Raw genomic sequence first — 144,179 nt, forward strand, 5'->3', positions numbered from 1 at the left:
CTTCATACACCTCCTGTTTTGTTTACCGGAAGGGGATGTTCAGCAACTCACAGAGAAGGTATGGTTGTGCCCACCACCACACAGCAAGATCAGCGATGGAACCCCCATGCTGAAGCTCGCTCCCACCTGTCCGCTCCTTCCATTTCCGTTTTTTCCACTCTGGAATTTTCCGTTCCATTTGTTGAATGCCACTTGTAAGGAGGCTGCCTGGTGCGTCTCGATCAGGAATGTGCTAAATGGCACTCTGTACAAGCTGGCTTCTCCCACATTTTGGTCCCATCAAATGCCACGCCTTCCTGTAATTATGAGACATTCTTCTCTGGATATTTGTGGCGGGGCAGGAAGCCCTTAGTGCAGCTGTGCCCCTGTAGGTTAGGAACTGTGGTGTGGTGAGATCCAGGGCCGGCGCTGTCATAAACAGACCCTATGGAAACCTTAGAGCCTCTCACATGCCTGAACATGAACACGGAAGGGAAAAGAACGTGAAATAACCAGCCGAAGCGCAAATATCACCAAAGGCAGCTAGAACGAGCACCGCACTTCAGATACCCCGGACCGGTCTTCCCCACGCATCAAGGGGTAGAACATATATCTAAGGACAGTTTCTATCTACATATACATTCTGTGGCTATGGCAGAAGTGGGAAATCCAAAATCTACCCCAACCACATCCTTTTATTTTGACCCCCGCCCCCAGGTTGGGGATGGAAACCCCGTCTCAGGCAAGCATCGCTGAGCTGTGTTCCCTGCCTCCCATTTTGTCATTCCAGCGGCTTATAGCATATTAATATTTATAATAAATACTTTGTAAATGCCCCCTAACATCTCACAGGAAACACATGTGACCTATATATACACATCTAAAACTTCTTGTGTGTGTTGGGGGGTTAGGGGGGCGCGGTGGTACATCCGGGTGGACCTCTGAGCTTGAGGCCAGCCTGCTCTACAGAGTGAGTTCCGGGGTAGCCAGGGCTACACAGAGAAACCCCGTGTCGAAAAACAAAACAAAGCAAAAATTTCATGGTTCTTAAGCCAGAGCTTCTCAAGCCTGGCATGGATGTTTGGGGACTGTGCAATGAATCACTGTGATCATTAGTGTTGTGGGCTCTCGAGATGCCAGCAACATCTGCCTCTAGGCGTGGCAAGAAAGAATGTCTCCGGAGACTGCCAAATGTCCAAGGCTTAGGCTAAGGGGTGAGCTGACTGAGTGCACTGCAGTCCACGGGTTGTCACATCGACTCTACATGCACCAGCTACGCTTATATCTGGCTTTTGGTCATAGGATGGTGGAGAGAGAATACTGTCTGGAATCTGGTACCGAGGTGAGACTTGGCATCACTGCTGAGGGTGCCGGTGAAGACAGGCTCACCCTAGCTTTGCACGGGGTACAGAGGCCCTGGACCACTAGATCTTGGCACTTTGGTCTGGCTCCTTCTCTCCAAGCTAACCAACCTAGCAGGGGCCTCCCTGTCATTTTGACTTAGTCCCCTGGTCAATCAGAGTGGCAAAAGGCAGTAGGTTAACTGCTTTGTTTTAAAGAGTCTGGATCGCCAACACCCCTCCTTCACAAGGGGCCTCTGCCAAAGAGGGATGCTACTTCCTGTCTTAGAAAATCCAACCACAGCCAGCCTGTTGGTTCCAGGGCAGAGAGCAAGTGGGGTTAGGAGAAAGGGAGAGGCTGATTGGGGTGCCTTCGTGTGCAGCCTCCAATCCTGCAGGGTCCTGAGGCCTGTGAATACTGTCAGTTCACCATCAGCAGGGAATGACGGTAGAAAGCCTAGGTGCTGTAAACATATGTTAGTGTAAACAAGGTGAGCAGTGGGCAGGAGACAGGAAGCCCCCTCTGTACCCCTTTTACTGAATGAACACGTCAATAAATAAACCCATGGCCATGGTATCGAAACCGGGATGTGTGAGAAGCAAAGATCAGGACCTGTAGCCCACAGTCCTTACACTGTCCCAGGACCCCTAGATGTGACTGGGGCTTGTAAATTAACCCTGAAGTTATCTCCTATCCTCCTCATATGCCCAGTGTGGGCCTAATTCCTACCTGAGTCCCAGGTGGACACAAGTGTACCCTGCTCTCTCCTGACCCTGGCCTCTAACCACTGCTAGAGTGTTTTTTCGCCTCCCAAACCCAAACTGAACCAAACCAGATGGAACTGAACCCCAGCCCCAGTTCTCGGTGTGATCCAGAGGCATGGACAGCACAGACTGATGAGCAGGGGAGACAGCAGCTGTCTTGGGCCTCAGGGCACTCAGGTGGGGTGGGGCAGAGCCAGCCCAGCCGAGATTGGCAGCAGCAAGGTCTCTCTATGGTAGTAACCATAATTCCACACAGCCAAAGGCCTGGCTGAGAAGGGAATGGGCCTCTGCCTCTGCCAGAGCTCTTCCTGTTAGTCATCAACCCTAGGCTTCAGGCCATCACACTGGTGGGTAGTTCAATGTCCTTTCTGGGTCACATGGCACTCGGTAGTGGCGTGCACTCATACATACCCACACGGTTGCGCGCGCGTTCACACACACACACACACACACACACACACACACACACACACACACACACGCAGTTCTTCTCAAACACTCCAACTCAAGAAAGTAAGTTCTAACAGTGGAGTTAACCTCAGAGAGAGGTGGCGATGTCACAGCATTAGAAGGTTTTCCTGTGGATGGATCGGGTGCCATTTCATATGCCTTCTTAGAGACCCACATCTTCTTAAAGGTGTTCAGGGACGCACAGAGCCACCAATCAGTGTGGAATACCTCTCTTCTGGGGGCAGCTATCCTGGTCGTCCCATCTGTGGAAGCTAGTTTATTCCCTTTACTCCCGTTACCTTTGGACAGGGTAGAACCCTCGGAGAGGACAATGTTGGAAAAAGTGTAGGCTGTAAGTCCAGGACTTCTGGATGGCAAACACCGCATCTCACGGGTATATTTACTCTCCTCGCCAATCACAGCTCAGGGCCGGGAACCTGGAAGGGCGGATCTCAATGGTGCTGCCATCACACAGGTCGTCGTATTGAGCCTTCCTGGTCAGGTAGCAGGCTCTTTCTTTTATGGCCTTGACGCTCTCAAACTCGGAGGAGTGGAAATCATAACCCTCCTTCCGCAGTAGAGGCGGAGGAAGCACGAGGCATCTCCGCCAGCAATATCGATGAGCATGATGAAGCGAGGCATGGCGCGAAGCCTTCATACAGCGGGACCGCGTGGGTCACAGCAACCACAGAATCCCGTGGTGCCGCTGTGGCATAAAGCTTGCATGAAGATGAAGAGAGCTGGCATGCTGAAGATCTCGGAGAAAACTTCAGCAGCTTGCTCCAGAGTTTTCCCGAGGGCTTAAAGGTCCAACAGTCAGGAACACAGGATGCTCCTCCAAGAAAGACTGCAACCGGTCCTCCGAATAGACATATTGCCAAATGCGCTCTACGTCGTTCCAGTCCTTGACAATGCCATGATCCAGGGGGTAGCGGATTGACACCAGTGCTCCTCAGCTTTGGAGCTAATAAACAGGACACCTTCGAGGGCTCCTGCCATGACACAAACACATTTGGGTCTGCCCACATAGCTTGGAAAGCCATATCTGAGGATCTGATCACCAGCGAAATCAGCTTTGACTACATTGGATCCGTCGAAGACCCCAACAGGCTGGTTGTGGATCACATGGGACTCCATGGCAGAGGAATCTTTCTTCTGAAGAAGGAACTGCCCCCTCAGTCTGCTCTCCACGTAGTATTTTAGATCACAGATGATCACAGGAAACCGAAGCCATGAGTACGGAAGGACTACCATATTAGAGAAATAAGAAACCGCTTTAGAAAGAGAAAACAGGCTGGAGAGATGGCTCGGCAGTTAAGAGCACTGACTGCTCTTCCAGAGGTCCTGAGTTCAATTCCCAGCAACCACATGGTGGCTCCCAACCATTTATACTGGGATCTGATGCCCTCTTCTGGTGTGTCTGGAGAGAATGACAGTGTACTCACATATATATAAAATATAAATTAATCAATTTTAAAATGAGAAAACTACAGGATGGTGTGCACACACCTTTAATCCCAGCACTAGGGGATTCTAGAGAGTTCCAGGATAGTTAGGGTCACACAGAAAACCCCTGTCTTGGAAAACCAATAGAAGAAAAGAGGAAAACTATGGACAAAGCTGGGGTGAGCCAGACTTTGAAGTCCTAGCACCAGGATCCTTGCTTCCCTATTTTGTGACCTAGGAGTGTTCCGCTAGTGTCTGGGAAATAATTTGATGGTTAAGAGCACTTGGTGCTCTTCCAGAGGACCTGGGCTCAGCTCTCAGAATGAATGGTTCACAGCTGCCTGGAACCCCAGCTCTAGGGGATCTGATGCCCTCTTCTCACCCACCCTCCACATGGCATACAGACATAAATAAAATTAAAAATTGTCACACTGGCGGAAATCTCTAGCACTTAGAACTTGAGGGTGGGTGTGGTGGCACAGGCCAACAGCCCTGGCACTTGGCAGGGAAGATCATAAATTTGAGGCTGGGCTAGATAATGATACTCTCTCAATTAAAAGAAAGAACTTGGAGACACAGTCTATGAGGGATAAAGGCTGAGAATGAGACAGGAGCCAGACAGTGTCAAAACCCTCTCCAAAAGGAACTTAAATGGTACTGGAAGGGACTCAACAATTAGAAAAACCGACTATGTGCTGGACAAATTCTCAGAACCTAGAATTCGTTTTAATAATATGAAGGAGGTTTTGTCTGTGTGTATTTGTGTTCCATGTGCATGCAGTGCCCAAGAAGGCCAGAAGAGGGCACCAGATCCCCTAGAACTAGCCTATGAATAGTACAATCTAGAGTTCCTGTGTTGCACAGTTAAGTACATGTGCAATTACAGAATATATGTGTGTGTGTAATATATAATATATGTAACATACATTACATATATAATTATAATAGCCTTGATGAAATTATTTTATGTCTGCTCACTCATTTATTTCAAATTCTGCTCAAAGAAACTTCAAATCTCTGGTTCTCTTTTCACCGGGCTGTTGCTGCCCTGCTGTACTGTAATCCAAGAAGGATTACTTCTTGGGAAAGTTTGCAATCAGAAATGTTGAGGGGTTGGGGATTTAGCTCAGCGGTAGAGCGCTTGCCTAGCAAGCGCAAGGCCCTGGGTTCGGTCCCCAGCTCCGAAAAAAAAGAAAAAGAAAAATAAAAAAAAGAAATGTTGAAGACACAGTGTAAGCAACTAGCTGCACTGTGGAAGTGAGTTACTCCATTGTTTTAAGGCTGATTGTCTCTTTCATCAGGGTCTCTATAAGAGGCGTTATTCTAAATTACAGGCTTTTTAAAAAGTGCCTTCCTGCAACCTTCAGAACTGTGTTCTCAGTGTTGCTGACTTACAGCTCTGGTGAACTTAAGACTAGGGGACAGTTGAAAGTGACACGTGGTGTGCCTATAGGCATAGATTTGGGGAAGCTAGGAGGACTGCCTTGAGGGTCCAGGCTGGCCTGATCTATCTAGCAATACACCGATGAGGCTAAGTCACACATTACAAAACACCAAGTAGCTTCCCTGTTCTTTAATTATTTATTATTATATCTTGTGGTCTCACTAGGTAGCCCTGGCTGTCCTAAAACTCACCAGGTGGACCAGGCTGGCTTTGAACCTCAGAGATCACCTGCCTCTCCCTTCTCAGTGACAGGATTAAAGGCACCAACATCAGCCCAGTGCCTTCCCTGTCCTTGATGCCAATGGTAAATGGTGTCACCAACCTGTCAACTTCCAAAATGTGACCTCTGGGCCACCACAGCTCTTGTATGACCATATCCTACTCATAACCAATCACGCTGTCAGTCTTTTGGGTGGACACCGACTGAGGTCCTCACGAAGGCTGGGGTTTGGAGCATGGCAGAGGGGTTCTAGGACCTCAAGTACTACTTTTCCATTTCTAACCCTTCTGTGCAATTCTGACTTAGCAGAATTTAGTGACCTCCTCAGAGTGTAGCACGGAAAGGTATTGAGTTCCCAATGTGCCAGCCCCTGGGGAATAGGGCTATCATTTCCCTCAGACTTCATAGTTACCTTGTGAGGCAGAAGATAGTGTTAGACCTAAATATATATGAGCAAACTGGGAGCATCTGGGGATGTTGCCTAGAGCAGTTGCCTAACATGGGGATGGTCTAGGGTGTCACCCCCAGCACTTCCCTACCAAGTGGTCTAACATGAAAATCCCTAACATTTTAATAAAAATATCTCTCTCTCTCTCTCTCTCTCTCTCTCTCTCTCTCTCTGACACACACACATACATGGTGAAAGGGGGAGGGAGGGAGGGAGAGAGAGATTTTATAATATGTTAATATATTAGTATCTTAGTGTTATAACATGCACAAGGCTCTCAGCTCAATCTCCAGCATTGTAAAATGTTATTCAGACCAGAGTTTATTTACATGCACACTCGGCCCTGGCCACATCTGCCCCACAGCCCTGAACATTTGGAGCAAATAAACAGTTGTTTAGAAATTTGTTTTAAAGGCTGTGAAACATCCAACTGTGAGAGAATCGTTGGGGTAAATTTGCCATGTACAGACTAGCAAACAGATCTCATCTAGAGTGTTACCTTAGCTGACTGTCAGGGACTGCCCCAGGTAAAGACTTTTAAAGCAAATCCATGACAGTCGGGATCTCCCTGATCAGCTAGAAAGAGAATATGAGATGGTCCCATTTTATGAATTTATTGTCCCTAGGCTAGAAGTTCAAGTTGTACACTTAAAAGAGATTTCAAAAATGAAAATGAAGGCAGAAAGAAATTCTCTGTGGTGCTCATACACAGCTGTGTCGCCGAGGATGACACTTGTCAATACACATGTGCCTGAGGTCCCAGCACTGGGGAGACTGAGATAGGAAAATCTGGAGTTCAAGGTTATCCCCAGCTACATAGTGAAGTGGAGGGCAGCCTGGGCTAGACAAGACCTAGTCATTCACAAAAACAAACAGCGGGGCTGGCTCAGCAGTTAAGAGCATGGACTGTTCTTTCAGAGGTCCTGAGTTCAATTCCCAGCAACCACATGGTGGCTCACAACCCTCTGTAATGAGACCTGATGCCCTCTTCTGGTGTGTCTGAAGACAGCTACAGTGTACTTATATATAATAAATAAATAAATCTAAAAGAAAATCAACAATGCAACCAATCTGAGTCCTAAATTTACAGAAAACTCACCTCCTCAGACTACCCTTCTCATGTGACCACAGAAAGTCTGAGGTGGGAAGGACCCCGGAAATGATTTGCATGTGTTCACTTTAGAAAAAAACCGGGAACAGAAACAAAGAGGAATTTCTGGCGGCGAATTCTAAGTTCACCAGAAAAGCCGGTTCTTCAGAATATTCCCTTCTCAGACGCACAGGGACCCAGACGGACATTTAAATTATTTGGGCTCTGGCTTTCCCATTTGGCTTGCAGGAGAATCATCTGGGAAACTTTAGAAAACTCAGAACGTCACTGTCTGGGTTCTGATTCAAGTGATCTGGGGTAGGCCCAGAAATTGTGATGTTGCACACCTCCCCAATTTCCCTAGGGATTCTGACACATAGATTAAATTGAGAGCTGCAGAGTTGGTCAAAGCCTGTCATTTAACAGATTTAAAAAATGAAGGCGGGGGCTGGGGATTTAGCTCAGTGGTAGAGCGCTTGCCTAGGAAGCGCAAGGCCCTGGGTTCGGTTCCCAGCTCCGAAAAAAAAAAAAAAAAAAAAAAAATGAAGGCTTAGAGCGGATGGCTGCTTTCCCAGAGACATAGTTACTTGGCACATTCTGTCTCATATGGGGTGATGCCAAGCCCCTATGTCCATGGAAGTGGCGGCACTGGAGTCCCCACTTAGGTGGTCTCAGTTTCTGTCCCTGTGGCCTCATCTTGATGCGGCCATTTTACTGCTTCTCTACCCTTGGTGTTTCCAGAGGGCCCTGACTGATATCTCTGGGCCACTAGTGCATTATATGGTTTTTGTACCCCGTGCCATGAGGTGCACGCTCTATGATCTGCTTACCCTTACTGGCCCTCCGTGGTACTGCCAGCGATGGTGGGAGATTAACAACCGGGTCCTCAGCTGTAAAGCAACCTGGCAAGGGAGGTGGAGAATGTGAAGCTTGGCTTGGGGAATGCCGTACACTATCCTCCCAGCAAGCAGAAGCCCAACTTATTTATGGATGAGGACAAGTGCCCTGAGAAGTCGGTAGCTTGCCTTAGGCCCTGCAGCTAGGTAATGGCCACGTGAGGAATGTTCAAGCCAGTTCTTGTCCCCATCCTCTGCAGCGACTCCATTAAGGTGTCATGCCCAGTCTCTTGAAGGACAAGCCAGCCCCGCAGATGGCTGGCTAGTAGCCAGAAAAAAAGCAGAGGTCATGCAGTGGGGACACCTGAGTCCACACTGAGCATTACCAGATGCCTGTCCAGATCACTGGTGTGGTCTTCCAGTCAGAGGTGCTAACCCAAGTCTGAGGCATCCAAACAGAGGACAGTGTCCTGTTCTCCATCATGTGAGTGTGACAGAAGACAGAAAGAAGCGGTGATGTCACTCTGTGGGAGCGCCCGTGTCACTTGTCACCATGCTTGAGGCTTGTGCCCCATGCCCAGTGCAAAAAAGCCGTGGTGCTCGTGTCCACAGGTAAAGCACATACATACGTGAGGTAAATGATTTTGTTGTTGTTTGTCTTTTTGAGTCAGGGTTTCTCTGTGTAATAGCCCTGGCTGGCCTCAAACCACCTGCCCTTGCCTCCTGAGTGCTGGGTGTGTGACTCTGTAACCAGCTGCTTCTAGGCCTAGAATTAACCTTTAAAAAGTGTGTAGTTTTCCAAGCCACCCTTGTCTTCAAAAGTTCTAGGCTGGTCAGGAATACACAGTGAGCTCATGAATGGGGGACGGCGGGGGAGGGTAAATGGGAAAAGGGGCAACTGTTCCAAGCACCTGGAAACCCGTTGAAAGCTCGGGAATGTGGGTCAATGCCACAGCTAGAATGGCTGTGGGTATCATTTCCCAGAAGGTGCTCTGTGTAGTGGTGGTGGCCCGGAGGCGGAGTAGGAGGAACAGGCCGGCAGTGGGGAGATCCCTTGTCTAGACGGAATATACGAGATCTCCGCCCTTCTCATTTCTAGGAAGTCGAGGCTGCAGTTTCCATATGCGGGCCACAGAGCACACCCGGACACGGCATCTTGCTGAGATGCCTGGGAAACCCTGTGCAGTCAAAGCTGCCTAATCCCCTCGGATGCCCGGCAGGGCGACTCTTCACCCCTACTAACTTCTATATAAAAGCAGATGTTAGGTGTTGCCAGCTGAGCACTGCTGAGGGAAGACGACAGCGCTTCAGCCCTCGCAGGCTCTCTTCAGCTCTCGCAGGCTCTCTGACAACGAGGTCTTACGTCTCTACCACCGCATCTACCTTGGGAAGTGCAGCCTGAGAGCTTTACACAGCCGGGCTCGAAGCTTTCAGGCAAGCTATGTCTCGTGAAAACTACCACAGGGTAAGATAAAGTGTGTAGTAGGAAAAAACAAACAAACAAACAAACATAAAAAAAAGCCTTTCCTTCCTAAGTCTATTTAACTAACATACATGAAATTTCAAATGTATTTACTTTGTATAAAATGAAACTAACATTGATGTTGTGGTTTGCCCTGGAGTTATCTGTATTTCGATGCTAATTCCATTGCCCCAAGGACAGCTGCATAGACACTCACTCAGGACTCAGGAGACTTCACCAGAACCTTCTCCCCATTGAATTTGTAAAATACAGGTGAGGGGCAGATACAGGATAGATGGAGGTCTGTCATTGGAGGAGAAGGAGGATGGTTGAGAGAAGAGTTTGAAGGAAGGGAGAAAAGACAGGAGGGAGGGAGAGAGTGGACAGTAGACAACATGGAAGATCACCTTGTTGATTCTGCTCTGTGGATTACAGGTTGTTACTAATGTTCTTTTTTCTTTTCTTCTTTTTTCTTTTTTTCGGAGCTGGGGACCGAACCCAGGGCCTTGCGCTTGCTAGGCAAGCGCTCTACCACTGAGCTAAATCCAAGGGATGGATGGTACTGGGCTTTGTATGTTTAGGTGGGCAATTATATCTTACCAATTGGGTCAAAGGTTAATGTGTTGTGTGTTCGTTCATGTAGATTTAAGTGTAATGGAGTGTGGGGTGGCTGGTCTGGGCCACCACGGAGTTGGAATATGTGTTTCTGGCATGGAAACCTGCCTTGGGAACTAGATAGGTAGAGAGATTGCTGCCAGGCTCAGAGAGAGGCCCTCGGCAGTGTGATATGGGATGGAGCAAAGCGGGTGAGAGGCTTTGCTGACTGAGAATTAAGATATCCGGCAGATATCTTGGGGCACCACAGTGCCGAACCTAGAGGGGGTTAAAAGACAGCATTTTAATTTTTTGTATTTTTACAACAACACATTGACAAGAACTGATTCATGATTGTTTGTTTGTCTGTTTTTAAACAGGGTTTCTCTGTGTAGCTTTGGCTATTCTGGAACTCACTCTGTAGACCAGGCTGGCCCAAACTCATAGAGACCCACCTGATTCTGCCTCCTAAGTGGAGAACTCCTGCTTTTAAAGATGTATGTTTGATTCAGTCACCCAAATGATGTCACCTATGGTCAAAAACATCTCAGGGTGTGGTGTGATGTGATCCCAGCACTTGGGAGGTAGAGGCAGGAAGATGAGGAGTTCAACATCAGCCTGAGCTAATAAGCTGTGCCTTGAACAAACAAACACGGGATGGGGATAGGCTCAGCAAGGTTGTCATTGTCACACAAGCCTGAGGACCGGAGTCCCAGACTCACCCAAGGGTGAAGAGAAGACCAGCTTCACAAAGCTGTCCTCTAGCCTCCATATGCACACCGTGACACAAGTGTAAGACCACCCTATGTCATAGATACACACAATAAAGCTTTTAGGTGTTAGGAAGGCTCGCCTTCTCAAAATGGTTTTTATTTATTGAGACCAGGTAGCCCCAGCTGGCCTCAGTGTTACAGGGATCTGCCAGCCTCTGCCCAGGTACTGTGACGTACCCGTCTTTTGAGTTTGGCAATCTGAACCCTGGTGACTGTCATATTACAAAAGCAGATGCCAAGTATGGCGGTACAAACCTGTGATACCCACAGCCAGGGACCAAGGCAGGAGAAAAGGAGACAGACAGAGAGAGACAAGAGCTTATAGCTCAAATAGTACAAGATCAGGAAGCCCTGGGTTCAATCTCCAGAACCACAAAAACAAATACTAGGGCCAAGGAGTTCGACCCAGGGACCCACATGGTGGGAGAGAAGCAGCTTCTGCTAGTTACCCTCTGCCAGGCGCATCACAGAGTCTATACATACTCAAAATGGGTAAGTAAGTCCAGCCAATGTTTTTTAAAAAATGAGTTGAAATGAGAAAGTCCAGTAAGTCTAAACTAGCGTCTTGCTCAAGAGATCGCACCTTTTGCACTTTTCAAAAATCAGTACGTTCACTAGTTTAGACGTAACAGTTCGAATTGTTGGCGCACACATCAGAGCTGGCATTTTACAGATGGGAAGCCACGGAAAGGCTCAGAGCCGGGACTCTTCTCCTACCCCATCCTGTCTTCAGCGCTTTCCTCTTCCCAAGTCTGTATCAGTCCTGGGGCCTATCCTGAGCCTGCCTCTCATTGGGGCCCCAGGAACAGCTTTTGTCTTCTGTGTACCTTAATTTGACTCAGTGTCTACTGAGCTCAGGCCTGAGGTGGTGGCGCCCCTAGAACCAGCTGAAGGGCATGCTGGTGTGAAGCACCTCACCAGAGCTTCTCTTCTGTTTTCAGTACGCCCAGCCATGGAGAACATGAAATGGATTCTCTGAGGACAAGCAGGTGACCTCCTGGGCACAGGCATTGAGAGCCAGGAGGCCACCATGTTCAGAGTCCTTAGAATGCATGGTTTTGTTTTATGAGTTGCTCATCCTCATCTGAGGCCCTGGATTTATATCAGAACATGAAAAATGAGCCCCAGGCTTCTGTACACTTTCCACTCACACCAGGAAGCTAAGTTAGAGAAAGCATGGTGGCTGAGTTAGCAGCGGCCACCAGAGTCCTGATGGCCCCCCGAGAAGAACACTTGAGGAGAAACGTTTGAAGTTTCTGAACCAAGAACTCGCTTGTGTCTATGGAACTCACTGAGGTTGGTGTCTTATTTAAGATTCCTGCTGCTGTGAAGAAAGATCATGACCAAAAGCATCTTGGGGAGGCGAGGGTTACTTCATGAACAGTTCACTTCAAAAGCGGTGAGGGAAGGAACTCACACAGAGCAGGAACCTGGAGGCAGGAGCTGATGCAGGAGTTATGGAGGGTGCTGCCTCCTGGCTTGCTCAGCTTGCTTGCTTGATTTCTCTTTTCGTTGTTGGGTTTTGTTTGTTTGTTTGTTTGTTTTAGATAGGGTTTCTTCAAGTAATAGCCCTGGCTGTCCTGGACTCACTTTATAGACCAAGCTGGTCTTGAACTTATAAGTCCTCTGCTTTCTGACTGCTGGGATTAAAGATGTGCACCATCACATCTGGCTTCAGTTTGCTTTCTATAGAACCCAGAAGTACAAACCCAGGGATGGCTCCACCCAGAATGGGCTGGACCCTCCTCCATTGATCAGTAATTAAGAAAATGCCTTAAGCTGGTTCTAATGGAGACATTTCCTCAACTGAGGCTCCCTTCTCTCTGATGACTACTTTGTGTCAAGTTGACATAAAAGTAACCAGTACAGTTGGCCTAGCAGTAAGCAAGCTCTCCATGTTGCCTTTGTGGGGATTTCCCATTACAAGGCATCTAACAGAGGCCTCCTAACCCTGCAAGAGAACACTGCCCTGTGGGAAACAGTAACAGCTTCTATGCAGAGTGTCTGTGTTACTTACTGCACAGCTGATTTCAAGCTCCAGGACATTTTCCCTCATCTCCACTCTGTGAAAAGAGATACTGTTTTAAATGGCTGTGTTACTTACAGGAGCTGAGATCTGGGTCTGCTGTCCCTGCAGCAGAAGGACATGATTAGTAGTTGGCCTATCTCTAAAAGCCCTGAGGACAGAGGGCAGGAAGGAAGGAAGGATGTGTATGATAAACAGAATCAAGCAAACCCAAAAATAAGCATCGAAAGCACTTCCGATACACAGGCGTCTGTAAGGCTGCAGCTCCTGGGAGAGCTGCCGGTTACTACCTGGATTAAACATTTCGAAGGCAATGGGAAAAAGCAGCTGGGGGTGGGGGTAGGGCTTGGTTTGAGTCCCGGAAACAGATTGCTCTTAGATTCTTCAATATTCAGACACTGTTTAAAAATGCAGACGTAAAGTAAGAGCTGGGCAAGGTGGCACATACACCATCAGCCCCAGGCAGAAGGACCTCTGTGCATTCAAAGCCAACCTGGTCTACACAGTGAGTTCCAGACCAGCCAAGGCTACAGACTGAGACAATTTCTCAAACAAACAAATAAAAACAAGGACAAACAAAACCAGTTTGAGTACTTGGTGCTCAATAAATGTGACCATCACAACTGTCTATCACCTTCCATTGTTCTTGGCTACCTCCAGTATGCTGACCTCTGGTGGCTGTCCTAAAAATTCAAGATGTACTCTTGCCTCCAAAAGGCAGTAAATCAAGAGAGGAGAATCATTCCTCCAAAGGTATTTGAAACAAAAGTGCTTCAGACAGATGAGACTAGAAGTGCAGAACTATACAATTATATGATTCTGACAAAAGCTATGTTCCCAAGCACAGTAGGCCCGCCAAGCACACAGTAGGCTCTCTGGAGAGCTCAGAGAGTCCTCTGAGTCTTGCTAGATGAGTATTAGGAGGAAAGTCTTTTGCCTTCATTCTTTTATAAAACTCCCAATTAAGCAAAGCCAATGGCTGGTTACAATAAACCAAAATGTTATCATGGAGTCAGCAGCTAAAAATTCTTACAAAATCACCCTCATTTTCAACCCATGGCCTTCTGACTACTAAACTCCGTCTGAGGCTCCTGCCTCTATTTCTAAAAGCTTGTGTTGGAACGGTAAATGCTTTCCTCGTTTCCCTTCCATAAATCAGTGGATGTTCTTGGCAGCAGGAGGTGAAGCTGTGAGTCCAGGGGAGAAACCCTCCTTTTCCTCCTCCTCCTCCTCCCATCCTGCCTCCCTGCTCTCCTGCCCTGCAGATGTGGTTCATCCCTTCGGCCTCAAAGCTCACTCTTTTAGCACACGGCTCCTGATCTGAAGGAATTGGCGTATCCAGGAGAAGAGCAGTAACGGAGGTGGTAGGAAACCCTCCTCCTGATGTAAAGCCATCCCGCGTGCCAAACTGTTTCTCTGAGATGCTGCTTAGCTGCATTTTAACCCAGCCGTCCCGGAGCTGGAGAACGGCTGAGGCTTTGCCATCTGGGCCACATTTAAGTTTTTTAGTCACTGCCTTGGGGGTGGAAGTGGCCAGAAAAGCACATGAATTCGAACCTCTCTGGATTCTTTAAATGTGGGGACTTCATTTCGCTAACCACTCCTTTCAGTCGTTCAACAAAGCCACGATGCAACGAAGCGAGGAAGACCTCCATTCCCAAGGATCCCTGTTCCCAAGACCTTTTCACTGGCTCATGCCACAAACCTGACCTTTGTTTGAATGGTATGAACAAATAAAAATACTGAAGGCATAAGAAAGTGCTACATATATTAAACAGGAGAGAGGGATTTAAAAAAAAAATCAACTCCTCTGGGATTGTAGTACTGATCAAAACTAAAGAAACATGGTGTTGTCACACCCTTTGATGAATAGTAACGGCCAAACATGTGACCATCTATAATCCCAGGATTCAGGAGGTGAGGCAGGAGGATCACCACGACTCAGAAGCCAACCTAGGCTAAATACAGACATGCTGTTTCAAAAGAAAAAAGAGAAAGAAGAGAGGATTGGAGAGATGGCTCAGTGGTTAGGGGCACTTGCTGCTCTTTTAGAGAAGCCAAGTTCAGTTCCCAGCACTTACAACAGGCAGCTTTCAACTCCAGCTCCAGGAGATACAATGCCCTCTTCTGGCTTCAGAGGTCACCCACACTCGTGGCATAAACACACACACACACTCACACACACACACACACACACACACACACAAACACACAGGTGGAGGAGAACCACACATACTACCACATGTAAAAATAAATTTAAAAAAAAGTATTATAAAAAAGGAATAGCTTACATCAGACAGGTTTACCTTTACACCTGTCCCTTATGCGTTTCAAAGGTCCGAGTCAACGCCATCACCCACATGTGCATTATGATCTGTCATTCACTTGACTTTGGAGGTTATCACTAAAACTGGTGATGCAGCAGACCTTAGGTTTGATCTCTAGTCCTGCATAATTACGTAGACAAAATCAACACGTGGACTGATAGGAACAGACGAACACTCACTTTGGACAGATTTCGGGACATATGAACTTTTCATTCACTTAATTATGTATGCAGTGCTCTAGAGATCCCAGTAGAGTTGTGAGCCACCATGTGGGTGCTGAGATTTGAACTCAGAACCTCTGGAAGAGCAGTTAGTGCTCTTAACCGCTGAGCCATCTCCCCAGCCTGGGAAATTACTTCTTACCCAGAGAAACCATTAAATTGTTCTTCAGGGAGGAGTCTGACACTGCAAGCGGACACCTTGCCCACGTGTGTAGTTACAGCTGGTTACTCTTCATACTCATTTAATGACTAATATACACGAAATACAGTAAATACATGTTTTTCACTGTGGCGGTTTGAAAACACTTGGCCCAGGGCGTGGCACCTATGTTTGGAGGTGTGGCCCTTGTTGGAGGAACTGTGTCAACTGTGGGGGTGGGCTTTGAGATTCTCCTCCTGGCTGCCTGAAGTCAGGCTTCTGTTTGCCTTTGGAACAAGATGTAGACCTCTCAGCTCCTCCAGCGCCATGGCTGCATGCATGCTGCCCTGCTTCCCGCCTTCCAACCTCTGAACTGTAAGCCAGCCGCGACTGAAGCTGCCCTTTATAGCGCTGCCTCGGCCATGGTGTCTGTTCACAGAATGGGAAGCCAAGGCAGGACCCCAGCAGTTACTCAGACAACAATGTGGCTGCATCTGAGACTTCAATAGCTGGAGCCAGCTAACGAGACCCAGAAATGTGTACTGACACAAAGAGGTTTTTCCTTTTAAAAATTACTTAATTTATGCATGAGTGCTCTCTCTGCATGTACAACTAACTGCATGCCAGAAGAGGGCACCAGAACTCATGATAGTTATAAGTCACCGTGTGGTTGCTGGGACTTGAACTCAGGACCTCTGGAAGAGCAGCTGGTACTCTTAACTGTTGAGCCATCGTTCCGGCCCCATAGAGAGCTTTTTCTTACTATTCCCTTAACAACGCACTATTTGCAAAGGATTTTCAGTGCATTAGTAGATCTGTGCAGACACTGCAACATCTATGTAACAGGTTGAGCCTCTCTGTGTATATGGAGCTAACCACTGACATACGGGCAACCCACTAGTGACTAGGGGGAACATCCCTTGAGAAAACTGACCCTCCCTCCTTCAGCAGCCATGAATTTCAGTTCTTCAGCTAGGGGTGGCTTCTGCCAGGGCTGGGCGTGTAATGACTGCCACCACTGCTCCAGTTGCACCTCCAGCCATTCCGATCCCATCATAGAATACTAAGCTGTACAGGCATGATGCTGGTTTTTTTTTTTTTATGTTTATGAGATAGACTCTTAACACTGTAGTCCAGCTGGCCCTGCCCAGGGTGGTCTAACAAAGCAGGCGGCAGAGTGGGACCCCTATCTGCACGTACTATGTACACTCATCCCATTCCAGTATAGCAACCTTCAGCAAACTAAGACACCCCACACATTACCGCCTCCATCAAGCTCTCTATACACCCCACTCTTAGATACATTATCTGAACATATACCCAATATATCTGGGTATGAGGGCCGATCCGACCTGAGCTGGTCTGGGGTTTAAGCACAGTAAGGGGAGCAGTGAATTTTTAGGGAGACTCTCATTTACCATTATACACCTTCGTGTAGTTGGACACCAACTGTTTAAAGTAAGTAGATTATGGGAAGGAACATGCGTAGTAAAGAAAGTCGTGACTTAATCTGTGAAGGTAGAAAGGTAACCAAACCAAACTATGTCACATCACAACCAAACTTCTCTTTTTTTTTTTTTTTTTTTTTTTTCCCTTTTTTTCGGAGCTGGGAACCGAACCCAGGGCCTTGCGCTTGCTAGGCAAGTGCTCTACCGCTGAGCTAAATCCCCAACCCCCCAACCAAACTTTTCTTGAGCCCATAAAGGGAAGCCCCAAATGCTTGGGGAGCAAAGTACTTTCTCATGCATGTGTCCTTCTGCTACAGTACATTATGATAAGTACTTTGCTTTGAATAAAGTAGGTGGGGCTTAAAAAGCCATCCTAGAAGGACCTAGGAAGTCAGTACAGCCAAGGGAAGCATAAACTCTAAGTCTAGCTCAAGAGGTTTCAGAGGAAAACAATATTTTATATTTTTTTAAATTAAAAAATATATATTGCTTTTCGAGACAGGGTCTTTTTTTGTTGCCCAGGTTGATCTTGAACTCAGAGTTCTGCCTGCCTCTGCCTCCCAAGTTCTGGAATTAAAGACATGGGCTACAAACCATCCTCGTGACGCAGGGTGAAGGAGTCTGCCTGAGGCCCACCCGACAAGTGTTGAGTTACTATCACTGACAGGATAGTAACAGGAGCATTAGGGCAGCCCAGTAATACTCCGTGTCCCATGGTTACCAGTGATCACTACTGCAGGTCCACTGTAGTTGATGAGGGAAAAAAGGAGAAACGTAATGTCGGAGCCAAGCCGTGGGCTCAAGCCTGATGATAAATGGAATGTTGGGGAGAGGTGGCCTCAGGGCAAGACCCCATCCGGCTAGGCTTCCAAGGTGGAAAGTAGAACTCATGTGGCAAAGAAAACTATCAACAACTCAGAGCTTACGCAAACCCAAGTCTTGGAGGCCGTGGTGGTCCAGCCCCAGCAGGCAGCAAAACCTGGCCGCTTTGGTCACGCGTTTCTGGATTTCAGGATACAGGGGAGAGTTGTGGAATCGTACTTTGTGGTTGAAAGGCACAGAAGCCAGGCGTGTGTGTGGCCGGGGAGTCCCTACATGGAGGGTCGTCACTGCGTGAAGATCTGAGGATGAAGTCTGGGTTGTGTTGGAGACGCCAGAGTCGTGGGATACCTGCCGAGGAGAGCTGCAGACAGGGAGTGGAGCCAACACGAGAGAAGTGCGTTGTGCGTCGTCGGCAAAGCTGGAGTCACCTAATAAGCATCTCAACATCAGACATGGGCTTAACGATTCGGCATCTGCTTGATTGAGGTCCAGTTATTTCCTCACTAGGATTCCTTTCCTCCCTTTTGGAATGATAACATATATTCTGTGTGTATGCTGTGTGTCGGAAGTACATGATCTGCTTTTTGATTTTATAGGGGGTTATAATTGGGAGGAAGACTGCCTTGAGTCTTGCCTACAAGCTTATGGAGGCCAGGGAGTGGACTGTGGTGGTATGAATGAGAACGGGCCCAGAGACTCATATATTTAAATGCTTGGTCACCAATTAGCAGTATTGTTTGGGAAGGATTAGGAGGTGTGGCCTTAGTGGAGGTGGTGTGTCACTTGGGACGGTGAGCTTTGAGGTTTCAAAAACCCAGACCAGGCCATTTTTCTCCACCTGCCTGTGGATCAGGATGTAAGCTCTCAGCCCCATGTCTGCCTGCTGTCATGCTTCCTGCCGTGATGTTTATGAATAACCTCCTGAAACCAGGCAAACCCCCAATTAAATTCTTTCTTTTATAAGAGTTGCTTTGGTCATTCTGTCTCTTTACAGCAACAGAACATTAAGACAGAGACTTTGTCTTAAAATAAATTAATTAAAATTAGCAGGATTTAATGAACTCAATTGTACAGCAAAGTTTACAGGTGGAGAAAAAAAAAAAAAAACCGAGTACAGCAACGCTATAAAATGGCAGGAACATTCTCTGTCACCCAGGGACAAGATACCACCATGGTATTCTGGCAACCCAAGAGACGCGGGAAAGCACCAGATGCAACCCTCAGGATGTCTGAGGGACTCTGGCCATGGAAGGACAATGGGCTTGAGCATGCAGTTTATACAGAAGACAAGCTCACTGCTGTCCATTCTCTAGTCCTCATTCTCAGGGCCAACGGAACACACGGAAACAAACAAAACAAAACAAAACAAAACAAAACAAAAAAAAACCATGCACCCACACAAGAGATGACTTAGGAGCTAAGAGCACTAACTGCTCTTTCAGAGGACCAGGGCTCAATTCCCAGCAGCCATGTGGTGGCTCAGAAACATCTGTAACTCCAATCTCAGGGAGATCTATTACCCTTTTCTGGTCTCCGAGTGCACCACACACACACACACACACACACACACACACACACACACACACACACACACACACAGTGCATAGACATACACGCAGCCAAAATCCCCACACATATAAAATGAAAAATAGAAAAGAAAATCCTTGTGCAGATCAGCCACAATGTCCATAAAGAATCATTTCTAGAAGTGATTTTGAAAAAGTGCCCTGTAATCTCGTAGGGAATAAATAATCTCTTAGAAAACAAAACACATTCTACTTTTTTTTTTCTTTTTGGAGCTGAGTATCTCAAACCCGGGGCCTTGCGCTTGCTAGACAAGCATTCTACCACTGAGCTAAATCCCCAACCCCGACAAAACACATTCTAATGTAGCTCTAATATAATTTCTTATATCTAAAAACCCTACTAGAAGGGATGGGTGTGGTGGTGCACCTTTAATCCCAGCACCCCAGAGGCAGAGGCAGGTAGTGATCTCTGTTTGGGACTAGCCAAGACTACAAAGAGAGACCCCAAAACAAATAGGTCATAATAGTAAATAAAACCTCAGTAGAACAGAGTTTTGCCCCCAACAAACACTAAACCAGAGCTGGGCACTGTCGCGCACATCTAACATCCCAGTACTCTGGAAGGCAGAGGAGAATCAAGAGTTCAAGTCCTCCTTGGCTATACAGCTAGTTCAGATCACCTGGCTATAGTCCCGTTTCTTCTGTCTACTCCACAGAGGATAAACAACAGCAACAGCACCTTGATAATCTTGAACTAACTGGTTTAAAGTTCTAAACCCACCTTACAGAGCAAAACTGAAAGTACAAGTAAAAATATCAAAATTAAAGAGAAAAACTACTCAAAGAAAAAACAAAGACAAAATTCAAATTACTTTGTAAATTTAATTTATTTTCTTAATCAAAAAGAAGTGTATTGTGTTAAACTTAGAATGTTTAGCTTTCCATTGCTTTCCAGTACTTGCCGGATAGAAGCTAACAGCACTCAGAACTGGGGAGTTAACACCCAATACCACATTTTCTAAGACGTTCCTCAAGGCATTGGTGATTGTAATTTAAAAATAAAGGAATTTTAATTAGCATTGGAAATCTAAATGACGATGGGTTTCAAGAGCTAAAAATCAGATCTTTTAAAAAAGGCTTTGTTTTATTTTGAAGGACTCAAACCTGAAGGACGCCTCCAATAGAATACAGTATGTCCCAACTCCCAAATTAGTAAATTCATCATTTCACCTTAGAGTAGGAGAACTATAAAATGGAATCTCTAAATTATTACATATATAAATACATCATTTTAACAGTCATGTTTGCTAGCAGAATTATGAAATAAAAACAAATTCTACATTCACGGTACAAAGAATAATGTTCTTCCACTGTTTTATTCGATTCCATCCTACTCTTCCTTGTTTTCCACCCCTCATTTAAAGCCATGGTCAAAGCCAAGAGTTGATCATTTTCTACACTCAATAGACCTTGGTACCAGTCCTATATACAGCATGTGTCCTGTAATGGGCCCAGGACTCCCAAGACTGGAGAATTTGACAGCATGATTTAGGTGTGCTTAGGAGTTCTGTGACTCTGAGTCTCGCACCCAACGCCGAGCAGCCGGCACCGGCGGGCTATTGTGTGTACTGAGCATGTCCAGCATGCACCCAGACTTCTCCTATTTGTTCAAATTGAGGTAAAACAGGCAAAAATACTTAATATCACAGAAGCTGCATTATTAAGACAAACTTCCTTTTGCTGCTGATTTTATATGAACTAATTATAAAGTTACCTAAAAAAAATTCATTAAAAATTCTGATTTTAAGCATCCAAAAAGAAAGAAAAAGGAAAAAAGCCATCCTTTCAAATTCATCATTAGTAAAGAATATTCTGAAACAAAGGAAAATATTTCTCTCAGAATCATCATTTTGTATTTTCTGTGATACAGCTTCTCATTCATTTTTCAGTGTTAGGTAGACCTCACACTTGGGTACCATCCGATTGTCTCTGAGTTGACAGACAATACCAACAGGACTCATGAACAGGGTTTCCTGACAGGTCTGCACTCTTCCTGTAAGAACAAGAGAGGGCTGGGAAAAGGCCTCCACGACTGACCACACATAGGTGACTACTGGTAAATTTCCTATTGTGGTTGTTGTTGCTAAAATTGTAGTCCCAGGTCTCATGAAAACACAACACAACACAGCTGGCACCAAGTCCCAGTGTCAATGCTAACACAGCAATTATGATTAACTCCGGCCACGACTTCTCTGTACAGCTGCCTTTGTCAAGAAGCGCTGATCAGGAACAGAAACGTGAAGCTTTCAAGAATGGAACTTGGTATCATTACCTCAATGCTTCCAGCAAAAACAGCATTTAGAAAATGCTGGCCCTTGAGCAATTTTCTATCTGCAATTTGACCTAGCAAAAGCTTTTTCACTGGTAGTCTAGGAAATATACTCCCAGCTGACAGGCTGACTTAAGGGGCAAACAGCCCCTAAGCCTCTAGGCTTGCTTTTTTTCTGTCACATGGAAACAGTCCCGGGCAGACCAAAAGAAGAAACCCTACCAAGTCAAAGTACGGTAAATGAGGTTCATTCGTCTTTTGTACCCAGAAGCAGAAAACCTCAAAAATCACAATAGAAAGACCATCCATTTGTTTCATCATATAAAAACCTGCCCCAAACACCTTAGTTCTGAGCTGAATATTTCCCTAAGATGTTAATCAGAGACGCTTCAGGTACTAAAAAGAGGCAGCAGGTAACTGCTGAAAGCTAACACTACAGAGGAAATGCCCTCAAGGGCTAGAGCTGCCCACCCATCCCTCACCACCCCCACCCAGACTATGTAAGAGCTCCTGGGAAAGTTTTTTATGCTAATAAAGACATACCACCTACAGCGCTAAAACTAAATCTAGCAGCGTTAGAGCAATGAAGCAAAGACTGGAAGCCTGAAGAATATCTCAATGCCTACACAGAAAGGAACGGAGCAGCAGCAACCCTTTGCCCTCAGTTAGGTCTGCAGAGAACCGGCTGTCTTAAACAACCAGGTTTACCCATACTAACAAGAATTCAGCAAAGCTTCCCCAAGACAGAGAAAAAAACTTGACCTTTCTGTCAAAAGGGACAGAGAGGCCTCCTTCAGTCCTGGAGTTGAATGAGTTTAAAGATTGGCATTAAAGAATTTTTTTTTTTTTTTAAAAGGGAAAAAGAAAAAGCATTAGAGGCGTGATGGGGACAAGCCTGCTATTTTATCGAACAGTCACACCGAGTTTCTCCAGCACACGGACACCCTTTTCTTGGTACTCTTGTCTGGTCATCCAGAAGTTGTCTTTGTCTTTCATGATGTCTGCTAGGACTGCGCCACCCAAGAACACCATGTGCTTCCTGCGAGGCGGGTCTTCAATGCGGATCTTAAATTTCTAAAGAAGAAAGAACAATGAGGCCATGTGTGTATAATGCTTGTTTCAGGAAGACCTCTGCATATGCATTGTTGAGTCTCTCCACAATCGGCAATCTACACAGTCAACAGGAGAGGGGCCGGCCCTCAGGCACCCAGCAACTGCTCACATCACAACCTGAGACAGGTGTGAGCTGTGTATAAGAGGACTTGTCTGCCAATCCATCTCTCTCTCTGTGCTGGCTGGTTTTGTGTGTCAACTTGACACAAGCAGGAGTTCTCACAGAGAAAGGAGCCTCCCTTGAGGAAATGCCCCCATGAGATCCAGCTGCAAGGCATTTTCTCAATTAGTGATCAAGGCTGGGAGGACCCAGCCCTTTGTTGGTGGTGCCATCCCTGGGCTGGTAGTCTTGAGTTTTATAAGAGAGCAAGACGAGCAAGCCAGGAGAAGCAAGTCAGTAAGTAACATCCCTCCATGGCCTCTGCATCAGCTCCTGCTTCCTGATCTGCTTGAGTTCCAGTTCTGACTTCCTTTGGTGATGAACAGCAATGTGAAAGAAAGCTGATTCACCCCTTCCTCCCCAACTTGCTTCTTAGTTTTGTGTTTGTGCTGTTTGTGCAGGAACAGAAGCCCTGACCGAGACTCTCTGCTCTCTGTGGGTGCCCCTCCCCAACTCCTCTCCCTGCCCTCATGGCCCTGAGCCCATCTGTCACCTGTCTGCAAGTCCACTTGCCTGCCTCTACCCCGTCCCAGGTCCTTATCCTCTCCCTTCCTTGAACAAACCTCTTATACCAGGTCTGTTAGTTACATGGTGTAGTTTCCTAGGGGCACCCCTCTCGCTGCATCATCTCTCATAACATCTGGTACCTCAGACACAGAGACATTCAGTAAGTCCTCTCAAGCTCATGATCAGCAGACAGAGTCTTTTTCATACCTGCTATCCCGATTTGAAAAAAGCGGCACAACCAAGTGTGTGCTAAGCCCAAGAGTCAGAAGCAAGGCTTTCTGCTGTCCCTGAACAGTGCTCTTCAGGCCTCACCCCACCATGACACTAGTGCAGCACGTAAAACTGACACGGTTGTCTAGTCTGGTTGGGTGCTTGTGTCAACCTGACACAAACTAAGTTAGGAGGGGTGGAGGTGGGGATCAAATGAGAAAATGCCTTCGTAACCTGGCTGTAGGCAACCTTGTGGGCCAGTTTCTTAATTAATGACTGATGGGGCTGGGGGTGCAAGCAAGTGTGTGGGGGGTAGTTTATCATGTTCGTGGGCCCCTGGGCTACTGGTTCTGTGTTCTATAAGAAAAACACACTGAGCAAGCCAGCGAGCAGCACTCCCCAGCCTCGGCATCAGCTCCCGCCTCTACTTCTCATAAAGCCAAGCTAGGTCTGAAGTTTTAATTATGGTGCCGTAAAGAGCCACAAAACAAGTGATCCCAACCTGTAAGCCCCTACCCCGAGGATGTATCTTCTGAAATGCTGGAGGCCACTGTGTATGCAGGATAACAAGCCCCTTGCTCTCACCTCCCTAAATGAGTGCGTGCGTGTGCGTGTGTGTATATGGGTAGGGAGTAGGGATGGGGGGTGAGGTACACAGGCAACAAATACATCAGGATGTATGCCTGCCCCTGACTGAATGTAGGCAGGAGGCACACAGGCAGGAAGTACATCATATATATGATACACACACACGCACACACACACACACACACACACACACACACACACAATATGCTTGCCCGATTGGACCTGGTGAGAAATACTTGGCTTTATGGTTTTGCCTTTAAGCCTCTGTGATTCATTACCATTTTTTGGGAACAGGCCAGAGTCCCTCATTCTGGCCAGTATTTAATTAAAGCTTGTTTCAAATATGGCTCAGAAATGTGGTAGTGGTCATATTCTCACCTGGTAGGATTAACAGCGTCTCTCAATAGACTGATTCAGGGCATGTTCACCAAATACTCTTTCCTCTCCACGTGCTTTGGTCATGTCTTTATTGTAGCAATAAATGTAGTCCTGAGACAGGACTGAACTCCAGTTCATTCACATCTATTCATGTGGCTTACACCTGAGCTCCACCCAGACCTCCAGCTCTTTTCTTATATGCAAAACTCATGTTCTGGGGTTGGGGATTTAGCTCAGTGGTAGAGCGCTTGCCTAGCAAGCACAAGGCCCTGGGTTCGGTCCCCAGCTCCGAAAAAAAGAAAGAAGAAAAAAAAAAAACAAAAACAAAAACAAAAACAAAAACTCATGTTCTATGGTCTTAAATTCAAACGGAAATGTACTCAAAACAAGTAAGTCAGATTGTCCTAGAATTCATTATCCAGACCAGGCTGGCCTTGAACTCAGAGACTCTACCTACCGGATGAGATTTTAACTCTCCCACCTCTGGAGTGCTGAGACTGAAGGAGTGAACGACCACCCACCCAGCTGCTGTGGTCCATCTTCAATATGAGGCATTAAAGCTCATCAGAGTTACAGATAAGTGAATGGATAAAAAAAAAAAAAAAAAAAAAGGAAGAAGAAATACAGCAAAGGATGTGACTGGCCCTGGGTTTCAGCACCAGACAAATTAAAGACATAAAAAAGGAAGTACGGACTGCTCCTAGATACGGTGAGGAGGTGGTTTACTGTAGGTAAAAGGGAGGACATAGTCAGAGGCAGAGACATCTGGGAGAGTCTGGAGTGGACAAGGCCCTGAGTCAGGCACTGTGAGGCAAGGGGGAGGGGAGAGGAGAGCCCAAACAAGAGACCAGGCCAGGAAGGGAAAGGCAGACAGGAGCATGGAGTGGGGTGTTGGGTAGGACTGACCCTCGGAGGAAAGCTTTGTGCTGTAACTGTACCATTGTACATGACTGAGGCGATGAGACACACAACCTATAGAAATCAACCTGGACCAGAACTCTGACAAGCTATGAGTAAGGCTGGGTCACAGTCACAGGTTAGACACCAGGCAGGAGTGACGGTGAGGCTCTTCAGTCCTATCTCCTGGGGGCAGAGCCGGTGGAGCTCTTCACGCTCTAAGTCCCAAGGCAGGGAGGGGAGGGGAGGGGAGGGGAGGGGAGGGGAGGGGAGGGGAGGGGAGGAAGAAAGAAAGGAAAAAGCTGGCCAAAAAAGGACATTTCCTCTCCCTTCTTCCCAAGCACCGCCTGCCGACTGCTTAATAGTCTGGGTTGGAGTCACTATTGCTGATGCCAAGAAGCGCTTGCTGACAGGAGCCTGATATGGATGTCTGAGAGGCTCTGCCACAGCCTTACTGATACAGATGAAAATGCTTGCAGCTAACCATCAGACTGAACACGGGGACCTCCCCCAATGGAGGAGTTAGAGAAAGGACTGAAGGAGCTGAAGGGGTTTGTAACCCCATAGGAAGAACAACAATATCAACCAAGCAGACACCCTAGAGCTCCCAGGGACTAAACCACCAACCAAAGAGTACACATGGAGGGACCCATGACTCCTGCCGCATATGTAGCAGAGGATGGCATCAATAGGAGGAGAGGCCCTTGGTCCTGTGAAGGCTTGATGAAGGATGTTGAGGTGGGAGTGGGTAGGTGGGAGCATCTTCATAGAAGAGGGGGGATGGAACAAGGGGAAAGGGGATAACATTTGAAATGTAAATACATAAAATATCCAATAGGGAAAAGAAAGAAAAAAAAAAGTGTGGGGTAGGGGAATGGGTAGGAGGGAGCTGAGATGGCTCAGTGGTTAAAAGCACTCACTGTTCTTTTGAGGTCCTGAGTTCAATTGCCAGTAACCACATGGTGGCTCACAGCCATCTGTAATGGAACCCAATGTTCTCTTCTGGTGTGTCTGACGATAGCTACAGTGTACTCAAACATAAAATAAAAAATCTTAAAAAAAAAGAGCCCAGGCTGCTCACTACAGATTACCAAGGACACTGGACTCAGTCACCTGTATTCCTTCAACACAGTGGTAACCTCGTAGGTAGGAACAGTTTCCGGTGAGCCCTGTAAGTCTTCAAGAGGCTAACTGCACAGAAATCTGTTAGAAGACCTCTGGCTCCCTCTAGTGGTTGTCAAGATCCAAAGGCTACTTTACAGGGCTTTAAAAGATACTTACCGAAAGTTTCTCCACATCTCCTTTCAGAACTCGTTCTAGGTAAAGCTGTTTAAGCTCTCGTTCCAACCTCGATGGCAGGCCAGGATACATGGTAGAACCTCCAGAAAGCACAATGTGCTTGTAAAATTCAGATCTAGGAGACAGAGTGGGTGTTTAGTTTCAGATTATGAAAATGGTACTCTATTTTTTCTTTTTTTAATTTTGGGCTGCAGATGAGGCTTAGCAGAGCACTTGCCCAGGAAGCACAAAGTCCTGGGCTCCACAGCAGCACCACACACGCCAGATGTCTACAAAGTGGAGAAAGGAAGATCGGAAGTTCAAGTCTCTGCTAAATTAGAAGTACCACGACATGGAGGGAGGAAAATCAGCTCGACACCACCTATCACATAAATTAAATGGCAATAAACGCCTGCCCAACAGATAACCAACAACAAAGCACACGCTCTGCCCTGAGCTGCACACGGAACTGAATGTTGGGGGAGACTTCAGAGCAGCAGAAGGCTCTCTACTGCGCAACGGCCAAAACAACGCAAACACAAACATGCAATGGGTCAGCGGTGTGCGTCCGTGGCATGCCTGCCCACATTTCCTCATGCAACGTCTCTGTGGCCTCGTTCTGAACACAGTCCTCTGTGCGGTGTTCATGCAGCCATGCCATGCCGCCCCTGAGCTCACCCAAGACTGTGGCATGTTAGAAAGCTGGTACGTACAGCTTTCTGCTCTTACGAAAACATGAGAGTGAACAAAGACATTTTTCTACCATCGACTCTCGGCACAGTGAGTATGAAATCAATACATTTTTAACCAGCACTTGAGAGACAGAGGCCAGCCTGGTCTCCATAGTGAGTTTCAGGATAGCCAAGGCTACACAGACAAACCCTGTCTCAAAAAAAAAGTAAAAAACTAATATTTGAATTCCTAATTTTTGAGTTTCATTAAAAAAAAAAATCCTTATGTGAATTCTGACTTGAGATTAGCCCAGAGTCTCCAATAATTTCTGAAACGGCCTAAAACATATTTGTGCCATTTTGTTCAGCTGTTTTTTGCAGCACTGAGGTTTGAGGCTAGTGGCTCACACACGCTGGCTAAGTATTCTGCCTGAGAGGGCCTCATCTCTGTTGTGTTTTGAGACAGGATCTCACTATCCAGACTTAGGTGGCCTGAAACTTGCTATGTAGGCTGTGCTGGCCTCAAACTCAGATCTGTCTCCCAAGTGCAAGGATTAAAGACATTTGCCACCGAATCTGGCTAGCACTAACAATTAGAAAATCAAAACACTGACCAACTAAAAACAGTTAGAGTCTTCAACTGGACTATCAAATATTCAGCCAAGATTTCTTCTTTTGGTGTGTGTGGACAAGTCTGAAAACCAAAATCTAGGTCTTATACACACAAGGCCAGTGCTCTACCACTAAGCTACATCCCAACCCAAGAGTTCTCCCTTTCTTCCTTCTGATACAAGGTCTCATGCTGTCCAGGACTGACTTCTATATAGCTATGGTTGGCCTTAAATAGGTGTGAACCACCATATCCAGTTTAAGATTTAATTATTTTTAAAAAAGATTTATTTTTATTTAATGTGTTTTTCTTGCATTATTGTGTACGTCATGTGTGCCTGGTGCCTAATGAGGTCAGAAGAGTGTTCCAGATTCTCTGGTACTGGAGTTACAGATTGTGGTAAGCTATCATGTGGGTATAGAAATCAAATCTGGGTCCTCTGCAAGAGCAGCAAACACTGGTAACCACTGAGTCATTTCTCTATCCCCAAGACTTAATTCTTTATGTAAAACCAAATAAACCCATTCATTTCATTAGTATGGAATTTGTTTTCATTTTTAATACATATAATATATATATATATCTTCATGATTATCAGTAAATATTTGCCTATGCTGAGAATTATGTAAAAATTTTTCAGCTAAAAAGTGTTCATAGCCAGGTAAAGTGGTATATGCCTTTATTTCCAGCACTTGGAAGACAGAACCAGGTGGATCTCTTTTTTTTTTTTTCCGGAGCTGGGGACTGAACCCAGGGCCTTGCGCTTCCTAGGCAAGGGCTCTACCACTGAGCTAAATCCCCAGCCCCCCCCAGGTAGATCTCTTAAGAGAGGTCATCCTGGTCTACATAGCGAGTTTCAGGCCATCCAAGGCTATATAGTGAAATCGACTCCTTTCCTCAAAGGGTGTATATGATAGCTATTCTTGGTTGTCAACTTGACTACATCAAGAATTAACTAAACCCCAAACACAGTGGGGTACATCTGTGAGGGGTCTTTTCTTAATTTGAAATTGGAAGACCTATTTCTAATCCAGATCTTTTAGATGGGAAGACTCACCTTTAGTGTGGGCCACACCCTGTCTGCTCGAAGTCTATATAAGAGCATGGAAGGAGGAGGCTGCCCTCTTTGCCTGCTTGCTCTCCCCTCACTAACAAGTCCATTCCTTCACTGGCATTGGAGCCTACATCTTTGAGATTTCAGCTGATCCTGAAAACCTGTCAGGACATCCAACCTCGTGGACTGGATTCCTGAACTAGAAGGCAGCCACTGTTCGATTAGCTAAACCACAGCTTATAAGTTGTTCTAATAAATCCTGTGTGTGTGTTTGTGTATGTGAATATATGCATATTCATGAATATATACATACATATTCATTCTATAAGTTTTGTTACTCTAGAGAATCCTGACTAACATAGGGGTGTCATAAGTGAAAAGTTTAAGGAACCCTGACATAAATTATGGTCACCATTACAGAAAACAGTATAGAAACACTCCCCAAAACTAAAGATGGAGCTATCAAACAATTCAGCAATCCACCACTAGATACATATCTCAAGGAATAAAGAAATGATAGACACAGTAAAACATCATTCTCTCTTAAAAAAAGGAAACCTTATGATTTGTAGCGATGAAGACAGGCCTGGAATAAATTGTGTTAGATGAAGCCAGGCCAAGTCTGACAGTGAATTCAGCAGCAGAGAACAGAATGATGGTTACCAGGGACACTGAGCTGGTGACTGAATCGAGGAGGTGCTAATCAAAAGATATGCAATTTCAGTTAGATAGGAGTCCTATCACACAACACAGATTCCATTTGAAAAGATACTGTATATCTGAAAAGCACTGAGTTTGAGGCCAGCCTGGTCTAAAGTGCAAGTTCCAGGACAGCCAGGGCTATATACAGAGAAACCCTGCCTTAAAACACAGACAAACCAAAAGCAAAACAAACATTTTGTTCTTATTATTTTAAACCACGTCTAGATGTGTGTGTCTGCACATTAACCCCGTGTGCATGACCGCAGGTTCCCACAGAGGCCAGCACTGTGAGTTATAGACGCACGATTGTGAGCTTCTGACATGGGTGCTAGGAGTGGAGCTCAGGTCCTCCAGACAAACAGCAAATACTCTCAACTGCTGAGCCGTCTCTGAGGCCATCCATGTTTTATAAGTGACTTGGAAATGCTGTCTACAGTACCTGGTATCAATGTCGGCTGCCTGGATTGTGTTAAAAAGCAATTCAGCAACACCAACCCCCTCAACATTGATCAAATGAGGCTGAAATAAAGCTTCTGGTGCTTCAAATCTTTCTCCTCCAACCTTAATAATACGTCCATCTGGAAGCTACAAACAAAATTATCAGGTGTTAGTCAGCAAAACCACAACTCCCAGCATTCTCTACACAGTGATTCTTTAAACACATCCGTTCTGTAATCAAAATTATTTAAAAGCAATAAAATTTCCTAGTTTTCTGAGGTGAAACAAAATAACTCAGATGATGTTAGCATCATACTCTATTGTTTATTTTTCTAACAGCTAGCAATGCAGTCAAGAAGAGACAACATCTTAACAAAGCAGAACACAAAAAATGACTCCCCAAAATTATCCTTTGATCTACACACGTGCATATACACACTTTCTTTCTTAAAAACCAACCAACCAAGCAACAGCAACAGCAGCTGGGCTGGTGTATAGCCTGCAATGCCAAGTCTTGAGGCAAGAGGATCACGAATTCAACCCCAGCTTGGGCTGTTACATATTGAGACATTATCTCAAAACAAAAATCTTAAGAACACTGATTTAGAATAATGTTCATGCTACTATGCCTTAAATAACTAAGCGCTAAGTATAACTCTAACTTAAGCGCAGACTTGGACAGTCCAGCGTTTTACCATGACTTATGCCTGCTTCCCTCTGGTCTACACGGTCTGTTTACTGCTCAGACTTAGAGATGTTCCTGCATCTGGCTCCAAGCGCTGAGACTGCAGGTGGCCCACCATGCCTGCTGTCACTGAGTCTGGGGCTAACCTATATACACAGGTGGGCCTCCAACTCAGTAATGCTTCAGCCCCACATCAAATTTACTCACGTCACAGGTGGGCACCACCATGTCTGGCTTTTGGGTTTTTTGTGGGGGTGTTGGAGAGGGTGAAGGTAGGGTTAAGATGGCCTGGCTATTTGTCCAGGCTGAGCTTGAACTAATTCAATGACTCCCCTATCTTAACCAAGGTCCAACACAAGGTCAAGTCTGTGTGTGTGTGTGTGTGTGTGTGTGTGTGTGTGTGTGTGTGTGTGTGTGACTATGGAACGCATCAGGAATCTGTGTCATCCTTGCACAGGGCCCATGCTAACCTTCTCTACTTCGTTCCAAGTTTAGTGTATATGCTGCCGCAGCAGGCACACAAATCAAGTCTGACATTGCCAGTTCTCGCTGGCTGGCTTTATGCCACTTCCTTCAAAGCAATTAAGACTGAACATTAGGATCATAAACCACCAGGACAAATCTAGAGGTTACTAAAGGTTATAAAGTACATTTTTATTGTACCCTTCAAACAGCACCCTTTTTTGTGGAGGGCAGGGATGAGATAGGGGTCTCTTTATCTTGGCTGGCCTGGGACTTGTGATAGAGACTAGGCTGGCCTCAAGCTCAGGGATCCCCCTGCCTCTGCTTCCAAGTTGGGAATTAAAGGCATGGTCTCTGACAATATTTTCATTCGTTTTTGACTTTTAAGACAGCTATTTACCCTTAGCTGGCCTAGAACTCATGGAACTCATACCAAGCTAGTCTGTCTTATTTTGGAGGCCCTGTGAGGTTGGTCTCATTACTTCTTGCTACTTCACTGATACTGTGGCACTCTCGCCTCGGTATTCCGAGTGCCTCTATTACAGCATGTGCCACCATGCCCAGCACAAGTGTTCTTAAGCCCTGTGATCCAAGTTGTCACCAATCACAAATCTGTGCAACATAATGGATTTTAAAGTAACTCTGAAACCAGCCTGGGTTCTAACCCAGCTTGGGCTACAGCAAGACTCTGTCTGAGAGAAAAAGAAAAAAAATCAAAGCATAAATATTTCCCAAAATACACTGCTTAGATGATTAGCTCCATGACACTACAAAACCCTGAGGTCCAGGCGGAAACAATGCATGACTGCGGGGTTGGGGATTTAGCTCAGTGGTAGAGCGCTTGCCTGGCAACGGCAAGGCCCTAGGTTCAGTCCCCAGCTCCGAAAAGAAGAAAAAAAAAAAAAAGAAATGTGCACCACAATGCATGACTGCAATCCCACCATTTGTGAGGCAGAGGCAGAAGGAGACTCTGTCTCAGAATAGTCCAACAGTCTGAGGAACAGGCACACCACACATTTTCACAAAGAGCTGGAAAGTCATGCAACAAAGGAATATTAATGATCTTCATAATGTCTGACCATTATAATTGTGTTCTATTTTTAGAACTCTTACACAACATCACAGAGAAATAACACTATACAAAACATGTTGAGATATATTCTGAAGATGCTAGAATCTTAAATATGACCTCCAGTTCTAATTATATTCCAATTTAATTCTTGCTTTAGTTTGCAATACATGACCTCCCTAATAACTAAATCACAGAAGCTTAACATAGCAGGAGATATTGAAAAATCATATATAAACATATTACGGTAACTCAAACCAACAGTGCCCACGTTAGGGCTGAGTACACATGAGACCCTCAGTATAATAATATAAATAAAATATAATATAATAAATGAAATGTAATAATATCAAAAAAGGTGTGTGAACAAACAAGCCAAAACTCTGGAGTCCTTCAGTGACATTAGTACCACAGATGCCCCTTTTCAACTCCCAGTGTATGTTACACAGGATACTTACAGTGTATGACTCAACTAGCACTGTGGTCTCTAAGGCCAGCTTCTGCTCTTGCTCAATATTGTAACCCACATAACAAAGTTTTTCTTTAATCATGCGAACTGTCTCAAAGTCAGCAGAATGGTTGAAGGCATATCCTCGCAACAGCAGCAGCTGGTATATTAAAAAAAAAAAACAGTAAATTAATAATCTATGAGAATGAGTTTCACTGAACAAAAGTTAGTCCCCTGGGGGATAAAGTGGCTTGGACAGTAAGAAGCACTTGCTATTCATATCCGTGACAGACAACTTCAGCTCAGTGCCTGGAACCCACAGCAAAGCCAGTAATGGTATACTGGGGTGTCTTCGTGTGGGTACGTGCCTGACAGGTGCAGAGGGAGGCGGTAGATCCCATGGGAATTAGAGTCACAGGGAGTGGTGAGCTGGCCACGACGGGAACCAAGATGTTTCTCTGCAAGGGCAGTATGTGCACTTGATCGCTCTAAGTCAGTAAACAAACTAAAGGGAAAAACCTAGCTTTTATGATATTTTCCTCTCACTTACCTTGATAAGATACCTGGTAATATCCCTCCCAGCAATATCCAGCCTCCTTGTAAGGTGAGGGAGGGAAAAGCCTTCATATACTGGGCAAATGTGAGTGACACCATCTCCAGAGTCCACTACCACACCAGTCAGTAAACCTGCACAAGAACAGAAGGTTTGAGTAAATTCAGAAAAATCAAAGAGAGAAATTTTCAAAGGTAGTAGAGATGCCACCCCCAGAAAAGTGGCTAGTAAGTCTTGGAGCCAGCACTTCCTTTTCTCTTAATTCTATGAGTGTGGGCAATTTGCATCCACGCATATAGATGTATACCATGGGCACGTCTGGTGCCGTGGACCCCCTGGAACTAGAGTTAGACGGTTGTGAGCAGCCATGTGGGTGCTGGGGATTGAACCTGGGTCCTCTGGAAGAACACTCAATCTCCTAACCACTGAGCCACCCCTCTAACCCTGCTTCTTGTTTGTTTTTTCTCAAGACAGATCTCTTTATGTAGTCCTGGCTGTCCTGGAACTCACTATGTAGACCAGACTGGCCTCATACTCACAGAGATCCCCCCGCCTCTGAGCACTGGGACTAAAGGTGTGCGCCACTAGGCCCAAATTCAGCACTGACCCCAGCCGGAAGCATTTGCTCCCTGATGGTTTGCTTTATAGTCTCCTTACAGTGGAGGGGGGGAGCGTGCATGCCATTTGGTGCATGTGAAGTCAGAGGACAACATGGGGAGTGGACGAGGTGGCTCTCTCCTAACATGTGTGGTCAAGGGATGAACTCAGGTGTCAGGCCTGGTGCCAAGTGGCATTACCCAAACATCTTGCCCTGGTGTTTTTCTTGTGAGGTTTTTAGTTCAATCGTGTGCTTTTTTAAGAGCTTGGGAAGAAAGACCTGCTAGTTTCCTTTCCAACTTAATTGCCGGATGCCCTTAAGTGAAAGTTTCTAAAGTATAATCATTAATTTATGGAACTGTAGAAGGATTTTAATCCAGCTACATGGCTACTCTGGCTGGAATACAGACAAGTCCTTAGCATACACCTTTAATCTAGGCTTTTAATTCTAGGCCTAGATTAGATTGTATGGAGGCTAGAATCTTCCAGGACTAGGCCTAGGTCAGAAGGAAGAGGCAGTTAAACCCCAGCAACAATTACTATGGGAGAATAAGTTACCTTTACAGGAAACAGCTGTGAAAAATGACTACTACACAGTTACAAGACTGCATGTGAATCTGCTAAAATCATCCCGTCAGGGCTGGTGCTCAGACCTGAAACCCAGCTCTCAGAAGGCTTGTGATTGAAGGACCAAAAACTCTAGGTCACCTATCTTAAAACCCCCAAAACAAGGCCACCAACAGAGTAACTCTACCTCTCACTCTTCCTCATTTACAGGATGGCTAGAGTTCCTGGACAGTCAGAGCTACACAGTCATCACCATCTCAAAACAAAAGAAAAAATACCATCAACAACAACAAAAACCTCGAGGTGACGTGTGAGCCCGGTGGGTCCCCAGCCAGAGCCTATGAGGAACAGCAAAACTATAAAGAGTGAGGGAGCTGCTGTTTCCTGTTTCCACTGCAAGGATTTGTTCATTTTTGTTGTTATTAAGGCAAGCGATCGTAACCACACCGCCTCAGCAGCCTGAGCAATGGGGCGAGAGAATGGACTCACTGGGGTGTGCAATGTCTGGCCTGTGCTACTGAAAGCAGAAACAGGGGTTGGTGAAGTGGCTCTGAGGGGAGAAGGCACACTTGCACAGCAAGCCTGGGGAAGTGAGCTCAAGCGCTGGAACTCATGTAGAGGTGGCAGAAGAGAACCAATTCCACAAAGTTGTCCCGACGGGGCTAAATGTAACATGGTATTAACATCACTTCCCAACTACAAATATTGCTACTATTAAAAAATTTTAAATATATAGTTATTTTAAATATATAATTTTATTTTGTGTGTGTGTGTGTGTGTGTGTGTGTGTATGCATACACCTGCCATAGCCACAAAAGTGCATGCAGTTATAGGCAACTATGAGTCACGCAACATGGGATGGATGCTGGGGATTGAACTCAGGATCTCTGGAACAGTGCTCTTAAGCACTGAGCCATCTCTCCAACCTGTGGTGGTGGTGGTGGTGGTGGTGGTGTTGTTGTTGTTGTTGTTGTTGTAGTAGTAGTAGTAGTAGTAGTAATAGTAGTAGTGGTAGTAGTAGTAGTTGTTGTTGTAGTAGTACTAGTAGTAGTAGTAAAATTATTATTATTATTATTATTATTATTATTATTATTTTATTTTATTTTTTATGAGAAAGGGTTTTTCTGTGTCTCCTGAGTGCTAGAATTAAAGGTGTGTGCCGCTACAGCCAGCATAAAAAAAGTTTGAAAAAATCCAAGAGTCAATTCTGAGGGAACACAGCTTCCTAGCTGGCATACTGGAAAAAGTCTGTAATCCTAGCACTTGGAAGACAAAAATGACAAGTTCTAGGTCAGGTTGGCACACACTTCTAATCCAGCACTTTGGAGACAGAGGCAAGCACGACTATCCTGGTCTACACAGCAAGGTCCAGGAGAGTCCTGGCTACATACGGTGAGAGCCCAAGTCATCCTGGGTTATCCAGGGAATTGAAGGCCAGCCAGGGCTACATGAGACACTTCTAAGAACTCACAGTAAAACAATTCACACACACGTAGAGAGCAGGGGACAACTTTGTAGAGTCAGATCTCTTTCCACCCTTATGTAGGAACCAGAGAATCAAACTTCTTTACCCAGTGAGCCATTTGGCACACCCATTATAACGCACATTTTTTAAACCAAAATATACATTTTTATTATTTTTGAATCTCTAAATAGTCTCTCTCCCTTTCATTTTCTTATTACATAAATTTGCCTATGGACATATCATTGTAAACATGCTTAGTCTCATTTTCTTATATAAATTCACATGTTTATCTCTGACAACATTCCCATTTTAAGTTGTTACAATTTGTTTTTCCCTGATTAATGCTATAGCCCCAAAAACTATCATACTGCTATCTTCCAATCTTAATCTTTCAAGGAAGAGACTGTCTGGTTATGCGTGTGTCCTCGGATACCTGCAGAGGACTGAGGGTTGGTACCGGCTGTCTTCCTCAGTAGTTCTCCACCTTACTATAATCTTGAACGATTTGCGTGTTTATTTCTCTCTGTGTCTGGGCATCTGTATGCACCAGGTAAGTATCCTCTTGTATCTCTCTCTACTTATTCCTTTGAGAGGGCTTCTTCTTGAATTGACTGGCATTTCCTCTAGTAATGTGGAAGCCAGCAAGCCCTAGCAATCCTCCTGCCTTCACATCTATCAGAGCTGTGTTTTACACAGGTACTGATGTCTGACATCATGTTCTTGCGACTACACAGTTTTAACCACTGAGCAAACTCTCTAGCACTCACTTTTTCTTTAAATAGGGACTCTTACTGAACATGTGAGCTCAGCAAGCAGGACAGACTACCTGGCCAGCAAGCCCCCATCTTGGCCTCCTGAATACTGGGATTACCGGCGTGTGTGGCTATGCACGGCTTTTATGTAGGTGCTGCTGATCTCGACTAAGATCCTCAAGCTTTAAGGGCTAGCATATATCCACTGTGCTATCTCCCCGGCCCTGAAGACTTCCTATTGGAAAAAGTCATCATTTCTAATACATTTTATCACTGGACTGTCTGTCTGAAAGTCCTGTCTGCCCTTTCATCTGTGTCTTCTCTAACCACTCGAACCTCCACCCGAGATTTCCCAATTGCAATTAATCTCTTCTATCCACTCAGACTTGACCATGGAGATAGTCACCCCTTCCTAAAACACCAGGTCACTTCTTATTCAAAAAATTTCTACAATGGTTGTTGTTCGTGTTAAAATGTCTTTTTATCATGTATTTGTATGTGTTTGTGTGAGCATGTGTGTGCACAGGAGTACGGTGCTTATGGAGCCTAGAAGGGGGCACCCAGTGTCCTGGAGCTGGAGTTTGCAAGCTGTCTGACCTGGGAGCTGGGAACTGAAACCAGGTCCTTTGCAGGAGCAGCAAGTACTCTTAACCATAAAGACATCTAACTTGCTTTTTCTGAAAACATTAGCCAATATGTTAGGAAGAAGCATGGCTTGTAGTTATTTCATTAATTTTACTGGGCTATTGCTTCTTAAAATTAAGGAGTCAACAGTTCCATAAAAATGGCCAAATATGGGCTGGAGAGATGGCTCAGTGGTTAAGAGCACCCGACTGCTCTTCCAGAGGTCATGAGTTCAATTCCCAGCAACCACATGGTGGCTCACAACCATCTGTAAAGAGATCCGATTCCCTCTTCTGGTGTATCTGAAGACAGCTACAGTGTACTTATATATAATAAATGAGTAAATCTTTAAAAAAAAAAATGGCCAAATATAGCCTGGTGGTGGCAGTGCACACCTTAATCCCAGCACTCGGGAGATAGAGGCAGGTAGGTCTCTGAGTTTGAGGCCAGCAGATCTACAGGTTGAGGTCTAGAAAAAAAACATCTTGACCCCCCCACAACCCCACTCAAAAAAAAGAAAAAAAAAAAAAAGCAGCAGCGAAATATAGGCAATTAAAAGAGGCTGTCTCTTCAGCTGTCGGAGATTAATTTATAAATGTTGTAGGAAACTACATTAACGTCAGTCTTCTTAACTCTGGTAGGGTAGCTAGAAAGGCAGCTCTGCACTTACTGCTCCTGAGGGCTGCACAGGCCCCAGGACTACCGTGTAGCTCACCAATGCCTGTGACTCCAGCACTAGGGGAGCTGGCACTGCCTTCCGGCCTCTGAGCGCCACGCTCACACACAGCACATACATCTGTGCAAACAATGACATACGTAAGATAACTTCCTTACCCAATATGGAACTGTCATTACAGGTTCAAGCTTAGACCTTTTAAACTTTCCAAAACTGAGGTTTATGAAAGTATTTATTCAGGTTAATACACTTTTAACTTTAACTTTGTGTGCATGGGTCTTGTTTGCGTGTCTGTCTGTGCACTACTTGTGTGCCTGGTGCCTGTGGAGACCAGAAGTGGACATCAGATCCTGAAACTAGAGTTCATATGGCTGTGTGCCACCACATAAATGCTGGGAATTTAACTCAAACCCTCTGGGAAATCAAATCCCACTGAAGTTCTATTTTAAAATGAAGTATGGTAGAAGAAAGGAGGAAGGAAGAAATGAAGCCTGTGGTATGGCTCAGGGCTGTAAGTGCTGCCCACCAAACCTGATGACCTGAGTGTCACCTCTGGGACTCCCATGGGAGAGAGAATGGACTCCTCCAAGTTGTCCACTATCAACACAGATTTTCAAGAAGTAAAATTATCCAGATGTGGACTTATCTAGACAAACATTTTTCTCTCTCTTGACAGAACATGTGTTTTTTTCCTTCAAGTGAAAAATTACAGCTAGACTATTATCACCTTAAGAGCAAAGAAACTATATCTCACTGATAGAAACATTTTCTATATCAAATGCAATGTAAGACATATTACAGTTGGTAACTAAATATAGCTTTAAAAATTAATTTCCATTAGGAATGCTGGCACATAACTTTAGTTCCAGGACTCAGGAGGCAAAAGCAGGTAGATGTCTGAGTTCAAGCCAGCCTAGTCTATACAGCAAGTTTCAGGACAGCCAGGGCTTTATAGTGACCCTGGACCCCATCTTAAACAACAACTCCCACCCGAAAAGAAACTTTAAAATTAATTTCCTGGGGCTGGAGAGATGGGTCAGCAGTTAGGAGCACTGTAGAGGGCCTGCATGTATTCTATTCCACATGACAGTTTTCAATAATCTATAAACTCCAGTTCCAGAGGACCTGACACCTCTCCTGACCTTTGCAGACTCCTGAATGTGACATGGTGTGTGTGTGTGTGTGTGTGTGTGTGTGTGTGTGTGTGTGCGCACACACACACAAAACAAGTAAACATTAAAAACTTTCTTCAAGTGCTTTCTAAATACCTATATTAATACTATAATTTAAAACAATACAGTCAGGCATAATGATGCACACACTCATGAGGCTAAGGCAGGATATCATCTATGAGTTTTAGACTAGCCTGGTCTACACAGTGAGTTCCAGATAGCCAAGGCTATATCGTAAGACTCTCTGTCTCAAAAAAAGGTAAATAGGGCTAGAAAGATGGCTCAGTGGTTAAGAGCACTAATTGTTCTTCTAAAGGTCCTGAGTTCAAATCCTAGTAACCACATGGTAGCTCAAGAAATGAGATCTAGTGCTCTTTTCTGGTGTGTCTGAAAACAGCTACAGTGTACTGGTATATAATAAATAAATCTTAAAAAAAAATTATAGTATGCATTTTTACTAATCTACATGTAGAATTATGGAGCTCATAATGAAATTGATCTCCTAAAGTTATGAAAGAACCACTTGAAACATAAGAATGCAATCCTTACCAGCATGTGCCCCACACTGGAAGACTGAGAATTCAGCTATTTCCTCCTTTAGACTCTTTGGTATGCTAACTCAAAATTATGTTCCTGAATCTTTTCAGTTAAGAAGTTTCTTGAGGGCTGGAGAGATGTTTCAGTGGTTAAGAGCACTGACTGCCCTTCCACAGGTCCTGAGTTCAACTCCCAGCAACCACATGGTGGCTCACAACCATCTGTAATGGGATCTGATGCTCTCTTCTGGTGTGTCTGAACACAGCACAGTGTACTCACATACATGAAATAAATAAATCTTAAAAAAAAAAAAAAAAAAAAAAAGAAGTTCCTTGAGGTACCTTTTTACTTCAAATGCTAAAGATTCTTTTGAACATACTGAAAGCCCTATAAATTGTCATCTATGTTCTGTTGAATTGATGAGATTATCAAAATCCAAAGAGCTCTTCCCATGTGGGAAATGCTTGTTCTCAATAGACAGGGAGGGAGACTGGCAAGATGGCTCACCAGGTAAAGATGTCTGCATGCCTGATGGTTTGACTTTGATACCTTGGACCTACGTAGCATAAGAAATCTATCCTTCAAGTTGTCCTCTTGCTTACATAGAGATGCAGATGTCTGCTCACATGAGCGTGCGTATGCACACACACACACACACACACACACACACACACACACACACACACACACACACACAAACTGGGGGCTGGAGAAATGGCTCAGTAGCTGACAGCACTTGATACTCTTGCAAAGAACCCAGAGTCTGGTGCCCAGTACCCACATCAGGTGACTCACAACTGCTTCTAGGTTCCAGCTCCAAAGCTCTCCCTGACCTCTTCAAGCACATGTGCAGATATACAAACTCATAGAAATAAAACAAAGGACAGTGCGGGCAGCTGCCTGAACATGACTGGAACAAGGATGACACACCAAGACACATGCTAATGTGGAAAGGGTAAAATATATGAGGCTTCATTTCCAGACAAAGAACTACCAGAAACTACAGAATGTTGTACCGCTGAAGTGGTCAGCCATAGAAACATACATACAAGTGACAAATACAGATTTTGCAAGTTCTGTTTATATATATTTAGGAACACACACACGTAAAACAACAATAATTAAAGGAAAAAGAACAATAATTAAAGAAAAAGAGGTCAGCAGAGCAGTTGTGGCACATACCTTTGACCAGCCCTTAGGAGGCAGAACTTCTAAGTTCGAGGCCAGCCTGGTCTACAGAGTGAGTTCCAGGACAGCCAATGGTACACAGAGAAACATTGTTTTGAAAAGAAAGAAAGAGAGAGAGAGAGAGGGAGGGAGGGAGGGAGGGAGGGAGGGAGACGGACCATGGATCTGAGAAACAAAAGGGAATATATGGGAACAGTCGAAGGAGGAAAAGGAAGGAGAAATGATATAACTATTTCAAAAATTGAAGAGATTAAAAAGAGAAAGGCAGTTTCTTTCATTAAGACTGATTCATAAACTAGGAATATATTCTAAAGTAACTTACTGTGCACTTGACTGGTACGTGTGCTTTCGTTTTATACCCTGTAGGGTTCACTATGGAGCACTAGCTGGCCTACAACTCACTGTATAGACAAGGCTCACTGGAACTCTCAGCCCTCTACATGCCTTTGCCTCCCTCCCAACTGCTGGATGAGCAGTAAGACTCTCTGTGATGTCTTAGTTGGTTACTACTGCTGTGATAGAACACCACGACCAAACACAACCTGGAGAGAAAAGGGTTTATTTGGTTCATCATCAAAGAAGGGAAGGACAGGAACTCAACCGGCCAGGGACCTGGAGGCAGAAGCCCTGATAGAGATTATGGAAGAATGATGCTTACTGACCTGCTCCCTCCTCCTCTTCCCCCTCTCTTCCTTCTTTGTGTTGCCCTGGCTGTCCTGGAACTCATTCTGTAGACCAGGTTGGTCTCAAACTCAAGAGATCCATCAACCTCTGCCAGAGGGTTGAGATTAAAGGCGTGCACGACAGCCCATCTGCCTTTACTGTAAACAGCAGGTGGGACATGTAGCAATGGTAAAAAGTTAATTTACAAAAGCAGAGGCTCGGTGAGCTGCCTGGTGGGTACCTTGGAGACTCATATGTAGAAGCCAACCCAGAGCAGGAGGAAGAGGACTCCGAAGCCCATGAAGAGTGAGGCCATCAAGGAAATGAGGAGCTCTTTGTAAATATCACGCATGAGAGCCCAGGACCACCAGCCTAGCTTGGCACCACACACAATGGGCCGCCACCCAACCCCAGTCAATCACTAATTTAAAGTTCCCTTCAGGCTCTGCCTCTAGCCACATCTTACAGAAGCATTACTGCTGCTGTCGCCCCCTACCCCCCCCCAACATACACACACACACACACACACACACACACACACACACACACACAGGATTTCTCTTTGGAGCCCTGGCTGTCCTAGAACTCCCTCTGTAGACCAGGCTGGCCTTGAACTCAAAGATCCACCTGCTTCTGCTCCTGAGAGCTGGGATTAAAGGGTGGGCCACCACATTTTCTTAACCGAGGTTCCCTCATGTGTCAAGCTGACATAAAACTATCCAGCACACTAATTCTTTGAAATTTTTAAAGCAAGCAAACCAACAACAACAACAACAACCAAGCCAATTCTGAAGACAAATTCTGTTTTTCTCAATAAAGGTTTTACTTTAATTTGCTTATTCTTATTTTGTGTACGGAGGTGTTGCCTGCATGTGTGTTTGTGTAGTACATGCCTGCAAGTGCCCAAGGAGGCCAGAAGAGGACATCAGAACTGGAACTACAGACAGTTGTGAGCCACCATGAGGTGCTAGGAATTGAACCTGGGTCATCTGGAAGAAAAGTCAGTGCTCCTAATTGGTAAGGCATCTCTAGTCCCTCTTAGTGTATAAAATTTTGAAATGGTTTAACAGGAAAAAAAATACACTAATTTTTTAAAAACCCAATGCCACTTTCGATGAAGCAAGTGAATGTAAATGGCACTTTTATGACAGATGACAAAACCTGTAACCATGGGCGGGTAGGTGGCTCAGTAGGGAAATCGCTTGCTACACAAGCATGGAGACTTGAGTCTGGATCCTCAACCAACATCCACAGGAAAACCAGACATAGCAACACAGGCCTGTAGTTTCCGCACTGCAAAGTGGTGACAGGAGGATCCTGGATGCTTATGACTAGGCATCCTAGTCAACCAGTGAACTCCAGGTCAACTAACAAGAGAAGCTGCTTAAAAAGATGTGGAGAATAAGAAAGACACTGGTATCAACCTCTGGCTTCCCAGTATATGCATCCCTGCGCGGACATGATGGACACACACAACTGTAAAGTCTTAAAGTGGGATCGTAGCAAAGTAATGGGCTTTTCAGGTTTTTGATTGCTTGATTAAACTTTATTTACTTTAATCTTATCTGTAATAGTGTTTATCTGAATGTGTGTCTTTGCACCAAGTGCATGACGTGCTTGGAGGCCAGAAAAGGGCCTTGGAACTCTGGAACTGGAGTCACAGATGGCTGTGAGCCTCCATGTATCTATCCACACAGAAAAGCCTGAGCCCTTCACAAGAACATCTCTTAACCACTGAGTCAACTCTCCAGCTCCCTAGTAATGGACTTTGGTGACAAATTAAGTTTCTGTGGCATATAGTATTTGCTGAATTAATTTTCCTAACAGTTAAGCTTTACTTACCTTGAGCATACAAAGTCAGAACTGCTTGGATGGCTACATACACACCAGAAAACTGGTAAGTTTCAAACATTACCTGAAAGCAGAAAGAGAAGAAAAATGGAGGTGGTTTATATAGAAGTCTATATGCATTCATATATTTCCTTCATGATCGAAATGCAGATTCATTGGTTGATTAAGGCGCCACCAAAGGACCCTGAACATCCATGCTAACCAGTTCCTTTTGCCCTTATAAAGCCTACCTCTAACTCCAGTTACTAGGGCAGATCTTGGTAATCACAAATAAACATGTGAGCTGAATCTCAAATCACTTCTAAGTGCTACAAAGACTTCTGAATATATTATAGTCAGTGGCTAATCAGTATGAAAGGAAGTTTCACACAAAATTTCGTAAACTGACATTACTAAAAACAAAACAAACCCAAAACAATGCACACCTGCCTGGGACCAGCAAGATGACTCAGCCAGTAGAGACGCTTGCCACCAAGTCTAATGGCCCGAGTTTGAGCCCTAGGACCCACATGGTGGAAAGAGAAAAACATTCTCACGGGTGTCCTTTTACCTGCCACTCATGCGTGCTTGTGCACTCTCACACAGACACACAGGAAAAGGGTCAATGTAAAAAGAAATCAGATTAAAGAAATAAAAAGACATATCTTCTTAGAACCAGAGAAATGGCTCAGCAGCTTAAAGTTCAATCTCCAGAACTCACACGGTAGAAGGAAAAACTTACTCCCCATAAACGTCCATACGAGGATGCGCAAGTGTGCACATACACATGAACACACACCAAATAAATAATGAAGAAAAAAGAAAAGGAGAGAAATATCTGTTTATTTCCCCCAAGCAGGGTCAAAACTGGCTCTACCCCCCACACCCCTGGCAATTAAAAACAAATAATAAAAGAAATAGGATTGGGATGCAATTCAAGAGAAGAGCTCTTTCTTGCTTGAATTAGACTCTGGGTATGATTCCCTAGCAGTGGGAGGGATGGATGGATGGATGGTCGGGTGATGGATGGATGGATGGATAGGTGGGTGGATGGATAGATAGATGGATAGGTGGGTGGATGGATGGATAGATGGATGGATGGATGGATAGATGGATAGGTGGGTGGATGGATGGATGGATGGATGGATGGGGGATGGATAGATGGATGGGTGATGGATGGATAGCTGGGTGATGGATGGATAGATGGATGGATAGATGGATGGATGGGTGATGGATGATGGATGGATGGATGGATGGATGGATGGATGGATGGATGGTATAACGAGGTGAAGACAAACATAAACAAAAGCTAAGTTGTCAGATGCCAAGGCAACTCAGTTGCCCAGACCCCTGCCTCTACTTGAGCCCAGGCCGTAACTCCACTTCACACTCAACTACACTGGATGCAGGAGGCGTTTTCTTGGGTCCTCTCTGGTCACACCGTGCTCATTCTCAGCATCCAGGTCAACTGAGAAAAATCTTGAATGATGTCTTTTGTTCATCCACTGTAAGCACTCCTTGACTGGTAGGGTAATCACTGAATATCCAGATTTGATAACTGATTGCAATGAGAACTATACAGAACTTCAAGTTGACAACTTTGGAATACCTCTTCATCAGTTAACCTGACCTTCTAACACACTACTCCAGCATTCATTTAATAAGGAAGCTGCTGCTGTGTAGGTATACATCAACAAAATTAAAAGTCCTCCAAATCCGTTATTAAATGAAGAATTCAGCTCCCCTTCTGCCCTGATGTCACTCAACAGCCTTCTCTTCTGCAGGTCCTGCCCTCTCTGCCCCACCTTCTTACCACTGTCTCGTCTCACTGCTTTGGTGAAAAGTACCCTCTATATTCCAAAGACTTTTAAGTTTTTACCTTGAATTCCACATTATTTTCCTGAACTCTTTACACACACACTCTTACACAAAATTGTCATTTCTACGCAGATGTTTAATAAGGACTCAAACTTGAACATACCTAAAATAAACTTTCTGATCACTGCCTGTAAATCCTATAATCCTATTCTGCTATTCTCAGCTTTTTCCTCATCCCTCTAACTACTCAAGCCAAAACTTTCCCAAGTGCCCCCCTCTATTACCTGTATTTAAACCATAAGAAAATCCTTCAAAGTAACTAACGATCTGGTACTTCTCGCACGTCTACTGCTATTCCTGACCCTACCCATCATTATCTTTCCTATAAACACTGTCAAAGTCTCTCAACTGGTGTCTCAACTGGTGTCTCTCTGCGGCATGCTCACAACTCTGCAGTCAGAGAACTGTAAACCTGAGCAGACCTCTTCCGTGCTGCAGCACCCACTGCCCCTCAGCACAAGGCCAGCTCCCTACAGACACAGGCAAGGAAGGTAGTACTATCACTTCTCCAACTTGTTTCTTCAGCCATCTCCTTCCCCATTCCCTCCAGCCACAGCAGCCACTTGCCTGCTCTCAATGTACAGATGCCACACTGGCTGTTCTCTTTGCCTTGGAATGTTCTTTCCCCTACTGCCCTCAGCTTCCTTAGCCTGTCTTTGTTAAACAGCACTGTCACCACCACAACTTCTCACTCCCTAACTTCACTATTTTTCCATTAGAACTATTGCTTTCTAATAAACTACTTAACTCAATCACTTAATTTTGGGAGAGGAGAGTATTCTCCTCTGCTAGCACATACATGTTCACTGTCCCTTATCCAAAATATTGGGGACTGAGAGATTACTGATTTTAGATTTTGTAATATTTGCCTATTTACCAGGTGAGTTCCCTTATCCAAAACTCCAAAATCTACAGTGTTCCAAAATTCAAAGTTTCAGTGTATCATTGACATGATCAAAACATTTCAGATTTCAGATTAGTAACCCTTATCCTACAGTAAGTGCAAAATAATTAGGATCTAGGGCCAAACAATTGCTTTACTTATCCCTTGCAGCCGAAGCAGCAAGAAGAAAAAAAAAATGATTTAACATTCTATCACAGAGATACACATGGATATCATCTCAGCCATCAAAGACTGACCTCGACAATCTTCTCTCTGTTCTTGGTTGGATTCATTGGGGGTTCTGTAAGTAAGATCTTGCAGCTCCTGGTGTCTATATTGAGCTTCTCTGGCCCGAATGTGTAGTCCCACAGGTGCTTCATGTCGTCCCAGTTGCGCACGATGCCGTTCTCCATCGGGTAGTTCACCTCCAACATGGAGCGCAGCTCACTTGCCTCATCGCCAACCATGAGATCCTACAAGGGGAGAGGGCAGGGCTTTAAGATGGCCAGAGTTTTACATAGAGAAAACTCAGGAATGACTGAATTTTAAATTTTCTGGAACTTGCAGATCAAGTTTTTTATTCCAAAGTTAAAAATCTTTTCTTTCAAGAAAAGCTTACTAAGTTTAATCAATATTTGATACAGTATGTGTTTAAATCAATAAATTGACCTTACCTTTTAATACATGTTTCCAAAAGAAGAGCATTAGCACAAATAAAACCCACATTTGCACATTGTGAAGGGTTTGAATGAGGTTTCATCTGTTTCTTTTGCTCAAATGTTCAAAAAATAAGTCCTGTGACATGTGAGATAGCACATCAGGGGAAACTTGAGAAATGCTCAATGCACACATGCACATTTCTTTTCTACCAAAATGATTGACATGAATGTAGATGCAAAATCATAATGATTCTTCATCCCTCTGTAACAACGCATCATACACATATACACACACCCACCAACAGACTTCACAAATGTCTCTATGTGTATGAATTAAAACAGCTCCTTTAAAGTTATCTCAAGGGACACATCTTTAATCATGAAGTATGATATTCAAAATCAATGCTATCTTTCATAAAGCACAATACTTACAACCATTCTCCAATGAGGGCATATTTAAAGTGATCCGCATTTTAAAAAATAATCAAACTTTGTATGCATAACAAGGCAAGCAATATTCTATATTTAAATATTTTAGAAATAGACCTATGTTGATGAATAAGTTTAGAAATTAGTACCAGAAATAGCTACTATTTGGTGTACAGTAACAGGTTCAAATTATGGGGAGATAAAGAAAAGCAACCACAAAACCAGCATGAGAAGATGTAAACGAAACTTTAAAAAAATTATGAACTTTAGAGGTGGGGATATTATTTTAGTGGTAAGAGTGCTTGCTTTAGCAAGTGTATAAGGCCCTGGGTTCAATCTGTAGCACTGGGGAAAAGGAGAAATCAGAACTAGAAATGTCCCAGAAAAGTAATTTTAATCTTTTAAACCAGGATGGGGAGCCTATTAAAAGCCAGATTTCTGGAAAATACACTAATGGCAAAAGGAAAGCAGAGTTCACTATAACTTTCTGTTGCAACTAATTCCTTATAAAGTCAATTCCCCAAAACCAACACTCTTAGATGCTCAGACTTTCCGAGAAGAAAAGGCAAAGCTAGAAAGATCTCTACTGTGAATGCTGGATAAAAGCATGCTTGGTGATGTTCACTAGTATCTGTAATTTACAAAACACATCAAAACAAACAAAAACCAAGGCATTTTGATGGAAGAGTAGTATGTAGTCACCCAGAATAATAAATGTTTTGTTTTTGAGATAGGGTCCGTCTATGTAGCCCTGGCTCTCCTGGAACGCTCCCTGTAGACCAGGCTAGCCTCAAACACACAGAGATCTGCTTGCCTCTGCTTCCCAAGTGTTAGGATTAAAGGTGTGCCTTTCTAAGCCACTACACCTGGCTTAGAATAATAAATATTAATACTGGAATCTAGATAACAGGTATATGGAGGGGTCTGTAAAACCTGTTTAACATAGCCATATGTGGTAAAGATTTCTTAATAAAAAAATAGGGAAATCTATATGCTACTTTGTATCAAAATTACAGTTATGAAGTAGCAAAATAATTTTATGGTGGGGGGGGTCACTGAAAATGAGGAGCTGTATATATTGGAGGGTCATGGTGTTAGGAAGGTTGAGAACCACTGTTTTAAACCCTCCAACAGGCCAGAGGCGTCGCAGTTGGTACAGGGCTTGCCTAGCATGAAAGCCCTCGTTCCGTCCGATGGCACACTGCAATCTTAGAACTTGGGAGTTAGAGGCAAGGGGATCAAAAGTAGAAGGGCAGCTTGAGATATATGAAATTCTGTCAAAAACAAACAAAGCCCAAGCAATGACTACAAGGTATGGTGTGGCAGGCACACAATGGCCTAGGGTAGGAAAATGAAGAATGCCTAAGAGGTCAAGCTCAGCTTGGGTTACACAGGGACACCACAGATCAAAACACTAAACAGGGAGTTGGGGATTTGGCTCAGTGGTAGAGGGCCTGGGTTCAGTCCTCAGCTCCAAAAAAACAAAAAAAACAAAAAAAAAAAAAAAAAACAAAAAAACACTAAACAGCCAGGAGTTGGTACAGGCTTATAATCTCAGCACTCAAGAGATAGAGGCAGAAAGGTCAAACGCTCAACACTAATGCTATCCTAGGCTCCACAAGAAGACTGATGCCAGCCTTTTTTCTGCAGAAAACAAAACAAAAACAAAACAAACAAACAAAAAACCCAACAACCAATCAAGCAAAACCTACATCTAAACTCTTCCCTAGAACCTGTCAACTTTCAAATGTCCCTCCTCGCCTTGGAACCAAGCAGGACATGTTCAGAGCAGCCAGCCTTGAGTCTTCACTGTTTCCCACCACTGGACATCAGAACTAAACCTCTTCCACTACTTGAAAACTCAGTGACCAAGACACTGCTCTAAAGTCATGTATACAGTTAAGAGTATATTTGCCAAGAATGATTTTGAACAATGTCACTCTGAACTAGAAAATAGAAAAAAACCTGAAGCTTTAAACCACAATTCTATCCCTACAAGGAAACTATGAAACCAGGGAGAAGCTGACAGGCGTGCAGGTTATAGAGTAAGGTTGTCTCAAAGGATGTTCTTTCTCTCCACCCAACAGACTGAGAACTTTATTTTTATACCAAAAGACAAATACACTTACAATACCAATTAGACATTCTTTTTCTGATTTTAAAAAACTTTAAAATTATGCCTATACTATTCTCTCTAACTACATCTGAAAAACTTTAGTGTCTAAGACAAATGCATGCTCTTTTATTCAGAAAAAAATTAAGAATTTAAAAGACTAACACGGAAAAGTGTAACAAGACGCCAATGTCTGAGATAGTTCCAGCAAGGCTCTGCTTGCTCGCTTGCTTGTTTTAAAGGGGAGGATCTACATAATGGTATTTGTGTGCATGTGTGTATGTTTACGGGGGTGTGTCCTTTTACCTGTAGGAAAGCCTGATAGGTATGTTTTTTTTAATTTATTCTCAGATAATATCGAATGTATTCATCAGTAAAGATGACATGGAAACAGGTTTTCTTCTGTTACTTTTTTCATTTATGATTCATTTGCACATTAAATGTTTACTCAGTTTACCAAATACATCATGATACTGTACTGGCTGCAAATGTATGCACTCAGTATGATAGGCAATGTATAACATCAATCAATAACCTGAGTCTCCAATATATCAAATTGCCCCATTTCCTGTCTATAGGACATAGTACTTCATTTCTGTGTTATACACACCACATTCCATTTTAACTATAACATTCAGCTACAAAAAATAAGGAAAACAATTCAAAACTATGTTAGTAATTAGTTCTTGTTTGGTTCACTGTATGCAATCAGGAAAGTATAAGACTTTATTAGTTGCTACCAAACTGAAGAAATGAAAAGGGTTAAAAATTAAAGTACTAAGACAAAAATAAGGATTCCCCCTCCCCACACTAAAAGGACACAAACCGACAACTACTGTCCCACCAAGCAGAGTGGAAAACAAACAGAGAGCATGTGTGTAACCTCACTTACCATCTTTTTGTTATTCTACTTCAACAGGTCAAGAAAGGTGAAGAGAGAGAAGGTAGAACGAGAGTCAGAAAAGGCCTACATAAAATGCTCACTGAAATGTTTAAACACACAAGCAACAGAGACAAATTAGGCTAAGGTCAGATGCAGTACCACTGTAACTTATGGTGTTAATTATCAGGGCCAAACGAATATGGACAGTAATTACTCCTAACTGAAAATTAACTAAAAGATTTAAATTTCCATAGTCTTAGTCAACTATCACATTTTAGCTAACAAGACATACAAACATAAGTCAATTTTCTATGCACAGGAACTCCAAAATGTCAAACTTTAGTTTATTATTGAATTTAAGAACTTCAATTAAGAAAATACATGGTAACAGCAAAGGCCTAGGTCTGTCAGAGTTAGTTCAGGAGTGTTTATCTAAACCCTAGCATTCATGGAAAAGGAAAGGGATTTAACTTAAAAGGCTTAAAAGAGCAGAGTGAAAAGAACTAAAGTAATAAAACACAGACTGAGACACTATATCAGCAACGATACTGGGGAGTCCCTGGGAAATGTCTCTCAAGAAAACTGCTGATTTCTATTACTTGGCCTTAAAAAGCAAGAAGCAGGTGTGAAGAAATGTGTCGCTTTTTTCGTGTTAGAAAATAAAAATAGCTATATGTTGTAGTTCTCTGAACCTCAAAAATGTTATCATCCATAAAAATGTTTAAAAGCCAGATACTAAATTAGTAAATGAGATATATTGCTGCCACTCAGTTTCCTTCATCACATTACTAGCTACGTTTCAAATTGAAGTTCTTTCAAGACAGAATATGACAGGTGTCCTGATACAGGCCTTTAATCCTACACTTGGAGGCAGAGACAGGCTCTCTGCGAGTTCAAGGCCAGACTAGGCTACATAGTGAGACCTTGTCTCCAAGAAAAGAAAAGATAAAATTCATTCAGTCAGAATAAAAATTTATGAAAAGAGAAAAAGGAATCCAGCAAAATTTCCCTTGAGGCCTTTTCTTAAATATCTTATACTGAGCAAACCATTTAATTTTTGAAACTCACCAAAGGGCAGAATTCACTTTAAGGTTTTTAGAAACAAGCACAGAACCTCAGTTTCCGTGTTTATTTTTATTCATCATGTACCCGTTCTCTAACTCCCTAACAGAGACCTAGAGCACAGAAATTTCTATCAGCAATTACCACCAACTCTCGCCTTCCTTAGCGCCTCAAAGAAATGTCCCAAGATGTACACCCTACTAAGTCTTGCCAAAGACTGTCCCAACAGGACCAACAATGTTAACTACCCACAAAACAAACAGAACAAAACAAAACAAAAAAAAAAAACCATTTATTAAAAAAAAAAGTTCCTAAACTCCAAACTGTGTTTCTGTAATTTGAATCCTGGCCACCTTCAGAATTTAAAGTCAATTGGTGATCTCTAAATTACTCTATTTCTTAGAAAATAATGTGATTCCTGCTTGAATTCTAGTTCTGTGGGAGAAAAATGTGTTGAGTCTCTCGTGTAAAGTACTTAGGCTAATGGCAACTCGCCCCGTCTTCCGTCGGTAAGACCAACAGCAAGAGACCAAATAAAGACTGGCTTCCTCCAGCATGTTAGGAAAACCCAACTGTAAGGATAGGAAGAGGAGCCAGGGTCCAGACCTCTGTGTTTTCCTATCTCACTCTATAGAAAGAGGAGGGCCAGCCTATGACAACATGGAGAGAAAGCCTCAAGTCTCAGAGACACTAAGACACTAACAGCTGCAAAACATAAAACTGCCAGGCTGATTTTTTTTTCAAATTAAACTATGCAAGAAGACTTTATGGCACTAATATGTATCAATTTTGTACCTAATTTTAAAAACTTACAATTTATACTCCATATAATAATGGTTACCATGCTATACATAAGTGAAAAAAATAAAGATCACTTCAGAGACCTTTTTTCCTTTGTTGAGGAGTTACTGTATATTAAAATTATGAGACGGTCTGACCCCCACCTTTGCTTTTCCTGACATTGTACTTTACTTAATTCAAAGATCACCTCACACACCCTTATGGAGGGTTAGCAATGAATAAAACATTACCTTGATTTCAATGTTTCCCACTTTGGTGGTTGATCTGATAATAGGTCTTCCAACCAAAGCTGGGAAGATGTGTTCTGGAAAGTTAGAGCCTGCATATCCACACTTCACAAACTGGAAGGAAACAGAGAAAGCAGGTTAGCATCCAAGCATTTACTACAGTTATTTAAAAACAGTATCAGAAAACATCACTATGCTTTCAAACCATCCAAAGTCGTCTCCCATTCTAGTCCTAGTACCATCTCTTTTAAGTTCTCCCAGGTACCAAGCACTTTCATAGTGTATGTTAGTCAGGGCTTCTACTGCTGAGATGTATCATGACCAAACCAATTTTGGGAGGAAAACGTTTATTTGGCTTACAGCTGTACATCATAGTTCATCGCTGAAGGAAGTCAGGACAGAAACTCGAACAGGAGGCAGGAGCTGATGCAGGGGCCGTGGAGGGTGCTGCTTACTGTCTTGTTCCTCATGGTTTGCTCAGCCTGCTGTCTTATAGAACCCAGGACCATCAGCCTAGGGATGGCATTGCCCATAATGGAGTGGACCCTCCGCCATCAATCACTAATTAAGAAAATACCCTACAGCCTTGCCTACCTCACCTTACAGAGGCATTTTCTCCATTGAGGTTTCCTCCTCTCAAGCCAAAATAAGCCCTTCCTCTTCTAAGTTTGTGTCAAGCTGACATAAACTGGCCAGCAGAGCTCAGGTTAGTTTCAGGGTGACTGCTTCCTTCATGTCCAAGTGTTCCCAGAGGGAAAGCTGTTTGAGCAGGAAGCTGAGCTGAGTGAGTGGTTCATGCCCTTCCTCTTCTAAGTTACTTCGATGAGGAACTGATCCAATGACCAGAAAAATAGCTAATACACAGAAAGATGCTGTATCAAGAAAGAAAATCCTGCCGAAGCCTCCACAATATTAATAAGGTCTTTCTCCAATGCGCACTAAGTTATGACTTTTGTGTTTAATGAGAATGCCTACATCAAAGTTTGACATATAAGATGAGCATATTAAGGGCTGGAGAGATGGCTCAGCGGTTAAGAGCACCCGACTACTCTTCCAGAGGTCCTGAGTTCAATTCCCAGCAATCACATGGTGGCTCACAACCATCTGTAAAGAGATCTGATGCCCTCTTCTGGTGTATCTGAAAACAGCTACAGTGTACTTATATATAATAAATAAATCTTTAAAAAAAAAAAGATGAGCATATTAATAACTGATTGGTAGTATTAAAAAGAATTGTTAATTTACAAGCATGAGATTATGATAATTTTAAAATATAGAGCTGGTAGGTTCCTTATTCATGGACTCAACTAATCATGGATCAAAATACCTGAAGCAGGGTCAATGTGATGTCTTAGGAGGTAAAGGCATTTGCTGCCCAACCCAACAACCTGAATTCAATCTTAAAGACTCACCCTGGAAGCAAAGAATCAGCTCCCACAAAGTTGTCCTTTGTCCTCTACACATATACTGTGGCACATGCAAGCCTATCCATTCACCAATAAGTGGAATAAAATATATTTAAATCCTATCTGAAAATACCTCTCACCTTACCATTATTCCCTCAACAGTAGAAAATAACTATTTATATGACATTTACATTGTATTAGGACTGTGCGTGATGGTACAGTCCCATAACCCTAGCACTCTGACGGTGGTTGGTAGAATAGAAGTTCAAGGCCAGCCTTAGCTGCCCAAATATATAGGAGTTTGAGGCCAGCCTGGACTACATGAGACCCTGTCTCAAAATCATAAATAACCACAATAGTATTGAGTTAGGAAATAGACTAAGGTAATATACAGATATTATGTACCTTATGAACAGCTACAAGTGTGTGTGTGTGTGTGTGTGAGTGTGTGTGTGTGTGTGTGTGTAAAAAGAGACAAATGCACAGGGGAATGGAATGAAATCAATTCCCTAAAGAAAACACCTATTTTTCTGTGGCACTAGGGATCATAAACTTTTAGAAGAACTAAAGTGAAGAACAGTACTTAGAGATATAAACACTGGTAATAATACAAAGGGACGACAGAAAGCCAAGCTGGTGACAAAAGCTGAGGCAAGAGGATTGTGTACAAGTCCAAGGGCAGTCTGTCCTATATCATGAGACTCTTGACTCAAGCAAACCAAAGAAACTCTAAACAGAAAATATTATATTGGTATTTATTCGATGTATATAATAATGAGTTCACAAAGACATCAACCACATTCTCCATCCAAACCCTCCCCCTTTCCCTTCCTCCTGCTAGTGCCTTCTGTTGGCTCAGGGTTTCACTTCTCCTTTCATGACATGTAAAAAAGTGATTTTGTATATCTATAAAAAACTTATTGGAAGCATGGCATTTGTCTTGACTCTGGCCTTTTTAATTAACATGATCTCTAGCTGCATCACCTTCCTGCAAATGACAGTTCATTCCTTTTTAGGGCTGAAATCCTACTCTACAGAACATCCTGTCAACTCATCTGTTGGCTACTATGAACAGTGCAGCAGTAAGTAATCAGTTACTTATCTGAAGGATGCTGTCTTCTGGATGAATCCTCAGGGCAATATAATTGTCGTTTGATTGTTTACTTCTAGTTTTATCTTTTGAAAACAAGTGTATGCAAGTGCTGATGTCCACACATGTAGACACTATAGGGTAACTTCCGGTGTCATCCTCAGACCTTTGAGATAGGGTCATTGGCTGTGACTTACCGACTGGACTGGACTGGACTGGCTGGTCAGGGGATACCCTGTCTCTACCTCTGCAGTACTGAGATTACAACTCCAAGTCACCGTTTTTACATGGGTCCTAGGGATTGAGCTCAGGTTCTCAAGCTTCTAGGAAATATACTTTACCAATAAATCTATCTCTTCAGCTACTATGCATCTGTAGTCTTCTGAAAAACCTTATCAATGTCCACAGTGACTCAACAAGTCTACATTCCCACTGGCAGAATATAAGGGTTCTCTTCTTGAAATGTGGATATTAGTTATACACACACTTGTAGGTTGGGAAGATGGCTCAGAGGGTGAGGGCACTGGCTAATAACCTGCCTGAGTTCATTTAATTCCTGGGACACACAGGGTGGAAGGAGAGAACCAAGTCTTGCATGTTGTCCTACGGCCTCCACAAAGTCATGTAATGTGAGTTTATATCAATCCTGCCAAAATACAAACAGCTTCACTGTCTCTACAGCAGCCCTTTTGGAAATGATGATGAATTACTTCTATTATAAATAGCCTCCCTAGAACATTCTGCTATCTAGAATTCTGTCTTCTTAAACAGAACTTCTAAAAATGTTAAAATTGTATTTAAAGGTAATTATGAAAAATGTCTGAAACTCAAAATTTCGAAATGCTTTGTTCTAAACTCACAAAGCTTAATTAATCCTGGTTAGTTCACTGCGTAGCTACCAAAGCTGGGGGGGGGGTGGGGGGGGGGAGGCAGCAGTTTTAGATATAGCCACACATTTCTAAAAGCATATTATATAAGTTGGTATGATGAAGCCTGTTTATAATTCCAGCCCTAAAAAGGACCAGCCTGAGCTACACATGAGTACCATGCCAACCAAAGCTTCATGCACAGTTTAGACTTTTGTCTTTTTTTTTAAAGATTAATTTATTTTGTGTATATGAGTACACTATAGCTCATCTTTAGAATGTTTTGGTTGTCTTCAGACACACCAGAAGAGGGCATCAAATCCCATTACAGATGGTTAGGAACCACCATGTGGTTGCTGGGATTTGAACTCAGTACCTCTGGAAGAGCAGTCAGTGCTCTTAACCGCTGAGCCATCTCTCCAGCCCTAGACTTTCGTCTTAAATAAAAGTGCAATATAATCTTTCTTGGGTTACCTCTGAAGGCACAAGTCAGTGTGGTCTAAGGGCGTATGTAATCAGATACCCTACTTGTTCAGTTGATAAGTATTTCAGAAGTGAAATCAAGAGTAATGCAACATCCTAAAGGGATGTTTAATAGAATTCAGGAACACTAGTTCATATTCCCACAATGTCTTCTTAAATATTTGATTGATGTGACCTAAAAAGACTTGGGGGAACAATTACCACAGAGGAAAGGAATAGCATCTGGCTGGGTGTGGCAGCTCATGATTGTGGTTCTCTGTCTCTGGAGGAGGCTGAGGCAGAAAGACTACAGGTTCAAGGCCAACTCAAGCTATCAAAACCCAAAACAAAACAAATATATAAAATTTATCACCCTTCTCCAAAACCATAACATTTCTGTTTCTCACGTCAAAACCCAGCTTACTTGATAACTTGAAATAATACAGAAATAGAGGAAATATTCCCATCATATCTCTACCATAGACATATTTTAATGCAAAATCTGTCGGATCACCAACCCACTGTCATAATTTCCACATACATTCTGAATATATAAAATTAAATATTATTTAAATACAGAAATCTTATGGTTAACTTTAAAGAAGGCCAGACAAAACTGCAGGCCTTTAAAGCCAACACTGGGGGAGCAAAATCTTAGTTCAAGCCAACATGGGCTAATCAAAACAGCAAAAAACCCTCAGAAATGAACAGATATAGACATTAGGCAAGTCAAAAGTGCCATTTCTCAGGACGAGATGCTCACTTATATAAACAGTCTCAAAGAAAATTAGAACTGGTTTCCCTCAGTGGTACAGTGCTTGCTTTCCATACACAGGGCAGTGGGTTGGAATGACAGCACTTCCAAAATACAAAAAAACCAAAAACCTGCTACAAGTTTAACAAACATTTTCCGTGTAACAAATATAACTGGATAACTTTGTTACATGAGAAATCAGAAGTTTAGGAGGGGAGAGGGGACTTGCTAAGAGTAACCCTAATGAGGGAGGAGACAGCTAAAGTTGACAGGTCTGTCATTTACACATATACACAACAGCAAAGAAAAGGGTCCCGTAAATGTCTTTTGATTACAACTGTGCAGGTGGGTAGTTCCTATCTTAAAACTCTTCTTAGAAGCTAGAGTTTAGAGCACTGGCTGCCTTTCCAGAGGACCTGGGTTCAATTCCCAGCACACACATGGCAGCTTGCACCTGGGGCTGACTCTAGTTCTAGGAAATCTGATGCCTTCCTCTGGCCTCCATGGCACCAGGCATGTAGGAGACACACTTTTTAATAAACATAATTTTAAAAAATATATATTTTGAATTTAACCTACATTTTTAGAAACTGTGTGTTTGCAGGCACACACACTTGAGCTCCCTGACACATTGTCTCCCTCCACTATGTGGGTCTCAGTAATCAAACTCAGGTTGTCAGGATTGGTGACAAGCACCTTCACCTGCTGATCAGCTCAAGGCCCCTTAATGTTCTTGAGCATATTTTAAGTGGAAAAAAATGTTTTCCAAGTACATCAGAAGACAATTGAAATCACTGAAGCCATAGGAATGAATAATTATAAACCACTATCACTGCTTTACTGAAAACAGGAGGGGGGGCGGTTAGACTTTTCACATGAAATCTACTATCAGTAGAAAAAGGAAGTAATAGTTAAAACTACTCCTGGGTGGGAATGTAGCTCAGGTAGCAGAGTGCTGACTTGCACTGAGCCTTGGGTTTGTTCTCCAACACTCATAAACCAAACATGGCGGGCGGCACACAAGAGGTAGAGGCTGGAGGATCAGAAGTTCAAGTCTAATCTTGGCTAATATGGCAAAATGGAGGCTAGCGCAGACTCTAACACTTGTTTTAAAAGCCAACATCAAAAAAAACCTATTCACTCTGCCTAAGCAGCAGCTTGGTTGAAGCAGATGCTGTTTTAGAATCCAACACCAGCATTTCTGTAAGGAATCCAGAGATTTCACCAGAACAGTATAAACCATGCTATCGCACATTATTTCAAATCTGAATGCATTAGGATCCAATAATATTAAAACAATCCAATTCAACAATGTAAAATTAATAGACAATAGTCCTTCAAACACTCAAAAAAATGTAAAAGAGCCATAACAAAATACAAAGAAGATATTCTTTTCTAGGCTACTCTTGTGTTATCATTTTAATCACTGAAATTCCTCCTGCATGTCAATCATTTTAAGACTGGTGACTTAGCTCTCTTACTGTGTGCAACAGGCTGTGTTCAAGAAACAGATTTTACCATATATAGCTTCTTCCTTGTAGCACTGTGGTTTGAGCAGGCGCCCTACTTCTTACTGAGTCATCAAATGGTAAGAGGTACAATCTTCCTTAAGACAAAAAAAAAGGAACAAAAGACCTGTCTATATTCAATATCACAGAAACTTTTTCCTTAAATAGGACTCAAAACTTTCATTTTATTTTTAAATCTTTTATTCATTTCTTGAGAATTTTGCACATTTCTGGCCCCCAACTCATCCCCAGACCCACCCCTTCCCTTCCCACTCAACTGTCTTTTGTCTCCATCAAAGCTAGTATATCCAAAATTCTTGAGTAAGCAGCCTTCCTTGGGAGTATGGGAAGTTGACTTATCAGGGGCTGTATTAGGGAAAATGGTCTGTCTGTATCTCTCCCTGCACTCCCAGCAGCTAAAAATTCCCCATAGCTCCTTGGCTGGGGTGGAACTTCGCCAAACTCCCCTCTTGCTCTGGCTTGGGTTTGCACTGTCTTGTATATGTTGTCATACTGTTGTTGAGGTCCTATTCGTCCCACAGCACAGTTTCCTTGTGGTAATCCCCTGCCTTGGGTGCTAACATTCTTTCCATCACCTCTTGTGCAATGATCCCTGAACCTCTGAGAATGTCACTATGTAGATCAGGCTACCCTGGAATCGGTGGTGATCCTCACGCTTTAGTCTCCCACGTGCTGGAAGGAGCACCAAGCAGGATTTTCTATCTTTTGAGACAAGGCCTCACACAGCCCAGGCTGGTCTGTAATTCCAACGCATCTGCCTCTCCGCCCCGAGCATGGGGATGATAGACATGCCCCACCACACACTCACTGAGATTCATTTTTAATTTTTATTCTTAAAGATTTATTCATGTATGAGTGCTCTATCTGCATGTGCACTGTCATGTCAGAAGAGGGCATCTGATCCCATTACAGATGGTTGTGAGCCACCAGGAGCTGGGGATTGAACTCAGGACCTCTGGAAAAGCAGACAGTACTCTTAACTCCTAAGCTATCTCTCCAGCTACTCGATGAGATTTTTAAACTCCCATTTGAGCTTACTCACTTTGTGTTCTTTCACTTAATAATTGGTGGTGCTTGTACTTCAGCTTCATAGTGACCCATTTTTATTTGAGGCCAATAGTTATGGTAGTTCTGTTAGACCAATGTGTTCCACACGGTGGAACTCAAATTGTTGTTTTTACTTAATACTCCTAAATTCAACATATAAGCTAGCAGAAGCATAATAAAACAGACCATAATCAACTACAAACATGCATTTTAACTGAAAGGTTCTTTTAGCATCATGTCTATATATAATCACTAAACTTTATAAGCATCGTGTCACCAACATGAGAAATCTGCATTTTGTTGGTCAAGGAAGTCATTCTTGGTGAGTTCATATTGAAGTTTGGTAATACTATATATTAACACCAGGAATGTGGACTCAATTCGAAAGGAATCAAAATTCACAGCTAAGAGGTATCCAGACTTTTTGTCTAAATGGCCACTTTCAGAAGCCCTATTTTAGAAAAGAGGTTTCCTTCTCTGAGCCAAGGATCTAGTTGTAGATAATAGGAAAATAGAGGTCAAGCATCTAAGTGATCAAAAGAACATTTAAAACCTTGACTTCTAAGGTTGGAGAGCTGTGGTTAAGAGCATTTGCTTTTGCAAAGGATCCAGGTTCCAGTCCCAGTGCCCACATGGTATCTCAAAATCATCTGTAAGTCCAGTACCAGGGGATCCAACCTCCTTGGCCACCACGCACATATATGATGCACATACATATATGTAGGCAAAACATCTATACACATACAAATATAACAAATCCTTACTTTTTTTTCTTTAATTTTAACTTCTCAGGGGTGGGGATACACCTCAGAAAGAACATTTATCTCACAAGTCCTTGGATTCAATCACTTTCATCATTAAAAGCAAACAAACCTCCTCAAACAGCCCACATTTTAAAATCTAAAGTATACAAAAGATAAATGAAACCACCATTTGATTAAGGACTTAAGGTACTTCTGTATGCACCTCTCATGTGCAGAAATTACAGGTATGTACACTTGACAGGATAGGGCTGGGGATGGACCCTCTGTTTCTCAAACATCAGGCCAGCACTCTACTAAATGAGCTACACCTCCAGCCCCCGTTATGTGTGTGACTAGATGGTACGTATATGAGGATCCCTGGGTGAGCGTGTGGGAGAATGCATGCTATGGAGCGTGCACCTCTGGAAATCAGAGGGCAACTTCAAGTGCTGGTCCTCATCCTTCACTTTGTCTTTTGCTGTCCACTGCTGCATACAGTTTCAGCTAGCCCAAAAGCTCTCTGAGGTTCTCCTTTCTCTGTCTCGGGCCTTGTGGTGGAAGCACTGGTGTTACAATCCCAGATCCATGTGGGTTCTGGGGACTTATCCACTGAGCCATTTCCCCAAACCCTTTTCTATTATTTTTTTTTTTAAAACTCGAATCATAATGTCTTCTCTAATATTTAATTGTAAAGACATCATTATAACTTCGGGTCCCTAAGTAAAACTGAGATGACTTTAGAAGAATAAGCAGTTAGGGAACAAAACAGAATCTAAGGATGTACTAGTCCTCAAGTTTTCTTGGTTCTTTTTTTTTTTTTTCGGAGCTGGGGACCGAACCCAGGGCCTTGTGCTTCCTAGGTAAGCGCTCTACCACTGAGCTAAATCCCCAGCCGTCCTCAAGTTTTCTTAAGGGACATCACAATATTCCTAACTGTGTTATGATTTAAATCGGAGCTATCTATGAATATGAGGATATGACTATTTCATTCACAGCCAAACATATGTACAAAAAAAAGTGAATAGAGCTTTTAAGTAACTACAAGAATAATACCAAATACAAAACTTTTTGTTTGAGTTAGCTCCTTTCACTTAAACCATAGTAGCTGATCTTTGTCCTAAGAAACGGGATTTAAAAAAAAAAAAAAAAGAAAAAGAAAAAGAAAGAGATGGAGTCTCACTATGCAGCTATGGGGATTTGCCTGTCTCTGCCTCCCAAATGTTGGCATAAAAGGAGTACGTACGCCATGACTTCAGCTTTTAAAAATACTTTTAAGACTTACTGCTTTTTTAAATATTTTTAAGACTTATTGCTATTTTAAGTGTTATGTGTGTTTACTTGGATGTCTGTACCACATGTATGCCTAGGACCCACAGAGGCCAGAAGAGGACACTGAGTACCCTCGAACTACAATTACAGATAGGTGTAAGCTACCACACAGATGCTAGGACTCAAACTTGGGTTCTCAGCAAGAGTAACAAGGGCTCTTAACTGTTGAGTAATCCCTTTGGTAGTTAAGATGGTATTTTTTTTTTAAATAAGCACTTTTATAAGACTTTTAAGAAAAGTTTAGACATTTATAATTTAGTTTGAATATAGTGTAACAATACATGCTTTGCTTTAAAAATCTTTTTCCTGATAATTTAGAAGCTTTATAAAATTCTACATAGTTTTCCTCACTGCTTTATCCTTTATCTCAAAAAATATGAGATGCATTTTCTTTTTCTTTTTTTTTTTTTTTTTTCGGAGCTGGGGACCGAACCCAGGGCCTTGCGCTCGCTAGGCAAGCGCTCTACCGCTGAGCTAAATCCCCAACCCCGGAGATGCATTTTCTGTATCCCTACATGAAGTCTGCAACATAAGTATCTTTAACGAACACATAAATGGCGTTGCTTGAAAACTTTTAAGTTACTGTGATCTGTTACCACAGCAGTAGTATGAATGCCCCTTTGTACTCTGTTACCTATGCTATTCAAGCCCAGTTTTAGCTTAAATGGAGCTAGAACAATAATTGTCAAAGTTTGTGATCAACTCAACCAAGGGCACTCTAGTGGCAGAGAATACCAGCTCCTTTCCCTTTTTAACAACCTGGCTTCAAAGAGATAATTCAAGTAAAATCTATTTTAATTTGTGTGTCATCTTTGTGGCAGAGAGGAGAAAAGTCGCAAAATGTTGCAACGCTAAAATAGAAATCACTGAAGAAGTCATTCAAAAGAAACATTTGCACCTTCAAAACTGGAACCTTGAGGCTCCAAACTCATTTTTAATTGGGAATAGAAAGAAACCAGTTGCAAATAGTTTTCCGAATCTGAGCTTTGGTCTGATTTTGACAATTTTAGCATCTTTAAGACTGAAGTCTCTATCTAGTACTGATCCAACTAGAATTAACGACTTGAGAGGCCCTAGGTCTCCTAAGTCTTCCCACAGACGAGGGTCTATGAGGAGTTGCATGCAAGCCAAGAGGTGAAGCAGAAGCCGCCGACCATCCCCCTCTCTCAAAACCACAGACGACAGGGACAGCCCACACACTCTCCGGGGGCAGCCTCGAAGCCCAGAGCTAGGGCCGCGGCCCAGGGCCTGACAGCACTTCCTCTTTTCTCTGCGGAACCCGTTTCCTGCCTCGCATTCGGCATCTTCAGCTACACAGGAAGAGGAAGGCCGCTAGGTCTTGTATGGACGGACACAGGCGAGGCTCGGAAATGGAGACCTCCTCGCCACCTAGACCTACATCTCGGGACGCGGGCGGATGCTCGGGAGCCTGTGGGGACCGGTTTCGCCGCCTTCGGGTGCACTGCGGGGTAGCTTAGCTCCGGGACACCGGCTCAGGGCCGGCCGGCGCCCCCCGAACGTCCTCCCGCGAGCCCGCGTCCCTCGAGAGCCCGCCCGCGCGCCTGCCCGCGCCCCCGCAGCCGAAGGGCCCGCGCGCACCCCGCACACACACGCGGCCGCCCCGCCGGGTCTTACCCCAGTGCCGTTGTCGCACACCACCACCTTCCTGCCCTGGCTGTCCATGGTTCGCCCTGGTGAGCCGCCGCCCGGCCTGGCCCGCTTCCTCCTCCACACGGCCCCGCCCTCGGCCAGCCGCTCCGCCCAAACCGGAAGTCCCCGCCCGGCAGCCGCTCCAAGAGGGAGGTACAGAGAAAAAGCAGAGCGGGGACTGGCAGCCGAGAAGACCAATGAGAGTTGCCCGGTATGGGCGCGCCCTCTCGCCTCGCTCTGCTTCCGGCGCTGCGCAAGGCTGGTGGGGCGGCGGCTCTGACCCAGGTGTCTCGGGACCTAGGGCGCGGCCCGGACGGCTGTGCTGGAGGCAGGCAGGTGAAGGCCGGCGAGAGAGCGGCGCGGAGGCGGTGGAGAAGGGTGGAGCAGCGGGCTGGGAAGACCGAAAGCCACCTGGAGGTCCCGAGGCATGATGTGTCATTGCTCCTAGATCTAGATGGATACACCTACACCAGTTTAAAGCCTCCGGTTTATTTCACACCTCCAGTTGCAGCCCCAGGAGCCCGGCGGGATGCTTTCGTTTCTTTCTGCTTCACCACTTCCCCCTTTGACAGGAACTCGCTCTGTTGCCAAATGCCGCCCTCAAAATTGAGATCCTCCATAGCGTCCCTTGGAAACAGAGACAAGGGCTACGCATGAACCTAGAATCTCGTCTTTGAAGTCAGACAACTCCAGGCGGGGTGTGGTGGCTTTAATCCCAGCACTCAGGAGGACTATAGCAATAGAGGCCAGCCTGGTCTACGTGGAGTTCCAGCCCAGCCAGAACCATACAGTGAAACCCTAAGTCTTTGATTTAGCGGGTGGTGTTGCACTCGCTTTCAATCCCAGCACACAAGTAGAGGCAGTTGGATTTCGGTGAATTCCAGGCCAGCCTGGTCTATTTACTGAGCTAGTTCTAGGACAGCCAAGGCTACACAAAGAAACACCAAACAAAACCCTTTCCTTTAGTTTAGCTTTGTTTTCTGAGACAGGGTAGCATTGTCTATCCTTGTGTTAAAACCGAGAGTCACAGATTAAAAAGACCAAATCCATGATTGTCCAATTAGAGCAAGCTAATTTTGGGATGCACCCAGACTGGCCAGTCAACTGTGTCACCGCTGTCGGCCTCTCGAGGTCCGTTTTATAGTAGAGACATGGAAGGATTGTTAGATACAATTGTTAGAAAGATACAATGAAAGGGAAGGATCAATGGGAAGGATATATGTAATGTAAATCCCAAGTTTAGCTAGGTTGAAAAGTTGTTTTACAGTTTGCATCAGATCTAAGAAACAAAAACCTATTCTTTTTTTTTTTTTTTTGGTTCTTTTTTTCGGAGCTGGGGACCGAACCCAGGGCCTTGCGCTTCCTAGGTAAGCGCTCTACCACTGAGCTAAATCCCCAGCCCCCAGAAACCTATTCTTAATTACAAAGAGAAACCTTAGCTTGCAAAGACCTTAACACAGGACAACCTATTCTTAACCATCTTACTGTGAACAGAAACTTTAAGTGTTACTGGTTAACTTCAAAGTGTTCTCAACACCTGGCTGACAGGAGAGCTCTTACTCCGACCCAGCTTGTTGCATCTTTTTGATGATTTTGCACACAGCCAAGCAGTTAGTGGTACCAAGTAGTTAGTGAATTACAAGATGGTAGTGTATCCTATTTAATTAAACTTTAGGCCTAGCACTCCCTTAGACTTCTAGGTAAAATATGAAAGATACCCTTACCTAATCTTACTGGTAAAACTTGGCAAATTTCAGTTTTGTTACATATGTTACTACTTAAACTCAAGTACTCATTGTTGATGTTTAGTGTCTGTTTCCAAGTTTAATATTTTGTCATTGGGCCAGCAAGATGGCTCAGGAGGTAAAGTTGCCTGCTTGGTAACCTGAGGTCAATCCCTTGACCTCACAAGATATCATATAATGTATAATATATAGTCTATATATTGCTCTTGGGGCTTTCTGACTCAAAAATGTGCGCACAGTGACATTGTATACGTTTTATTATCTAATGCTGCTGCTACAATGAAATATATATTATTCTTGTAACATATAAAAGTAAACATCCAGTGTAACAGATATGGGATAAAACATGCCTAAGGGATACATTTCACAACACAATGTTTATTGCTCTTAGAATTTGACTGTCTTGTTTAGTTTGTCCTGGCTTGTTTTTAAATTAAGTAAATTTGTATTTTTTTATCCTATTAAAGGAGGAATAGGTATGTGTGACAACAGTATCCAATATTAAAATATAAGCTTCTAATCACCAAAACTAAGGCCTGGACTAGAGCAACAGCAAAATTCAAGAATCCTTCTGATTCCTCAAGTGACATTTAATACAACTGCTTATAGTCGCAAGTAAGTATCTTTGGCCTAAATACAAAATGCTACAGCTCCAACGTGGTGACTAGAATCTGGATGTTAAGATTCTAATAATTTGCTATTGAAAAAAGAACCGAGCCAGGGTTGTGGCTCTGATGTAAAATGTTTGCCTACCATGTACTGAGCCCTGGGTTCCACCCCCAGCCACAAAGCCATTCAGATATCCCAGCAGGGGGTTGGAAGCAGAAGGGGGAGAGAATGAACCCAAGGCTTGTGGGGGCAGAGACAAATTTAAATCTCTAATGGAGAATTAAAAAGAGACTTTCTGTGACCAAGCCTCCCACAGCAGTGTGTGGGTTGTGTTTTCACAAGCTGCTTCGGGCCTTGAAATCTAGCAAATAATTCAGTGTGAGCCTGGGTTGATAAGACTGGGCCCAGGCCTACTTTGCAGCCAGAGAGGTCTCAGGTCTTTTCTATCTACTTTCCCCTCAGAGTCCTCTTCTCTTTTTTCTTTTTTCTCTCTCTTTTTCTTTTTCTTTTCCTGAGGCAACTCTCACTCATGTCGCAGCCTGGCCTCCATATACAGCGTGGCCTCTCAGCCTCACACTCTTTTTTTTTTTTCCCCAGAGCTGAGGACTGAACCCAGGGCCTTGTGCTTGCTAGGCAAGTGCTCTACCACTGAGCTAAATCCCCAACCCCTCAGCCTCACACTCTTAAATTTGAGGGTTTCAGGCATAAGTCACCACACCAGGCCTCCCCTGTTTTTTCTTTCTTTGTAAGATTTACTTAGTTTTATTTTTATGTATGTGTCTGTATATGTGTGAAAGTGTATATGTGCAGGTATCTATGGAGGCCAGGAGTGGGCTTTGGATGCCTTGGAGCAGGAGTTACAGGTGTTTTTTTTTTTTTAAGTTACAGGCGTTGGGATCTAAAACTGGTCCTCTGATAGTCGGGAAAGTGCTCTTTGCTAAGGCTCCCCTCTCGTAGACTTCTTATCTGTATTAATGGTTAATATTGATGTGAATTTGATTATGTCTACAATCACCTAAGAGACACGCATACCTGTGAGGGATTATCAGGTGAACCTCTGGGCATTCCTGTGAGGATTATCTTGCTGAGGTTAATTGAGATAGGAAGATCCACCCTAAAAATAGTCTTGAAAAGAATGTGGCGCCATTCTCTACACTATGTTTGCCGTGAGGTGGCATGAGCCTGGGGGTGATGCCCTCTGCCCCTCACCCCTCACCACCTGCAGCAGTTGGGAGAACTGGCCCAGGGTCAAGAGAGTAAGAGAGCTGGCCCTGCCCCTCACCAGCTGCAGCACTAGGGAGAGCAGACCCTGCACATCAATCACCTGGGTAGCACAACAGAGCTGACTCTGGTAGCAAGGGGGAGCCACCCCACAGGGCCTTGAGAGCCAGAGAGCTGACCCTGCCCCTTGTTGACTGCAACATTGAATGAACTAGCAGGGGCAGTGCTGAGAGTTTGCCTGGATGGTGCAGGAGTAGGGGGTGAGCTACCACCCAGGCCCAGATCTAGGGCTCTGAGTTGGCCCACCTCAAAATCTACCCCATCTATGAACTGTTGGAGCATGTGAAAGGGCCAGTCCCACAGATCCAAAGCTGTAGGCTCTCCATGTCAATGGGCAAAAACAGGATATCAGAGAGGATTCCTGGTAAGGATCCAGTATCGATGGTCCAACAGAAGTCAGAGGCCTTGAACCACACCAATGACTCATGGCAATGAACATTCGCAAGTAAAGATATGTGGACCAAAGGGTGTACTGTGTGACACACTGTGACACACGACAGCTTTCAGGACAAGATGTTTCCTATGCATTATTTTGTTTATTTTTCTCCCCGCCCCCTGTTTTGTTTATTTTTTTATTTTTGTTTGTTATTTTCTTTTGGGGGTAGGTTGCAAGGACAGAGGGCAGATACGAAGGGGTGTGGAGACAAGTGGGATTGGAGTGCATGATGTGAAACTCATAAAGAACCAAAGTTAAAAAAAAATTAACACACCTAAAAGTTTTTGACAAAAAAAGAAGAAAAAAGAAGAGGAGGAGGAGGAGGAGGAGGAGCAGGTATTACCAGCAATCTCTGTTTCCTGACTTCGGATGCAGTGTCTCCCCTATAATGCACTGGACCCTTGGACTAAGAGCTAGTACACATGTAAACTGCAGTCCTCACACTATCACAATATTGTATCACAGCAACAGGGAAAGTAACCAGATAATGGGCCACAGGGGTCGGCGGAGATTTCTAACTATGACAACCCTCCAAAATTATCTGCATCGTGATTTATAACAGCAGCAAACTTACAGTTATTAAGTGGCAACAAAGATAATTTATGGTTGGGGATCACCACAACGTGAACTGTATTAAAGTGTCACAGCATTAAGGAGGCTAAGAGCCACTGCTAAAATGCAATATTTCAATTTAGCCCGGTGGAGCCGACACGGCGATTCCTTACCGGATTTTGGCTACTAAAACTCCTGACAGGAAGAGCACACTCCCACCCGTGTGGAGATGACTGTCTGATATGTGCCTCCAGTACCAGAATGACGAATAACATTGTAATAGGTATTCTGACCTCCTTCCGGGATGTTATAACGCAAACATTACCGCTTTTTGTGATGCCGGGGAATCAAACCAGGCGAGTCTCCAGTACTGAGTCACGTTGTCAGCCATCAACTTGCTCATTTTATATTCTAAGCCTATTTTATTTCTAATTCCGTGTGTGGTGGGAGAAGTACAAGGGTGAGTGCAGTGCCCTTGGAGTCCAGAAGGAAGCAGGACAAACTCTGACATCCCTCAGCTTTCTTGTTTTATAGATGGGTACATTGACAGGGTTGAAGTGGAAACTTATGGGTTCTTTGGAAAGTCATTTGTCTTGGATGGTGTTTTGCTGGGGCAAAACATGTGAAAGAATGTTTTGCAGAAGCGGACAGAGATGAAAGGACGTTCTGCTAAAGGAAGCACGTGAAAGAACAAGTGATGTAGGGTTCTTCACTAACAACAGTCATGTATTGGTCAGCCTTACACTGCATAGTTGAGCTCCATTTGTTGGGACTCCATAGAAAGAAATGAACCAGAAAACTTCTAATGGTATGCTGCAGCTTCTGGCTGCTTCCACGGACCCAGGCTGATTGGCAGAGTGATGTCAGCTGAGACAGACTCACTTGCAGAGGCAAGATGTGGTAAGGCAAGACCCATGGAGGAGACATGATGTTTGAAGGGAATATAAATAGAACTCGACAGCCAGTGACAGAGGCTGAACTAGGCTTGCTCATAGAACTTGCTGTGCAATGCTTGTTGCTCTTGTGTCTTTGCTGATCTTCACTTCAGTTCACTGAGACACAGCCGAGAACTGTTGGCCCTGGTCCCCCCTGCTGACTTGAGCCAAGGCTAAGGCCTGGCTGTTTCTGCTAGGTAGTGCCACCCCTGTTGATCTGTGTTTGCTATCCCAACTCTACAGAACTAGACTTTTGACATATCCATGATGTGTTTTCACGTGGATTGAGCTGCTGCTGCTGACCTGTGAACCGAGCCATTGATTTCTTGACAGTACAGATAGAATTTGCTCCAAAGAACCATTTCTAAACAGGTCCACTCCCCCACCACCATCCTTTCTTTTCTACTACCCCAGTGGGTAGTAGGCTACAAGGGAGGTTAAAGTGTTTAAGAACCCATCATTAAAAGTAGGCTTTGAAAAAATTAAAGTTATACGTGGTGATTTTTTTTTTCTGAGACGGGGTTTCTCTGTATCCCTTCACTGCCCTGGAACTTGCTGTATAGATCAGACTGGCCTCAAACTCACAGAGATCTGCCCGACTCTGCCTCTCAAGTGCTGGGATTAAAGGTGTGCCACCACCATGCAGCAGGACACAATGACTTTAAATGACAGGATAAGAACCTAGAGTTGAACAACATGGAATTGATTGCAGGGGTCCATTTATACATGGAGTTCTTTTTTGAGGTTTTCATTTGAAAAGAGACCTCAAAGATAAATCACGTAGCCTGGAAATATCCCCCCAACATAAAGACACCTTACATGTCATGGATGCATAAAGTACAGGTAGACAGTCTATTTTGTCATTGTCCACTATAAACAGAAATCTCTGATCAAATGTAGTTAAAATCCAGACTGGAGAGACAGACAGCTCAGCAGGTAAAGGTGCCAGCCACCAAGCCTGCTGACCTGAGCTGAAGACTCACATGGTCAAGGGACAAAGCTGACTCGTGGGAACCGTCCTCGCAAAATTATGTGCCCTCGGTTACCCTGAAATAAATTTGTGTTTTCTTTGAACATCTGTTTAAGACGTTTCATCTCCTAACATACAGTTGCCACAGGGGTTGGCATTTAGCTCAGTGGTGGATCCTAGCTTGCCTAGTGTGCACAATAGAAGAAGACACAGGAATACTCACACACACATTCAACCCAAGTAGAGAAGGGCCAGCAGGATGGCTCATGGAAGAGCTGAGAGGTGATTCAGTGATTCAGAGCCCTGACTGCTCTTCCACAGGACTGAAGGTCAAATCCTAGCACCCACAGGGAGCTCACAACCATCTGCAACTCCAGGCCCAGGGGATCTGCTGTCCTCTTCTGGCCTCGCTGGTCATCAGGCCCACAAGTGATACACAGATGCCCATGCAGGCAGAACACCCACACACATAACCTTAAAAAAAAAAAAAAAGATGTCACAGTGAGCAACAGCACTGTTAGCCTTGTAAGCTTGGCAACCTGAGTTCAAACCCCAGAACCTCCGTAAGAACAGGAGAGACCTGACTCCACACAGTTCACCTCTGACCTCCCCACCCATGCCGTGTCCATTCACACATAGCACACAGACGCACGAAGGCACAACGTCATCTGTAGCAGTGTTTTTTTTTTTTTAAAATGATAAATCCCAGTGGTGCATTCCATGCTACCCTCCTCAGTGTTCTGGTTTCCTGAAGAAAAGACACACACACAACCTTTATATTTTGATATTCCTTAAGCAGGACAATATCTGGGCCACTTGTTTACCTCCGCGTGGTTAATCCACCTCCCTCCCCATAATCCTGAGTTATCACTTACTAAATTCTGTATTCTGCCTTGGCTGCCCTAGATCCGGTTGGGCAGCCCCATGGGCTGCACTCTCCCAGCTCCTTCACATGGCGGCTGTCTCCCTGTCCTCCACTCTTCTCAGACATGGCATCTCTCCTCTCCTCTTTCTCCTGGCCCGGCCCGTCTCCTTCTCCTTCCTAGTCTCTGTTCCAAGCCCAGGAATCCTGAAGTCCCACTTCTGTATGCCCTGTCCAGCCATTGGCTGCCGGCATCTTTATTTACAAATCAGAACCAACCGGGGCAGGGTCCCTCCTTGCAGACTCTCTCATACGAACAAAATGGGGACCCAAATTAACACAAGAATGCAAGCAGCCATCATCATCCTCATCATCATCACTTAACACGTTAAAGTTTCTCTTTAAAAAAATGCTAAGTAGGGGTTGGGGATTTAGCTCAGTGGTAGAGCGCTTGCCTAGGAAGCGCAAGGCCCTGGGTTCCGAAAAAAAAAATGCTAAGTGATTTACTCTTTGGTTAATATTTGTTGTTATAACGTTAACATAGGAAAATTATTTGTCAAGCATCACATCTTGAGGACTTTAAAGACAACAGTTTTCTGGAAATTTACTGGTGCTGACTGTAGGGCCCCCTCTCTTCTTTCCCTTTCTGCGCCTTTGTGCAAATTTTGCTAGTATTGTGTTTCCTGTACTTAGAGATAATTCAGATGGTTTGTCCTTTGTCTTAGTTTCTTTTCCTGCTGCTGTGATAAAATATTCTGGGGCCGGGTGGTGCTGTTTAAGGGGAAAGGGCTTACTGTTTAGGTCCAGCCTCGACTGGAAGCAGGGATATCTGGAAGGCGCATAATAAATGCACACAGACTGCTTTTCAGGTACAAACTGACAGGCAATTTTTCAAGGCTTAAAGTTACTCTCTCCTCTCTTTCTCTCTCTCTCTCTCTCTCTCTCTCTCTCTCTCTCTCTCTCTCACACACACACACACACTCTTTACACACACCTCACATTCTCCCGCCGCCTCTCTCTTTCTCTCTTTCTCTCTCATATTCTCTCCACTCATTCTCTACTCACCTCATACACATCTCACTTTCTCCTCACTCGCTCTCGCTCTTCGCTCACTCTCCACTCTCTCTTGCTCTCTCGCATTTTTCTTGCCCCACTCTTTTGTTGATTCTCCAAAAGCAGGTAGAAAAGAAGACATTGTATAATCATTGCCAAATCAAATTCAAAAGAATAACCACATCCCACAAAGAACTAAGAATTACAATTGTTCCCCAAAGTTTCAAGCTTCCCCTATTCCCAGCCCTTTGGCCAAAATAATAATTGCAAACTTATCATTATTTAAACTTTAACTTTTGACTTATTATACTTCAGAGCTCTGAGGTCAGCTACTTGCATTTTCCTGTGAAGCTCTAATGATAAATGACATGGGCAAAGCTGCCAGGCAGTGGCCAGAAAGAATCGAGTTAACCCTTAACTCAGTGGTTCCGCTAGCTTTCTGTTCCTTGCACACAATGACTCTCATAAGAGTTCCAGTGTTTTGACTTAGTTTTACTAGTATATAATTTTACATATTCTATACTTCCTTATCCAGGAACTACTCTCAAATGTTATGCAAAACTTATTTCATAACTTTGATAATATTTCTTTTCTTGGGGTCCCAATGTTGGCTCTAATTCATTTTCTAATAATTTCTTCAAACTTTCTTTGCAAATGAAGCATTAATCTGGAACTACCATTGTGCAGTTATTACATTGTTTCCAAGATGAGAACACACAGCATGCACCTGGGCCATTAGGGCTGTGCTGTGCTGTGCCCCTGTGCCTTAATTTCCAATTGTTTAAGAATCATTACATCAAGGAACATCTAGTTTCACCGAATTCACCAGAGCAGAAGGAGAAAGAAGTAGGAAAGTCAGATATAATAGAATAATTAAGTACACCAACGCCAACCGAAAGGCAGTCACACACAAATGAAATCTATACAGCCGTTGTCCAGGTCTAAGGTTAGGAGAAAGGGAACAACTGTTTTTTACAACGAGCTGCTGTGGGCTCCTGAGATGTCTCCATAACGGCCTGCTGCTGGCAGTCCCTGCCATGGTCTGCTGTCCCCAGCAGCTTACTATAGTTCTAGGTTACAGTCATCATGGTGGGGGGAGGTGTCAAGAGCTTGAAGCAGTTGGTTGCATGTGGTCTTGCTTCAGTGTGGATTAACCTGTGCACACTGTTCACTGAGCTCACCCTCTCATCCTGGTATGACCTGGATTGTCTACTGAGGAGTGGTGCTGCTCAGAGTGGGCATTTCCTCCCACTAGTCAAGATAATCGCCCAGGGACATCCTCATAGTCAGCTGAAACTAGACCATTGTCCATTGAGATGGCCTTCCCGGGGATTCTAAACTGTTTTGGGTTGACAGAACTAAACAGAGCACCCTCCCTATCTTCAGACCCCACATGCACAGATCCACCAACCGCAAAGGAAAATGTGCAGAAAGGCTACTCAGATGGTTTAGTGGGTACAAATGCTTGCTTTTCTTGAAGAGAACCACGTGATGGCTCACTGCTGTCTGCAACTCCAGTTCTGGGCAATCCAATGCCCTCCTCTGACCTGTGTGGGTACCAGTCATACCCATACACACAGGCAAAAGACTCGTACACATAAAGAAAATAAATAACTCAAAAAGTTTTTTTTTTTAAAAATACTGTAGAAAATATGTGTCTGTATTGAAAATGGATGACTTTATAGCCATAATTTTCTCACGGAGTAATGACTATTAATATTTACAGTGTATTAATGTAGAATAGAAATGATTTAAAGTAGGTAGGGTTATGCCTCAGATGGCAGTGTAGACTGGATGAAGCCGTGGGTGAGACCCTTCCTTAGGCTTTCTCTTGCTGTAAAGAGACACAGTGACCATAGCAATCCTCATAGAAGGACGTTTAATTGGGGCTGGCTTACAGTTTCAGAGGTTAGTCCATTATTATTATTATGGTAGGAGACGTGGTAGTATGCAGGTAGACATGGTGCTGGAGCAGGCACTGAGAATTCTACATCTTGATCCAAAGGCAGCAGCAGGAGACTGTGTACAGCACTGGGTGTAGCTTGAGCATATGCGATCTCAAAGCCAGCCCAACTTCCTCCAACAAGGCCACACCTCCTAATAGTACCACTCCCTGTGGGCCAAGCATTTAAACACATGAGTCTATGTGGGCCATTCCTATTCTAACCACCGTAGATCCCTAATATAGCATAAACTAGATATGATGGCGCACATCTGTAGTTCCATATCGTGAGAGTGGAGGCAGGAGGACGGACCAGAAGTTCAAAGTCATTCTCTTTTACATAAGAAATCCAAGGCCTACCTAGGCTAGAAACCCCCTCTCCCTCTCCCTCTCCTCCTCCCTCTCCTTTTCCTCCTCTCCCTCTGCTCCTCTCCCTCTCCTCCTCTCCCTCTCCTCCTCCTCTCCTCCTCCTCCTCCTCCTACTTCTCTCTCTCTCTCTCTCTCTCTCTCTCTCTCTCTCTCTCTCTCTCTCTCTCACACACACACACACACACACACACAGAGTCTATCTGGGAGTATATGGGTAAGCCATATGCAAATGCTATCCCAATTTACCTAAATAACTTAGGCAACTGTGAATCTAGTGTTTGTGGTGGCTTGAATGAAAATGTGAATGCTCATTCCCCAGTTGGTAGACTATTTAGGAAGGATTAGGAGATTGTGGTCTTGCTGTAGGAGGGTCACTGTGGGTGGCTTTTGAGGCTTCAAAAGTCCATGTCCAGCTATACTCTCTCTTTGCCTCCAATTAAATGCTTTCTATAAGAACTGCCTTGGTCACAGCGTCTCTTCACAGCATTAGAGCAATAACAGGGCCCACGTGAGGATATTTTAACAAAAGAGGCTTAACGAGAACACTTAAAATCCAGTCTTTTAGCAAAGATGGCACTGATTTTTTTTTTTTTTTTTTGGTTCTTTTTTTCGGAGTTGGGGACCGAACCCAGGGCCTTGCGCTTCCTAGGCAAGCGCTCTACCACTGAGCTAAATCCTCAACCCGGCACTGATTATTTTTAACTACAGTTACCACATTTCACAGTAGATCTTTGGCTCTATCTCTCCTACCTAATCGAGATGGTATATATCTTGTGATTAATATTTCCCTGGTTCCCCTTTCACCCCTGGAACAGGCTATTCTCTACTATTGAGATGGAATTTCAATTTTTTATTACATTTTATGCATTTATTATATAGGTAGGGGTGGGCAGGATTCCTGTCAGGAGGAGGTTTCTATCTAAGGGTTTTATTAACTTTAGGGAGTTGCTGGGTCGAGGCCCGGGTTGGGGTGTGTGTGTGTTGGGGAGGTGACCTGGTCGGTCCAATTGATCCCCAAAGGGTGTTCATGTACCTCTCCATCCCAGTGTCTACACGGAGTTTGGAGCACAGCTTCCAGGGCTAGTGAGGACCTGATGCACAGACCTTCCTGGCAGCTGTGCTCACTAAGTTACTGTGTAAAGGAGAAAGAAGATTAAAAAACAAAACAAAACAAACCAGGAACCCAGAGCACAGCCCAGTGCATTTAAACATTCTCACGTTCCTGGCCCATGACTAGGGCCCAACTTCTGATAGAAACAACCTTCTCAGCTTCTGGCCAGGACAGAGTGATTACCAAGGACGAGAGGTGGAACTGCTCCTTTGCCAGTGGCTCCCCCAATGGCCTGGCCACATTCTGTCTCCTGTTCTCATCACACTGACAAGTTCAGCCTACTGTACTAAGTAAACTTTTCTATTGCTGTGCTAAAACACCACGGCCAAGGCAACTTCTAGAATAAAGGTCTTCTTTGTTTGGGGTTAAGGTTCCAGAGCGATCACCGTCCATGATGGTGAGAGGCGATAGCAGGGGCCTGGAACAGCTGAGTGCTCACAACCGGAACCACAGACTGGAAGCAGAGAGAGTACACTAGCTAGTGTACTAGCACAGTTTGGACACCTCAAAGCTGGCCCTCACTGACATACTTCCTCAGCAAGGATATACCTCCCAAGACTTGCCAAACAGGGTCGCCTTTGGGGACCGAATATTCAAATGCCTGAGATTATGGGGGGCTCTCATTTGAATCACCACACCTACTCCGGAGGCTGAGGCAGGAAGAGGACTTAATTGCACAAGTTCAGAGTTAACGGATGCTGTCTCAGAAATAAAGTTAGGTAGCTGAAAGACCCCTGGAGCGGGGAGACCCTCACTCAAGTCTCGGGATGACGCGACCCACCAAGAACTCACACAAGACCATCCTTGCTGTAATCACATAAGGTTTATCAATAGGAACCAGTGCACTGGGGTCGAGACTCGTATCCCACGTAGGAGCAATGAAGTTCGACCCTGAGAGGTTAGGAGAAAGGGTATTTAAAGGAAGAAGCCACAACCCAAGGGGGCAGGGGTGGTGTCATTGGAAAATCACAAGAATACCAGTGAAAAATCACAAGGAGAAACTCACTGTTTCTCAAGATTATTCAACTTTATGGTCTGCTAGCTCCTGGGAGAAGCTGCTTGAACCAGCAGATGTAATTACCTATTCTATAGCCCTAGGAGGGGCTTCCTGGAACATACAATTCTAGGGCCTAACCGGTTTTCTTTCTGAACCTTTGTCTAGTGAGGGAGGCAACCTTAAAACTTTTACCTTTCATAACTATCTCTAAACCACTCAGTGTGGAGGGGGCACTGCAGCTCAGATACTTGGCTGGTCCTGGTGGCAGTTGCCAGAAAGAAGGTACATGGGGCTGGAACCAGGGAGAATCAGGGATGGCATAAAGGCACACACCCTTAATCCCAGCACTCGAGAGGCAAGAGACAGGAGGATCTCTGAGTTAGAATCTTACCTGGCTACATAGTGAGTCCCAGGCTAATTGGGGCTTTTTTTTTTTTTTAAGATTTATTTTATTTATATGAGTACATGGTAGCTGTCTTCAGACACACCAGAAGAGGGCACCAGATCCCATTGCAGATGGTTGTGAGCCACCGTGTAGTTGCTGGGATTTGAACTCAGGAGTTTTGGAAGAGTAGCCAGTGCTCTTAACCACTGAGCCATCTCTCCAGCCCCCCCCCCCCCCTAGTTGGGGCTTTTTATAGTGAGACCCTGTATAGGCAGAAAAGGCAGATGGAGGAAGGGAGGGAAAGAGGGGAAAGGGAACTGGAGGAAATCCTGGGTGCATGAGGCCTGAGTATGTGTCGTTGACCTTATAGAGCCATGCCAAGAATGCCTCAGACCCGCAGGGAAGTGGAAAAGCTTCTTGAGTCTCTGAATTTGAGGCTCAGAGGAATGGTATTTTAGGGTTCTATTGCTATGAAGAGACACCACAGCCAAGGCAACTCTTCTGAAAGAAATTGGGAGCCAGAGGTTTAGTCTATAACCGTCAGGGTGGGGAGCATGGTGGCAGGCAGGCAGCCATGGTACTATAGAAGTAGCGGAGAGCTGCGTCCTGATCCACAGGCAGCGGGGTGGGGGTGGGGAACTAGGCCTAGCATGGGCTTTCAGAATTTCAAAGCCCACACTTCCTCCAATCCTTCTAATCCTGCCAAAGACTTCCACTCCTTGGTGACTAAGTATTCAAATATGGGCTTAAGGGGCCATTCTTAACCAAACCACCACAGATGACAAAGCCTTCCTCTGGTCCACACATGGATGTGGGTAGTGCAGAAAGGAAACGTCCTCCATTCAGATGCTACAGCCTAAAGACTGCTATCCTATGGAGACTGCTCCTACCAAGAGATTAGCTCCTACCAAGACAAGCTAACCGTGTCTCCTTGACCTAGCTGTGCACCATAAACCCTGCCTCCCCTTTTACCTCCTTGTTCAACTCTGTATACTAAACATGCTGAGCTTCCAGACTGCTGAGGCTTCTCCACCAGAGAGCTGAGTCTATCTGATCCCAGCTTTTCTGTGTTTATTTTTCTTCATTCCCTCCCCGCCCGAGTCAGGACAAGTTCCTGGATCCATATAAGGAATTAGCAAGTAAGAAAGCAAGGAATCAGTGTGCTATTATCATAGAAGGGAAAACGGAGGGCTAAACAATCAAAAAGAAAGTCAGGAATGCTGGTCCTCTTAGGGTTTTGATTGCTTCAATAAAGCACCTTGGCCAAACTCTCTGAGAGGTGGTGGGGCACTTGGGAGGCAGAGGCAGGTGGATTTCTGAATTTGAGGCCAACCTGGTCTTCAGAGTGAGTCCAGGACAGCCAAGGTTTTGTTTTTTTTTTTTTATACACCGTCTCAAAACAAACTAAAAATCAAACACCGAGAACTAACAATAACAATAATAAAACCCAATCAATGCAACCTAGGGAAGACAGGTTTATTGCAGTGTGGACCTCTCAGGTCACACTCCAACATGGAGAGAAGTCAGACCAGGAACTGGTAGGTAGGAACGGAAGCAGAAGCCATGATGGAATGCTGTTTACTGGCTTGCTGCTCATGACTTTCTCATCCCGTTTTGTTTTGTTTTTCCTTTTCTTTTTTTTGGAGCTGGGGACCGAGCACTTGGTGGGCGGAGACTGGTGGGTCTCTTAGGAGTTCCAGGCTAGCTTCTGTGTGTGAGGAAGCATCAGAGGAAACCAATAGATGGCCGCTCCAGTAGAGGGGAAAGTTTGGTTTGGTTTGGATTGGTTTACTTTTTTGAGACAGAGTTTCTTTGTGTAGCACTGGCTGGCTACAACGCAGAGACTTGCCTGCCTCTGCGTAGGCGAGTGGCTAGTGGGGATGTGGGGGTTGGGAGGAAGTAAGAAAGGTTTTCTTTTTTTTAAATATTATTTATTTTATGTATGTGAATGCACTGTCACTATCTTCAGACCAGAAGGGGCATTGGATCCTATTACAGATGATTATGAGCCACCACGTGGAGGTTGGGATTTGAACTCAGAACCTCTGGAAGAGCAGCCAGTGCTCTTAATCTCTGAGCCATCTCACTAGCCCCAAGAAAGATTTTCATTATGGGTAGGAGGAGAAAATATCCAGAGGGATCTGGCAAAGTCTAGGGCAGAAAGAAAACTGGGTATTGAGAGGACCGTGGAGAGAGCAGGAAACAGAGATTAGCAAGACAGCAAGGGGGAGCAACAGAGAGGACAGTTGGACTGTGAGCTCAAGAGCTGGAGGGAGTTTAGGACATAGGGAAGGGTGAGGAGGGCTAGGAGATGAGGGTGGGGCTTTGAAATGTATAGCAAGTATTTGTGAATGGGGCTGAGGAGCCTGGAGGCCAATAAAACCACATGTACGTGTCCAGTGGCTATCCATGTCCCTTCTGCCATTTCACAAGTTCCCAAGGAACGTTGGCTTTTATCTAACAGCCAGAAACCCTTCTATGGTCCAATCTGAGCTCATTTCTGGGTATGGACTGCGGGAGACCTAGCAGATTTATCTCACCTGGGAAAATACAGGAAGCCACCACAGTGCAGTCACTGGGTATTCTTTAAGACGTTTTATAACATTAAAAAAAAGTTTTTATATATTAAAGAAAAGATTTGATTTACTCCTATGGGCCTATGTATTGGGGGCTTTCCACGGAGATCTCTGGCCTGGCCAGGTGCGAGGGTTCAGGCGAAGGAGAAAGAACTCGAGCCGGGAGGGAAAATTGTCTCTACCACCTCCATTGCTGGCGCTGCTCCACCTCAGTCTGCCACTGCCGCTTCAGTTGCTCCAAGACGTCAGCGGGGGGCTGACTAGCCAGCTAGGGGCGCAGGGGAGCCTCTGGCGGGCGATTTCGGGAGAGCAGATCTCTTCCCCAAGTGGCGGTGTTGCAGCTCCTGCGGGATAGGATTCTTCTGTACAGTTTTGGGGTGGGTCAGGGTCTGACTGCAGGTAGTTCCTAGTGGCTTGCTCTGAGAGCTTGGGGATACCTTACCTACATGTGGGAGGGCTTGGGGTGCTGCTCCTATGTGACTGAAGGTCACAAACCTCTCTATAAGAGGCTGGGGGAGGGGCAGGGCTATAGCTGTGGGACAGGAGACTGGTTTCCTGGAGTTTAGGGAACCGCCTACTGTTCCTTAGGGTCATTGGGGTTTCAAACCTCAGCTCAGCTGGGAACTAGGATACCTTTCACAGCCCACCACCCGACACACTCCCTTAACTGAAGATCCAGAAAAAGAAATTTTCGGAATAGCTAAATCTTAGCCACACGGAAATGTCCACTCTGGATTGGGCTCTAGATCTCTGGATTGGCAACTCCTAGACTATTCACGGAAGTTAAGCGAATTGCGCATCATTTAGGGAACTCCTAAATCTTCTCCCGTAACAATTGAGGACTGAGAGGAGGCCCTCTCAGGAAAGCTGTGGCACGCACTTCCACAGAAGCTTGATGTCTGGATGCTAGGAAATGAGACGACAGCAGTTGACAACCACTGTGAGACAGCTCCGTCCTACATGTCCCACTTGTCAGCGCTGGAAAGCCGTTAGCTCACAGTTATTGCTAAATCGCTTAACGCTAGACAAGAACTTCCATACTTTCAGTCCAACCAAGAGTGTGACCAAAATCTCATATATTTGGGGGTCAGAGAGATGGCTCAGTAGCCAGGCATACTTGTTATTCTTCCACAGGACCCAATTTGAATTTCAGCACCCACATGACAAGCTCGCAAGCACCCTTAACACCAGTAACAAGGATCCAATGTCCTCTTCTGGCCTCTGTAGGTACCGGGCGCACAGGAACACATCCACGCATGCAGGTAAAACACTAATGCATATTTCTTTCTTTCTTTCTTTCTTTTTGTTATATCCAAAATGTGCTTATTGGGAAGGTTCCCACTCATCTTGAATCAGGGGCTTTCAGTGCTGCTTCCTCCTGAAGGAGCATCCTTCTGTCAGCCTTGTTTTTCCACCTGTAGGCTGACAGAGCATAGTGGAGCAGCCAACACACAAGACTCCCGTTTGTGCATGGCTAAAGACTGTGGTGATTTTATAGCATCCTGGGCATTTCATATCCATAAAGTAGGCATTAGGGCTCTGCACCAGGCGCTTTTTCTTGTGTTTCCTCTTCTCCTCTTCTGGAGAGGGATGAAGGAGATCCTTTGCGAGAGGCCGCCCGAAAGCGCTTATTTCTTAAAAATTAAAAAAAAATTAAAAATTAAAAATCAAAGCGTTGGGCTGGAGAGATGGCTCAGTGGTTAAGAGCACTGATTGCTCTTGCCAAGGTCCTGAGTTCAATTCCCAGCAACCACATGGTGGCTCACAACCTCTGTAATGGGATCCAATGCCCTCTTCTGGTGTGTCTGAGGACAGTGACAGTGCACTCACATATATAGAATAAATAAATAAAATCTTAAAAAAAAAAAAATCAAAGCATTGCCAGCCATGGTAACACATGCCTCTAATCTCTGTTTCTTTGAGGCTGAAATAAAGGGCCATCCTGGGCTACACATCTGAATTTTTACTTATTTTTTTTAAATATCAGGGGTGAGGTATTTTGCTCTGTGGTAGAGTACATGCTCATCACTAATAATAATAATAATAATAATAATAATAATAATAATAATAGGTAGGCTTGGTACAGTCAAGCCCTAGCTCTTGGGAGGGAAAGACAGGTGGATCTCTGTGGGTTTGAGGCCCTGGTCTACAGGCATCGGGACTACAGAGCGAGACCCTGTCTCAAAGACAACCACACAGAGAAACCATGTCTCAAAAAACCCCAATAATGATGATAATGAAGATTTGAGAGGACCTAACTCACTCCATTTTAGAACAGGCCTTAAGCTTCAGTTTCCCAAAGAATCAGGCAAGGCTTCTCAAAACAAACAAAGACAAAACAAACTAACAGAAAACCAAACCCATAGACAATGGGTCATTAATAAGCAATGACTCTGACAACTAGATGAGAGAGATAGTCAACTCAAGGACTAAGACAGTCCCTGGACTTTCTCTAAGGTCTGACCAAAAACGGTAAAGCTAATATAGCAATCAGTTATCTGGTCATCATCATTTTCTATGAATGGCTGACCCCTGCCTGCTGGTTGATTCTGCAGAGATTCTCTTGGTTTTTGTGTACTATTTGAATCTGGGGTTTTTCTTCAGCAACACAGATGTTGATGTTGATGTTGATGATGATGATGATGATGATGATGACGATGACTTTTTTAAAGATTTATTGGGGTTGGGGATTTAGCTCAGTGGTAGAGCGCTTGCCTAGGAAGCGCAAGGCCCTGGGTTCGGTCCCCAGCTCCGAAAAAAAGAACAAAAAAAAAAAAGATTTATTTTATTTATTTGAATTCACCATAGCTGTCTCTGGACACACCAGAAGAGGGCATCAAATACATCTTGTTACAGATGGTTGTGACCCACCATGTGGTTGCTGGGATTTGAACTCAGGACCTCTGGAAGAGCAGTCAGTGTTCCTAACCGCTGAGCCATCTCTCCAGTCCTGATAATGACTCTTTAAACAAAGTTTTCTGGCACGAGTTCTGAGTTCTAGAATATAGTATAAAAAAGAAGACTTAGATACCATGTGTGGTGGAGTCCTCAGGAGGCAGAGGCTGGTGGGTCTCTGTGAGTTTGAGATCAACCTGGTCTACATAGTAGTCCCAAGCTAGTCAGGGCCCCACAGCGAGATTCTTCTCAGAAAAACAAACAAACAGGGCTTGAAGAGATGTCCCAGCAGCTAAGAGCCCGAGCTGGTTTTCCAGAGGACTCAAGTTTGGTTCCCAGAACCCATGTCAGGCAGCTCGGAACTGCCTGCAACTGCAGCTAAGGAGAGTCTGATGCTCTACTTCAGACGCCAAGGGCACCTGTACTTGCCCACAGGTACATGTACCCAGACACATACAAGTACACATATACCCAAAAACGAAATAAAGACACTTAAGAAGGAAAGAAAAAGAACTCTCGAGTATTTGTGTCCCTGAAGGACTGACAGAATTGAGCTTTAAAAGGCTGAGGAGATGGCTCAGTGGTTAAGAGCACTGGTTCTTACAGAGGATCTGGGTTCAATTCCAAGCACCCACCCACAGGGCCACTCGCAATTATCCACAATTCTAATTCCAGAGGATCTGATGCTCTCTTCTGATCTCCTCGGGTCCTAGGCATTCACATGGTGCTCAGACATGCACACAATCAAAACACGCATATGCTTTAAATCAGTGCTTCAGTTTATTGTATGTATGTATGTATGTATGTATGTATGTATGTATGTATGTATGTATTTTTGTTTTTTCCAAGACTGGTTTGCTCTGACTGTCCTGGATCTCACTCTGTGGAGCAGGCTGACCTCGAACTCACAGAGATCCACCTGCATGTGCCTCCCGAGGGAGGGTTGGGATTAAAGGTGTGCTCTACAATGCCTGGGAAAATTTAAAAAATTTAAAAAGACTTATATAAACAGGTCTTTATCGTTATCTGGAGGTTTCAGCCTTTAGTAGCCCAAGTGTATGAAAGGAGAGACAGAACTTCTTTTTATAAACTTAGAAAACCTAAAATCTGTCGGGCATGGTGTTGTCTGACAAGATTCTTCCTGGGGAGACGAAACAACACATACATCTACTCAGCCCAGATAAGGACCAAAGTATAGATACCATCAAAGTCCAACCTGGTGAGCCAATGGGATTCTGTGGTGCTAATTACTGGAATATAGGTGAAGGGTCATTTACAGGAGCAGAAATGACAGCTCAATGACAGCTGCATCACCAAAGCCCAACATAGGTGGCAGCTTACAAAATCTGGAAACCTGTGCATGTTGCACATCTTGTAGGCAGCTCAGCAGGCTGAAGAGTATCTTTCCAAGTGACTCAGTTAGTCTAGGCAGCTCTGCTGGTTTCTGCTCTAGTCTCAGAGTATTTGCAGTTTAGCTTCTCTGAGATTCTTCTTTGCAGCTTGTCTTGGCTGAGAGTGACTCCCAACAGTCTTTATTGCTTACTCTTGGGAGAGAGGGACCTAGTAAATCTGGTCAGTTTCAGGGACTTCCTGAAGCTATCTGGAATAGTTTATATTCTGTCTTATAGAGCTTTCCTGACTGACAGAATGTTTAAACCTGGTAGGAAACTGCTATGCAACACATGGTGGCATACATATGCCGCCAGAATACTCAAGTAGCAGAGACAAAGATCTACAAGTTCAAGGCCAGCCCAGGCTACACAGTGAGTTCCAAGCCATCTCGGGCTACATAAGAAGACCTGACCTTAGCCGGGCAGTGTGGATCAGGAATATAATACTAGTGTTTAGGAGATGAGGGCAAGAGGATCATGAGTTCAAGGTTATCCTTGGCTATATGGCAAGTTTAGGGCCATCCTTGGCTATAGATGAACTTGTCTCAGAAAACAAAGCAGCTGGTGTTATGGCCTGTGCGGTAAAACCCTAGCACTTGGGCAGTAGAGGCTGGATGATCAGAAGTTTGTGGACAAAAAAAAAGTCAACGAAATGATTCTTTTTTTTGTTTTGTTTTGTTTTGTTTTGTTTTTTTAAGATTTATTCAGTTGGGGATTTAGCTCAGTGGCAGAGCACTTGCCTAGCAAGCGCAAGGCCCTCGGTTCGGTCCCCAGCTCAGAAAAAAAGAAAAGAAAAAAAAATGGAAAAAGATTTATTCATTTATTATATATAAGTACACTGTAGCTGTCTTCAGACATACCAGAAGAGGGCATTGGATCTCTTTACAGATGGTTGTGAGTCACCATGTGGTTGCTGGGAATTAAACTCAGGACCTTTGGAAGAGCAGTCGGGGCTCTTAACCACTGAGCCATCTCTCCAGCCCAACAAAACAATTCTTTTTTTTTTTTTCTTTTTTTCAGAGTTGGGGACCGAACCCAGGGCCTTGCGCTTGCTAGGCAAGTGCTCTACCACTGAGCTAAATCCCCAACCCCACGAAACGATCTTTAATGATATTCTCCTATACTTATAGATTGGTGCCTCACCTAATTGTCATCAGAGAGGCTTCACCCAGCAAGCAATGGCCCCAAATGCAGAGACCTACAGCCAAACATTCTGCAGAGCTCAGAGAATCCCAGGGAAGAGGGGCAAGATGGTCAAGAATGTCTTTGTTTACATAAAGAGTTTTGAGGACAGCCTTAGCTACAGGAAAGTTTGTCTCAAAAGACAGAGTAAAAACCAAAATAACTCCTTCAAAATCTACTGATTCTTTTTTTTTTTTTTTTCAGAGCTGGGGACTGAACCCAGGGCCTTACGCTTGCTAGGCAAGCGCTCTACCACTGAGCTAAATCCCCAACCCCCCAAATCTACTGATTCTTACTTTGCTCAAAGCAGGATTCCTAGATACAAGCCCCCCTAACTATACTAGATCACTCTTTTAATTCAAGTCGTAGAGACTGTAATGTAAAGATAGCTCCTTGGTACGGCGTGGGGTTAAGGAGTCGACTTTGGGCCTGAGCAACAGGAAGTTCCATATAGCCAAAGTAAGCAGGTCTCTAGGAGGGACGGTTTCAGGGGGTAAGGCTTATCGAGAATGTTTTAGTGCTTAAAGGGTTAAGATGGCTGCCTCAGTCATAACTCACAGGGTTGCCTAACTTGAACCTTCTCCTCTTCTTTCTGCTCAGGCCTGTTTCAGGGTGGAGAAGTCACCAGGCCAGGTGAGAGTGGGTGGGGTTAGTTCTCTGGTTTGGCGGGCTGTGAGTCTCTTCCTGTTCCCTATCCCATCTCAGGTTCCTCTTCCAGGACAGGATGGGAAGGACTTAGGAACCAGCACCTGTGTAGTTGTCCTCTCTGGGGCTGGCCTGTGTAGCTCAGACATTCCTGTGTTGGGCCCCCATGGAGACAGCTCTGCAGACTATGGACCAGCCCCGCCATCGAATGTCGTTTTTGATTGTTCCTTGTCATTTTTTCATGCCACTCAGGATTCCAAGGCTTCTTCAGGGATGGGCCAAAGAAGGGTCTAGGAGCCATACTGGTCTATAAGAAGCCTGTGTGTTCCTGACCTTGGAGGAAGTGGAGTCCTGTTTAGCACGCCCTGTTCACTCCATTTTATAAGCCACTTTAACCTGGAGAATATTTCAAACCTGGGGCCACACTCATTTCCATGGTACTGAAGCTTCAAGAGCTTGGTGAAGTCTCTGAGTAACTCTTTTGAAACCCTTTCTGGGGCTGGAGAGAGGTGGCTCAGCAGTTAAGAGCAGTGACTGGTCTTTCTGAGTTCAATTCCCAGCAACCACATGGTGACTCACAACCATCTATAATGGAGTCTGATACCCTCTTCTGGTGTGTCTGAAGACAGCTACAGTGTTCTCATAAAAATAAATAAATCTTAAAAAGAAGAAGGAGGAGGAGGAGGAGGAGGAGGGGAAGAAGAAGGAGAAGAAGAAGAAGAAGAAGAAGAAGAAGAAGAAGAAGAAGAAGAAGAAGAAGAAGAAGAAGAAGAAGAAGAAGAGAAAAGAAAAAAGAAACCCTTTCTCTTTATTTGGCTAACACCAGAGGAAATAAACACCAGAATGTAAAAAAAAAAAAATCCACCTGACAAGACAAAGTACTACAGATATGAATAAATCAATGTTCTCATAGGGGCAGTGGGAAGCCTTGCTGGGAACACCGGGCAGTGTCTAGTAGGACCATCTGGCATTTAATGTACTCCTCCTCCTCTTCCTCTTCCTCTTCCTCTTCCTCCTTCTCCTCCTCCTCTTTCTTCTTCTCTTTCTTCTGCCCCCTCTGCTTTCCTCCCCTCTACCACACCAGAAGAATGGCATTCTGTGTAGTTTGGCTTCTATTGTTTTGAATAAAAACCTTGACCAAAATCAGTTTGGGAGGAAACAGTTTCTATTCGACAGTCCATCAAACTCAGAGATGGAACTCAGGAACTGCAGGATCTCAGGAACCTGGAGGTAGGGACTGATGGTGAGGCCATGGAGGGGTGCTGCTTATTGACCTGCTCATCATAGCTTGCTCAGCCTGCTTTCTTATACAGCCCAGGAACTGTAGCATTAGTTTTTGTTACCCTGTTGGGGGTGGACCACACTATCAGTCCCACCCAGGTTTCCTCAGATCTGTGGATGAAAGATACACATACACATTAGCTTATCTTTGATATGTTTTAGCTCAATGGTTGGGCTCTTCTAAGCCTCCCTCAGCTATGATACCCTTCTTTTCACTCCCAGCTCAGCACCCTAAATCTGCCCTCAACTTTAGTTACTCAGTTACCCTCTCATTGTTTAGACCTCTAAATCTGTCCCCAGCTTAATTATGTTTTTAATATCTCACCTGTTACCCCAGACCCAGTCAAGGAAGTGGCCGATGGCCATTCTGCCCGAGACTTCACTTGACTGATCACTCTTCCTCCCTCTGAAGTGTGGAAAGGTTTTTCTCCTTCCCTGTGTCTGTTAGCTTGCCTTTGGGAAAACTGGAAGTCCTGCCTATTCTGCCCAGCTTACTGGCCACTAGCATCTTTATTGATAGATCAAGAACCAATTGGGGAATAAGACCTTCAGTGTTCACACCCAGATTCTGATCCAAACATCAGAACCACCCCCTACATCTCATCTTTTTTGTCCAATTTAAAAAAAATGTTTTTTCCTTCAGATATAACTGAACAAAACCATAGCAATAATGTAAAGTATAAAGTATGATATACAAATAACATTGTCTATTACATTTGTCAATTAGATAAAGTACTCTATCATCATTTCTCATGTAAAGAGTTATGGGCTGGAGAGATGGTTCAGCGGTTAAGAGCACTGACTGCTCTTTCAGAGGTCCTAAGTTCTATTCCCAGCAACCACATGGTGGCTCACAACCATCTGTAATGGGTTCGGGTGTGTCTAAAGATAGCTACAGTGTGCTAATATATATCAAATAAACAAATCTTTTAAAAAAAGAGTTATAATTTTATCCATGAATTTTGCTTAGATTTTAGCCTGTAGCACTGTCTGAAATTATGTCTTTTATTTTGTAACCTCTCTCTCAATGTTAAGCAACTTGAGTTTGATTTTGAGACTATAAATAGTTTTTAACCCCATCAGAAACCTGAGAATTAAATATTGTCTGATATATAGAAAGGACCAAATATAGCTTCTAAAACTTAAACAATTATAGAGACAGCTGACTACCTGAACAGCCCTTAATTTTTATAATGTTGGAACATTAGCCTTTTGGTCCAAGATCATCTGACAAACCTTTGCAAAGCAGGATTATGAAGGACTGTTTCATCCTGTCTTGGCAGAACTATCAGTCAAATATTTTGTATAGTGTGTCTTTTTTTTTTCTTTCTTTCTTCTTTTTAGACAGTATTTTGTCTGTAAAGAAATGGTAATTTCTGCTCCATGGCTACCTTGCTACAATAAGCAACCTTGCCTGGAGTTAACAATGCTCAATTTTTCTTTGAAGGAGAATGGGGAAGCTGTCAGGAATAGACATGTCTAATGGTCAAATGGTCCTTAATAATGAAATAACATTAAACGTTATATTTTGTGGATTTTTGATGTTTTTGAAGACCATCTAAGTAAAGTACCTCGGAATTGTTAAACCTTAACTACTCTTAGCTATTTTTGTTTGAGCAAACTGTGAAAACACTTCATTATAATTCAATCATAATCTAACATAACCATGAGCTTATCTGGCCCTTAACTCGTGTTACTTGATCATTTCTTAAATAGTTTGTAAAACAGCTACTAGAAGGACTGGGTCTAATCCTCGTATTTTTAAATGAGTTGTATAGGCACAATGCCTATCTAAGAGTAACAATATTAATTTTAAATTTTGTATTAACATATAGATTTATATCATTGAAAACCTAAAATCTGTATCAATATAAATTCTGTACCAATCTAAGAAATTATATATTTAATTTACATCAATTATAAAGATTTCATCAACTGAGATTATGGCTACACAATTCCTTGTCTAAGAATGAAATTAGTAATCCATCCCATGTATTTTCTTCTTGTTAAAAATTATGATCGCCGGTTGTGGTGGCGCACGCCGGTAGGATTTGCTGAAGGAGGCAGAGGCAGGAGGATCACGAGTTCGAGGCCAGCCTGGGCTACACATTTAAAAGGGGTTGGGGATTTAGCTCAGTGGTAGAGCGCTTGCCTAGGAAGCGCAAGGCCCTGGGTTCGGTCCCCAGCTCCGCAAAAAAGAACCAAAAAAAAAAAAAATTATGATCATTTCCAAATTAGACTTTAAAATGACAACCTATGTATAATTTGTAAAAATAACCATTACCAGACACCCAAACCCAAGGAATTGGGCTGATGACTCTCCATAGCTTTTTACTGCTGAATATGGGTGATGAGAAATTCTCTAAAGGAGTGGGGAGGGGTAGGAAAGTTAGAAAAACCGGTTAGACTTAGATGGTAAGGCTAGCTTTACCATCTGTTATCCAGTCTCTGTCTATTTGGAAGGTTCATAGCTTGACTGAAGTTCTGACTGGATCTGTCTGAACGGTTGGATGAAGAAGATGACTTGAAATCAACAGCAGAAATCTTTTTTTTTTTTAAAGATTTTTTATTTATTTATTATATATAAGTACACTGTAGCTGTCTTCAGATACACCAGAAGAGGGCATCGGATCTCTTTACAGATGGTTGTGAGCCACCATGTGGTTGCTGGGAATTGAACTCATGACCTCTGGAAGAGCAGTCGGGTGCTCTTAACCACTGAGCCATCTCTCCAGCCCCAGCAGCAGAAATCTTAAAGCTGTCCTGGAAGCGAGCCTCTGGACAGCATCAGGAAGCAGGGAGCTGGAACTGCAGGTCAGTTTAGCATCCCAGCAGATGAATCATGTCAGATCTGTATGCTCTGCACTCTATGAATCTCACAACCAGAGTTTTGGTACCGTTAAGATTTTTGAATGAGTTGTGGCAGGGTGCACAGATCAGTTAAAGGTGAAACTATGCTCCTTGTTTGAACAAATGAAAGACAGTTGTCCTTTTTTTATTAGTTAATTTGATCAATAACCAATTATAAGAAGTCTTTATTTATGCCATGTGAAGGATGGCATGATGAATCTTTACCTGTCTTGTGTGATTTTATTTTGAATTTTTATAGTTCTTTAGGTGGTCTCTCCCTATCACATCTAATCTATATTATGTCAACACAAATGTAGAGCCTCTCTTTTAAAATACCATGTCCTTGGTCTAGTAACCAGGATTCATTGAACGTTTAGCTTGACCACTCTCCCAGAGGAATTTTAATATAACCACCAAACTCATAACTCATTTTGATTAATAAAACAATTGGAGGCAAATCAAGCAATCTAAGCAAATATTAACCAATGAGACAGTGTTTTTGCTGTCCCCTGCCTTGACCTTCATGAGATCAAGGCCTGAGTTATTTATATAATGTAAACTTAAATCCCCTTCTGATTACTGCATAAACCTATTTTCAGGCTCTAATTTTGTCATACCAGGCAAAGAAATCTCATGAGTAGACCATGTTCAAAGATCCCAAGAAACTGTCCTACCAAGACTTTTATGCATCTTTACAGCGTTTATTTATTTAATATCTCTAGCTCTTTTCTTTTGTAGAACTTAATATTTGCTGTGTCTACCCACTGATGCACTGCTTCTCATCTTAAGCTATTTGTATTAGTTCCAACCCATAGGACAAAATCTCCATGTGGCTCGGGTAAAATCTGTATTTCCTTCTATCCTTAAAAATAATTAAGGGGTTGGGGATTTAGCTCAGTGGTAGAGCGCTTGCCTAGCAACCGCAAGGCCCTGGGTTCGATCCCCAGCTCCGAAAAAAAGAAAAAAGAAAAAAAAATAATTAAGACAAATTTTAAAACTTTATCCTTTGATTACCTGCTTATAGGAAGCAGGTAGCTTTTATTGTTTGTCTCTCACTGCCTTCCTCCTAGTAGTGGCCTGACTGCATACCAGGTGTTCCCAGCCTCTTGGCCTAAGACCGCTCTGGTGGTGACTGTATTCCTTTGTTCTAGTTTTCTCATGCTGGGGCTCTATGACTCAGCTCAGTTTGCTGGGAAACCAATTTCCCCCTCTTCTGAGACGTATACCATTTGCGTGTTTATATACCACCCAATACTTCCTAAATTAATAGTGGATCTCTCCACATGTTGGGCGCCATCTATAGCATGCAGTTTTCGCAACTCGACTTTAAGCTCTGGGTGAACAGCGCTACCAGCTTCGTCCAGGTTTCTTCAGATCCGAGGATGAATAACTCTCTCTCTCTCTCTCTCTCTCTCTCTCTCTCTCTCTCTCTCTCTCTCTCGTCTTTGTGATGTTTTAGCTCAATGGTTGGACTCTTCTAAGCCTCTCTCTGCTACAGCACCTTTCTTTTCACTCCCAGCTTAGCACCCGAAATCTGCCGGCAGCTTAGTTAACTTTCTAATATCTATCCAGCCAGCTACACCAGGCCTAGTCAGGGAAGCAGACGGTGTCCACTCCACCCAAGATCTCACATGGCTGATAGCTCTTTCACCATCTGAAACATGGCGAGATTTTCTTCCTCTCTTGTGCCTGCTAGCCTGCCTGTGGGAAAACTGAAAGTCCTGCCTGTTCTTCCCAGCTCATTGGCTACTAGCATCTTTATTGATCGATCAGAACCAATTGGGGAACAAGACCTTCAGTGTTCACATGCAGATTCTCAAATCATCAGAACCACCCCCTACACAGGACCACAAGCCCAGGGATGGTAGATACCTCCCACAGTAGACTGTGTTCTCCCCCATAATCATTAATCAAGAAAATGCCCTATAGACTTACCTACAGGCCAAGCATTTTTTCAATTAAAACTCCCCTTTTCAAAATGACTCCAGCTTGGGTCAAGCTGGCATAAAAAAAAAAAAAAAAAAAAAAAAAACTAGCCAGCCTATTATGTAAAATCCATTTGGTAGGTCTCAGGCACTCCATGTATCCAGAAATGATATGTTGGATTATAGAAGGATTTCTGGTGGTAAGATAAAAAGCCAGTATTCCTCAAGAACTTGTGAAATAGGTTCCCCATCTCCAAAAGGAATAATTTCCTTCCCCTGGCACAAGAGACTTGGTTTTTGTGGCAGTTTGAATAAGAATGGCCCACATAGGCTCACAAATTTAAATGCTCAGGGAGTGGCATTATTTGAAAGGATTAGGAGGAGTGCCCTTTCCAGGGTAGGTGTGGCCTTGTTGGGATAAATGTATCGCTGAGCTGGGCTTTGAGGTTCCAAAACCCCACTCTTAGCCCAGAGTCTGTCCCTTCCTGCCACCCGTGGATCCAAATGTAGAACTCTTAGCTATTTAAATCTCCAGTAATATGTCTGCTTGCATGCACCATGCTTCACATCATGATGACCTGTAAGGCAGCCCCAGCTAAATGCTTTCCTTTATAAGAGTTGCTGTGGTCATGGTGTCTGCTCACAGCAATTGAACACTAAGACATTGGCACACACCTGTGGTTACCAATCAAAGCCCGTCAGGTCTCCAGGAGCGCTTGTTACACATCTGGAAGCCTCCATGTTAGTAGCATCCCGGCCTCTCTCACCTCCTTCCAGATACGGTTTTGTTTTCTATATAATGTCAAGGTTTCCCCCTGCCGCGGCCATCGCCTGCTGTCTCTTGCTATTCACCGTTCTGCTGTCTCTCACTTCTTTTGCAGATAGCACTGGCCATGTCCAGTCTACTTCTATCTCTCTGCTCTGGACTCTTCCAGAGGCCTCTGGATATTTTCTCTCTCTTATTCACACCAGAACCCTTCCCCTTAGCCATACCATGCGAGTCCATCAGGGGCTTCTCTTCTGTGCCCCCTCGCACACGGTCATGAACTTGAAGTGACTCAAATTCCCCTCAGCAACAGAGTAAATAAAACCATTTGACTTTTTTCCTTTTTTTTTTTTTAAGATTTATTCATTTATTATATATAAGTACACTGTAGCTGTCCTCAGACACACCAGAAGAGGGCATCAGATCTCCTTACAGATGGTTATGAGCCACCATGTGGTTGCTGGGAATTGAACTCAGGACCTCTGGAAGAGCAGTCGGGTGCTCTTAACCGCTGAGCCATCTCTCCAGCCCGACTTTTTTCCTTTTTTGAAGTTCAGCCTGGCTAGGAACTCACTATGTAGCTCAGGCTGTCCTTCGACATTTGGGAATCCTCCTGCCTTAGCCTCTCAAATGGCGGGATTCTAGGTATGTCTTTTAATTTATGTGTCTGCATCTGTGTGCATACACAGGCCACAGGTACCCCTAGAGGCGAGAAGATGGTTTTGGAATCCCAGAGCTGGAGTTCCAGGCAGGTGTGCCCTACTCAGTGCAGTGGCTGAGGACCAGTCTCCAGGTCTTTGCAAGAATTCCTGTATTAATATATGGTTCGCTGGGCGGAGGCATGGCTCGGAAGTCAGGAGAGCTTGTTACTCTTACAGAGGAACAGAGTTTGGTTCTGAGCACTTGCGTTGGGACACCTACTGTTGACAATTTTTCTGGGCTCTGCCCAACAGCTACCTAGCTTGTGTAGCTACCTGCCAGGTACAAGCCAACCTGGCCTATAAGAACTGTTTGACCTCCCTCCTTTCCCCCCTCCCCCTTTCCTCTCCCCCTCCCCTCCCCCCTCCCCTCTCCCTTCTCTTCGATATGTGTTCCTGGCCAGTCTCTTCCTCTCTCCCCTCTCCTTCAGTCCTTCTCTGTCTCCGTCTGTGCCTCTACCCCTTCTCCAAGTCCCCCTCCCTTTCTGCCAATAAACCTTCATACTAGGTCTGTCACGTGGCTTGGTTGTTCAGGGGGACACCTTAGCCAGCCAGGTCCACTAAGGTACTCCGTCCTGCCACATTATATTATGATACCTACAATGACTTGTAAATCTAGCTCCTGGGGTCTATGTTCTCTGACCTCCAAGGGCACCAACACATACACGTAAATCTTAAACAAAAAAAAGTTTGAAGAGGCTGGAGAGATGGCTCAGCGGTTAAGAGCACCCAACTGCTCTTCCAGAGGTCATGAGTTCAATTCCCAGCAACCACATGGTGGCTCACAACCATCTGTAAAGAGATCTGATGCCCTCTTCTGGTGTATCTGAAGACAGCTACAGTGTACTTAGATATATAATAAATAAAATAAATCAAAAAAAAAAAAAAAAGAACACCTTATTTTAAAAAAAAGTTTGAAGATTTTTTTAAAGGGATTTATTACAATATACAATTTAGGAAATGGCACAGGTTATGTTAAGCCAAAGAGGCACAATACAAGAGAGCACACTGTTGACTCTACCGATATGATACTCAAGAACAGGGTAAGCTCATCTCTGCTGATAGAAGTCAGGGTGAAGGCAGCTGGCTGGGGCGACGTGCTCCTGTAATCCCAGTGCTTGAGAGGCTGAGACAGAAGAATTCAGTTCAAGATCAGCCTGGGCTAGTTAATGAACACAAAGCCCACTCAAGGGTACACATTGAGAACTTGACTCAAACAAATAGACACAGTAGCCAGAACAGTGAGTGAATATAGAAGCAAGAGAGAGGTCTCGAGACTACTAGAACACCCTGTATTTTAATTTGGATGATTTCGTTTGTAGTTTGTAATGTTTACACCTTTCCAAAGTGTCATTTAGAGATCTAGTTAAAGTTTCTATATTTCATTACCAATCGTTTATTATGATCATTCCACTAGGAGAGTGAGAACACAATTTACAGAACAGTTTGTGTTCTCTCAGCTTTCCATGGGATGCCTTTTCATCCTGTGATAACATGAGCTGGCATTATTTACAGAGGGTGCCTTAGTTGTAAGAACACTGTTCTGAGCCTAAATCTGACAGAAACATTTCCGAAGTGAAGTGTGACAATGTGGTGCTTTGGATGAGAGTGGGCCCAGTTGGTAGAACTGTTTGGGAAGGATTAGGAAGTATGGCTTGGTTGGAAGAGGTGTGTCACTGGGGGCGGGGCTTTGAGCTTTCTTTTTTTTTTTTTTTTCCCGGAGCTGGGGACCGAACCCAGGGCCTTGCGCTTCCTAGGCAAGCGCTCTACCACTGAGCTAAATCCCCAACCCCTGGCTTTGAGCTTTCAAAAGTGTCCTATCATTCCTGGAGTGCTCTCTGCGTCTTGTTTGTGGTTCAGGATGTGATCTCTCAGCTGTTCCTGCTGTTGCCATGCCTTTGCTCCATCATCATGGGGTATAGTCCTTTGAAACTGTAAGCTCAATTAAAATTTTTTATCTGCTGCTTTGGTCGTGGTGTTTTGTTACGATAATAGAAAGGTAACCAAGACGTATGTAAGCATAACTCTCTGTCTTTGCTGCCTGTGCCTGCAGTTTCTACAGCTTAGTTTCTTGGGTGTCTACCAGAATTGGCCAGCAGAGGGCAGGGTTGTACAGCACCTGAAAGTGGAGACTTCCGGGAATCCAGACTTTCGTTTTCCAGCGGCTTCTGCAAAAGAGAAGTAACAGTACTTACTTGAACCACAGGGCATCCTCCCTGGTGGGGTGACAGAGTCAAAGGGCAAAATGCTTTCGTTTTGGGTTCCAGCTATGTCGTTACTGCCCTCATGTGAGGACCGTTGCCCTCTGCCCTGTCATCACTGTTAACTGTGATGGTCACAACATAAAACGAAACCTTCTCTACCTTCTTCTTCCTTCCACAACTCAGTGACCCTCCAGCATGTTGCTTTCACCTTTCAGGCCCTCTGCCCAGAGCCTGCTGCCCTCTCTGCCCTGCCAGGCTCTCTTCACCACTGTCTCTTTATGCAGCCCAGAAACAATGTGTCCCTTCATGAAATTACTTTTTTTTTTTTTTTTTTTTTTTTTGATTCTTTTTTTCGGAGCTGGGGACCGAACCCAGGGCCTTGCGCTTCCTAGGTAAGCGCTCTACCACTGAGCTAAATCCCCAGCCCCATGAAATTACTTTTGCAAGGGCCTTGAACCCCTTTGCAGACCAGGTCTCACTTGTAGTGTGTTAGCGATCTCCCACTGTCCTTGGGATGAAGTTTAAAGCCCACTGTGAGCCCCTAAGGCTCTGTATAATCTACCTGTGGGTTGGGAGCTCCCCTGTCTCCGTTCTATACAACAGCCTTCAACCCCTGCCTGTTATGCAGGCAGGGTCTCATGTAGCCAGTGCTGGCCTTGAACTAGCTGTGTAGCTGCAAGATGACCTTGAGCTCCTGATCCTCTGACCTCTACCTCCCAGGTGCTGTGGTAATAAGCACGTCCACACCTAGCACTCCAGTCTTCTGACTATTCCCTCCTCCAGTAACTCATTCCCAACCACGGAATTATTTCTTTTTTTTTTTTTTTTTTTTTTTTGGTTTTTTTTTTTTTTTTTTTCGGAGCTGGGGACCGAACCCAGGGCCTTTCGCTTCCTAGGTAAGCGCTCTACCACTGAGCTAAATCCCCAGCCCCTCCACGGAATTATTTCATTGCTACTTCATAACTGCATTTTTTCTACTGTTATGAACCATAAAGTAACTATTTTGGAGAGAGAGGTTTGCCAAAGGGGCTTGACCTACAGGCTGAAAAACACTGGTTTAAGTCCACTTACAGTGGCACCCTCTTCCCTAACAGAACGCTTCTTTCTTTCCATGTATAATTTAGAGCATTCCCCGCCTCTGACTACTTGATTATTTAATAAGTGCCTCCTACTTGGGATTGTGCATTTTAATTAACACCAGCTGAGACTGTATCTGATTATTCGTTCTTCTTTTTATGTAATTAGTACCAAGCATCTGCTCGGTAATATAGACCTTAAATATAGACCTTGACGCCATCAAGGCAAGAGTCAGGTATGGTCTTTTTTGTTGCTTTATTTAAAGCGAACTGAATGGCCTGAACCTCTGACCTTCCCATTGCATCTCACTAGGATATGTGCCTGTTCTGGGTCTTCTCCAACGTCCAGTGAGTGGACTGATACAGAAGCGTTCGGGACCAGCAACCAAGTCAGGAAACTGCCTCAGGGTGTGACCCGGTGCAAAACACTTCATTTTCCAGCTTCACCCTTTCTATCTCTAAAACGTGAGACTAATATTGCATAACTAATACTACATACATGATTTCACAGATATGTGTGTGCCCATGTGTATACAACTCGCGTGTCCTTAAATACGTCAAAGATATATCCTTAAAACTTCTCGGTTGGGGGGATTTAGCTCAGTGGGTTGGGGATTTAGCTCAGTGGTAGAGCGCTTGCCTGGCAAGCGCAAGGCCCTGGGTTCGGTCCCCAGCTCCGAAAAAAAAAAAAAAAGAAAAGAAAAAAGAAAAAAAAAAAGAAAAAAAAAAAAACTCAGCAGGTTGTGGGCCAATCAAGGTCGTATAGAAAGATTCTGTCTCAAACAACAATAAAAAAAACCAAAACCAAATTCCCAAATTGATAAAACTTTTGTCCTCAAATTCCCCCTGTTCTGGGTGGGTTGGATTCGGTAGCTATGGCAGTTACCAGGAACTGTCCTGATGTCCAGGAGTCAAGCTGTGTGCTAATGCCCTCTCCCACAGGGTAGCACTGGAGAGTACAATTGGAGAGCACTAGAGACAGCTCGATGGTCTTTCCGGTGTGGTGCCTATTAGAATGCAAAGAAATCAATGTCATTTGAAAACCTCTGTGGCAGAAGGAAGTGATGACTTAAAAATAAGACCTGGAGAGAGAAGGCCAGGCTAGGCCATTTCCTTTAGAACTTATTCCTTTAGAACAAATGCTGTAATAGCTTCCTACCCTGCAGTCAGTCAATAAGTACATGGGCATGAAACCTATTAAACACGGGAGCGCAGATCTGAATGGTTTTCCTGGGTAACCAGTGTAAATGATTAACAGGTCACAGTTGGTTAGAACAGACTAAAACCCTTTGTTTTACTCTGAGTGATGAGGCTTTCTCTTCTGTCTTTGGTGTCATTCTTTAACATCTGTTAACGGCTGAGGTTATGAATCTGTGGGGATCAGTTATTAATTTACTGTATACATTGAGTCTATCAGATTATGACTCTGCAGGAAAAGTGTTAGAAGTACAAAAAGAGAAGTCTACCTTATTTCACTTATTTTATATGATATGTGTAGGGTGTTTTTCCTGCCTGTATGTCTGACCACATGCATGGAGTCCCCGTGGAGACTAGAAGAGGATACTGAGGATCCCCTGGAATTAGAATTACAATCACTGTGGAGTCCTCTAAGAGAGCAGCCAGTGCTCCTAACCACTGGACCACCTCTCCAGCCCTATTCCACTTACAGAATAGTTAACTAGTGTCTGCATGGAACAGAATGCCCAAGAATCCAACGCATTGAGGCCTAGCCTTCCCGTTGTATCCCAGAAACAACCAAGCTACTACTTTTAATGAATGAACGGCTGACTTTGGAGACAATACTAAGGACCAGTGAGTGAGATGGTTCAGCCAGCAAATGTGCTTGTCTGCAAGCCTGGTGACCTGGGACCATCACTAGAACCTTCATGGCTACAGGACCAGCTCCTACAAGTCATCCTCTGACGGCTGCACACTTGCATGCACACACTAAGTAAACAAATGCAGTAATACTTAAAAAAGAAAAACGGGGGTTGGGGATTTAGCTCAGTGGTAGAGCGCTTGCCTAGCAAGCACAAGGCCCTGGGTTCAGTCCTCAGCTCCAACAAAAAAAAAAAAAAAAAAAAGAAGGAACTGTGCTTTTTGGGGTGTTCCTGTTGCTCCCCAGGGCCAAGGAACCTGACAAAGAGAGAGGAGGAGGAAGGGGTGCTGGAATGGTAGGGGTACTGTAGAACTAGAGTTTTAAAAAGGTTACTCATAGTCAGAGTCCGGATGTGCAGGGCTGGACGTGCCTGAGGGAGAGCCAGAGATAGGACTTGCCAAACCAGCTATCAGCCCCAAGGACATTGATCATCTGTAGCCACCCCCTCCCCTTCCTTCACCCCCCTGAGTGAGATGAGCCACCCTACCTGCCTGCAGAGCTGCTAGAGAGCACGGACTCCTTGCTGATGTAATTTCGCGCCGAAAGTAACTGTGCACCATTTGAATTGACCAATCATGTGTAACCGCGTGAATGCCCCTATATAAACCCCCGAGTTTGGAAGCTCGGGGTCGATTCCTCTGTCTCCTGTGTGGGATACGTATCGACCCAGGATCCCGCTAATAGGGATCTCATTAATAAAAGCTACCTCCTGGTGTTACATCAAGATGGCTACTCGTGATTCCTGGGGGCACCCCATCCCATGATTGGAGTGAGAGACGCAGCTCCCCGTTTACGTTCTTTCAGTACAACCAAGTTTACCACCATAGTGATCGAAAGAGACATCCTGATGATAACATCTGGTCTTCACACATGCCTACAAGATATGTACACATGCATACACAGGCATGTACCCTCATGTGTGCACATGCATGCGCATCCACAAACAGATACACACACACACACACACACACACACACACACACACACACACGAGTTGAAGTGCTATTCTCTGACCACAATGGCAGTCATCTTCAGCAAAGCAGCTGTGAGAAACCCTTCAACTTGGGCCTGTTGACTGTTGCTATTCAGGAGGGGCATGAAAAGGGTAAAGAGACCCTCACCTGGTCTCAGTCACACAGCCCTGGGCCTCCCAGCCATCTGTATATAATCCCACCCCTATCATTCAGGGCCCCATGATAATGGGAGGTGCCCAAGAATGTAGATCACAGAAGGAATTATGACAAAGCCATCATCAGTACTAGGGTAAGAATGGTGGTGGTCTAGCTGTTTGGTCTAGTGCTCCTGTAAGTAACCCCTAACCCGTGCTCTGCAAGTTCTCCACATTGGACTTTGGTAGAATCCTGCTTTTGTTTGTTCTTGGAGTCCAACAAGGAAAAGTAGATATTTAAGTCTCAATGGAGAAAGTTCTAACAACACCCCACAACCAACAACACACAAACAACCAAAAAAAAAGTTATGATACCAATAAGTTATAGGCATTTGAAGTGTAAAACATTAGTTTCTTTTATTTAAATCTGTGGTGCTGGATATTAAATCCTGTCATTGTGAATGCTACACTTTCATTGAGAATGCATTTGCTCTACCACTGTATTATGCCTTTCATCCCTCAGGATAGAAGAAGAATTCTTTTAAGCAGAGTTTCTGCTTTATCTTATGCAGTGTTCTCTGGGCCTCACAAGAATGGCTATAGACATCCCATTTGGGGCTGAACACTCAAAGGTTCTGACTTAAGTTCTCTGACCAGTTACAGGGCTCTGCATTAACTGCTGCCCACAGCCAGAGAAGGTTCTCCAGCTGAAGTCGAGGACTTTCCCATCTGGAAGATGGGCAGGAGTGCCATGAAAGACTGTCTTCTGCACAAGGCTGGCACAAAGACCAGGTCAGTCAAAACCAGCATGGGCCAGCACGGTGGTGCATGCAGATCTCTGTGAATTTGAAGCCAGCTTAGTATGTATACCAAGTTCCAGTCCATCCAGGGCTATGTAGAAAGAACCTGTCTTAAAAATAGGTAGATAGGTAGACAGACACACAGACAGATAAATGGTAGACATCCAAGTCACTTATAAATTCAAGGAAAGGTACTCAATTTCAGTTCCCAGGTTATCAGGGAAAAGCACATTTAAATTACATATGATATATTAGAAATGTATTAGGATGTAACACATTCCACACTGACCAGAGTGAGTAAAGACAGGAAAAAACATGTTAGTGAGGCAATAAAACAACCAGAATGGCACACATGTGGCAGGCATCTGATCCCCTCTTCTGACCTCCACAACAGTGCACAGGCACACAGGCAAAGGCACACACACACACACACACACACACACACACACATGCACACACACACATGCACGCACACAGAGACTTAAATTGTTGTTTTTTTTTTAAATAGGTTTAAAAACAAAATAAAACAAAAAACATTACAAGGCTGGTGGATAGGCTCAGTGGTTAAGAGCACTTGTTCTTGTAGAGGACTCAGGTTCAATTCCCAGAATCCACACGGTAGCTCACAATATCTGTAACTCTAGTACCAGAGATCCTGTGCCCTCTTCTGACCTCTTTGGGCACACACACACACACACACACACACACACACACACACACACACACACAAATGCACAATCACATACACACACAAATGCACAATCATATACACTCACATGCACACACACACTCACACACACGCACGCACACACACACACTGTAGTTAGGGGTGAAGTACCTCTCGAGCGTACAGGAGGAGGAGGAGGAGGAAGAGAAGGAAGAAGAGGAAAAGGAGGAAGAGGAGGAGGGGGAGTGAGAATGAGGGAGTGATCAGGAATGTGTGACTCGGATGTGTGGAGGCCAGCAGGACAGACATGGCATTCTGCTTCACGTCTCTGAATTTTATGAACTTGTGTGCTTTTAAGAAATTCATCGGGGTTGGGGATTTAGCTCAGTGGTAGAGCACTTGTCTAGCAAACGCAAGGCCCTGGGTTCGGTCCCCAGCTCTGAAAAAAAGAAAAGAAAAAAAAAAAAAAGAAATTCATCAACTGAGCATGAATATTCTGAGTTTTGTTTTGTTTGTTTGTTTGTTTTTTTCTTTCTTTACCACTGAGCTAAATCCCCAACCCTGTTTGTTTGTTTTTTAAGATTTTATTTATTTCATGTATGTGAATACACTGTCGCTGTCTTCAGACACACCAGAAGAGGGCATCAGATCCCATTACAGATGGTTGTGAGCCACCATGTGGTTGCTGGGATTTGAACTCTGGACCTCTGAAAGAGCAGTCAGTGCTCTTAACCACTGAGCCTTCTCCCCAGGCCTTGCCTAGTGTTCTTAAGGGTCTGGATTCAATCTCCAGCCCTGGGGTGGGAGCAGCCCACACAAATGGTCTGTTTTGAGATATATACAATCTGTTACAAGTGTGATCTTGTCTCTTTGACCCCCTTTTCTTTTTTTTCTAGACAGTTCTGTCAGAAAGGTTATGGTGTTATCAGCACAGAGAAGGTTATCTGTTGCTGCCTGAAGCAACACTGTGAGCAATTCGCTTATGTTCTAGAATGGTCTGCTGACACAGCGTTGAGTGACATCAGCGTGCAATAACTAAGTCCTTTGTAAAAAAAAAAAAATGCATCGTGGCAAAGGCATATGGCTTTTAACCAGGTTAGATCAATGATTAACCTAGGGACTGTGTCGTACAAGGTATTTCACTAACCTCGTAGGGGAAGCCTACAAAGCAAACACTGTGGCTCCCACTGTCCCTGGAAGAGGGGAGGGGAGAAGTTATTTGGTGGTGAGTGCCACTCGTCCTGGGTTCCCTGTCCAGATTTTCGTTCTAGTTACTAAATATCTGCACAAGAAGAATCACCTTTAAGAAAGGATTTTAAAGGCTGGGAAAACGGCTCAGGAGTTAAGCGCAGTTGCTGCTGCTCTTCCAGAGGTCCTGAGTTCGGTACCCAGGCCCCACACCAGGGGATATGAAGCCTCTTCTGTCTACTGTAGACACTCAAACACACGTGCACAAGCCCACACACAAACTTGCACATATACACATGCTAAAAATAAAAGTTAGAAAGATGGAAGGACTTCCCCTATGCCCTTATAAACCCAGAAGCACATTTCCGGGTAGTTAATATGGGCAATTGGCTCATCTACCAAAAACTGAAAAACAGTCTAATGAAAGTTCAGTCTGGGGCTGGAGAGATGGCTCAGTGGTTAAGAGCACTGACTGCTCTTCCAGAGGTCCTGAGTTCAAATCCCAGCAGCCACATGGTGGCTCACAACCATCTGTAATGAGATCTGATGCCCTCCTCTAGTGTGTCTGAAGACAGCTACAGCGTACTTATATATAATAAATAAGTAAATAAATCTTTAAAAAAAGTTCAATCTGAGCCAGAGGTGGGTGTAAGCCTCCCCAGGCCTTGAGAGGCAAAGGCAGGCAGATCTGAGTTCAAAGCCAGTCTGGTCTACAAGTGAGTTCCAGGACAGTCAGAGGTACATAGAGAAACCCTATGTCACAAAACAAACAAACAAACAAACAATAAAAACTAACATCAAATAAACAAACAAACAAATACATGAAAATTTACCTTTCTTCAAAATGTACCACTCTACCTACCACCAGCACCATGACTGAGGACAGAAATCTTTTCCTAGCCTGACTTTTCAGCAGCTGTAATTAAAGGCGTAATCTGGTGATAAGTGCTCTCAGCTGGAAACAGGCAGACAGAACCAGAAACACAAGTTTTATCTTGCTTCTGGTCCGTTTGTGGCTATGACGTCCAATTTAAGTGCAAACCCTGCTCAAGGATTTAAATTCAAGGCCTGTGAGATGACATCAGTGGGTTCCCATTCTTGCTGTCTAGCCTGTGTCTGATTCTAGGCACCAACACATCGAAGAAAACCAACGCTTGCAAGTCGTCTTCTAACTCCCACACGTGTGCCATGGCACATGTACCACACACACAAACCCAACCAACAAATAAATAAAAGGTTTTTTTCTTAATTTAACAAAAAAGAATTCAAGCTTTGCCCAAAGTGACTTCCAGCTTAAGGTTAATGATGACGATGGTCCTTGTTTGAAAGGTTTGAAATCAGGCACCACATACTGTAGGAGCAGGATGTAGGAACTGTACAATTTTTTGTCTTATCCCTCAAATTCTAGTTGTCAAAGAGAACATTGCACTGCATGGAGGGTTTTAGGAGAGCAAAGTAAGAGGGCTTTAACACCAAGCACCAAGCACCTTCTCTTGTATTTTGCTTGATTCTAAGGCCTTGTACATGCTAGACAAAATAAAAATTAAATTAAATAAAGTAACCACAGCTATAGCCCCTGGTTTTTGTTTGTTTTGAGGCAGGATCTTTCTCTGTAGCCCAAGCTGGCCTGGAACTTTTTATGTAACTCAAGTTAGCCTAGAACTTGTGATCTTCCTGCTTCAGACTCTAAAGTGGGGTGTTATAGGCTTGGGCCACTCTCCATGACTGCCCTCAGATATTCATCACACTCATTTCTAAGCCATGTCATTATGTAGATATATACAAAAGGTTTTTTTTTGAGGATGACATTTTTTAAGTAGTATTAGAAAAGAACAAACCATAGATTTAAAAAAGAAAGAAAAATTGGGAGTGGGGGCCAGGGTCTCATGTAGTCCAGGCTGGCTTCTAACTTGCCCTATAGCCAGGATGTTGGTGAATTTACAGTCTGTCCTCTTAGTTCGGGAGATTGAAGGCCTGTGCCAGCACCACACCCAGCCTTTACTCATGCTGGGCTGGGGATCGAACCTAGGACCTCATGTATACTTAGGCAAATACTAAATTCCCTATTTTGTATTTTAAAATAGTTTTTTTTTAAAACATCCACTCTTGCCAACAAGACAGCAAGCAACTGGTTTCCTGCTGAGATAACTTTTATTAGTTGTGTTCCTGGGGAGACATGAACATCCATGCACTCCAGATACAAACGAAGCAAGGATATCACCCACAGCAAGCTGGATGGACACAATGGGTTCTCCGGAGTTCCTATGGGGGCCCAATGCCACTAGAGAGTCCACTCTAGAATGCAGACTCACAGAAGTGGTCTCCTGGAGGTGCATACACAACCTGCAGCCAGCTCCACCAGGAGGCTCACCCATCCCCGGCGGCTGTTTCTGCTCACCAACCCTTTCCATGGGCCTTGAGAGTTCTGTAACTTTCTGGCTTCCAGAGCCTGGCAGGTTTGTTAGTGCCTTGAGTCTCTGAGCCTCCCTTCAGCCCAAGGAAGGAATGTTCTCATCTGGAGGAAATAGCTACATGATACATATTTATGTTTTCATCAACTGTGCAGGAAAAAATTGAAGTCAAAATGGCCTCAAACTTATTTTCCAATCTCATCTAAATATGAAGAATAAAACATTGGGAGAATATGTGCATAACTATGGGGACACAAAGAGTCTACTTGAGACAAGACCTAAACAAGTTATAAACTGCAGTAGGTGTATTAGGTATTGGAAAGTCTCATTCTCTCTCTCTCTCTCTCTCTCTCTCTCTCTCTCTCTCTCTCTCTCTCTCTCTCTCTCTCTCCCTCTCTCTCTTTCTGTCTTTCTCTATCTTTCTGTCTCTGTATCTCTCTCTTTTCTTTCTCTCTTTCTCTCTCTCTTTCTTTCTTTCTTTCTTTCTTTCTTTCTTTCTTTCTTTCTTTCTTTCTTTCATTTTTGAAGTGAAAAATCACAGTAAAAGCCAATTATGGTGGTGCATGCCTGTAATTCTAGTACTTTGGAGGCACAGGCATGGGGAGACCAGAACCTCAATACCAGCCTGGGTTACACAGAAAAAAGAAAAAAGAAAAAAGAAAGGAAGGAAGGATGTAGGAAGAAAGAAACAAAGAAACAAAGAAGCAAACAAAAAAAGAGAGAAACAAAGAAAGAAACAAAGAAAAAACAAAGAAAGAAAAAGAACATAATTTATGGATGGCTGAGGGGAATAGGGTGTGAATATGTGAAGGTAGCTAATAACTTGGGGATGGGAAGGAAAGAAGCTTCAAGTTCAATTGAAGTGCATTGTTTCTTTTATTAATACATAGGGGGCATGGCAGAAGAGATAGTTCAGCTGTTAAGAACACTGACTGCCCTTCTAGAGGAGGGTTCAGTTCCTAACACCTACGTGGTCACTCAACAATTTGTAACTCTAGTTCCAAGGGATCTAATACTCTCTTCTGACCTCCAGGGGTACCAGGCATACACATAGTACATAGACATACATGCAGGCAGAACACCACATATATGGTGGTTTGAATAAGAATGGCTCCCTTAGGCTCATATGATTGACTGCTTAGTCATCAAAAGTGACAGTATGTGGGAGGATTGGGATGTGTAGCCTTGGAATAGGTGTGACCTTGTTGGAGTTTGAAGTGTGCCACTGGGGTAAGCTTTGAGGTTTTAAACAGCTCAAGTGGTTCTCTTTTCCTGCTGGCTTTGAATCTGAATGTAGAATTCCATAACTGTCTTCCTGGCATGTCACCATGCTCTCTGCTATGACAATAATGGACTAAACCTCTGAAATTGTAAGCAATTCCCAATTAAATGCTTTCTTTCATGGGAGTTGCAGCGGTCATTTTATCTCTTCACAACAATAGAACAATAAGGGCTGGAGAGATGGCTCAGCGGTTAAGAGCACAGACTGCTCTTCCAGAGGTCCTGAGTTCAAATCCCAGCAACCACATGGTGGCTCACAACCATCTGTAATGAGATCTGATGCCCTCTTCTGATGTGTGTGAAGACAGCTACAGTGTACTTATATAGAATAAATAAATCAATCTTTAAAAAAAAAAAACCAATAGAACAATAAATAAGAAGTTGGTACCAGGAGTGGGGTATTGCTATAACCTACAAAGGCTGACAATGATGCTTATTGGCAGAATGTGGACTTTGGATTAGGAAGTCAATTGAACATTTTAAGTGGGGTAAACTAGAAGAAACATGGAAGACAGTGGTGTTGAGAGCAATGGAGATTGTGATCATTTTCCTCAAGATGTCTTAAAGAAGAATAGCATTCATAAGTGGCCTAGAGACAGTTCTAGTGATATTTTGGTGGAAAATGTGGCTATTTTCTGCCCTTGTCCAAAAAAATCTGCTTGAGCTAAATTGAAGAGTTTTGGATTAATGGCATTGGCAGAGGAGATTTCAAGATAGCCTAGTGTTGACTGTGTCCTGTGGTTATTAGTAATTGCTCTTATGCAGATCTATGATGAAAAGGAGAAAGATAAACAAGGAAAACATAATAATGTACAGTTCGAAGTAAAAAGGGGGCACCAGGAAGTATAATGGAGCTAATCCCTGTGCTCAAGGAGATAAAAAGCTTAAAGAAAAGCCTGATGCTAAATAAAATAAAGGGAGTGGTGACCTCAGGGCAAGGCCCCCCTAGCAAAACTTCCAGCTTGTGAAAAGGAATCAAAGAAAAGCTTAGGCAAATCAACAACAGAAAGTTGGTGAAAGTGTATTTGAATGAAGGGGCCATGTTCCAGCTCTAGTTAGCAGTAGAACTTGGCAGCCATATGGATCTGGCTTTAGAATCAAGGGTACAAGAAAGGGGTTATGGAATATTCCTCCATGGCTAAGGACAACCAATGAGGCAAGTGGGGTGTCCTTGAATAGAGGTCCAGAGTAGCCATTGTATGAAGCTGTGAATGTGAAGCCTGAATTTTATTGGAGACCCTAAGATGTTGGAGATACCAGAGCCATGGGATACCTGTTGAGAAAATCTGCTAACAAGGAGTGGAACCAAGAGAAAGAAGTGTTTCAGTCAACAAAGCTGGAAAGGGGTTGGAGATCTGAAGAGGCTTTGACATCAGGCATGATGATGCAGAGTTTGGACTTTGCCCACTAGCTTTTCATCTTGCTTTGGTCCAGTATTTCCTCATTCTGCTCTCTTTCCTCCATTTTGAGATGGTAATGAATATTCTATGCCATTGTATGTTGGAGGTATGTGATCACTGCTTTTATTTTTAAACTTTTTATTGATTCTTTGTGAACTTTACATCATCACCCCAATCCTACTCGTCTCCACCTCCACTTATATCTCCCCTCTGCCCTGGCAGCCTCCCCTGCAAAAAAAAATAAAAAACAAACAAAACCTATATCACCATGGAAGCTGCAATGTGTCACACAGTATTCCCTTTTGTCCAATCAGCTTTTCCTGCAAATGTTTCCTTCTTTTTTTTTTTTTTTTAAGATTTATTTATTCATTTATTATATATAAGTACACTGTAGCTGTCTTCAGACACACCAGAAGAGGGCATCGGGTCTCCTTACAGATGGTTGTGAGCCACCATGTGGTTGCTGGGAATTGAACTCAGGACCTCTGGAAGAGCAGTCGGGTGCTCTTAACCGCTGAGCCATCTCTCCAGCCCATCTGCAAATGTTTCTTACAATGAATCACTGGTCTGGTTCAAGGCCTCTGGTTTCTGCTACACTATCAACACTGGATCTCGCTGGGGCTCCTCTTGACTATCCTGTTGTTTTCCTCTGTCATGGAGATCCTGTAGCTTTGGATCTGCATGACTGATCCCTTCATATGATCCAGCAGTTCATAGATGGAGTAGATGCTGGGGTGGACCAACTCAAAGCCCTGGGTCTGGATCTGAGCCTGGGTGGAAGCTGAGCTGGTCAGCCCACCTACTCTCCCACACTTACACCACCAGGGTAAGCTCTCTAGCACTGTCCTGGCCAACTCACTCAGTGCTGCACCCTAGAAGGGCAGGGCCAGCTCTCTTACTCCATGCTCTTGGGGCTGGCTCACTTGGGCCTTTACTACTACTGTTCTGCCCAGGCAAGGAATAGGGCCCACTAGTGCTGCTGCCAGGGAGAGATAAGGCTGGCTCTACACAGCCCTTGGACATCAACATAATCACAGGCGCCAGCCCAGACCAGGAACTTCCAATTGATCTTTGGTGTTATAGGAACCATGAAAAATGACACAGACCCCTGATGCTGCTTAGCCATGGACCCAGACATGGCCTTCAGTGGCAGCATGGGCCTCAGGTGGCAAGGCAGGCTACTCACATCGGGATGCTTCTTTCACCCTCACATCTCCCATTCTTCCTCTCCCCATAATGCTCAAACCATTCCACTTCTCTTTCTCTCCCATCTTTTCACAACATGCTTGCACATCGTAGTGGCTCCCACTGCAGTTTGGTCATGTGACTGGTGGGCTTCTGGGTATGTTTTGACTCCACGCCCACCAAGGGGTATGCAGTGGGCATATGTGGTGGTGGGTGGGCCCTGAGATCTGCTTTGCTATTTTGATTTTACAGGGATTATAGTTGAGAGATTGCCATATGTTTGAGAAGAAACTTTGAACTTATAAACAGTGTTGAGTGAGACTGTGACAGACTGTGAGGACTGTGGGGACAGAAGTTGGGCTCAATGCATTTTTGCTTTATGCTATGCCTACAAGGCTGGGGGGGGGGGAGGCAGGGAGTGGAATGTGGTGGTTTGAATAAGAATGGTCTCATGGGAATGCTTAAGTCACCAGGGAGTAGCAGTGCTTGGCAGGTATTAGGAGGTATTTCCAGTCCCACCTAGGGTAAGATCACTAAGTCATAGGATATGCGTATGTTCCCCTAATAAACAAACACCCTGTACCTACTAATCCAGTCCAGATTGGAATGCTGAGTTAGGAAATGCTGGCCCAGATCAATGGGGAAAAACCAGAGAGGTGAAGCCCATGTCACCTACAGTCTACCTCACGACTTTACGGGGATGCTTCCAAAGTGGATGTGTGAGAAACAGGCACTTCGACATCTATGTCAGAAACTTTGCTAGTGGGGAAGAGCTTGAGAAAAGGTATTATAACTGCAATTCACTAAATGGCCCAAACTCGGGAAAACAGTGGAGAAGAACGGCATGTACCACAGAGTTAGTGGTTATTCACTCAATCACCCAGAATAAGCACATGCCTGTAAACATTGCAGAAGCTAAAGCAAGCCACCTCCTAGACCAGCTCCTCTTCTGACAGGGTGCTACCTTTCGGAGGAAGCATTAGTCTGAGGAGGGTGAGTGACTTCTCGGTCAACATTATTTTCCATGTATATGTGGTTCATTTGTATATGTATGCTCACATGTATGTGTACATGTGTAGAAGCCCACAGTTGATGTTGGGGTGCTCCTCAAAGCCTTTCCTCCTTGCGTTCTGAGGTAGAATTTCTCACTGAAGCTTGCTGTTGTGGATAGTCCACCTAGCCAGCTTGAAATGAGGAATCCCTGTCTCAGCCTCCGGTTACAGGCAGGCTGCCGTACCACAGGTCTCTGGTACTCTGTGGTCTCTGGTACTCACAGGTTACCACACCACCGTTTCTGTGGTCTCTGGTGCTCACATTACATATGGGCCATGGGCTCAGTCTAACTTGTGCTCCAGACCGAATGCAGTCCTTGCACAGGCTAAGGCACTGTTCTGGGCTAGATCCTCTGCTTACTTTTCTGAGACAGGGTTTTATTAAGTTTCCTAGAGTAGCCTTGAACTCTTTGTAACCCAGGCTAGCCTTGAGCATTTGATTTTCCTAGCTCAGCCCCCCTGGAAGCTGGATTACAGGCCTGACGCATTAAGTCCAGCTCTGCCCTGACTTGGACTCTCTCTGTACCCTACCAGCCTCAGTGTCACCACCCTCTGCCTTCTGCTCCCAGCTTCTCCCATTTGCTTTTCTCACCTTTTATCACCACACCTTCCTCCCAACCGCAAGGATCATTTTCCATCTCCAGAAATGGTGGTAAATGCCTCTGATCCTAATAGGTAGGGGCGCTGAGGCAGGAGGATTACGAATGAGTCCAGCCTGAGACACACAGTGAGACTGCACTAAAAAGTCAAACCAAATAAAGCAAAACAAGTGAAACATCGCAATGCCAAGCAGTTGGCTTCTTTACAGGTTAAACTTTTTCCGGTATCTACATGGGGTTCAGACCAGGCAGTCTGCAGGGTGGCAAAAGCAAGGATGGTGGGTGGACAAGATGGGACCCTTCTGCAGCCCTGTTCCTGGTGGTCCTGGGGAGTCCTGGACAAAACACAACATATGCAGTTTCCCAAAACAGGCAGCAAAAGGAAGCCGGTGTCAAAAGAAGCAAGTCTCCAAAGGTTTGTCCCTGCCTCTGAGGTCATGCTTTGCCCCTTCTCCTTACATCTGCACATCGAGACCCACCCTGCATATCGAACCCCCATTTGGTGTCCCTCCAGCAAGACGTAGTCCTTGGCAGCCCTCCTGGAATGGAGGACGCAGCTCATTTTAAAATCAGCCCTTCTTTCCTCTGCCCCATTACGCTCAGGGCACAATGTGCTAAGTGCAGAACTGCCATCAGTCACTCTCATTTCCCCTCTTCTCTCTTTGCTGTCTTTTCCTGCTCGGTTTTTACCAAGATCCCTCCCTAGGGCTCCAAATGGAGCTGACCCTGTAGTCTCCTTTGATCTCCCTGTCATCGTCATCGACTGCAGAGTGAGAAAGGAGCGAAGCGCAAGCTTCCGGTAGGGAAGGCTCACGGACATTCCTCAACAAATGAGGTCTCCACGTACTTTGAGTGCCTTGACTTTGCAGACAAGAGTCTCATTGTGCAGCCTGGGCTGGGCTGGCCTCTCCTCTCGGCCTCCCCGGCAGGGCGATCATAGGTGTGTGTGTCTGAGAAAGAACTAGGCTCTTTCCCGGAGCCATCCCGATGAGATGTTCAAACTAAGCTTCTCTCATGCTCAGAACAAAAATGTACGTTGCGAGAGCCAAACCTCTCTCCCTGGCCTCCTAGCTGGAGTATCTGGATGTAGCCAGCACCAGCTGTTTAGTTGTTTAGTAGAGCGCTTGCCTGAACTTGATTCCACACATGTTTTGCTCTGTATGTTGTTTCCTGAGTCATGAAGGGAGGTGTTCCAATGTTCAGAAATCCCAAGAGTGAATGAGACGGGCTTGACTGCCTAGCAACCTCTAGTTTAAAAATTGATCCCAAACCGGGTGTGCTGTAGTATGTCTGTAATCCTGGCACTTTTCATGCCGAGACAGAAGGACGTCAGGCTTAAGAATAGCTGGGCTTACCCAGCAAGATTCTTTTTCAACAATTACTCTTTCAGAGTTTGGACCAAGGACCAGACACACGGCGGGAACTTGCCCAGATGCTGTGGTTGCCCAGCTTAGCTGTTAGACTGCAAAGGATATTTCTTGAAGCAGGAAGTGTTTTCGGTTTTAAACCACAGTTTATTTTGTATGGGCAGATATGAGTATCACTTTTCCTAAAAGGTGGACAGCTTTGCAATTGAAAAAAAAAATCAAAATCATCATGGAACCTCTTGACTTCCTAAATTAGCCTGGGAGTTTGACTGTTGTTTGTAAGTTAGTTTGAAAAGTGAAATAGATTTCATTCTTTCCCAATTCCGACACTAAGGCTGTGACCCAGCCCTTCCCCTCATTGTGGAGTTCAGGACTCTGGCTTACTAGGTTGGTCATTTCAAACACTAGAAGGGACCGGGTATGGCGATGTATGGTGTAACCTCAGCGCTGCAGAGGTGGGAGCAGAGGAGAGGAGGAGACAGTGCAGTAGACACAGACAGTGATATAGTACTTGTCTAGCTTGGATGAAGAATAGAGATGAAGAGAGATAAGCAAGAAGGATGGAATCTGAGTTCATCCCAGAACTATATAAATATGCCTTCAATCCCAGTGCTGAGGAAGTGGGAGGTAGAGACAGGCAGATCTCTGGGGAATCAGTGGCCAGCCAGTCTAGACAAGTCAGTGCAGGGCCAAGCGAAAAGTCCTGCCTCAAAAACAGAAGGTAGGGGTTGGGGATTTAGCTCAGTGGTAGAGCGCTTGCCTAGCAAGCACAAGGCCCTGGGTTCAGTCCCCAGCTCCAAAAAAAAAAAAAAAAAGAAAAAAAGAAAACAAACAAACAAACAAACAAACAAAAAAACCCCAGAAGGTAAATAGTGCCTAAGTAACAGCATCTAAGCTGACCTTTGCCCTCCACCTCACACACACACACACACACACACACACACACTCACACACACACACACACAGACACAGATACACACATACACACACACGTACACACACATACACACAGAGATACACACACATACACACACAGAGATACACACACAGACACATACACAGATATACACATACACACACAGACACACAGACACACACATACACACAGATACACACACATACATACATACACACATACACACAGACACACACACAGATACACACATACACACAGACACACACACACACATGGACACACACACAAACACACACAGATACACACACAGAGATACACACAGATACACACAGATACACACATACATACATACACACATACACATATACATACATACATACACACACACAGATACACACATACACACAGACACACACAGACACACACAGACATACACATACATACATTCACACACGCAGATATACACACAGACACATACACACACATACATACATACATACATACACACATACATACACACATACACACAGACACACAGACACACACACAAACACACACAGATACACACACAGACACACACAGACATACACATACATACATTCACACACGCAGATATACACACAGACACACACATACACACACATACATACATTCACACACACAGATATACACACAGACACACACAGAGATACACATACACACACACAGATATACACATACACACACATACACACAGATATACACACACAGACACACAGACACACACACACACAGATATATACACAGACACACACATACATACACACATACATACACACAGACACACACATACATACACACATACATACACACAGACACACATACACACACATACACACACATACAAACACACAGACACACAGACACACACAGACACACACATACATACACACACACACAACCAAACTGAATAAAACGTTGTGGGTAGGTGTTATATGGTGGTTTGAATAGAAATTGTCCCATAGACTCGCGTGCTTAAATGCTTGGCCCGAAGGAAGTGGCACTATTAGGAGGCATGACCCTGTTGAAGGAAGTGTGTCACTCTGTGAGCAGGCTTTCAGGGTGTTCAAGCTACACCTAGTCTTGTTCTGCTGCCTGTGGATCAAGGTATAGAATTCATGGCTCCTCCAGCACCATCTGCCTGCACCCTGCCATGCTTCCTGCCATGATGATAATGACCTAAACCTCTGAACTGTAAGCCAGCCCCAGTTAAACGTTTTCCTTTATCAAAGTTGCCATGGTCATGGTATCTCTTCACAGCAACAAAACGCTAACACACTTGTAATACTAGAATACAGGAAGGCTGCCAGATGTTTAAGGCTAGTCTGTGTTACATAGTACATTCTAGGCTATCCTGGGCTACAGTATGAGACTCTGTTTTAAAAAACAAAACAGCAAGCCAAGAATGTTGGCTGTCTTGGTTAGGGTTTCTACTGCTGTGATGAGACACCATGACCACGGCAACTCTTCTGAAGGAAGTCATTTAATTGGTGGTGGCTTACAGTTCAGAGATTTAATCCTTTATGGTCACAGCAGGAAACATGGTGGCATGTAGGGTGACTTGGCGAGGGAGAAGGAGCTGAGAGTTCCATGTGTGAATGAAGAGGGAATAGGGAGAGAGAGAGGGTGACACTGGACCCTGCTTGAGTCACTGGAACTTCAAAGCCCACCCCCCAGTGACACATTTCCTCTAACAAGCCTATACCTCCTAATAGCATCAGTCCCTGCTAGCCCGTAGGGTCATTTTTATTCAAATTACCACAGTGGCACATTCCTTCAATCCCAGCACTTGCGGGCAGAATCAGGAGTATCTCTGTGAGTTCAAGGCCTGGTCAACATGGATAGTTCTGGGCCAGTCAGGGCTACACAAACAAACAAAACAACCAACCAACATCAGCAACCATAACAACAGAACACTCCAAGGAGGTAGTTCTTTCATACATTACCCATCTCCTCGCTTTCCTTTCCTTTCCTTTCCTTTCCTTTCCTTTCCTTTCCTTTCCTTTCCTTTCCTCTCCTCTCCTCTCCTCTCCTCTCCTCTCCTCTCCTCTCCTCTCCTCTCCTCTCCTCTCCTCTCCTCTCCTTTCCTTTCCTTGAAATACAGGTTCTAAACCCTGCCCTTGAACATTCTAGGCAACCATTCTATGGCAAGTCACCATTCTAGCCTTTCTAACCTAGCCTCAGGGATGAAGTAAAAAACCAATCCAGTTTGTAAGTATAAAGGAGAAAGTTTTAAGTTGGAAGGACAATCTGAATAAATATCTTGTATTGGTTGGTCCATTAGAATGACATTACTAACCTGTTTTCTTGGTCTGGTTCACCTGTAATAGCATTTTTTATTAGTGGATGTTTTCTTTATCCCAGGCTAGCTCACAGATGAATGAGACTGAGACTACTAGATTTATGCAATCAGGCTTTACCACACAATGCCTGGGCAGCCACTGATCTCTTCTAATCCTCTAAACTGACTAGCTACCTCCCAGCTGAAATCCCCAAGTTAGTTGCACTGTAGTAGTATTGGTCTGGCTCTCTGGGCTTCAGGTATTTTTACATGATGTCTCTCTGAAAGTTTCCTTATAGCCAATCCCTCTTTCCTCCTCTCTCCCTCTCCCCTCCCCTGGTAAGCAGATGTCCTACCCTGTTCTCCCCTCTGCCTAGCCATTGGCTGATCCGCTTTTATTTCCAAGTCAGAGAGTAAATGCGGAACGATGATTACACAAATGTGAAACAGGGGTGTGATGATTTGTGTATGCTTGGCCCAGGGAGTGGCACTATTAGAAGGTGTGGCCCTGTTAGAGTAGGTGTGGCCTTTTTAGTGGGCGTGGCACTGTGGGTGTGGGCTTTAAGACCCTCAATCCTAGCTGCCTGGAGTATTCTGCTAGCAGCCTTCAGATGAAGATGTAGAACTCTCAGCTCCTGAAGGGGTTTACAACCCCATAAGAACAACAACGCCAACCAACCAGAGCTTCCAGGGACTAAACCACTACCAAAAGACTATACATGGACTGAACCATGTATATGTAGCAGAGAATAGCCTTATTGGGGCAACAGTGGAAGGGGAAGCCCTTGTCCTGCCAAGGTTGGACCCCCAGTGCAGGGGAATGTCCGGGGGAGGTTGCAGTAAGGGGGGTGGATGGGGGAAAACACCCTTATGGGGGAGGGAGAGGGGATAGGGGGCTTATGGACAGGAAACCTTGAAAGGGAATAACACTTGAAATGTAAATAAGGAAATATATCCAATTAAAAGAAAGAAAAAAAAGAACTGTCAGCTCTCCTGCACCATGCCTGCCTGGATGCTCCCATGTTCCCACCTTGATGATGATGGACGGAACCTCTGAACCTTCAAGCCAGCCCCAATTAAATCTTGTCCTTATAAGAGTTGCCTTGGTCATGGTTTCTGTTCCCAGCAGTAAAACTCTAAGACAAGGAGATACTTGGAATAAGCAGTACAATGCCATGTGTGGATTGCAACAAGATATGGGGGCAGAGAAATCAGCACTTGAATAACACAAGGGTAATCTTTACACCAAGCACAACAACGCCAAGCCTACACCCACCCCCACTATGCTTGCTTGTCTCCTTGCCACTTTGGATTCCATTCAGGAATTTTGGAGTATTCAAGAATGACTCTCAAGGCCCATTTAGATGCTTCAGTGGGTAAAATGGTTGCTGTTCAAACTTGTTCATTTTGTGCTAGGCAACCACAATCTTGGTACCCAATAGTCTTTTGTCTCTGACTTCAAGTTTCTGTCGACCCTGACTCCTGGACCCCCACCCAGGAATGTACAGTTGTGAGCATCTGCAATGACTAACTGCTGATTTTGACTTCTGTAACCTGCTTGTGCAGACATTCAAGGATGATTTTAAGGTTGCCTTGACTATCTAATCTTGGCAGAGCAAAACATCTCTTTTGGTTTTTGCCTTTAAAAGTCCTTCCCACCTCTGGGTGACAAGTCTCTGACTCAGTTTAGAGATCGTGGCCCTGTTAGGAGCTATAATAAATTTAGCTAATTATATTTAAATTGAGCCTGGGGGTCTTTTACCAGGGGCCTTGCACTGCATAATGGCTAAGAATGCTTGCTATGAGAAGGCTAGGCTGACTCCATGACAGGTTTCAAATTGGTAGTCTAAGAGACTAGACCTAAAGAACTGGGCAAGTCCAGGCAAGTCAGTTAAAACAAAGAAACAAACAAACAAACCAAACCCAGGCTTCAGGCAGCTAGTCAGAAACTAGAAAGTGCCCAACTAACTAGCCTGAAGCAAGGACAATGGGTCAGCAAGTTTCCAGACCTCCCCATAACAGGTTCCACCCCCCCACGCTCCCGTATTGGGATGTCCCTAAGGATGGAGTAAGATAAAGGCCACCTACTCCGGAATTCCTCGTCCCTAATGGAATGCTCCTAGAGATGGAGTAAGATAGAGGTCACCTATCCCAGAATCCCCTAACGCACTTTAAATCTAGCCTGTGAGCTCATTTGGTTGTCTATCTTGGTAATGGGAAGACCCCAGCATGCTGGACTTCTGCAGAATAAAACATTGCTTGCATTTACATACTATTTGAGTCTAGGGTATCATGGACCCTTAGACTATTCTTTGTTTTTTTGTTTGTTTGTTTAGTAGGTTAGTTAGTTTTTTGAGACAGGGTTTCTCTGTGTAGCCCTAGCTGTTCTGGAACTCACTCTGTAGACCTGGCTGGCCTTGAACTCAGAGATCCTCTGGCTTCTGCCTCCCAAGTGCTGACTAAAAGTGTTAACCACTGCTTCCCAGCTTTTTGCTTTTCCCCTGGCTGCTCTAGATCCTTTTATCTAGGTTTGGTCCCCAGCAAACACATGGTGTCTCACAACCATCTGAAACTCCAGTTCTAAGGGATCTTCTGACTTTAGTGGACGTCTGCCATGTACATACATGTAGGCCAAAAATTCATGTGCGCAAAATAAAAATAAATAAATACCTTATGAAAAATGAATAAATAAATAAAAGCAGATGGACCAGGGACAGGAGACATGGCTTGGAAGTTTTGAGTATATTGGGTAACATTTACTTATTTTAATTGTTTAAGGCCATTGCTCCATGTGGAGCTACAGGGTCTGATTAAATTACCTAGGCTGCTCTTGAACTCACTATGTAGCTTAGACAGACTTTGAATTTACAATCCCTCTGCCTCAGCTTCCTGACATAGCTTACAGGCTATGCTATCAGATCTGGCTCCTATTTCTCTTTAAGTCAAGTCCCAAAGAAACCCTATTAGCATACCTAAGTCCCTGTGGCTCCTCCCAGCTCTTACCCCGCCCCCTACTTTAACTTCTCCAGAGCATGGGAATACCTTCCCTTCCCCCAACTTCTGGTCCTATATAAAGCTTCCATTTTGGCTGCGTGTTCTCTTGGCTCCTCTCTCGGAGCGTAGCAGTGACCTATCCTCACAGTCTCCCTTTTTTTTTTTTTAAATTCTGCACTGTCCCGGTCTGTTTTTCAGTAAAGAAGCAAGAGAGACTCTGAAAATGTAAAATGGGTTCCTTGGCTCTCCCCAAACAAGACTCTCAAGGAAGGAGGGAAATCAGTGGCTGAAACAGTCAACTCCCCGCCTCCCTGTTCCTTTCCAGTCGGGCTCTCTAAGACCTCCATTCACTCTGGCTTCCCTGTATTTCTGGAATAAGCGAGACTGTTCCTGTTTTCTTGGGACTCTGTACCATGTTACTTCTTCCTGGAATGCTTTCTGCTGTATATTTGCCTTTTTTTTTTTTTTTTTTTTTTTTTTTTTTTTTTTTTAGATAGTGTCATGTGGCCCCAGCTGGCCTCAAACTTGCTAAACAGCCAGAAAAGACCGTGTGAACTGTTCATTCTCCTGCTACCTCAGGGGTGTTGGCCTTACAGATGTGCATCTTCATGTGTGGCTAAATAATGCATACTTAAAAGAAAAAAAAAATCTCCGGTCAGTTTCTTTCTCTCTAAAATTTTTAAAAATTAATTTACTTAAAAAAATTTTAGATTCATTATTTTTCCCATTATGTGTCTGAGTGTTTTTTTCTGCATGTACGTATGGGCAGCCATGTGTACCTGGTGCTCAGGACAGTTAGAAGAGTATCAGAGGCCTTGGAACCGGAGTCATGGATGGTTGTGAGCCATCATGTGAGTGTTGGGAATTGAACCTGCGTCCAACGCATAAGAGCGACCAGCGCTCTAACCGCTGAGCCACCTCAGCGGTTATTATTATTATTTATTTATTTATTTATTTATTCTTTGAGATGGGGGTCTTGCAAGGCTCTTTCAACTGATCTTCAACCTTCAGCTTTTGTTGTTCCTCCTAACCTTCCTCTTTCTCCAGAACGTCCCTACCACCTTCTAACACTACCCAGTTTCCTTATATGGCAGTGTTTTAAGGCAGTCTCATGAATCCCAGAATGGCTTTAAGCTCACTACTGATGACCTTGACTTCTGAATTCACTTGCCTGCCTGCTTTAAGCAGTGCGGGGAATAGAAGTCAGGACGACATGCATGCTGGGTAAGCACTCTGCCAGCCCAGTCCCGTGATTTCAATATAACAAACAATGAATTGAACTTAATCCAAAAAACTTTTGGGGGCAGGGGGTGCAGGGTCTCACTTTGCACCCTGCCTAACTTAATTAGAAATTGTTACACACAGCCAGGCATAGTGACGCACGCCTTTGATCCCAGCACACTGGAAGCTGAGTCCCGTGGTTCTCTATGGGTCCCGTGGTTCTCTATGGGTCCCGTGGTTCTCTATGGGTCCCGTGGTTCTCTATGGGTCCCGTGGTTCTCTATGGGTCCCGTGGTTCTCTATGGGTCCCGTGGTTCTCTATGGGTCCCGTGGTTCTCTATGGGTCCCGTGGTTCTCTATGGGTCCCGTGGTTCTCTATGGGTCCCGTGGTTCTCTATGGGTCCCGTGGTTCTCTATGGGTCCCGTGGTTCTCTATGGGTCCCGTGGTTCTCTATGGGTCCCGTGGTTCTCTATGGGTCCCGTGGTTCCAGGCCAGTCTGGTCTACATAGTGATTTCTAGGACAGCTAGGGCTACGTAGTGAGACCTTGTCTTGAAAAACGCAAAACAAAAAAAAAGAAAGATATCGTTGCATAGCCTACAATGGCCTTGAATTTGTGGGGATCCTCCTGACTCTGATGCCTCCTTCTGAGTGCTAGACACGGCCATGTGACACCCTTCCAGGCTCCAAAACTCTTTTAAAATACAAAATTCATACTGGTGTACTATGCACAAGTGATGCTTGGTAATTTAATGTATTAAATTAGTATTTTAGTTATGTATCGTATTATTGTGCCAGTGTTAAAACTGCATGCTATAATCTAAAATAACAGCTGTACCGAAAAATCAGACATTTTATTTTATTTCTTTTTCAAATTAGACATTTTAATTCCTAGTAAAGTCAGAACTACACTTTTTCTTCACTCCAGCTTCTTTCTTTTTTTAATTAATTAATTTTTGTATTTTTTTTTCATTCTTTTCCAAGATAGGGTTTCTCTGTGTAGCCCTGGCTGTCCTGTACTTGCTCTATAGACCAGGCTGGCCGGAAACTCCCGCCTCTGTCTCCCGAGTGCTGAGGTAGACATGTGTCACCATGGCTCCGTTCAGCTTTCCGTTTCTTCCCTAGGTAGCACGGGACCTTGAAGGCCTCTTCTGCGAAGGAGTGTCCCGCTTCTCTTTTTCTTCTCTGTATGTTGCAATTCGGGGATCTCATGTCAAGTCTGCGATTTCACTCACCACTTCCTGAACATGAAAGAATATGGCAGAATTTACGAGAATCAGTGTGAGTTAAAAATCAATGTAAGAATCGTCTCTTTTTCCATTGTCCAGTGGCAGGGGGATGGCCTTTTGTAGGTTGCTCACACCCCAAGAGATGACCACACTCCAAGAGATGAGCAGTGTTCACTGGACTTGGGAGATACAGTTTAAAAAAATGATAGGGAGATGTGTCAGATGACCCCCAGAGAACTGATGTGAGGGAATGCGAGGTGGTTACCATCAAGATATAGTGTATACATCAGATTGTTTTTGTAAGGTCTGATCCAGTCACCTATGGTGTTATAGGCCTATAATATCAGCACTTGGGAAGTGGAGGTGTTCCTGAAAACTCTGGGGAGCCCCACGTTAGGAACCAGGTTACCAGGGTTCGTAGTTTTTGATTATTAATCTCCTTAATAAAATACTTTAAAAGGGGTTGGTTATTTAGCTCAGTGGTAGAGCGCTTGCCTAGGAAGCGCAAGGCCCTGGGTTCGGTCCCCAGCTCCAGAAAATAAATAAATAAATAAATAAATAAATAAATAAATAAATAAATTAATTAATTAATTAATTAATTAATTAAATACTTTAAAAACAGACTCACTGGGCTAGAGAGATGGCTCAGTGGTTAGAGCACTGGCTGCTCTTCCAGAGGTCCTGAGTTCAAATCCCAGCAACCACATGGTGGCTCACAACCATCTGTCATGGGATCTGATGCCCTCTTCTGGTGTGTCTGATGACAGCTACAGTGTACTTATATATGATAAATAAATAAATCTTAAAAAAACCAAAACAGACTCGCAAGAAAGTTCAAGGAGAGGTTTGTTTTTTTTTTGGTTCTTTTTTTCGGAGCTGGGGACCGAACACAGGGCCTTGTGCTTCCTAGGCAAGCGCTCTGCCACTGAGCCAAATCCCCAATCCCTCAAGGAGAGTTTTATTATAGTGCAATAGAAAATAGGGACAGGCCGAGGCAACAGGGTGAAGAGAGAGCACTAGCGGAGGCTTCCAGACAGGCATGTGCGGCCTCTCAGTGTTCACTCACCGACTTGCTCCCTCACACATTTGCGGGCTCGCACACCTCACACTGGAGGGCTTGCACACTCGTAGGCTCACAGGCCGGCACACTTACACACTCACAGGCATGCACGCTTGCACTCTAGCAGACCTTCAGGGCCAGGGGGCGGGGCGGGACTTTCCGATTGCTCAGGCCGGGGACTGAGAGATGGAGAGGGGAAGAGAGGATTTCTAGGACAGGGAAGCAGAAAGATGAACCTAAAGGCCCACGGGCGTGTAATAATCTGAGAACGTGACCTCGCGGCGACTTCCCTGCTTGGGTCTGGAGTAGCAGAGATGAAAGAGAGATTTTAAAAGATGTTAACTCAGGAATACCAGAGGGGATTGTTTGCTGTCCATCGGTGGAGGGACGTCAGGCGTGGGGTTAGAAGTGCCCAGACATTGAGCTAGTCGAGGCATATCATTAGCTGGTGTGTGCGTGCATGTGTGTGTGTGTGTGTGTGTGTGCGCGCGCGCGTGCGTGCGTGCGTGCGTGCGTGCGTGTGTGTGTGTGTGTGTGTGTGTGTGTGTGTTTCATTCGTGAATTCAGAGAGCTCTTGGGCAGGTGCAGCTTTTGCACAACCAGCAGGGAGCCAAGGTGGTTTAACTAATTCACTGCTACATTACTTTAGTTCCAGGGGATCAGACGTCTTCTTTTGGCCTCTCTAGGCACAGGATGTATATTTGATGCACTGACATGTGCAAGCAAAACGTTTGTATTTTAAATTGGTAAAACAAATAAATCTCTTAAAAATTGCCACATATGGTGGTGCATACCTTTAATCTCAGCACTTGGGAGGCAGAGGCATTCGGGTCTCTGAGTGTTCAGAGCCTGCCTGGTCTATATAACAAGTTCCAGGCCAACCAGGGCTACCTAGCAGAACACTATCTCAAAAATAAAAATAGATTTATTGTTTTTATTTATGAGGGGGCTGGAGAGATGGCTCAGTGCTTAAGAGCACTTGTTGCTCTTTCAGGGGACCACAGGTTCCCAGTGTGGACAAGGTGGTTCACAACCATAGGCAACTCCACACTGAGAGAATTAATACCCTCTTCTAACCTAAGCACATACATGATGCATATACATACATGTAGTCAGAATATCCACACAAAATAAAATGAAAAAAATTAAAAATTTAAATAAATAAAATACCCTTAAGATCGTGCTATCATGTGAAAAACACCGATACAGAAATGTCAGCAATATCTAGGAAGAAGATGAGCAGAGTGGCCTTGAATAACTGTTTGCAACACTTACTGCTCCCCTAAGGCAGACTCTGATTCAGTCACATGATGCCAGTGTTGGTAGATGAGGGATGACACTAGAGGGTTAACAAGAAGCATGCCAGCCAATGTCTCAGCCACCTGGCAAGCCTTCCAGCTCATCTACCCATCCTCCTCTCTCAGCTGCTTTGCAGAATTCCTGTGAGCGTGTGGTTTCTGATGAAAGAGAGCTCATTCCAGGGTCAGGCTTCAAAACACAAGATGGGAGGACTTAGGGAACCCTGGTGATTAGCTGGGTTACTGAAATCAGGGGCCTGCCTCAAGTGCAGACCGGACTCTGAAGGCAGGACCTGTAACTGCCAGAGGGCCCGTGTAGGGTATCTAACTCCTTTGTGTGTGTGTGTGTGTGTGTGTATGTGTGTGTGTGTGTGTGTTGGTATGAATGAAAAAGGCTCTTGTAGACTCACAGGGAGTGATGTTATTAGAAGTGTGTCACTGTAGGGATGGGCTTTGAGACGCATATGCTCAAGCTATGCCCAGGGTGATGCAGTCTCCTGCTGTCCTCAGATCAGAATATAAAATTCTCAGCTCTTTCTCCAGCACCATGTCTCCTGCTGTCTTAGTTAGGGTTTTACTGCTGTGAACAGACAACATGACCAAGGCAAGTCTTATAAGGACAACATTTAATTGGGGCTGGCTTACAGGTCAGAGGTTCAGTTCGTTATCGTTAAGGAGGGAACATGGCAGCATCTAGGCAGGCATGGTGCAGGCAGAGCTGAGTTCTACATTTCATCTGAAGGCCTGGCTTCCAGGCAGCTAGGATGAGGCTTTTATAGCCCATACCCACAGTGACACACCTACTCCAACAAGGCCACACCCTCTAATAGTGCTATTCCCGAGGCAGAGTGAATACAAACCATTACACCTGCCCTGACAATAAGGGACTGAACCTCTGAACTGTAAGCCAGTGCCAATTGTTTTCCTTTATAAGAGTTGCCCTGGTCATGGTGTCTCTTCAAAGCATTAGCTAAGACAGTCCAGAATACCTCTTTCCATTCATATAGTTTGGTAAGAAAAGACAAAATAACAACAAATGTCATTTTCAGATCTTATTGTAATTCTAGAATAAGGTGGCCATATAGACACAATATTGATTGGAATCTTTCATCCTATCATGGGGGTATTGATTATTAACTTCTGGAAGAAACTTGGGGCTGGGGAGATAACTCAGCCAGTAATTTTGATGGGGATTATTGTAGGAGCCAAGATAACAAGTTACTTAGTGTAAGAGTGTTGGTCTCCACCTCACTGGCTGCTGCGAGGAGCTGGGGAGCAGGGTCTCAGGTGTAGGCGAGTATGTTGGGCATAATCCACCCCCAGAGACTGCGTGCAGTGTGTGTGTGTGTGTGTGTGTGTGTGTGTGTGTGTGTGTCGGGGTGTGAGAAGGGGAGGAGACAGCTTGTTTATTGAAACAGAGGGACTAGATTATATAGCTCGAGTCCTGGGTGAAAGGCCAAAGGAGAAGGTGCCTCAGGGGAAGAAGGTGCGGCAGGGAAGTTAGGCACCTTAGAAGATAGAAGCCTATCAGATAGATTAGCAGACTGCCGGTCACATGATTTTTGAGAAGCCTAACGTGGCTTATCTCTAATGTGGCCTCTTTCTCTAAGTCCAAGCCTGATTTGGGTAGGGAGCAGCCCCACTCCTGCTGTGTTCCCTGAGCTGTTCGAGAGATGTCTAGTATGGGCAGCGCTCTACAGTCCTTCGTCTGGTTTGGGAACCCACATAAGGGTTTATCTTCATTGTTAACTTGACCGGCTTTAGAATCACCTAGGAGACCAAGGAAATATCTCTGGGTGTATCTGGGAAACCTCCCAAAGGACAAATGTAGAAGGTTCGGTAGCATTGGAGGGACTGCCCCTGAGCGTTGCTGGCACTACCGGGTGGACTGAGGTCTAGGTGGAATGGGAGGAAAGAAAAGCCAAGGGAGGGCGGGTTTCCTTCTTGCTTCCTGGCCCCACCCCCACCCCATTACATAAATTATTCCATGCTGCCGGAAGCCTTTGAAACCCGGGCCGAAACAAGTGTTTTCTTCCCCAAGTTGTTTCTATTGCGTATTTTGGTGACAACCACAACTAAGTAATGTTATCATGTTAGCCTTTTTTCTAGGTTCTGCCCAGCAGTTACCTAGCAACAGCCAGGTATGAGCTGTTTGGCCTTTCTCAGGCTCTCTGACCCTTCCTCTCCCTCTCCCTCCCCTCCCCCTCCTTCTCCTCCCTAACCTTTCTCTGGCCACTCCCCTACGTGTTCCTGGCTAGTCTATCTGCCTGCCTGTCTGTGTCTGTGCTGTCCTCTGTCCCCTCTCTCTGCCTCTACTCCCTTCTCAACCCCTCTTCCTGTGCCCCAAATAAACTTCATCTTATATAGACCCATTTTGTAGCCGATATCTGGGGGTGGGGGTGGGGGTGGAGGTGGGATGTGGGGGTGGTGGCTCACCATGGGCCCGCTAAAGCACCCACTTCTGCTGCATCATGCGATGTTTTACAAAACATATCAAGTAATGCATACAGTGTGGAGCGGGTCTTGTGAACCACTATACTCATAAGAACCACTATACTCACCCCTTCGCAAACAAAGGCATGTAACTCTAGTGCCATCAAGGTGTCCCACGTGGCCACTATGGTGCCCCGTCTGCATCTTCTCCAGACTGACTCCCTGTGGAACACAACTGCTGTCTGTGGCCCAAACCCCTCCCCCACACCAGCCATCCCACTGTGGTGCTGGAGTACTCTCAATGATTGCAGATCTCAGAAGAACGGGAGCAGAAGAAAGGCGCATTGGGTTCCTGCATGGTGGTTGTGGGTCTCTCAGAGCTCTCCTTCAACAGTCTATCCAGTTCTAATTCATGCTGCTGAACTCGAAGGAGTTCAATGAAGAGAGCTGGGTCCCATCTGTCTCCTTCTGTCTTCCAAGTCCTCAGCCCCAGCTACTTCTCTTTCCCCAGATGTTCTTTCTCCATTCCTGTAATATAAAAGCTGCTTCATGTGTAGATTTGTCTATGCCAGTTCGTTCTGATCTGGTTTTAGCTTGCGTGGTGCCAGAGGGGTTTCTGAACTGTCCAAAGCATGCGGCGAGCAAATGCTCTTGTATTTGTACTGCTTGAATTTTATGTCACACAGAATAATTCTTTTTCAACTATTTTTTTTTTTGAAAAAAAGATGTATTATTTTATGTATGTGAGCACACCGTCGCTCTCTTCAGAGACACCAGAAGAGGGCATTGGATCCCATCAAAGATGGTTACCAGTGGTTGCTGGGAATTGAACTCAGGACCTCTGGAAGAGCAGTTGGTGCTCTTTAAACACTGAGCCTTCTCTCCAGCCCCTCTTTTTCAACTTTGAATTTAGTGCATAGAATAGACTACATTTTTATCCAGTACACTTTAAAGGGACAAATGTATAATTTTATTTACTAGGTTTAACATAAACAGCTTCACGGTATCAAATTATGTATTCATAGAGTTTCCTGTAAAGAAATAGAGTTAGGCATGGTGGTATATGCCTTTAATTAGAGCACTCCGAAGGCTGAGGCAGTATTACCGTGAGTTCAAGGCCAACGTGGGACTGAGAACCTGTCTGGAGCAAACAAACACAGACTAACAGAACTGCAATTTGAAAACAGTTGGAGTTACGGCTTCCTTTTTTTTTTTCTTTTCCAGTTTGGTTTGTTGTTGTTTATTTGGGTTTTCGTTGTGTTTGCTCCTTTGTTTTTCAAGGCAGGGTTTCTCTCTGTGTAGCCCTGGCTATCCTGGAACTTACTCTGTAGACCAGGCTAGTCTCAAACTCAGAGATCTGCCTGCCTCTGCCTCCCGAGTGTGTTACCATCCCTGCCTGGCTGGAGTTATATCATATTTTAAAGTGTGCAAAAGTAAGGCAGTCAGGGACCAGCTCTCCCACCTTGCTGTGGAGAAGATTGACCACAGAGAATTGGTAGAGAATATTTATTGATCGCAGGGGCAGTTTTCTTCATTGACCGCCCAGGATTCATTGGGAGTTCACTAGTGACTGCTGCATTTGGACTGGCTGGTGCCCAAGTCAAATTCCTTTTGTTTTGTGTTTTCAAACAGTGTCTCATTCTGTAGCCCTGGTTGGCCACCTCCAACTCACAGAGATCTGTGGCCTCTGCTTTCCTGGTGCTGGTTATTCAAGGTGTGCACCGCCATGCCTGGCTCTACATCCACTTACAGACAAATCTTTGTGCTCCCTGGTAACTAGAGAGGAGGTGGAGGCCAGGAACAAAGGCCATAATGTCCTTGAATTTTATCTGAGAGCAGTTAAACCCTTTTGTTGTTCATGGACAGCAGATTAGGACCCAAAGGAAAATTATCTAAACGATTGGGTCTGGGTGGGTCGTCTTCGTTGGGATCCCTGTGAATTCTTTTGGGCCAAGATTTAATGACTTGATAAATTGCCTGTTTTTCATGTTGATGAATGCCTCATTAAACCACAAAAGCGGTGAGAAACGGATTCCTTCTCCTGTCAGCCTGCTTGATACCTGTCTTCGGTGTTGTGTCTTGGGAAACACACTACAGTCTAGAGTGTCAGGTCTCCAGAGCTTGGCATTAGCTGCTCATCTGCTTTGATACTCCGCGCTCCAGATCAACCGCGTGACCTAACCGATCAGTTAATAAAAATTACCCCACGGGAAAAAGAGCTTGGCTTCTGAGATCTGAGACATTTTACTGTGTGTGTAAGACACCTGTCCTGATTCATTCCACTAAAATCACCTAAATATACTGACTTGGGGTGAGCCAATCCTTTCCGATGTGAATAGAGAGTGAGTCATAGGAGCCAAATGGCTTTTCTTTTAATACTAAACCATAGAGTAAGCGTTAGGGTCTCAAAGAAACTCAGTGCAAATGGCTAACTGTGGTGCCTTTACCAAAGTAGACTCTGATTGAGCACCAGGCTGGCTCAGCATCGTGAAGCATCTTTATCACCTGATAAAGAGCTTGGTTCCTCTCAGCACTTCTCTGACCCCCAACCTCTCCAGCCCCTGAGCTTTGCTTCTTTTCCTCCAATTTCTGATCTCTGTACAACCCTGCCATTTTGATTGCGAAACCTCTTTGCCTCTCTCTATTCTTTTTCTCCTCTCTTGGCTTCCCGGCTCCTCTCTTGGTCCACTTACCCTCCACCCCCTCACTCCCTACCCCCGCTGGCCACGTTCAATCTGGACTCTTTCAGATGCCTCTGACTCTTGTCTCCCTCATATCTACAGTTAAAAACCTTCTCCTCAACCATACTTAGGAGGGTCAGGTCTTCGTTTTATTCAACAAGGAATTCCCTCCTTCCCATCTACCAAACACCCAGGGAGTCAGACCTTTGTTTTTCTCAGAGCCTCTCAGGACAGCACCTCTCAAGGTGAAACCACTATTTAGCCCCCCTACCAGCAAACTGACCATGAGCAAAAAGGCTCAGAAACTGACATTATCCCTCTGGGAAGCTCTGTAGCAATTCAAGCATGTGATTATTTTTCTAGCTCTTTCATTTCATCCAGCAAAAGTTTTAGTACGTTTCTGTTGTATTGGAATGAACAGAGTGCCCTTGGCTGAGCTAGCCTGAGCAGGGCTGCTGTAGTAAATGGCCACAGCCTCCTTCCCTCTGTCCTAGCAAACGTTGTTAGCATAGATAGCAATGCTGTTCTGTCCTCGGCTGCTCTGTTTCCAAGTGTCAGGACGCACAGGGCCTCTCTGCCTTTAGACTGACTTCCTTCTGTGCTGCTAGTGTTCTCAGCTCTTTTCAGACAGGACTCCTTTCCATTTGGATCTTATGGAGGTGTGAGGTGTCACTGTGTGGGGAGGTGTCACTGTGTGAGGGGTCTCTGTGAAGCATCTTCCTTCTCTGGTCTCCATGTTCCTCTCTCCCATTTCAGGATATGCTGTATATCATCATTCTTGCATCAGAGGTGAGTCAGGTTGGCTGAGCTATGATAGGAGCTGACCTTCCTGTTCCACAGGAAGGCACAGCACTAACCTAGGAGCTTTCCCAACCTCTCAGATGATGCCCTTAGTCCCCAGGCCCTCCTCTGTCCCCACAAGCTCCCACGAGTGCCTCTTGATAGTCCAGGGTTCTTCTAACCAGAGACATAGATCTGAACAACTGATTGGCATAGAGTCCTTGATTGGTGTAGAGTCCTTTTGTTTAAAGTCTATTTTGAGGTAGTATTTACAAAATTTCAAGCCCAGGTTAGACATGATAACGAAGGCCTTTAATCCTACCCCTTTGGAGATCGACTGGAATAATGGGTTACAGAGCGTCTGAGGCCAACCTGGACTGCACAATGAGTTCAAGGTCAACCTGGGCTACAGCTTGAAAACCTGTCTCAAAACAAAACAGAACTTCAAGACCATAATCTACAAATGCTGGCTTTCTCTCGTTTCTCGGAGAGCTGTGTGAATGGAAAGAATTGGCGTTTAGGCTAAAAGTGTAACTCAGCAGTAAGGGCCTATTACGTCTGAGGCCCGAGGTTCAATCTCCAGTACTAAAAACAAGACATCTTCCATGGTCTTCACTGTCAGACTTCACATGTGCCTATAACTAGCAGCAGAAAGTCCCTGTCTTTTTTTTTCTCTTAATACTTAGAGCTAGGGTGCAGCCCAGCCATAGGTGCTTACCTAGAACTGCTACTACGAAAGCCACACTCCACACTCGTGTGCCAGAAAGCTCCTTGTGCCCCATTGGCCCTATCCCTCTGTGGAAAGGGATACCTCCCCTCTGACCAGGACATTTCTCTCTGACAGGTCTCTCCATCCACTTGGATTGAATTTTGGATTCCAGACACTTACCCTTCTCACCCTCTCTACATGTTCTCAGTTCCCTCCTGGATTTCCCTAGCCTCTCCCTAAGAGCTGCTTCCTAAGTCCCATAGCTGCTTCCTTATGCTCTCTCTGGCCTCCATGATATTGGAATCTCCCCTCAGATGGAATTCTTATACGTGACCCTGTCCCTTCTGTCCCTCAGCTCCCTCCTGGAAATCTCACTGCTTCCTTATGCCCTCCTGGATTGCATATGATCCTTCCTCTCTTCCTTCCTGGACTCAGAGATTTTATTGCTGTCTTACTGCAAAAGACTTGGCCTCAGTACAGCTCAATGAACAAGTTTCAACTCAATTTCTAAATTCTCTCATATGGTAATGAATTCTGCCACTGCACAAATGATCCCCAAATTTATTATTTCTACACTTTCTTTGCTCACTTCCAAAAGTCTCTTAACCCTAAGGTTTTGCCACTTTCCACTCTTTATATTTTGAAGGTTTATTTATTTTATGTAAATACACTGTAGCTACCTTCAGACACACCAGAGGAGAGCATCTGATCCCATTACAAATGGTTGTGAGCCGCTATGTGGTTACTGGGAACTGAACTCAGGACCTCTGGGAAGGCAATCAGTGCTCTAAACCACTGAGCCATCTCTCCAGCCCTGCCACTTTCCACTCCTTTGCTTTCTGCTCCATTCCCCACCCCAATCTCTTAAGACTTTGTTGTAAATTGTCTCATGATCTGTGAATTCACTGAGTATGCTTGAAAATCTGTAACAATATTTTAGCTTAAAACTTCTGTCTTGAGTTAAATCCGAGGCAATCCGTAGCCGGGTGCTGACGCCAGAGCCGAGCGCCCATCGCCATGCCTCGGAAAATTGAGGAAATCAAGGACTTTCTACTCACAGCCCGGCGGAAGGATGCCAAATCTGTCAAGATCAAGAAAAACAAGGATAATGTAAAGTTCAAGGTCCGCTGTAGCAGGTACCTCTACACCCTGGTTATCACAGACAAGGAGAAGGCGGAGAAGCTGAAGCAGTCCCTGCCCCCAGGTTTGGCAGTGAAGGAGCTGAAATGAACCGGACCTCTGCGTGTGACTATTAAAAACCCTGAAAACTCAAAAAAAAAAAAAAAAAAAAAAACCCCAAAAAAACAAAACTTCTGTCTTAGTTAGGGTTTTACTGCTGTGACACCATGACCAAAGCAACTCTCATAAGGACAACATTTAACTGGGGCTGGCTTACAGGGTCAGAAGTTCAGTCCATTATCATCAAGGAGGGAACATGGCAGCATCCAGGCAGGCATGGTGCAGGAGGAGCTGAGAGTTCTACATCTTCATCCGAAGCCTGCTAACAGAATACTGACTAGGATGAGGGTCTTAAAGCCCACACTCAGAGTTACACACCTACTCTAACAAGGCCACATCCACTCCAACAAGGCCACACCTTCTAATAGTGCCACTGCATATACAAACCATCACAACTTATAATAAAAGGCTTATAGTTAAAAATCTATCACGGGTAATTTAAAATCTGCTACATAATTATATATGCATATATATATTATACACACATTATATATACACATACATACATATATATATGTATATATATATAACTTGGATTCAACTCTTGTTTAAAATTAGGTCTACTTGCTGTATATGTAACTTGGGTTCAACTCTTATGTAGAGAAATAGATGTTTTAAAATAGCAGCCATGGGCTGGAGAGATGGCTCAGTGGTTAAGAGCACTGACTGCTCTTCCAGAGGTCCTGAGTTCAAATCCCAGCAACCACATGGTGGCTCACAACCATCTGTAATGGAATCCGATGCCCTCTTCTGGTGTGTCTGAAGACAGCTACAGTGTACTCATATACAAAATAAATAAATAAATCTTAAAAATAGCAGCCATGTGACTTACCTGCATCCTGGCTGAGAAGTCGTCAGGGTGGAAGCAGCCAAGTGGCTGGCAGCCATCTTTATTTATGTTAAAGGGTAAGTGCCTTGTAACTCTGTCTCCTTCTTGGTTAAGATGGGGCACACACCAGCTAAGGCAGGACCTGTGAACTTCTTAGTCCCTCTGAGCCCTGGCTTTATCCTTGTATCTCCCTTTCAGACCGAGGAGGCAGCAGCAGTCTCCAGTTCGTGTTGGATTTGGATGGATTTTTGTATGATGATAAATCCCCAAGGTTACAAAGAGACTCAGGTTAACGGAAACTGACTTAGAGCTTCATGCCTAATTGCTTCTGTCTTTTGCCAAATGTATTCAACACAAGGCTTCTATAAATTTTAAATAAGGAACACATATGTTTGATTAATAAGGTATGCTTAATAAAAAAGGTTTATAAATTCCTAAGGTTGTGAAAGTATACTCATTATAACAGAAATTGGCTTAGAGCTGTACGCTAACTGCTTATGTTCTTGCTAACTATATTCAACACCAAGCCTCTAAAATTTTCTTTAAAAAACAGCATATATTCAACAAATAATATATTTAAAAGGGCTGTGGTATTTGGTGATTATGTGCTTTGAAAGGACCAGGAAGGAGAAGGTGCCAGTCTCCCTATGGACTATATTTATGGTTTAATGTTCTAAAGGATCTTCGATAAAATCGTCAACTCAAAAATGTAAAACTCAAATTCAGCAGGGCTTAAACGGTAAAATCCTAATCTTTTGTCTGTTTGTTTTTCAAGACAGGGTTTCTCTGTGTAGCTTTGGCTCTTCTGGGCTTGCTTGGTAGACCAGGCTGCCCTTGAACTCACAGAGATTTGCCTCTGCGTCCCAGAGTGCTGGCACCAAAGATGTGTACTACCACAATCAGCTTAAAATCTTTCCCTGGCTGCAGCTTTCTGGTCAGTTCATTTTCTTTTTAAAATTTTATTTTTCTTGGCAATTTTATGTAGTTATATTTCAAATGTTATCCCTTTCCCCCCTCTCTTATAGCCCCTCCTCCCTCCCCCGGTTTCTGTGAAGATGCTCCCACTCCCACCCACCCACTCTAACCTCATCGCCCTGGCATTAGCCTACACTGGGGAAACAAGACTTCACAGGACCAAGGGCTTTTCCTCCTATTGATGCTACAATACCATCTATGTGGCTGGAGTCATGGGTCCTTCCGTGTGTACAGTTCATTTTCTGTGTTAAATTAGGTCTCACTTTTCTAGAGCTACAGGTCTCCTGCTGAGAAAAGCAAATGCAGACACAGTTTATCATGTTGACAGACTTCACCCCAACAGACACAAACTCACAGAAGAGGTTTCAATGTAACTTTTTACTATTCCTTTATTTGAAGGAAATTTCTTTGTAGTGACTGCTTTCCATAATTAACCACTGTGTCTCCCGGTAAATGATTAGATAGAAAAAGAAAAAGTTGGGGCTGGGGATTTAGCTCAGTGGTAGAGCGCTTACCTAGGAAGCGCAAGGCCCTGGGTTCGGTCCCCAGCTCCGAAAAAAAAGAACCAAAAAAAAAAAAAAAAAAAAAAAAAAGAAAAAGAAAAAGTTTGAAGTTTATGCAGTTGGGAGGGTCTAAGAAAGTAATTTAGGTATGTAAATGCAAGTTATAAATGTCTAAGGATGTAAAAATTTAAGTGAGTTATGAGGATCTAAAAAGTGATTTAAGGTGTGTTGTAAAGATCTAAAAAAGTGATTTAAGGTATGCGAAAATGAAAGTGTTTCAGATTTCTTTCTCTCTGTATCATTGTTCTTGAAGCTAACAGACTACTACTCGTCACAAACTCAAAAGTTTAAATTTCCTTTGGTTGTCTTCTAAGTACAGACTTAAAAGTGCTTCTTCTGTCCAATCTCTGATCCAGTCCTCTGGACAGAGAGGAGAGTGTTTATGCTTTAAACCCTAAGCCATAATTTTTGTTATGATTCAACAGCCAGAACCTACAGGTTTTTCAGTGCAGAATCCAGACAGTGGTAATGATAATATATCTAAAACTCTTATCTCATTTTTGTAAACATAAAAAAAAAAATCATGTAAGTTTTAGGGAATTATAGCTTGTACTCAACCCTTGCAATTGAAACAGACTCTTTTTTTTTTAAATGTATTTATTTATTATATATAAGTACACTGTAGCTGTCCTCAGACACACCAGAAGAGGGCATCAGATCTCATTACAGATGGTTGTGAGCCACCATGTGGTTGCTGGGATTTGAACTCAGGACCTCTGGAAGAGCAGTCAGTGCTCTCAACCGCTGAGCCATCTCTCCAGCCCTGAAACAGACTCTTATCAAAGCTTTTCCCACTACTGCCTAGCTCTCAGGCTGGGCCCCACCTTCCACTGGTCTTGAAACTCCAGTCAGCCAAATACCGGGACCATGAGCCTATAAGTTTCAAGTATACACCTAAGATAAAGATTTTCCCGTAGATTGTGTAACTTTACCTTCTGTCCCTATTGGCTTACAGGCAATTCCACTAGTCTCCTGCCAGGACCTAGCAACACCGACCTAGCATCCGTGTTGCCAGACGTGAGCCAGGCATAGAAGAGGGACTGCCTCGTTACCCCACCTCTCCCCATTCTTCGCTCTCTGTTTGTATGTGTTTCCGGCTGACCTCTCTCTCTTTTTGTCTTCCCACCCCCAGCAGCCCTTTTCTCTGCCTCTACCCCTTTCCAGGTTCCTGCTCCTTTTCCCTAAAATAAATCTTTATACGGGGCCAGTTGCATGGCGTGATTGTTCAGGGGGAACAATGGCCTGGCCGCCATGTTGTTCCCACTGCCGTGTTATGCTGCGTTATAAAACATAACAGTCCCAGCAGATTTCCAATCAACTGGAGATTGCAAAGTGCTCCAAACCTCAGGTGTTCCTTCAGAACTACATCCCAGATGCTCCACTGTTTGATTTCAGATTCGGCACAAGGGACTGAGGTGCATACTTCACATATCAAAGCAGACCTGACCTCAGCTTCTCCCAGCATTCCTCAATCCCTACCTTGGAATACCCTGCCCCCAACCTGGGCTGCCCTTCCCCCAGAGGCTCCTCCCTATATAATCCAGACATTTTGTGCCCCCCTCCTTCCTTTCTCCTCCTCCTCTTCTCTCTCTGCGAGTGCTCCTGTTCTCTCTTTATCTTCCTCCACCCCTCTCCATCTCTACCCATAGTGACTCCCCATGGTGACACTCCCCACCCCCACCCCCCACCCCCCCCACCCCCGGCAGCTTCCCAGTAAACCTGCCTTTAATATAATCTAGTCTGGCTTGAATTGGTCCCACAGAACTGGGCAGTGAGTGAAACATGTCCCCCAGCCTGCACTCCTCTCTCCCTTCCTAGCCTTTGACCACATCCCCTGTAAGCAGTTACAGAAGAGATTCTGTCACCCCTTATCAACACAAGGCTCAAACCCAGGACAACTAGCTAAAGAAGGTCTCTTAGCATGGCAAGGCACAAGCTTGGTCTCCTGGCTCACTCAGTACCTGTGACTCTTACTGGCTTTTCGCACCTGCCCCCTACCCTAAGCCTCTCCAGCCCAGGGGCTCAGCTTTCCTCCCCCAGTTTCTCATTCCTATTTAACCCTGCACTTTTGCCCTTGTACTCTCTTGCATTCTTCTCTTTCTCCCTTGCTTCCCCCCCCCCTCTTCTCATGGCTCCGCCCCTTCTCATGGCCCCGCCTCTTCTCAGGGCTCCGCCTCTTCTCAGGGCCCTGTCTTTTCTGCTGGTCTTGTTCAATTCACTACTTTCTGTCTTTGCTCTGGACTCTTCCAGTTGCCTCTGGCTGAAATCTCATATCTACAATAAAAACCTTCTCCTCAAACAACCATACTGTCTGGTTTCATGCCCTAGGACAAGGAGTTTTGGCGCATATTTTACATACCAAAGCAGACCTGGTCTCCAGGTTTCCTCTGCATTCCTCAGTCCCTACCTGGTATTCCCTGCCCCCAATCCTGTACTTTCTACCCTAGGGGCTGGGCTCTTCTTCCCCCAGAGGCTCCTCCCTACGCAATCTAGATATTTTGGCCTGTTATCTCTCTCTCTCTCTCTCTCTCTCTCTCTCTCTCTCTCTCTCTCTCTCTTCTTGTCTTCTGTTGTCTCTTTCCCTCCCCACACCCTTTTCCACAGTAACTTCCCTGGCCTTGGTCCTTGGGGCAACTGAACTCACTCAAGAGCACGTTCCCAATAAATCTACATGTACATGTTTTTAAATCTGGCTTGAATTGGCTCTTTTCACCCGTGGAGAAATAAATTATCACATACCTAGTGCAGTGGTTTGTATATGCTTGGCCCAGGAAGTGGCACTATTAGGAGGTGTGGCCTTGTCTTTGAGACTCTCCTCCTAGCTGCCCAGGAGGCAGCCTTCTCCTGTTTGCCTTCAGATGGAGATGTAGAACTCCAAGCTCTGCCTGCATCATGCCTGCCTGGATGCTACCATGCTTCCTGCCTTGATGATAATAGACTGAACACCCGAACTTTAAACCAGCCTCAATTAAATGTTGTCCTTTATAAGACTTGCCTTGGTCATGGTGTTTCTTCACAGCCGTGGAAACTCAAACTAAAACAGAAGTTGGTACTAGGGACTGGGGTACTGCTGGAATAGGCCTGACCATGCTTTTGTTTGAAGGAATGCAGATTTGGGGACTTTGGTTTTGAGAGCAAGTGGAATGCTTTAAGTGGGGCTCCATGGACCATCCTAGTAGGAATGTGGAAGACATTGGGGCTGGGGATAATTGGGAACATCCCATCCCGTCATGTCTCAGTTTTCATTCAGGAAGCAGAGGTAGGCAGACCTCTACCTCTATCTATCTCTAGGTAGCTGGCTAGTCAGCCTAGTCTGTCTATATGTTGAGTTCTAGGATAGAGACAGACAGGGTGACATAGTGAGACCGTGTGTGTGTGTGTGTGTGTGTGTGTGTGTGAATTTAAGAGATTTTTTTTAAATATTTTTTTTATTATTTTTATTTATTTGAGTACACACTAGCTGTCTTCAGACACACCAGTAGAGGTCATCAGATCTCTTTACAGATGGTTGTGAGCCACCATGTGGTTGCTGGGAATTGAACTCGGGTCCTCTGGAAGAGCATTCAGTGCTCTTAACCGCTGAGCCATCTCTCCAGCCCTTAAGAGATCTTTGAATAAAGCATTGTCCTTGATCACACAGTATTAAACCTAGCCTTTTCTGCTTAGAATATTTCAAGGCAGGAAACAAACGTTAAATAAAAATTACAAGAGGTTCTGTGGTTTTACTGTTGCCTGTGCTTTGTTGATCTCTGTGGCCTGTCATACCACCGAAGGCCACGTGGATGTCTATGGTTTGTGCTGCGGCTTAAAGCCATGTTGATGTTTGTGGGCAATGCTGCCGTTAGGAGCCCTGTTCATGGTCTCTGCTGATGCCAGAAACCATGTGGAAGCCCATGAACCATGCCCCGTGGTCCATAAAGAGCAAGTAACTCTGTGGCAGTGATATCCTTGACTGAAGACATTCTGTTGAGAAAGAGGGACACGGAAGACTTCTATGACTACCCCTAACCTCCACCTCTCCACTCCCCTAAATACGAATGCCTAGACAGGAAGCCATTGGAAAGAGATCTTAAAAACCATGATAGAATGTTGGGGTACAGCCCTCCACCATAGATTACTTCCAGCAGGGATGGGAGAGGGGAAGGACTCAGTTCTATTTAAGGGGACAGGCCACTGAGAGCTTGACCAGGCCCCAGTGAGTATATAGATAATGCAAATTGGGCTGGAGAGATGGCTCAGAGGTTAAGAGCACTGACTGCTCTTCCAGAGGTCCTGAGTTCAAATCTCAGCAGCCACATGGTGGCTCACAACCATCTGTAATGAGACCTGATGCCCTCTTCTGGTGTGTGTGAAGACAGCTAAAGTGTTCTCTTATATAATAAATAAATAAATCTTTAAAAAAAAAAGAAATAGATAACACAAATTGATTATTTTTTTTTCCCCTGGGAAGAGGCCACAAAGGCAGGGTGGTGGACAGGACAGGATTGGGAATTGAGTGTCACAGGGATGTATGGTGTGAAATCCTCAAAGAATCAATGAAAATATTGAAAAAAGATTACAGGAGGCTATTGTTTTGGCTGACTCTTGGCTGCACTAGGTCCTACCTTGGCAGTTCTCGGCTTTCCCAGGGCCGTGACCTTTAACACAGTAACTCACATTTTTGATGACTCACAATTACAAAATTATTGTCGTTGCTACTTTATAACTGTAACTTTGCGACTATTATGAATGGTGATGCAAATATCTGCATTTTCTGGTGGTCTTAGGCAGCCCCTGTTTAAAGGGTCATTCGATCCACAGCTGAGAATGGTTTGTCTAAAGTGGTTCAGAAAATCAAAGTAGTGTCCTTCAAGCTGCAGCGAAGACGGCTGCCCTCCAAAGCTTTGTGAGAAATCAACCCTGGGAGTGAATATCCCAAACAACCCTCACTTTAAATTGACTTGATGATGAATCACACCCTCCTCCCCTGCCTCCCTCTAAGGCTCATGAGAAAGCCCTCTCCTGAGAAGTGAAAAGAAGTGGAGTCAGCCCTTTGCCTCTACCTTGGCAGGTAGTCAGCTCGCTCTGTCTCTTGTTTCCGTCTTCACCCCTTCCTGTCCAGAAAAACCAAACTGTTTGGTTTGTCTGCTTACTAGGGGACAGGGTGCTCCTTACAGTTCATGGCAAGAAGGGGTGCTTGTTTCCCAGGAACAGAAAGCAAGCAGAGATTAAACTTCGTGGCGATTAAGGCCTTTGGCACAGTTCTACCCAGTTTTATCAGAGCAGCTTGAACCTCAGAGGCATCAGGCGGGCCTCTGAGCTAATGAGCAACTGTCTATCAAAGTAATCACAGCAAAGCACACCTTGAGCCCAAAGTCAAAACTGGCTCCTTCAGACCAAGCAGTTGCCGTGGCTTCTTTGTTTCCTTTTGGGCTCTTTCAGACCAAGCAGTTGCTGGGGCTTCCTTGTTTCCTTTTGGGCACAGACATCTCCAAGCCAGAATCCACACAACCTGTTTGAGCACTGCAGAGAGGCAGGAGGATCCTCTGGAACTGGTTTTACTGTTGTTGGGCAAGAATTTTAATCTGATGTGAAGGTGGCTGGGCATGGATGCTCATTTGTCCTGCTTCTTAAAAAGGTATTTATTTAGGAAGAAAATAGGCTTATCAAGAATTATTACCAATATTTAGGGCTTTGGTCATGTTTCTGGGAGTAAAATATTCAGATATTCAGATATCAGAGCGGAACATAGAGGGTTCTATGCATGTGCCTGTGTGTGTGTGTGTGTGTGTGTGTGTGTGTGTGTGTAGTGTTGTTCGATTGGTTGTTTTTTATTCCATTTATTTATTTATTTTTTAATGTATGTATGTGAGTACACTGTCACTCTCTTCAGACACACCAGAAGAGGGCATCAGATCTCATTACAGATGGTTGTGAGTCACCATGTGGTTGCTGGTTGCTGGGATTTGAACTCAGGACCATCTGGAAGAGCAGTCAGTGCTCTTAACCGTTGAGTCATCTCTCCAGCCCTGTTTGTTTTGAGGCAAAGTCTTACTTTGTAATCCTGGCTTGCTTCGAACCTGTAGTGATCCTCCTGCCTCAGGCATGGTGGTACGCACTTGTAATGTGAACATTCAAGAAGCAGAGTCAAGGTGGTCAGGCCAGCCTAAGCTACATGAGAACTTGCCCTGAAAATTAAAAAAAGGAAGGAAGGGAGGAAGAGAGGTAGGTTGGTCACTGTAAAGCATAGTTGTAGTCAGGAATCAGACTCTCCCCTCTGTTAACCTCATAGTGTATCTGTTCCCTTTCCTATCTTGCTTATCTGTCAGCACTAACAAGATTCTTTTCTGCCATAGGACCTTTGCCCATGCTCTCTCCTCCCCCACTCCCACTTCTCCATTCCTTCATCTAAGCATGGATTGTTTTTGCCTCTGTTCTAACACAGTCTGTTCTTGTAGCCTCAGGAAAGGATGAGAGATGTCCCAGTTGTGTATTTCCACAACACTTTCTTTTTTCATAGCATGTTTTGTAATCATGACTACATACCTTCAGTTGGGCAGTTATTTCATTTCTCTCAAGGAGAGCAATTTTCATATGCTCTCTTCATGGTTGATCTTCTATTATCTGATGCTTTCATAAAGATTAACACTGTTCTAGGAAACTCTGACCCAGAAAGACAAAAGTTGTGAACAGCTTTATTGTTGATTTCAGGGACTTACAGGAAGACTAAACTCTTCAAAATAAAGCATCAAGATGACAATTTATTTATCAAGATTCTTAGAATCTCCTCACTTAGTATCCACACAGTCCTACAAGTTCATAAGCAACACTCATGCATTGCCAACTGAGGCTTCTCTGTTCTGTGTGTGTGTGCGTATGTGTGTGTGTGTGTGTGTGTGTGTGTGTGTGTGTGTGCTCTCCCATGCATACAAGTGTGTGTCTTCTTGTGTGTGCATGTGTGTGTGTATGTGCTTGCCCGTGCATACAAGTGTGTGTCTTCCTGTGTGTGCATATGTGTGTGTGTGCCTTCCTGTGTGTGCATGTGTATGTGTGTGCCTTCCTGTGCGTACATGTGTGTGAGTGTAGGTTTTGCTTTTTGACATATGCTTTCCCTTGTAGCATGGGCCAGCCTTATGCTGACTGAAGCCAGTCTGGTCTCTAACTTGCCATGATCCTTCTACCTCCTCTCTCCAAGTGCTGAGATTAGAAGCATGACTACAAGCCTGTCTTCACTACCCTCATTACGACACTCATCTTAAAGTCTAGTTTTGAAGAAGAGCTCAATCTTGCCCTTACCTGCTCTGAGCTGCTGCAAAGACTGTCTAGACAAATGTCCTGTCTTGCCACATCAGCAATAAACTGAATTGATGAAGTCTAGGGAAATTTCTTTTCTTCTCCCTTTCTTTCTCCCTTTCTTTCTCTCTCTCTTTCTTTCTTTCTTTCTTTCTTCCTTCCTTCCCTCCTTTCTTTCTTTCTTTCTTTCTTTCTTTCTTTCTTTCTTTCTTTCTCTCTCTCTCCCTCTCTCTTTCTTTCTTTCTTCTGATTTTGATACAGGACCTTACTATATAGCTCTGGCTGTCCTGGACCTCACTCCGTAGACTAGGCTGGCCTTGAACTCATACATTAACCTGCCTCTGCTTCTCAAGTGCTGGGATTAGGAAATGCACTATCACATCCAGTTCATAGGGAAAGATATTTTTAAATACTAACATCTAACAAATATGTACATTTAGTGTTTCCTTCTCCTCCTCCTCTTCCTCTTCCTCTTCCTTCTCCTCCTCCTCCTCCCCCTCCTTCTCTTCTTCCCTCCTCTACTTCTTCACCTTCCTGGGAAGCTATAATTGAAGCCATGGTGGAAATCAGAGATACTGCAAATTTGAGAAAATAATTGAAATTGATAAATTGATAGACAGTTTTCTCCATCAATTTATGTTCTCCACAAGGACACAGACCTCGTCACCAGCTCTGATCACAATGTGAAGAATAGTTTGTGTGTGTGTGTGTGTGTGTGTGTGTGAAGCCATTAATCTCAGGTCTTGGAGGCAGAGGCAGAGGCAAGCAGATCTCTGTGAGTTTGAGCTTGGCCCACATACTAAGATTCTGTTGTAAAAAGGAAAAAAAATTAAGAAAAAGAATTTCCACCTTGTGGCTAGTTTGTCATGGTGGCACATACCTTTAATCCCAGAACTTGGGAGGCAGAGGTCGGCGGATCTCTGTGAGTTTGAGCCCAGCCTGATCTACAGAGCAAGTTCCAGGACAACAAGAGAACCCCCATCTGGATAAAAATTCTACCTTTGACAGTCAGTTTCCGTTAGTTTTCATGTAGTGCAGTCTGACCTTGAACACTCCGCGTAGCTAAGAATGGCCCTGTACTCCGATCCTCCTGCCTCAGCGTCTCAAGTGCTAGAATTATGGACAGGTGCTACCAATCCCGTCTTCTTACCCTTCCACTCTGACCCAGTTCTAGGAATGCCTCCTCACTGAGGCAGGTAAACATAGGGAAGGGCTCAGCAACCTGTTTGGGCTGTGTTCATACCCATCTCCTCCCAATGTACCTGGAAACCGTTACTCTGTGTGCAGGGAGCTACACACACACTTCCAAATACAGAGGTGTCCCTTCCCTAGACAACCCTCATTTGTTCCATTCAGTCTTTGGAGAGTAAGGGGGCAGATCTGTTCTGAACTAGTTTTGGGCATATGTAAAATAGGGCAGACTGTGTCTCCTGAGTGAACTTTTAAGAAAAAAAGCCCGAATTTGCTGTCTTGTGCCTTTGTGTAATAATTGGGTATTCATGTGATTACATTAGCGACATCACTGGAAGGTACAAGCTCAGTAAAGAAAGGTCATATAACTCAAGTCTGTCAGCCAAAACAGTGGCCTGCTCAGACAAACCCCGCTTCCTTTAGACCCCATGAAAGAAACCCCGGGTGATAACCTGGGGCCCTGGTGTACATTCCTGTTCATGTAGACTGCTGTCACTTTTGACAGCATTATGATGATTGGTATTACGGCTTTGCTTTTGGTAATATTTTCTTGCTGTGTGTTGCAGTCTCTGTGAACCTTTATTATAATTCTTTGACTAAAAGACCAACAGCCTGGAAATATTCAGTCTAGATGTCAACCATTGGTGATATAACGGTGTAAGATTTTCTAGGTTTTCGAAAATTTTACCTTGTTTTTCTTTTGTGATTCTGAGGACCAAATTGAGTACTCTGCATGCTAAGAAAGTTTCCATCGAGCTACATCTTCCCATGCCTCTATAGAATTATCTTTTTCCTTGTTCCCCTTTTTTTTTGGAGACAGAATTTGATTTAGCCCCAGCTGGAACTCTTGACACACCCACCCCCACCCTCGCCCCAAATTCTAGAATTATATAAGTCACCACACCAGGGAACTTAACTATAGGAATGTCTATAGGATTATGTGGTGGTTTGAATATGCTTGACCCAAGGAGTGGTGCTATTAGGAGGTGTGGCCTTGTTGAAGTAGGTGTGGCCTTGTTGGAGTAGGTGTGGTCTTGTGGAGGAAGTGTGTCACTGTGGGTGTGGGCTTTGAGACCCGACTTTCCTCCTGGCTGCCCATGAGACAGTCTTCTCCTGTTTGCATTTAGAACAAGATGTAGAATTCTCAGTTCCTTCTCCAGTTTTTTGCCTGCCTGGAAGCTGCCATATTTCCTGCCTTGATGATAATGGATTGAACCACTGAACTTTAAGCCAGCCCCAATTAAATGTTGTCTTGAGGCTAGAGAAATGGCTCAGTGGTAAAGAATACTGATTGTTCTTCCAGAGGTTCTGAGTTCAATTCCCAGCACCCACATGGTGGCTCACAACCATCTGCAATGGGATCATATGCCCTCTTCTGGTGTGTCTGAAGACAGCTACAGTGTACTCATATACATAGCATAAATAAATCTTTTTTTAAAAAAATGAAAGAGTTGCCTTGGTCATGGTGTTTCTTCACAGCACTGAAATCCTAACTAAGACAGATGCTAGCAGTGGACTCATATTCCCATATAGCTGCTAGCTGTTTTGTTTAGGGCTTGATTTGATTTTGGTGTGTGTGTGTGTGTGTGTGTGTGTGTGTGTGTGTGTGTGTGTCTGCATATCCGTGATGTGTCTGCATGTTTGTGAGTGTGAGTGCAGGTGCATGTGTGCCATGATACAATGCATGTATGTGCTGTGGAACACATGCAGAGTTTGGAGAACCACCTTGGGTCTTGGTCCCTATTTTCAGCCTTGAGACAGAATCTGTTGTTGCTGTTGATTATGCCGGGATATCTGGCCCAGCAGCTCTGAGAGTTCCTGCTGCCTCCTAACTGCCCTTAGCAGCCCTGGGATTACAGGTACGTAATCCCAGCTTTCCATGGGCTTTGGTACACTTGGCACCATACTTCCTCAGCCCATTCTCTTAACCACTGACATATGTACTCAACCCCTAATTGTGTTTTATTTGAGACAAGTTCTCAAGATGTAGCCTTCACTGGCCAGAACTCTGTGTGGTCCAAGCTGGCCTCAAACTTGCAGTGGTACTTCTGCCTCGGTCTCCCAGGTATTGGTTTCAGGCTCAGGCTACCACATCTGGGAAATTCTCTCTCCTTAGTGCCCTCGGATACTTCCTTTGCAAAGCAGTAGGAAGAGCTTGGGAGAGTCAGGAGACAAGACCATTAACTTCCCTCTGGGCTTGGCTTCCTGTCTAAGAAGAGTCAGTGGTTTTATACTGGATGTTCTCCAAGTTTCTGTACCGCACCAGTATGCTGTCCTCACATCAGAACTTAAGGGTGCAAGCTGGTGCAGCCTACCCTTGCTCCATGTGAAGAGGTCTCAGCTGAAGGAATACAGGGTTGTCAGAGCCGCAAGGGTTCCACCTTCCCATCCTGGAGGAAGCAGAGGTGAAGGATGGCTAACTCCCCTATCTCCCGAGGGCAGTGTCTGCGAGTTTGGAGAGAGGAAAGGCTGCACAGTGGTGGGAAGCACCTGGAAAGGAAGTGGGCCGTAGTTAAAGGTGGTTGAGGCACGGTTGAGGATGGGGAGGCGCTAGCTGAAGAAACTGAGTGGTGGTGACTAGGACATTTGAGTCCTGAGACTATCTTTTAACTTCACGGCCCTGAGACTTTTCACCCCCCATTATTTACTATTCACAAATCAAATTTTGTGCCTCAGAGTTATTGAAATAAAATGACGTAACGATGCAATCACCATGAGCTAGAAGAAGAGAGGCCGCCTCTTCCTCAAGGACTTTTATCTAGATAGATTTTTAAAAACAACTTTTAAAATTAGATTTATATATTTTATGTGAGGAGGTTTCGTCTGCATGTATGTCTATGTGTGCCTAATGCCCATGGAAGGAAGAAGAAGTTATCAGATCCTCTGGAACTGGAGTTGGGGATGGTCCTGAGCTACCTTGTGGGTGCTGGAAATGAACCAGGTCCTCTGAAAGGGCAACACGTGTTCTGAACCAGTGAGCCGTCTCTCCAGCCCATGGATACCCAGTCTGTGGATGGCAGAAATAGCTTAGTTGGTGGGGATGTGTACCGTTATGCCTCCCCAGCCCTATGGATGGCCACTGCTGCCACCACAGGGTTCAGTCACCAAAACTGACAGCACAGCGGATGTTTCCCAAATCTCAATTTGTGTAATACGTAATTATATGTATGCGTTTACATATGATATAAATAAATGTAGGACTAGCAACAGCATTACGTTCTGAATGAACATCAGCCACAGCTTTTCCAGGTTCTAAGTCACGTGAACAAAACTGAACAGACAAAACTACATGGTATGCTTCACAGAGTTGCATGTCTTTCTGAGGGGCCTTGCTGATCTCTGCGTCTTCCCAGTTTTAACTTAGGTGCTGCCAACTCGAGCAGGGGACCTTGAACTTCTGATCCTCC

The 144,179-nt window shown here is 44.4% G+C and overlaps 1 protein-coding gene, 1 long non-coding RNA gene, 1 other non-coding gene and 3 pseudogenes across 5 annotated transcripts in view; 2 read left to right on the forward strand and 4 right to left on the reverse strand.

The window, feature by feature from the left end:
• Positions 1 to 4,100, reverse strand: part of Actr1a-ps1 (actin related protein 1A, pseudogene 1) — a 4,174-nt pseudogene extending 74 nt beyond the window's left edge. Inside the window, exon 1 of the transcript XR_015637563.1 lies at positions 1 to 4,100. This exon is cut by the window's left edge and continues 74 nt beyond it. The product of XR_015637563.1 is annotated as an actin related protein 1A, pseudogene 1 (transcript).
• An 18,421-nt stretch (positions 4,101 to 22,521) lies between these two features.
• Actr2 (actin related protein 2) lies at positions 22,522 to 63,487 on the reverse strand. Its single transcript, NM_001009268.1, is given in 9 exon segments — positions 22,522 to 22,759; positions 26,820 to 26,952; positions 30,293 to 30,438; positions 32,966 to 33,115; positions 33,506 to 33,642; positions 43,592 to 43,664; positions 46,598 to 46,813; positions 52,518 to 52,628; positions 63,376 to 63,487. Coding segments are annotated over 9 exon segments (1,185 nt in total). The 5' UTR covers positions 63,424 to 63,487; the 3' UTR covers positions 22,522 to 22,588.
• On the reverse strand, positions 31,391 to 31,495 carry Rnu6-561 (RNA, U6 small nuclear 561). Its single transcript, XR_015637822.1, has one exon. It is a non-coding gene; the product is annotated as a U6 spliceosomal RNA (small nuclear RNA).
• Positions 63,488 to 63,638: 151 nt separating the features above from the next.
• Positions 63,639 to 69,430, forward strand: LOC120096684 (uncharacterized). 2 transcript variants are annotated; one of them, XR_015637564.1, is made up of 3 exons: positions 63,639 to 64,757; positions 65,603 to 65,750; positions 67,631 to 69,430. It is a non-coding gene; the product is annotated as an uncharacterized LOC120096684 (long non-coding RNA). The 2 variants fall into 2 exon arrangements; XR_015637565.1 differs by having other exon boundaries at positions 63,639 to 63,726.
• Positions 80,520 to 80,828, reverse strand: Rps27-ps8 (ribosomal protein S27, pseudogene 8; annotated as a pseudogene).
• Rpl38-ps2 (ribosomal protein L38, pseudogene 2) lies at positions 129,682 to 130,013 on the forward strand (annotated as a pseudogene).
• The last annotated feature ends 14,166 nt before the right edge of the window (positions 130,014 to 144,179 follow it).

The sequence above is a fragment of the Rattus norvegicus genome, chromosome 14, assembly GCF_021556685.1.
Source record: "Rattus norvegicus strain SHRSP/BbbUtx chromosome 14, alternate assembly SHRSP_T2T, whole genome shotgun sequence".
Taxonomy (NCBI): Eukaryota; Metazoa; Chordata; class Mammalia; order Rodentia; family Muridae; genus Rattus; species Rattus norvegicus.